Source organism: Hemicordylus capensis, chromosome 5, assembly GCF_027244095.1.
Source record: "Hemicordylus capensis ecotype Gifberg chromosome 5, rHemCap1.1.pri, whole genome shotgun sequence".
In the NCBI taxonomy this organism is placed as follows: domain Eukaryota; kingdom Metazoa; phylum Chordata; class Lepidosauria; order Squamata; family Cordylidae; genus Hemicordylus; species Hemicordylus capensis.
The window spans coordinates 843,058-964,953 of NC_069661.1; the positions used below are offsets into that span (position 1 = coordinate 843,058).

At 57.3% G+C, this 121,896-nt stretch overlaps 7 protein-coding genes across 11 annotated transcripts; 4 read left to right on the plus strand and 3 right to left on the minus strand.

The window, feature by feature from the left end:
* The first annotated feature begins 3,509 nt into the window (after nucleotides 1–3,509).
* Nucleotides 3,510–9,305, plus strand: LBX2 (ladybird homeobox 2). The gene is made up of 2 exons (XM_053254606.1): nucleotides 3,510–4,193; nucleotides 7,808–9,305. Exons 1-2 carry the CDS (start codon nucleotides 3,875–3,877, stop codon nucleotides 8,245–8,247), a joined length of 759 nt encoding a protein of 252 aa, XP_053110581.1. The 5' UTR covers nucleotides 3,510–3,874; the 3' UTR covers nucleotides 8,248–9,305.
* Nucleotides 9,306–40,094: 30,789 nt separating this feature from the next.
* TTC31 (tetratricopeptide repeat domain 31) lies at nucleotides 40,095–51,457 on the minus strand. The gene is made up of 16 exons (XM_053254581.1): nucleotides 50,932–51,457; nucleotides 50,256–50,569; nucleotides 49,860–49,943; nucleotides 49,697–49,765; nucleotides 49,333–49,503; nucleotides 48,744–48,860; nucleotides 47,806–47,860; nucleotides 47,393–47,483; nucleotides 44,651–44,792; nucleotides 44,463–44,567; nucleotides 43,676–43,748; nucleotides 43,381–43,504; nucleotides 42,986–43,060; nucleotides 42,679–42,781; nucleotides 41,029–41,125; nucleotides 40,095–40,844 (listed from the first exon to the last, which is right to left on the minus strand). Exons 1-15 carry the CDS (start codon nucleotides 51,020–51,022, stop codon nucleotides 41,033–41,035), a joined length of 1,707 nt encoding a protein of 568 aa, XP_053110556.1. The 5' UTR covers nucleotides 51,023–51,457; the 3' UTR covers nucleotides 40,095–40,844; nucleotides 41,029–41,032.
* Nucleotides 51,458–56,504: 5,047 nt separating this feature from the next.
* On the plus strand, nucleotides 56,505–76,166 carry CCDC142 (coiled-coil domain containing 142). 4 transcript variants are annotated; one of them, XM_053254561.1, is made up of 11 exons: nucleotides 56,505–56,612; nucleotides 65,616–65,778; nucleotides 66,241–67,650; nucleotides 68,608–68,694; nucleotides 68,888–69,052; nucleotides 69,166–69,326; nucleotides 69,844–69,987; nucleotides 70,381–70,495; nucleotides 70,624–70,801; nucleotides 70,896–71,104; nucleotides 72,255–76,166. In XM_053254561.1, exons 1-11 carry the CDS (start codon nucleotides 56,538–56,540, stop codon nucleotides 72,515–72,517), a joined length of 2,970 nt encoding a protein of 989 aa, XP_053110536.1. In that variant the 5' UTR covers nucleotides 56,505–56,537; the 3' UTR covers nucleotides 72,518–76,166. The 4 variants fall into 4 exon arrangements, with proteins under 4 accessions (XP_053110536.1, XP_053110537.1, XP_053110538.1 ...); XM_053254562.1 differs by lacking the exon at nucleotides 56,505–56,612 and adding an exon at nucleotides 64,534–64,669; XM_053254563.1 differs by lacking the exon at nucleotides 56,505–56,612 and adding an exon at nucleotides 64,664–64,764.
* A 10,356-nt stretch (nucleotides 76,167–86,522) lies between these two features.
* LOC128326854 (programmed cell death protein 4-like) lies at nucleotides 86,523–95,077 on the plus strand. Its single transcript, XM_053254591.1, has 11 exons — nucleotides 86,523–86,796; nucleotides 87,578–87,863; nucleotides 88,048–88,145; nucleotides 89,655–89,768; nucleotides 91,684–91,905; nucleotides 91,981–92,078; nucleotides 92,222–92,336; nucleotides 93,114–93,221; nucleotides 93,413–93,523; nucleotides 93,670–93,809; nucleotides 94,178–95,077. The coding sequence occupies exons 1-11, from the start codon at nucleotides 86,728–86,730 to the stop codon at nucleotides 94,227–94,229; spliced, it is 1,413 nt and encodes a 470-aa protein (XP_053110566.1). The 5' UTR covers nucleotides 86,523–86,727; the 3' UTR covers nucleotides 94,230–95,077.
* Nucleotides 95,078–98,097: 3,020 nt separating this feature from the next.
* Nucleotides 98,098–103,535, plus strand: MOGS (mannosyl-oligosaccharide glucosidase). Its single transcript, XM_053254565.1, has 5 exons — nucleotides 98,098–98,194; nucleotides 98,558–98,911; nucleotides 100,728–100,948; nucleotides 101,359–101,546; nucleotides 101,656–103,535. The coding sequence occupies exons 1-5, from the start codon at nucleotides 98,104–98,106 to the stop codon at nucleotides 103,376–103,378; spliced, it is 2,577 nt and encodes an 858-aa protein (XP_053110540.1). The 5' UTR covers nucleotides 98,098–98,103; the 3' UTR covers nucleotides 103,379–103,535.
* Nucleotides 103,536–106,597: 3,062 nt separating this feature from the next.
* Nucleotides 106,598–110,092, minus strand: WBP1 (WW domain binding protein 1). Its single transcript, XM_053254598.1, has 4 exons — nucleotides 109,720–110,092; nucleotides 109,454–109,556; nucleotides 108,444–108,605; nucleotides 106,598–107,915 (listed from the first exon to the last, which is right to left on the minus strand). The coding sequence occupies exons 1-4, from the start codon at nucleotides 109,798–109,800 to the stop codon at nucleotides 107,251–107,253; spliced, it is 1,011 nt and encodes a 336-aa protein (XP_053110573.1). The 5' UTR covers nucleotides 109,801–110,092; the 3' UTR covers nucleotides 106,598–107,250.
* A 6,224-nt stretch (nucleotides 110,093–116,316) lies between these two features.
* Nucleotides 116,317–121,493, minus strand: INO80B (INO80 complex subunit B). Of its 2 annotated transcripts, none has more exons than XM_053254599.1 (5): nucleotides 121,281–121,493; nucleotides 119,206–119,392; nucleotides 118,636–118,754; nucleotides 118,162–118,337; nucleotides 116,317–117,503 (listed from the first exon to the last, which is right to left on the minus strand). In XM_053254599.1, exons 1-5 carry the CDS (start codon nucleotides 121,339–121,341, stop codon nucleotides 117,039–117,041), a joined length of 1,008 nt encoding a protein of 335 aa, XP_053110574.1. In that variant the 5' UTR covers nucleotides 121,342–121,493; the 3' UTR covers nucleotides 116,317–117,038. The 2 variants fall into 2 exon arrangements, with proteins under 2 accessions (XP_053110574.1, XP_053110575.1); XM_053254600.1 differs by having other exon boundaries at nucleotides 117,102–117,503; nucleotides 118,166–118,337; nucleotides 118,631–118,754.
* Nucleotides 121,494–121,896: the final 403 nt, after the last annotated feature.

The window sequence follows — 121,896 nt, forward strand, 5'->3', positions numbered from 1 at the left end:
GCTTCTGGGCACTTCAGTCTCAGGTGTCTCGCATCAAGCAGGGCAGGGTGCGCCGGGAGACCCCGAGCAGAAGGCCGCGCGGCTCTGCCTCTGGCGCATCTGCTCACGGGTGTGAATACAGACAGGCCGTGTCTGAGTGTCCCGTGTGGAGACGGCAGCCGACCTTTCCGCCGCCTGACTCGCCTTGACAGCGACGGTTCTGTCCTTTCCGCCGGCCTGAGGCCCTTTCCGGCCCCTCTGCTCCTTGCCCTCTTTTGCTCGCCAAGCCGACCCCGGCCCTCTCCTTCTTGCTCCTGCGCAAACCCCCCCCCCGCTTCACCTCGGCTCCCGCAAAGACCTGGCTGGGCGGGCGACCGAGCCTCCCTCCTCCGAAAGACCTGGGCGGCTGTTTGGCCTTCGGGGCTTTTCTTCGGCAGATTGGGCTTCGCACCCTCGGGCACCTGTAGGGTACCTGCCTTTCCCGTCCTGGTGGAGAGATGGGGCGGGAGCCTTTTATTTTCCTCCTCCTCCTCCTGCTGCTGCTGCTGCTGAAGAAGAAGAAGAGTCTCGTCCCCTCGTAATGGATCCGAACAGTAGGCCCATTTGGGGGCGGGGGACACTCCTGTGTGACTCGCCTCACGTGTGTGCTTCTACACAAGGTTTTGGCGGCAGGAAGGACACCCCCCCCCCCACAGATGTATCTTTGGAATAGCCGAGAGTGCTGTTTTTCTGTCTACAGAGCCAGAGCCAGAGCGACTTGCCAAATTCCTGCTTGTCAGCCCGGGGGGGGGGGAGTTTCGGGGCTGCCTTGGGCCTTTCTGCCGACCTTTCCTGTTGCGCCCCCCGCGCTGTCCAGCGGAGAAGGGCCTCGCTTCTCGCCCACGAGGGCTGCAGGCAGACGCGCAGACAGGCGGAGGGACCAACAGACGTTTTGGCCCGGCCCGGCCTCTCGGCAGCTGGCTGTGGAGGGGACAGGCGGGGGGGAGAGGGAGGTTTACAAGCGTGCCGGATCATGGAGCTATTTGTATGAGGCTTTTACGGCCGGTCCGGGCAGTGAAACCCAAAACCTGCCCAAAGTCCCGCGCTGCGGGCCTTAATCACTCCCAGACGCGGCGCTTTTATGGGCCATTTAGAGCTGGGGAGGCCATAAAACTCCAGGCAGGCCAAGACCCCGCGGGAGGGGGCGGGAGGAGTCGGGGTGCAGCCCCCGCGAGGGCTGTGATGGACCCCCGGAGACCCCACCCTGCAGAGGCTCCGGCGCACAGTCGAAGGTGCAGGCCCGGCCGGCCCAACAGCAGCCACCCGCCGGCTCGGCGGCCCGCGCGCGGGGGGCTTTGAAAAGCTCTTTACAGCGCTGGGGCAAAGCTGCGTTTTATGACTCCCCTTTTATAGGGATGTTGCACGTCTGCCTTGCATTAGCGGCGGGGGGCGGCGAGGGGGCCGCGCGGAGCGCCCAGCTGGGTCGCAGGCGGCGAGAGCAGCAGGGGGGCCCGATCCGCCAGGAGCCCTGAGCCGCGGCCGGCTCCCTCAGCCCCACGAGGCAGGCTGGATCCGTTCCTGGAGGCACTCCCAGGCACAGGAGCGCAGAGTTCGCCCTCGCATCAGGTTCTAGCAGCACAGCAGAGTCAAGAATCCTAGGAAAGACCCCGAAAAAGAGAGAGATTTCCGAGCGGGAGGAGGGAGCTGACAAAGCGAAGGCAGCCCCCAGCCAGGGGAGGGATCCTGCTGCGGGCCCTGGAAGGAAACTCCCCAGCAAAGGAGCCGCCAACGACCACAGACGGACTCACGGGGAGACCGTCTGCGGGGTCTCCCTCCTTCCTCGGAAGGCCCCAAGGTCAAGCGCGCCCAGAAATCTCCTCCCGAGGTCGAGAATACATTAGATAATATCAACAACAACAACAATAATAATAATAATGTGGGGGGTTTTAGGCAGGTTAGGTTTTTCTTTTTTGTTTTTATAAAGAAGAACGTTGAGGGACGTTCAGGGAGGAAAATAATTATTTCTTTCCTTGTTTTCATTTTCTCGCTCGCTGACTCGCTTTCCTTTCTTTCTTTTCCATTCGATTTATTACTTTTAATTCTTTCTTTCTTATTCTGTTTATTACTTCTAATTTTCTTCCTTTTTTCTAGGTTTTTTTTTGTTTTTTCTCTCAATTTCATATTGTATTTCTTACTTTTAATTGTAGTTCTTTCTTTCCCATTTACTCCTTATTTTTTATTTTCTCTTTCGTTCCTTATCTTAATTTAAAATTTTATTTATTTCTCTTTCTTTCTTTCTTTCTTTCCCCTTCTACTTCTTATTTTTAATTTTGTTTATTTCTTTTCCCCATTCTACCTGTAATTACTAATGTCTAATTTCTAATTATTTCTAATTATTTCTTTCTTTTCTGTCTAGAGGAAAAGAACATTCTCTATTACATAAACGCGGGCAGAGGGGACTCTGTTGTTTTAGGGAAACCCACCGATTAATGCGACTCGAACTGCGCAGAAATGGACGGTGATTTCATAACCGGCAGGAGAACAATACCAGCCGTATCCCCAAAAGCAGCAAAATGGAAAACGGGGACCTCTTCAGCACAGCAGCTGCCGCCCGAAGGGTCTGGTGTTTGCGCTGCGCCACAAAGATTAAGTCGTCCAGTCCTTGTAGAAAGGAGTCCTTGCCACTGGCCCCACCGGCCCATTTTCATACTTCGAGAAGCCCCCCCAGTCAGGGCATCCCACACTACGGGCCAAGTGGGAACCCAGCCAGGACCAGCCAGCTCAGGAACCACCTCAGGAACTCCCAGAAATCTCTGGGCAGACGCGAGCGGGCGAAGGGGGGAGGACAAGGTCAAGGCTCCAGCAGCCCTTCGGGGGGACGACACGCCGCCCGCCGCCCCCGCCCCCATCAGAGATGCAAGGCGACCCCGCGCGGCACCCCACCCCACTCGTTTCTGAATTCTGTTCTGCAAAGCAGGAGGTCAGCCCCACCTCAGAAAGGTCTGCAAAGATCAAGTCGGGGTGCACCTACCCGAGCGCTAAGCTTCCCTCCAGCTCGGGACCAGGCGTCCAGGCGCGACGCAGGCAGAGGCGAATCCTGGGCCGGCGGGAGCCAGAGCCGGGAAGTCCGCTCGCTCAACCCCCCTCGGCCCGCTCAGCTGCCGTGGCTGCCTCGCCTGCTGTGCCAACCCTGAGGTCAGCGAGTCGCGCGGGGGTCACGGCTGTGCAGGTCTCTCGCCTCCTCCTCTTCCTCCTTCTCCTCCGCCGCCGCCGCCGCCCAACAGCCTCTTGCTGCCGCGGCAGGGATCGGGGCCGCGAGTTCGTCTCCAGCCAGGCCTAAGAAAGACGGAAGAGCCGCCGGCTGGCTAGCTGGCCGGCCGGGTGGTGCGTCCATCTCCAGAGTGGAGATGGACGCCCCCCTCCCCTCCTCCCCTCCCCTCACTCCCCCGCCTCCGGCTCTGAAACTTTGCTAACACTTCCGCGCTGGCTCCTCCTACTCGGGTGCCCAATTGATAGCCCTGCCTGTGCGCCTTTAAGGCTGGAGCGCCCGGGCGGGCTTGGCTGGGACTGAACTCGCTCACCAACGGCCAGGGGTGAGGAAGACCTGACGGCACGGGAGGGGACGCCCCCCCCCCTCGACAAGCCAGGCCAGGCCGAGGAGGGGGAGGGGCAGGGACTCCTTGCCCTGCGCTGTGCTTCAGGCCCGGCTGCTGCGGGCGGCGGCGGGGCGGGGGGGGGGGGGGACTGAGCACTGCAAGCTGGAGCGGACGGCTGGGAACTGCGTGGCACGCAGGGGTCCCCCCTGTGGGATCCTGAGCAGCGCCATGACCCCGAGGGGGTGCTGAGCCTGCCCCTGCTCCGGACGCTCGGGGCAGGCTGGGGGGACTTCCCCCTCCTCCCCTCTCCCCTCCCGGCAATGACCTCGGCGAAGGAAGGGAAGGCGGCTCCCCCGCTGCCGCAGCCGGGCGCAGAGGAGAGACGCCGGAGCCCCCTGGACCGCCTGCCCCCGCCGGCCAACTCCAACAAGCCGCTGACCCCCTTCAGCATCGAGGACATCCTGAGCAAGCCGTCCGGGCGCAAACCCCCCTCGGCCCGCCTGCTGGACAAGGTTGCAGGCTCGGCTGCCGCCCCCAGGAACGGGGTGCCCGCCCCCGCCTCGCCGCTCTGCGCCCTGGAGGAGCTGGCCAGCAAGACCTTCAAAGGGCTGGAGGTGAACGTGCTTCAGGCGGCCGAAGGTAAGCGGGGGCCGTCGGGGCCAGAGGGGAGGTCGAGGCTTTCCCGGACTAGAACACCGCGAAGGGCCGTTGCTGGCCAGTCACTCCACCGACTGGGCAGCGGCTGGCGCGGGGCCCCTTTCCTTCAAGCACTCCTCGCCCGCCCCCGAAGTGAAGCAAGCAGGAACCTCTTCCCGAGCAGCGAGATCCCCGGCTCCTTGCCCTTGGGAGAGGAGCCCAGCCGAGGATGGCGCGCGGCCACGAGAAGGGGGCCTTGTGGGCGACTGGGCGCCCTCTGCTCCAGGGAACAGGAGGGGACAGTCACTCCAGAGCCGGGCTGGGCCCCATTTCCCTCCGCCCGAGCCACCTTCCAGCTTTGGAGTTGGCAGAGAGGAAGCAGAAGCCCTTTGGGGACAGAGGAGGAGGAGAAGCTCAAAGCAGGAGGGGGGAGGCTGCCAAAACTCAACCCCCGCCCAAGCGAGCGGGGTCCAAGGAGTTCCCTCCGTTTCCTTGGAGGAGGGGGCGGCCTTGAAGCCCGCCGAATGCCAGGGCGAGAATGGCTGCCCCGGATCTCCCGGCTCCCTTTCTTGGGTCGCGGAGGATCGCGAGCTACAGCCTGAGGTCAGCGGCCGAGCAGTTTGTTCTTTCCGCTGGCTGGTGGAGCGGAGCAGCGGGCCAAGGGAAGGCCAGCCCGGTCCTCTGCGCCCTCGGCTCGGAGGAGGGCGGCAAATGGCTGCTGACGGCTGTCTCCCGAAGACACGCCGCTTCTTCCCCCAGTCCCCGCCCTGCAAGAGAAGCCAGGAGGGTCCGGATCCACTGCCGGCTGCTCCCGAGGTGTGCTACCCTGGTGGCCGGGCTCCTTCCCAGGGCGCCGCTTCTGCTGGGCCCTGCTTGGCTTCGGGCGGCTGGAGTGGCCGCCGCCGCCGCCGCCGCCGCCTGATTGTATTTGGCTTGTGGGAAGGCGAGGCTCTTCTCTCTCCCCCGGTCCCGCGCCGCCCTCCATTAATGTTGGCCGAAGGGTACGCACATGATGATGGTGTGGATGGCGGCAAAATGGCTCCTGTCACCTTAAACCCACCCAGCCCTCCCTGGCCGGATCCGAGGCTGGTCGCTCAGGTGGTCGCCCGAGGAGAGGGAAGCTTGCACAAGCCCCTCCGCCTCCCGGCAAAAAGGGACCCCGGCGCAGTCGGAAGAGAAGCCCCGACAGGCCCTGCGCTCCCAGTTCCCCAGCGCTGCTGCGGCCCTGGGGCACCCTTGTCCCGTGGCGCCCCGGTGCGGAGGCAGCTGCTTCTCAAGCCCACACCCTTCCCGGGCAAGGGGAGAACTTCCTTTCGGAGAAGGCGCCCCCTCGGACGCGAAGTCCCCGCTCAGGGCAAAGGGCAGAACCGAACCCCACCTCGCCCCCTCTGGCCTGTGTCGGGGCGAAAATGCTGGCCGGCTTCAGCCCAGAGGTCTCCGCGGTCGGAAATCTTGTTTTGCGGGCAAGAGCCTCACAAACTGCAGCTCGGAGAGCGGATCAGACCCGCCTCAGCTCCCCCGAAGCCTCTCTCACGGCGGACAATCCGTGGAGTGGGGCGGCGGGCGGAGGCGGCCTTCTCTTCAGAGCCGAGCGAGCGCCTGGTAGCACCTGAAAGGCCGGCGCCTCCCCGGGAACGCGAGAGAAAGAGGGAGAGGCCCATTTGCAGGGGTGGCAAGCCTGGAGAAGGCCCTGCGACAAGGGCTGAAGCCGGGCCCCTGCTCCGCGCCGCCAGCCCCTTCCTTGTCCTCCTCTCCTGTGCCCCGTCCGGCAAGGGCGGAAGCGGAGCATGCCCAGCGACGACTCTCGTCTCTCGCGCTCCTATGAGACCAACGCCGCGCGCTCCCCAGGCAGAAGAGCCAAGCCCAGAAGAGCCCAGGGGAGACGTCTGTCCCTCCCGCGCGCGCCCATTTGCAAGCCCCGAGTGGCGGGCCCCTCTGGCCACTGCAGGGCTTCTAAGGGCTCCTGCAGCCCTGCCGCTCCTCACCTCGTCGGCATGTCCCTGCTCGGGGAAACAAAATGATCCGGCTCGGAAGGCTTGGCTTTGGGGCTTTTTGCGAGGTGTGTGTGTGAAGCGGTTGACACGGAAAATAAAGACAAACCGACCGGATGGCCCCCTGTCCCCAAAGGGCTCCCAATCTAAAAAGCCACTGGAGGGAAGTGAAGAGCACCGTGGATGTCGCTGGGGCCTCAAGGGGGCAAAGGCCTCACGCACTCGCCTGCAGACCTGGGCACAGGAAAAAGAAAAGCGAGCGCCGGCTGTGAGAATGCGTAGGCGCCGGCGCGGTGCGGCGGGGCAAAGGCAGGAGACCGTTCTGTGAGTTCATGCAAAAGGGTCATTGGAGGCCTGGCACTGGGATGAAGCGATCCCGGGGATTTGATGCCCAGCCAGCGGTTGGTGTCTGATCCACAGGTGGGCGAAGCCAGATTCCTCTTGCAGAGATGGGACCCAACCGATTCAAACCTAGCTGCCTGCTGCGGCCGAGGCGCCTTGAGAGGCAACGCTATTTCCCTCTTGCATGGGCGGGCCTTGTGGTCCTTCGGCCCCCTGGAACCCCCTGGTCTGCACCGTGGGTGCAAGACGGTGGCGGCCCCCTCTGTGGCCTCGCGGTCAGGACGAGGCTGAGAGGGGCCCCAAAGCGGCTTTCCCTTGGCGTGAGTGAAGTTTCATGTCGGGGGGCTGCCAGGATCGCCGGTTCGGGGCCTTTTACGAGCCGAGCCTCGGACAAACCTGATCGGAAGCTGCGCTCCTTCCTCAAACTTCTGCCTGGAATTCAGCTTACGAGCCCCGGGCGGTTTGACGCCCTGCAGATTCTCGGGAGACATTTCCCGCGAGTGGGGCTGAAGTGCTGCTGATGCGCGCGGATTTAGAAATGAAACCGGGGGGCAACCTCTAGCTGGGATCATGCCGCGGTGATTTCCTTTTTCAAACCAAGTGTGGCCGAGGCTGGCTGACAGGGTGAGGAACATCGCTCAGAGCAGTCCCATTGGCATGAAAAGGGCAAAGTGATCATCAGTGCCTCACTTTTTAAAAATTTCAGCGGGACTACTTTGAGTAATTTCCCTGATCATGTCAGCAGCCGCTACTCAATAAAGACGGCCCCGCTGGCGTTCAGTTCTTCTGCTTCCACTGAATCCGGCTCCAGCGAGCCGCCGGCCGCAGTTGCTCACCTCCCGAGGTCTCACTCCCGGCGGCGCCATAGTCCCCAGCTTCTCCAGCCCCCCGACCCGCTTCCTTTCCCCTCAAGCAGCCGCAGGGGAGGAGGCGCCGCCTGAGGCGCACCCCAAAGCCAGCCTGCCCTCCCTCGGGTTCTGCGGGTCGCTGGAGGCCGGCGGCGGCGTGGCTTGCCAGCCTCGCCCCTTCCCTGGGCCCGGCGGTCCTCGGGCTTTGAGCCTGGCGCTCTGCCAGGATCCATCCCTCCTACCAGCAGCTCAGCCCCCCCCCCCCCACACACACACACGCTTTCAAGGCCGTCTGGGAGAGCCAGGTTGGGTGCGTGGCGTGCTACTGGGTGCCTGGTGAATCCTGCCAGGACTCAGGCAGGTGCGGAGGGCCTTCTGCCTCCCGAGACGGCCCGGCTGACCGCTGCTCCTCCTTCTCGCCCATCTCCCTCTGCAGGCCGAGACCCCCTGGGCGCCTTCGGGCCCCGGCAGCCGTCCAAGAAGCGTCGGAAGTCGCGCACGGCCTTCACCAACCACCAGATCTACGAGCTGGAGAAGCGCTTCCTCTACCAGAAGTACCTCTCGCCGGCAGATCGAGACCACATCGCTGCGCAGCTGGGCCTGAGCAACGCGCAGGTCATCACCTGGTTCCAGAACCGCCGCGCCAAGCTGAAGCGCGACCTGGAGGAGATGAAGGCCGACGTGGAGTCGCTCAAGAAGTTGCCTCCTGCCGCTCTGGAGAAGCTGGCCAGCATGCCCGAGCTGGAGCCCGAGGCCCAGCCTGCCCGAGCCCGTGGGAGCAGCCTGCCCTGCGCCTCGCCCCCGTCCTCTCCCGGCGGCGCCACTGACGCCTGCTCGGAGGAGGAGGAGGAGGAGGAGATCGACGTGGGGGACTGAGAGGCAGGCGCGGTGCGGGAGAAACTCCCGCTCCCCCGACGTCGAACCCAGAGGGGGGGAAGTGATCCCTCGGGCCCACAGTTCTCCCGCCCCCCGCTCCCCCGAGGGAGCTTGAGGAGGACACCCCTCCCGCACAAGCCCAGAAAGGAGCAAAGATACCCTCATCCTGACCTTCCGCCTCCCAACCACACCCAGCCGGGCCGCACTGGGATTCCTTGCCCCGCATGACCCCTTCCTCTCTACAGTCCGCCCTACTCCCTTCATCTTTTATTTCCTCCCCCCTCCCCGCCTAGCATGGCGTTTTTCCTCTGCCCAGTTCCCATTCCAGCCCCCACATGTTCCCAAATGGCCTCCTGCCTGTCCCCCGCCCCCAGACCCCACCATCCTCCCCACTCCCCGGGCCCTCCTCCCCAACTCGCCCTTCCCTTCTTTGGTGGGGGGCGGAGAGAGAGAACTACGAGGTTTGGTGCAATTTTTTTTAAAGACAAAGATTAATTTTATTAGTCTTTTTTCCTGTCGTTGTTTTGTCCCCGTGGTCTTGGCTGTTTGTCTCTACGTGTGTGTGTGTCTTTTTGCCTCTCCTCCTCGGGTGAGGAAGGATGCGAGAGTCCGGGGCGGCGTGAGGACGGCTTGCCGCCCAGGACATCTGTGGGAGAGGCGGCGGCGGCGGAGGAGGAGGAGGAGACGGGGTGTTTGGGAGCAGGCAGCCTTACCCTAGGGGTAGGGCGTCGGTGCGGGGCGCCGCGTATCCAAAGCGCCACATTCCAAAGAGGAGCCCGAGTGACTATTCACGCGAGGCAGGAGCTGCGCGCCCTACTTGCGCTGCCCTGCTGGTCTGCGCTCCGGGCAACGGCGCCTTCGCCTTCCACCGAGACGCAGCTCTTGGCTCTGGGGAAGAAGAAGAAGCAGCAGCAGCAGCAGCGGGGGCTGATTTGCTCCCCGAATCTGGCGGGAGCTCCCTCAGTCCTCCTCGCCTCCCCTCTCCCTTGTGGAGCAGGCCCCCCTCTTTTCTCGGTCGTGTGTGCGTGTATATATTTTGAATAAAAGGACACACTTGATCCCGCTGCCAGCCTCCCACTCGCCCGGCATTTGTGGGGGTCTGAAGAATCTGGGGGGCGGGGGGAGTCTGAGGCGCAGTTTCCAGATCTGCTGAACCGGAGGGACCTTTGGGGCTGGGGTGCGAAGGAGAGGGAGACAGAGGTGGGGGCCATTGGGCAGTCTGGCGCTTTCCTCCCCAACGCCCGCTGGGGTGGTGATGGAGCGTCTGTGGGACAATGCCACCCACGAGGAAGCGGTCCTGTTCCGGAGACCTTTTGGGTAAGGGAATGACTGAGGGGAAACGACCAAGTGGGTGCGGGCCAGGCTCCTGGGGCTGCTTTGGACTTCCGATTTGCAACGGCTGGGAAGTTTCCTGCTGTGCTTGGGCGACTATCTGTCCTACCAGGTTTGGAGGGTCTGGGGTGGGGTGGGGGAGGCGGGGGGGGGGCGACCGTAGGGGCATAAGCATGGCATTAACGCTTTACAAGGAAATATATCTTAACTGTGGAATCAGGGCTGCAGCCCTATGTACACTTTATTACAAATTATTATAAACATAAGTATGTTATAATTTATGTTACAATTATAAGGCATATTGTTATACCGTAATATATTTGTAATAAGTCGATATGTCGGCGATGCAATGAGCGTATTAACGCCAAACTCTCAACAAAAAGACCTTTTATTGAAAACAAAGAAAAACTAAAAGTTGGTAAACAAAAAACCATAAGACGTTTCGGTGTGACACACCATCCTCAGTTAAGTAAAAACAAATGAGCACAGATGAAAACCTCGGTTCCCCAGCCGTTAAATTCCTTAGACGTGATTATTTGTAATAATAATAATAATAATAATAATAATAATAATAATAATAATACCGTATAACTTACTTTACCTGCGAGTAAGCCCCATTGAACTCAGTGGGGTTCAGGGAGGGGGGCTTCGCCCAGGCTCCCGCGCTTACAGCCCCCCTCCCCGCACTGGAGCACAGCAATAGAGACCCTGGCGGGGCGGGTGTCCCGCGCAAGCGAAAGAGGAAGAGGGAGGGATGGCTGAACATATCAAGATTGGCTGGCATAAGCTGCTATTGTTAAAATTATTATTATCATTATCATTTACTAAATAAATATTGATATTAATATATTAGATATTAATATTATTTATTAATAAATAAATAAATAAATAAATAAATAAATAAATAAATAAATAAATAACAGCGGCGATTCCTCTTAGGGAGACCCACGAACTCTCCTCCTCCTGGGCCCCCTATAAAATAGAGACCCCACCCCGGTGGGATTTACTTGCGAGTAAGGACCAGGCTGAGCCCAGCTGCACCGGCATATTAATTGGGCAGGGTCCCCTTCCTGGGGCAGAGCACCCCTCCCCCGCACACTGGCTTCCGCAAATCTGGGGGCTCATCTTCTCCAGCGCCGCCGCTGATCGTCGCCGGGCTGGGGGAGGGGGTTTTCCACGCCACTCCGAGTCAGCTCACAAGCAGCAGCCGGGCCAGAAAAGAAGGGGGAGGGGTCTCAACTCCCCCTCCGCTTCTCCGCCTCCACGGCGTGTCTGCGCCCGGGACGATTCAATTAAGCGGTTGGAGCCGGCGCTGCCATCTGGTTTGTGAATTCGCCCTGCCGCGGGTGATTGATCGGGGTCTCCGCCCGTCGGGGGGAGGAGCAGGCATGCGAAGCCATTGATTAGCCAGGGGGTCCCTCCCTGATGAATCCCAAATGGCCCGACCCCCGCCATTTGCAAGGCTGGGGATTTGTTCCGGGGGAGGAGCTCTCCGAGGATCGGGGAAGGGCGGGGTTGAGGGCAGGAGGGAGACAGGCCCCCGGCCCTCGCTGTCTCGGGCGCGCAACTCCCCCCGCCCCGTAGAAGATGCTCACCCTTCTTACGCCAGATTCTTGACGCGCGTCGGCCCCACCCCACCAGCACTGCCCCTCCCAACGCCAGCCGAAACACGTGGCCTGTGTGGTGGCCCTCCTCCAGGAAGCGTCTGATGTCCGGCGCGCCCCCTCCATGCGCCCCCCCTCCAAGTCTGGGTACCTTCAGGAGGGGTAGCCGCCGCCGCCGCCGCCTCTGTTCTTGCAGGGCCCGCCGCGTGGCGAGGGGCCGGCTGGGGAGGCTACCCTTCTGGGCTGGCCAAGGAAGGACTTGGCGATTCTCGCTCCTCTGCCGGTCGGGGCTGTGGAGGCGGAGGGCGCCCGGCCGGGGGCGTGAGCTGCATGAAGCTGTAGTTCCGAATTGCCCCGCGGGAAGGAGGGGCGGCCAGAGAGCCTGCCCGCGGCGTTGGCCTCCCCCTCCTTTCGAGTCGCAGGCGAGGCAACCGGGGCAAGAAGATCCCGAGGCTGCTCCGCCAACTTGGCCGGCCTCCCTGCCCGCTCCAGGCGGCCTTGGCTCAGACACCACCGGCTCCCCGAGCACCCCAGATGGGCCACGCCGGTGCTTCAACCTCGCGCCGCCGCCGCCGCCGCCCCACGGAGCCCTCCTGGGTAGCCTGAGCCACTCCCCCCCCCCCGCCCGGGCTCGGAGTGGCCCACCAGGCGGCAGCAGGGCATTTTCCCTTTGCGCCCTCTCAATGGCCCCACCAGCCCGGCCCTGCCCAGCCCTCAGATCTCGAATGTCTGCAGGTCCTTCTATGGGTGTGCAACATCAGAGTGTTAATCTGTGGATCAAGCCTTGGATGAAAACTGTGTTGGAAGCAGGGCCCAGAGACCCCGGGGGTCACCGGTGAAGGCGGTCCCTTTCCGTCTTTTGTTCTTTCCCTTGCAGGGACAGGTCCTTCTGTCAACCGGAGGGAAGGTGGGATGGCACCCCGGAATGTGGCCACTTTCAAGGTTAGGGTCTGTGGCAAATCCTGTCCTCCCCCCACGCTGCATCGCAGAGGATGGAGTGGAGCAGAGGTCCTCTTCACCCCTGTCCTTGGGAACTGGGGCGGGGGGGGCTGGACCAAGCTGCAGCAGCATTCCTAAGCAGAGGGCTGGCAAGCAGGAGTGGGCTGGTGATGGGGGGCAAAAGAGGATGAGGCAGAAGAAGGGGGCCAGAGTAGTGAGCACCAGGGTCATGAGGGAAGGTCCCTGGGTGTCCAGCCCTTGGATGGAGAAGAGGGTTGGCCTCCAGAGGGAGAGAGATTTGCAAATGTCTTCCTGGGCGGCGGCTGCTGCTTGTTTTTAATTCGCCTTTGTTCCAGCTTCACAACACAACATCAGCAGAAATGAAATTTATCCAGGAAAGTGCCTTTGAGTCTCCCTGCAGGGAATAGCGTTTAATTTGACAGTTATGAAGCTCTGACTGACACACACATGCAGCCCGCCCACCCCCTCCACAAATACACCATGCAAGGACTGCAGGAGGATTCTTGATGGACTCACACAGGGGGAAAGAGGCTAGAGGTGTGGGGTGAAAACTTCCCCTCAAGGCCAGCTCCTCCCTTGGCTGGAAGAAGATGGAAACACCCTGGGGCAACCTGTCTCTTGAGCCTGCCCCACTCCCAGGAAGAATGCAGCAACGTGGCTGGCTTCTGTGGCCAGGCAGAATGCTCTCACTCCGCGAGGATCTCCAGTGAGCCAAGAGAGAAGGTGCTGCCTTAGCTCAGCTCAGCTGGGCAGCCTTCCAAGAGGCCAGACAGCAGCATGTGGGGCACCAGCGAGACTGGAAGAAGCCTTCCTGCCACCCACTTTAAAAGGGGGAGGAGGGTATGCCAAACAGCGGGTGTCAGTGTTTGGCCCCCTGCCTCCAGCACACGGAAGTCTTAGCTCCGTGAGGCCTTGAAACATCCGTGGACTCTGCCAGGGCCTGGGAAGAAACACATCGTGGGGTGGGAGGCAGCCAGGAGTGGTGGCAAATCTGCAAAGCCTCTCGAGGACAGCAGCGGCTGCCAACTGGCTCTCCTTAGACTTCCTCTCACACCACAGTATTTAGATTAGCCGTAAGCTAGATCAGGAAGCAGCAACCCAGAGAGGACCCTGCTGCTACAGAGGTCCGTTCACAAGGGTATTGTACTAATAGTATAAAATATGGTGAAGAACTCAAGAGGAAAAGTGCATGTGAAAATAGTTGGTTACTAATATAGCTGACCGTACAGCATCTACAGACCTTATAATCCAGACAAAGCATAAGACAGCTTCCAAAAAACTTCTTGAAAAACACGGAGGTTCTGGTGCAAAGGCTATAGGTGAGAAGCCATCTTTTCCCAGGCCTAGTTCAATCAGCTGAAGGAAAGGAGCAGAGGCAGAGCAAGGTTGGAGTGGGCCCAGAGACAAGATTTTAAAATGCCCCCCCCCCAAGCTCAGCTCATGAAATAAAGAACTCTTAAATGAGGCTGAATAGTGGTTTAAAAAAGCATAGTTTATATACACACACACACAACACCAATAAGATTTTGTAAATTGTGGATGATGCAAGTCATTTAATGGTACTAGAGAAAGACATGCTGCTCTGGTAGCTCCAGGTCTTAACACTCACATCAATTTTGGAGGATGAATACAACTGAAGGAATCCCGAGCGGGTTCGTGGCTGGGGGAGTCAGTCGTGTGACTTCCCTCTGGGGGGCCCCCCAAGGCAGTGGGCCCACAGACAACTGTCTCCCCTTGCCCTATTATAGTTACGCCCCTGGAAAGGAGGGGAAAGGGTGATGATGCTCTTCCGAATACCCAGGACACAACTTCACTGGCTGCCAGCATGCATGTTGCCACCCACGACTCAAGGTCCTTGATTCCCAAGAAGTCCCGGTCTGTAGTCGCAGGAGGGAATCGCTTCTCCCACGTGAACAGCACCTCCCACACTCTTCTCAGATTTGCCGGCAGCACCCTGCTCTGGTTATTGTTAAGGTTAAGGGTGTGTGTGTGTGTGTGTTTCTCTGCATATATACTTCTGTTTGTGGTGTGTGCACACGTTTTTCTGTGTGCATCTGTGTTTCTATAGTTGTGTGTATTTGTGTACTTGTGCTTCTGTGTGCATAATTTACATGTTTTGTGTTTGTGTGTGTGCAGGTGTGTGGTTGCTTGTGAGTAGGTACTCGTGTTGTGTGTGTGCACATATTTTGTCATTTGTGCATGTGTTTCTCTGTGAATGTGTGTTGTGCGTGTGATTGTGCATGTAAGCACACTTGTGTGTGTGTGCATATGCTTGTGCATATGTGTATGCATATGTTTCTTTGTGCATGTGTACACATGTGTGTGATGTACATATTTGCATGTGTGTATCTGTGTGCACGTGTGTTTGTGTTGTGCATGTGTATGTTGTGTATGTATAATTTTCAGTTTGCACATGTTTGTGTGTGGTGTGTGTTTGTGTTTCTGTATGAGTGTGTGTGCATTTTAAAAATCATTCCATACCCCCCAAACCACCACTGTTTTCCCTCCACAGTGCCCTAATTACCCACCTGATTTCCCCCACTGTTTCCATGCCCCCCTCCCCCATTCCCTGGCAGGGCACATCCCACAGCTAATGGAACAGGCATTGCCCTTGCCACAGAGTCCACTAGCTGCGCCCCTGCCGACACCAGAGTACTGGCAAATGAGTCAGCTTTCTGGCTTCATTGTCAAACCAGCCACATTCTGCATAATTTCACCAGGACTTGCTTTAATGGGACAGGAAAACCTTATTAACTTTTGAACCACTGCTCAAAGCTTCACCAAACCAATTAAAGGCCTCCTTCCTAGACAAGCTTGGACAGACCACATCAATTTTCACCAAAACTGAAAGAAATATGACACACCTGTTTAAAGACTGGACGCCCTCCAAAAGGGCCAATGGGTGACATATCAACGCTGTTTAACTTGCTGTAACTGTGGCAATTTTTATCAGAACACTATGAAATTAGGTGCATTTGTAGACTGTGTTTAGTAAATCACACATGCCAAGTTTCAAGTTCCTAACTCAACAGATATCATGTTTATATGCAATACAACATTGAAGCTTATAAAGGTAGAACTATCTTTTGTTACTCCGCTTCACCAACTCCTGTGCCCTTTAATAAGCACAGCCAGAAGGTGTGGTTTTAACAGCACTGCACCTGAACCCCCGTCTCTATCTCCCTTCCTAGGATTGTTAAGGAGGGCTGGGCTGCAGGGACACCTGGACAGGACTACTAAATCCACGTGCGCCCCCCACAAATAATACAATCTGTTTACCAGTATTAAGAGAATGTTAAATGATGGGGTCTTTTTTGTGTTTGGAATAAACAGAGGCTGGTTTTTGGGTGGCAGGTTAGCTAAGTCTTTAGATGGGCCAGGTCATCCTACCCTCTAATTAGTCCAGTGCAACACAGTTGGGATCCAATCTTGGCCCAGCCCATGACTGGAGGAGGAGTCAAAGAGAGCTTTAAAATAACCCACCCAAAGCCAGTCCCTCTGCAGTATCCACAACACCTCCGCCAATGGCACTAACCACAGAGTGGCCTGCCAAGGACACCCTCATGTGGGCCAGGCTTGGAAGAAGCCAATTCACTCAAGATGCCACATCACACCAGTGTTCCCTCTAAGAGGGATTCCTAGATGCTGTTGACTACAACTCCCATAACCCCCAAGCAAAAGCCACTGCATCTGGGGACTCTGGGAGTTGTAACCAACAACATCTGGGAATCTCTGTTAGAGGGAACACTGCCCCACACCATCCTACTCACCATAAAACACACAACCCGCCCGGCACAAGGCAGCCACACAGGAGCTGGTGTGATACAGGCAGCAAGAGGCTGGAAACACAGTCAGTGGGGTTGGGTGGGTGGGTGGGTGGGGCATTTGAGCCCCTCCCATGCCTCACCCACTCACAGGCCCCACTGAAGCAGCATCTTGGCCACCCAGCATGAAGGGAAAGCAGGCCGCTCCTCCCTGGGAGGAGGGCAGGCCACCTGGGCTCAAGCCTCCAAGGCAAGGAGGGCTCATGGGGGGAGCCACAGCCAGCTAGTGGGGGAGCTCCCCTCTTTATTTGGAATGGAAAACCAAACTGAGGCTTGCATTGTGCTCTGAAGGACTTGAAAAAGTTACTAAGGAAGACACACACACCCTGCCGCAGATGGAACCACAGCTGCTGAGAAGACTGCCAGACAAAATTGGCTGATCAAGGATGCGAAATCTCAAGCTTTGATCGCAGCTTCTGTGAGTAAAAATTATCTTTACACGATATGTGATCTTGGAACCTCAAGGGAAATGCTAAGTAAGCTAGATTCCTTGCATATGAAGAAGGGGTGGGCATACACCTTTAACTTGAGAAAGAAAATGCAAGATCTCCAGTATAAAGATGGGGACTGTTTTGCTACATTTATGGGATTTCTGGAAGATTTCTTTTTCCAATTTAAAGCGGCAGGGGAGCAATTTACAGAGTCAGAAGCTGGAAGCTCTGTTCCTAAGCATGCCCCCCAGCTATAGCAGTATAATTGGCCAATTGGAAACCCACACCAATCTAAGCTTTGAGGAAGCACTACAAACATTATCTTCTGAAGCAAACAGGAGAAAAGTTTTGAATTCATGCTATGAAAGTGAATTGGCAAGTAACTTTGCTCTTAAAGCAACAATTGATCATTCCAGAGGAAACCCAAGGTGGGGAGGGAATGCTGCAAGAGGAAACCGCATGGGGCCCCCACATTTACATACAAAGAGGTCTGGCTTCGTTGCCAAGGAAACTCAGTCCAGAGAGAGAGGTCACATGACCGCCAGCAGGGAGACTGCTCCTGAAATGAGGCCAACTGGGACTAATGCCTTTAGATGTTTTCTGTGTAACCAATTTGGCCACAAGGTGGCGAACTATCCCAAGAATCAGACAGGAAGGATTGATTTTACTGAAAGAAATTTGAATCAGGATTTTAAGCATACAGAAAGATATTCGAACAAGAGCTTTAATGTTTGTCTGATGCAAAGCAATGAAAAGTTCACTTTTTGGGATACTGGTTCTTCTGTTCATATATCACATAATTTGGATTTCTATACTGAACTGTTTGATATTCCTGAAGAGACTGTTTATTTGGGCAATAATACTACAATTAAAGCCAAGAAGAAAGGCGAAGGAATTTTGTATTGCAAGTTACTGGATGGATCTGTTAAACCATTTTTTCTTAAAGATGTTTTGTATATCCCTGACTTCTCAAGCTCCTTGATTTCAATATCCAAGCTAGAGAAACAAGGCTGTGAACTGTATATTAAAAATGGACAATGTGTTGTTACCCAGAATGGAGAAGTTTGCCTTGTAGGCTCTAAATGCAAAGGTCTTTACAGTGTGGAGGAGCAATCTGTATCAAAGACAGACAGAGAAAGACCAGCCCAGTCTAAACCTGAGGTATACCAGCCTAATGAAGTGAACCTTGCTAAGTCATGCCTGCATGAAAACTGCTTGCAACTGTGGCATAGACGCCTAGGACACAGGAGCTATGAGTCAATCCAGAACATGAAGGAAAAGGGATTAGCTAATGGCATTGATTTTGTACAATGTGATATTGTAACTAACTGTGTTTGTTGTCTTGAGTCCAAAGCAGTTAACAAGCCATTTCCTAAGCAGAGTGAAAGGAAGACCAGAAGACCCCTAGAGCTGATCCACAGCGATATATCTGGACCACTACCAGCAACCATAGGTAATCAAAAATATTTTTTAACAATCACAGATGATTTCTCACGATATTCAGTTGTATTTCTACTAAAGGAGAAATCACAGATGCTGGAGAAACTCCAGGACTATGTGGCCATGGCAAGCAACAAATTTGGCTGGAAGCCAAAGATCCTGTGCACAGACAATGGAGGAGAATATATGTCCAGCGCCACACAGCAGTTCCTGAGAGAACATGGAATCGTGCATCAAACCACGGTAGCTTGCTGCCCGTCCCAAAATGGAATCTCAGAAAGAAAGAACAGAAGCCTACTGGACATGGTAAGAGTCATGCTTGCTGACGCACACCTCCCACAGAAATTCTGGGGAGAAGGCATCATGACTGCTGCATACATACAAAACAGAATGCACACAAAGCCTATAGGAACAACACCATATGAACTTTGGCATGGTCATAAGCCGTCCATGACGCATCTTCGTGTCTTTGGAAGCACGGCTTACTCATACATCCCAAAGGAAAAAAGGACTAAGTTAGGGGCTAGGGCCACAAAAGGGATTTTTGTAGGCTACTCAGCACAATCCAAAGGCTACAGAATTCTGGATCCTGACACCAACAAGATAACCATAAGCAGAGCGGTGTATTTTGATGAGAATGAAAGAGCTACACCTTCAGAGGGGGCCTACACCAAAGCAATCAACCAGACCAAGCACCCTGATGACTGGATTATGCTTCCTGATCTCAGAGGAATTGAGGAGGAGGAGACAGCAGAACCAGAACCAACCACACTCGACACAGAGACCCCCAGCGATCCACCAGATGCACCTGAGATAATGGGAGAGACCACAGAGGGTGAGGTGAGGCGATCAACGCGCTCAAACAGAGGTGTTCAAGCTCCGAGACTGTCCTACCTCGCAAGAACAGTGGAACAACCAGAACCTTCATCATGGGAGGAAATATCCCAGCTACCACAACCAGAAGCCCAGAAGTGGAAACAGGCTGCAATTGAAGAGCTTGAGGCTCTACAGAAAAACAAAGCCTGGACTCTTACTAAGTTACCTCAAGGAAGGAAAGTTATAGGCTGCAGATGGGTTTTCAAACTCAAACATGATGCTGATGGTGAGATTCAGTGCTACAAAGCCAGATTAGTAGCAAAAGGATATTCACAGAAATATGGAGAAGATTATGATGAAACCTTTGCACCAGTGGTTAAACATACCACAGTAAGGACTCTGTTAAGTATTGCTGCTAGCAAAGGAATGCATGTTGAACACCTAGATGTGAAAACTGCATTCTTGCATGGCGAACTAGAAGAGGACATTTACATGCAACAACCACCAGGTTTCTTAGAGAAAGGCAAAGAGGACTATGTATGCAAACTGCCAAAAGGCATTTATGGTTTAAAACAGGCTGCCAGAGCATGGAACATAAAACTAAATGATATGCTGCTTCAAGCAAACTTCAAAAGAAGTGACGCGGATCCCTGCCTGTACATGAGGTGCATAGATGGCAAGTGGACCTACATTTTGGCGTATGTTGATGATTTGATTCTTGCCTATGAAAATCCAGATGACAGCAAGGAAATAATGCATCATCTGAACAGAGATGTGGAAGTCAAGCAACTTGGCAACATTGCACACTACTTGGGCATTCAAGTACAAAGAGAGAAAGATGGAAGTTTCCTCATCAACCAAGAACAGAAAATGAAAGGCTTGATAAACCTGCTCAGACTGGAAAATGCGAATCCTACACCAACTCCAATGGAAGTGAACTACATAAAGCAAGAAGATCAAACTGAGCCACTATCTGACAACCATAGATATTGTGAAGCATTGGGTAAGCTTTTATACATTAGTACACTCACTAGGCCAGATATTAGCACAGCAGTTGGCTTACTTTGCAGAAAGACTGCATCACCAACAGTCAAGGACTGGAATGCAATTAAGAGACTTGTTAGGTACCTAAAGGGTATTGCACACTTTAAGCTCAAGCTACTAGCTAACAGTCAACCAAAACTAGAAGCATACGTAGATGCAGACTGGGGTGGAGATCTAACAGAAAGGAAATCCACCAGCAGTCACTTAATTTTCTATGGAGATGGAGCCATAAGCTGGTCAAGCACAAAGCAAGACATAGTAGCATCATCAACCACTGAAGCGGAATATATATCAGCTGCACAGGGCAGTCATGAGATACAATGGCTGTGTCAACTACTGAAGGACCTAGGTACAGATGTACCACAGCCCATACCAGTGTATGAAGACAACCAAAGCTGCATTCAACTCTCCAAACAAGAAGATGTAAAGAGGCATACCAAACATATTGATGTGAAGTACCATGTAGTGAGAAGTCTGCAGAAGGATGGACTAATCAAGCTGATCTACTGCCCAACAAATGAAATGCTTGCAGACATACTCACTAAGCCACTACCAAGACCCCGCTTTGAAAAGCTGAGAGAGAAAATGAATCTTGTGAACTGAGTCACGAGACATCGAGAGGGAGTGTTGGAAGTTAAAGGACTTTGCGCTGTCTCTTGTCTCAGACAGTGGAGGACAGACTAGTGAGTCAGAGGGCTAGAGGGTCAAGACATTGGTCACCTCTTCTCCACTGCTCTGACACTATCCCTTTGAAATGTAGATTGGTACTCTTAGGGATGAACTTCCTTCCTCTCTCTCTTCCCTACCTGCCCTTCTACCTTGCAACATGGCAAGCTCCTCTCTCCCTGCACCATGTGTGCAGAGAAGATGCAGAATCCATCTGCATCCAGCTAGATAGATAGATTAGAGATCCTAACTCCTCACTTTCCTATCTAGAATGGAGTTCCTTCATAAATGCCTTATATATTGATTGGAAACTATGAACTGGCTCCAAGTTACTTTACTCTCAGCATACACGCATGCCTAAGCAAATTCCGCTGTGTTGTGCCTCTGTGCACTCTGCTGTAATGAGAAAGGGATTCTCTCACCACAGAGAACTTCCAATAAAGGGAACAGTGAAAACCAAGCTCACGAGGAGAAGCCTGGTCTGGAACCCAACTGCCCAGCCACAGAGCAGTCCTCGATGCAGAGACAAGGGGAGGTCACTTGTGGAGCAAGCGTCCCAGCTGGGGTCTTCCCAAGGGAAGAGCAGAAGGTTCCATGTTCCCTCCCTGGCTTCATCTCCAAGATAGGGCTGAGAGAGACCTTGGCGAAGCCGCTGCCAGTCTGGGTAGACAATGCTGAGCTAGAAGGACCAAGGGTCTGACTCAGTAGAAGGCAGCTTCCTCTGCTCCTAGGTTCCCATGACATGATTCCCCACTGGAAAGGGCAGGAGCCCCCCCCTCCCCACGAGAGACTGCCATGACTCTCAGCTAAGCAGAAGGAACCCAGCCAAGCAGGTGCCCCTCCCACCACAGGACCCGCCTTTTGCTCCATTTACCTGCGGGATGGAGCAAAGGGTCCATGGGATGCTTGTGTGTGGAATCCTCCTGGGGCAAGGCTGGTGGGAGAGTCCGAGGAGACCAGACTTCGCCAAATGCTCTGCCTGTCCCTATGCCAAGGGCAGCAGGCAGAAGTGCTTTTTCTCCATCGCTGCCATCACCAAAGTTCACCTTGCCGTGTTCTAAGTGTACACACAACACTCTTAACGGCACTGCAACCAGAGAGGTAGGACTTCATCCCACACACCCAACTCATTGGAAATGTGGACTCAGTGTGCACTGCACAGCAGTTGTGAACAAGGCAAATTCCATGCTAGGGTGGAAAATAAAACTGCTAACATCACCATGCTCTTGTACAAATCTATGGTGAAGTTACATTTGGAGGACTGTGTACAGTTCTGATCACCACATCTAAAAAAGGACGTTGTAGAACTGGAGAAGGTGCAGAAGAGGGCAACCAAGATGATCAGGGGTCTGGAGCACCTTCCTTAGGAAGCAAAGCTACCACCCCAGTTATACTATCAACTGCTTTGAGATTATTTTAATGAAAAGTGGAACATACATCGAACAATAAATAAATATAAACTCCTGGGACCTTTTAGCTTTAAAGAAAAAGACAACTGAGGGATGACATGATAGAGGTCTATACAATTATGCATGGTACAGAGAGTGCAGACAGAAAGAAAATGTTTCTCCCTCTCTCACAATACTAGATCCAGGGGTCACCCCATGAAACTGACTGTCTGGACATTTAGGACCAACAAAAGAAAGGACTTTTCCACACAGCACATCAATAATCTATTGCATCTTCTGACTTGGAGGTGGTGATGGCCACCAGCTTGGATGGCTTTAAGCAGGGCTTAGATGAATGAATGTTGAACAGGTCTATCAGTGGCTCCTAGTCGCCATTGGCCTCCAGATCCAGGGGCGGCAGGATGCCTCAGAACACCAAATGCAGAGCAGCAATAGCAGCAGAAGGGCAAACCTTTGTCCATGGTTGGGGGCTTCCCAGAGGCATCTTTGGGCCCACGGTGTAAAATAGAATCCTGGACTAGATAGACCCTGGGCCTGGTCCAGCAAGGTTCTTTTTAAAAGTTTTTTTTCCTTAAAAAAAAAAGTATCAAGACAAAATGTACATACATTGAAATACATCTTGAAATTCATACCATGACAGAACCACATAACTCCTAATACTTAACATACACAAAGAATTTAAATTTTAGAAAGGGTATGCCAACCATACTTCCGTACAGAAAAAGGAGAAGAGAAATGAACCATGGAGCAAAATTGCTCAGCCTGGACACACTTGGTTATCTTTTCCTCTGACTGACTCAACTGACCACCTTTACAAAAGCCATAACCATGATTTCTTCTGTTTCACTCAGGTTTTCCTGACAGTACTGATTATCCCAGTCCCTTCCCAACAGGGCCATCGCTTTCACCTCCCCATTTTCCAGGCTGATGAGTGGGCCGGTGTTCTCCACGGGCCCAGCCCGCCCTCTCTCCCCAGGCCCCTCCTCCCTGCTTGACTTGACTTGTATCGAGCTATCCAGCTATCCGCAGTTTAGCTGCCTCCAGACAGCTGGCCACCCTCCTCCTATCCACCTGCTTGACTTCACTTCTCAAATCCATGAAAAGTACACACTGGGCTTTACAGTCCTCTAAAGGATCTCCTGACCTTTCAAATATACTTTGTGTTGCACTTGGCCAATTTTCCAACGGCCTCAGCAAGGCTCCGCTCATGTCTTTATACCTTCCAGGCCTTTCAGCTACAGTCTGTCCTATGATAGGGGTGCTTGGATTGGGTGCAAGACGGGTCCGGTTCCTACGTCCTTGCAGAGTGGGGGGAGGGAGTGTTCAGGCGTTTTGTGATTTTTGTCCTAAGCCACCTCTGGAGCTGCCACTGGAACATAGGAAGCTGCCATATACAAAGTCAGACCCTTGGTCCATCTATCTCCGTCCTGTCTACACAGTCTGGTAGCAGCTTCTCCAAGGTTGCAGGCAGCAGGAGTCTCTCTCAGCCCTATCTTGGAGATGCTGCCAGGGGGGGAACCTGGAACCTTCTGCATGTAACCTTCTTCCCAGAGCAGCCCCATCCCCTAAGGGGAATGTCTTATGGTGCTCACACATGTAGTCTCCCATTCAAATGCAAATCAGGGTGGACCCTGCTTAGCAAAGAGGACAATTCACACTTGCTACCACTCTTCCCATAATATTAGGCTTTGGCCTGAGGCAAACCCACTGCATGTCTCTCTACTGGAGCCACTGGAGGGGAGGGCACCTACACAAACACAAACACACACACACACACACACGGCTCCTCTCCATCCCTCCCATGAGACACCCATGTCTCTCCCCCTTGGCAGGAGGGCCTTGGCAGGTGCAGAGCCCCAAATGCCCTCTCTAGGTAGGGCTGCGAAAGACTCCTGAGTCCTGCCTGAAACCATAGAGAGTCTCTGCCAGTCAGTGTAGACAAGATGGAGCTGCGAGATGGAGCAAGGGTCTGACTCTGGACAAGGCAGCTGCCTCTGTTGCTAAGACAGGGAGAAGGGAGCGCATGAGCCACCAGCTTGCATGGCTTTCCAAGGGCCTTAGACAGACTGATGGAGAGGGCAGGCCTATCCGTGGCGACTCGTCTGGTGGCTATGGGCCACCTCCAGCCTCAGAGGCACGATGCTGCTGCTCAATTAGCAGCTCCGTGCTGCACCCAGGAGGCGGGAGGGGGTCTCTTTAGAGTGTGGGGAGGGTTCTCTGACCTCCCCCAACACGCTCCCCACTCTGGCGCTGCATCAAACATTGCTGGTGCAGGGCAGCTGTGTTCCCTCTTGCCTCCCCATCAGCATAATGCTGGAAGTGGCGTGTGTGTGTGTGCGCGCATGCACCACACGTGTGTGGTTCGAATGGTCCGTGTATAGACTGCTGAACTGGTTTGTGCACACACTCCTGCTCTCCATACCAGTTGAAACAGGATGCTGGCTAGAGAGGCCTCCTTGGGCCTGATCCAGCAAGGCTGCTCTGTTCTTATGAGCAGCTGACGCAAGGTTTCCATGTAGAAAGCCAAGGGCTGCCAGTCCCTGCGGAGACCCTGGGAGGTGAGACAGTTCCGGGACTGCAGCCCTGCCCACCAGGTACAGCAGCTGGATCAGCAGCGGGCACTTCTGAGGCCTTTCCCGGCCTCCAGGCTGGGACCTGCCCTGAGAGCAGGAAAGGGACCTCCTCCTGAGAGGCAAGGCGTATCAAGGAAGGACAGGGCGATCTGGACCTCTTGGCTGGACCACAGAGAGCAACTTCTGGGGCAGCTGCTGCTGTCAGGCCCAGCTGTTGGAACAGCCCCGCCCCCACCTGCTACCTGCCTCCCAGGGGTGTAACTACAACAGGGCAAGGGGAGACAGGTCTGGGGGCCCACTGCCTTGGGCGGGGGGAGAGGCAAGTCACATGGCTGACTCCCCCAGCCGCGCTTCCTTCCGTTGTATTCATCCTCCGAAGTGGATGTGAGTGTTAAGACCTGGAGCTACCAGAACAGCAGGTCTTTCTCTAGTAGCACTTACTTAGCACTTACATTTATATACCGCTCTATAGCCGAAGCTCTCTAAGTGGTTTGCAACGATTTAGCATATTGCCCCCAACATTCTGGGTACTCATTTTACTGACCTCGGAAGGATGGAAGGCTGAGTCAACCTTGAGCCCCTGGTCAGGATCGAACTTGTAACCTTCTGGTTACAGGGCGGCAGTTTTACCACTGCGCCACCAGGGGCTCTTATTCCATTCAAGTACCATTCAATTATTTATTTATTATTATTTATTCACACAGTCAGACAGGTGTTATTGACTGGTTTGTTTTATCCAGACATCGAGTCCTTCCCAAGGACCTGGGATGCCAGAATTTTATTATCAATTGTTATAGAGATCGTCGCAGAATATAGGCTGTTCCCAGTAAAGTTGTTTTTTGTAGTTGGCTGATGGTGATTTCTGTGACCCCTATGGTGTTGAGGTGCTATTATTATTATTATTATTATTTTATTACATTTATATCCTGCTCTTCCTCCAAGGAGCCCAGAGCGGTGTACTACATACTTGAGTTTCTCTTTCACAACAACCCTGTGAAGTAGGTTAGGCTGAGAGAGAAGTGACTGGCCCAGAGTCACCCAGCACATCTCATGGCTGAATGGGGATTTGAACTCGAGTCTCCCTGGTCCTAGTCCAGCACTCTAACCACTACACCATGCTGGCTCAATAGATGATAGAACTCTCCTCCATGAAGTTATCCAAAGTAGATTAGGTTAGGCTGAGAGAGAAGTGACTGGCCCAGAGTCACCCAGCTAGTTTCATGGCTGAATGGGGATTTGAACTCGAGTCTCCCTGGTCCTAGTCCAGCACTCTAACCACTACACCACGCTGGCTTTCTTTACTTCATGAGCTGAGCTTCAGTGGGCGGGGGGCATTTTAAAATCATGTCTCTGGGCCTACTCAAACTTTGCTATGCCCGTGCTGCCCCCAGCAGGCACAGCTGCGCAGGGAGCCACACGCAGGACTGGTTGCCAGCGACTCTGCAGAGTCATCACACTCTGGGGCTTTTGGACTGGACAAGGAGGAGGAGGGGGGTCCAGGCCATTGGTCCATCTAGCTCAGTCTTGTCTTCACAGACTGGCAGCGGCTTCTCCAAGGCTGCAGGCAGGAATCCCAAACCACCCTGCCTTGCCTCCCGTCTCTGAACCCCAAACCCCCTCCCCCTCACCAACCCTCCCCGGGGCCCATCTGCCTCAAAGTAGGTCTACACTTTCACGTGAAGTAAACGTGGAAGGGGTAGGAGGTAATACTGTTATCATGGAAGACATGGAGGTAAGGCTTGAATTAACCCAATAAGCCCCTTTGAACAATACTTGACACGATCTGAGATCTAAGGAACAAATGCCTACTATCCTATTGCCTCGCTTCTACGCGAACAGCGACTCTTTGTCTGAATGGGTCCATGCCTTACACATAACACCCTCCTATCATGGGTTGTCAGGCCAATTCCTATAATATACTTACATGGAATGTTAATGGATTAAGGTCACCAAATCGTAGGCAAGAGATCCTACACTTTTTAACAAAATGGAACTATCACATCTATGTTCTGCAAGAGACCCATTTTGAAAATGAGAGCCACCGCTTTTCGGCACAAAAGCAATGGACAGTGGGCCCATCCTTCTGGTCCTACGGTGGGAGCGGCAATGCATGGTAGCAATATTGTTCAAAGACTGACCTGATCTCAAAATCGAGAGGGTATTGGAAATTGATCAGGGCAGACTAATGTATGTAGATTTTACTGTCAGGGGTGACCCAAGCTCGGCAACCACTCTAAGGCTCGACCAAGCCTTTAGACTCTGCGCCATATATGCCCGGTACAATCACACCTTAGGAAGGCTCTTTGGGCTAAACGAAAAGATATATGTGACACCAAGCGCCACCTCCTGATCACGGTGGATTTTAATAACAGCCCAAATGAGCGACAGGAAAGCCTTTTCAGGAGGCCTCCCAGTCTCCCCCTCAAATCCCTCTCTAACGATTGAGGGGAAAGCTCTCCAACGTTTTCTGAGTGAGACTTGGGGTTTAGATGATAAGGCCTTGGCGGTATATAATGATTTTGATTTTTCCCCCAATCCTTCACGAAGAGAAATTTAAATTGCAGTATAGACATAAATTTAAATCTGGAGTCAAATTTACATATTACCACCCGAGATCAACTAGCTGGCTAGATAGACTCTGGGCTCCCCCTTCTTTTGAAGTCTACAGGTGTAAACTAGTACTTACCCCATGGTCAGACCATGCGGCTGTGGGATTTATTTGTAATCTCTCTGAGGTAATTCCACATGGTAAGCCCTTGTGGCGATTACACCCAAAAATTTTAAGTGAAAAATATCTCAAAGGTGTCCTTTTATCAGAACTGAGGCGACAGATCCCTCGGCTACTAGAGGCAGAAGATGATCTTTTGGGAGCCTGGGAGACACTTAAAAAGAGGGTGGGCTGCCGTACTAGGGCAGTGACCAGCCGGACATATAAGATAGGGGTCAAAAATTATCAGAAAGCGATCACCCAACATCTGAGGATTGTCAATAAGATGAACAGGGGAGAAGCCTTCGACGTGGAATCATGCCACCGCTACAAAGAGACAATCAGGACATTTCAAAATGAGCTGCGACACAAGCGTTTAGAAAATAAGCTGTATTGCTTCAAAGGGTCTGTAGCTGAAAAGGGGGAGTGGGCAAACGACAAGATGCATGCATTTAGTTTGACATTCCAAGGCCTGTGATCGGATGGAAGTAGCCCACTAAAGGCCGACCCCCACGATATGTTAAAGATCATGGCCCAGTTTTATACAAACTTGTATGCATTGAAGGATATTTCTGTAAAGGACATTCAATCTTATCTAGATAGGCTCTGCAGTCTGAATGAATATGGTCTCGGCTATTCCCTCACTGAGGGGGGAAAAAGCTCTTTGACCCATCCTGTAACGATAGAAGAGGTCAGAGCAGTTATCTCAGCGGGAAAGAACACATCGGCCCCGGGGCCTGATGGTCTGCCATGGCCTTTCTATAAGTTTTACGCAGACCAGCTACTACCAGTCTTAGTAAAATTATTTAATTTTGTCCTAGATAATGGGCATTTAAATAAGTCTTTTGGGGACAGCCTCTTAAATTTTCCCCCCAAGAAAGGTGACACCACTTTACCACAAAGCTGGAGACTGATAACCCTCACAAATATTGATTACAGAATCTTTGCCAAAATCCTAAATAATAGATTGGCGAAAGTGGCCCCTAAATTGGTCCACAGCTTGCAGACAAGCGACATCTCAGGAAGAAAGATGACAGACTCATTGTGTCTGCTGAGAGAACTTTTTTACTCTATACAGAATGAAAGTTGGAAAGCTCACCTCCTCTTATTGGATCAAGTTAAGGCCTTTGACAAAGTGAACCACAATTACCTGTGGACATTGTTGAAAGCTAAAGGTATACCACCCCTCTTCGTTACTTGGATACAGCTGCTCTATGTGAATGCAAAGGTGACACTACAGATTAATGGATGGCAGGGCAACCCGATCATTTTGCATTCGGGTGTCCGCCAAGGATGCCCACTGAACCCATTACTTTATGTTTTTGCCCTGGATCCGATCCTGATCAGGATTCAGAGAGAACCCCATCTGCAAGGACTCTCGGTCTCTATCCCTCCGCCCTGCGAGATCTTCCCGGGAGGGAGGAGGAGGGAGAGTGAGGGGATAGCCGAACCACCTGTCCACTCAGAACCGCATTCTGAGTTTAGGGTAAAATTTGTAGCTCATGCCGATGATGTTACATTACTGTTATCGAATGAAAATGAAATCTCTGTAATACTAGACCTCTTCTGGGAATATGGCAAGATCTCGGGCTCAGAATTAAATGCTGACAAAAGTGTATTTGTTAAAATGGACCTCGGACGCCAGCAATTCTCGTGCCTACCCATCTCTGAATGTAAAAGCGAAGGGGCCCCAGAGTCCAAACTGAAGTGGGTAGATACAGTAAACATTTTGGGGATTGAATATGGGATTAAGCAAAAAGTCTGGGGGGGGGAATTGGACAGATTGGGAAGAAAAAGTAATGCTTAAAATCACCATGTGGAAAAAATGGAGCCTTGCCATGTACCAGAAAGCGGTTTACATCCGGACATACCTGATACCCCCGGTGCATAATCTGGTGGTAGTCTACCCTCCTCCGCTCGATCTCCTTCGGAGAGTTGAAAGCCACATCTTCCGTCTGGTATAGCACACAGCGTCCTTCCCTTCGGCCCATGCGGTAGCATTTAAGGAGGCTGAGCGGGGAGGCCTAGCCCTACCTGTCCTGCAACCCTATTTTGTAACTGAATTCATGTCCTACAATTTTGGAAACTGGATTTTCGTGAATGTCCATAATATGTCCAACCTCCTGCAAAAAACCTGGGTCTCGCTTTTCGCTCTGTGTTGGTGAAAGTCAGCATGGGGCATAGCATGGTGGGGGAAAGGATCTTTCAATGGTAATATCACACAAGTATTAAAAAGAGAACACCCGGACTACTTGAGAGATTTGATATTCACACTTCAAAAATGGAAGGTTGAACCGGATCTATTTAAAGGATCCTCCTCAGTTAAGCAGCTAAGGAAAACAATTTATGGAGAGATTCTAGAAGTGGGTTTCTTAAAACCTGATTTAGAACGTAAACGCTACAAACAACGTACTTCACAGTACTTGTTGCAACCCGATCACCCTATCGCTCTCTTTAAAGAGAAAAAAGTCCCTTTCCATTTATGGGAAAATTTATACCACCAAGTACTACCACTTAATGCGGCTAAGCCATGGCTCCCAGAGGACCAGCAAGAGTGCCCTAAAATCACCTGCAAACAGAAAGCTAGTGAGCTAGGCAAAACTTTCAGAGAAACCCACTCACATTTCTTAAAAGAGTGTGTGGTAGCCAAAAGAGTGTGGCCGGGAGTAAGCAAGCTGTTAGAGTGGCCTGATTCAGAAAAACAGACTTGGAAAGAACTAACCTTGGGTTTGAGCGATAGAACCTCTTTTCGAGGTCCTAGAAAGAAACCTTCAAGGAAACTGGACGGAACGGGTGCTCTCATACTAGGGAACTGGAACGTTCCCCTTCCCGTAATCAGGTTAGTAAACCTGTATGCCATTTATGCAATGCTCCTGCATAGGAATAGGGAGGGAAGACGTGGCCAAGAGGTTCACGCAGATGAGACAGTAAATCTCTTCTGGAAAAGTTTGCATGGTTATGTGCAAAAAGACAAGTGTATCTCTTCTAAACAGCAATGGGACAAAGTATGGAAATGGACGTTGGACGTAACCCACCCACCCACCCCCCATTACCTGATGTACCTTGTCACCCTCCATCCCCGAGTTACAGTACTGCCTGCATATACTTTATAACCCTGTGGGTTTCCAAATCCTTGTATGTAAATCTTTGTAGATATATGATGTATAAACAACCACTTTGTACACAATTGTGCTTTGGCAACGTACTGTATGCTTTGGTAGTTTGTTGGTTCAATAAAAAAAAAATCTTGTCCTATCCTGGAGATGCTGCCAGGGAGGGAACTTGGAACCTCCTAGATGCTCTTCCCAGAGCGCTCCAGCCCCTGAGGGGAATCTCTTCCAGTGCTCACACAGGAAGTCTCCCATTCATTTGCAACCAGGGCAGACCCTGCTTAGCTAAGAGAACAAGTCATGTTTGCTGCTACCACCAGACCAGCTGTCCTCTCCCTGAGGGGAAGCCGCTGGAGGAGAGGGCACTTCCACCCCCCAGCCCCCCACCCCACCCCCGGTTGGGGTGGGACGAGGAAGGCTGGGCAGCTGAGTCATCCGGAGTGGGGGGCATGGGCTTCCCTGGGGAGTGACCTATAGGCAGGACACGAAGCGAAAACACACCTTGCTTGAACTGGCACGACTTGACCCCTCTCGGCTCAGCGGCGCGAATACCGCATCGGCGCCGTATTAGCACATTAGGAAGGCCAGGGGCGAAGCTGTTCTCGGGCGGGGGGAGATGCCCCCTGGGTCCTGCGCGGGAGGGGCCTCGCCAGCTGAGTGACAGCTTGCTCTTCGCTCCCCCCCCCCCCAATTCCGAAGGAGGAGATGAGGCAGGGCGGGGGTCCATCTTCCCGGCTGGCTCCCTCCAGGGGCCACTCCCCCTTGCTACCAGCCTGGTTAGAAGCACACGCTGTGAGCGGGCATGCAAACAGCTGGGGGTCCCTAAGTCAACCGGCCCCGACCTGCCACTTCCCCCAAAGCAGCGGCACCCGCGGAGGAGGTGCAGACAGGAGTGCCGACTGCTGCGTCGTCTGCACATGCCCAGCTAACACCTGGGCAAAGCGGGGAGGGTCAGAACCCCACCCCGCGCGCGCCGCGGCCTGCCCCCCACTAGGCTAGCGGAATAACTCCCCGAAAACGCCCCAGACCCGCCGCTGCTGCGGAAGGAGCGACTCGAGGCGTTTCTCTGGCGCCGCAAGGTGGGCGAGTGGGCGGACAGCGAGGAGCCGTCCTGGCCAGAGCCGGGCGGTGGTGAACTCTTCCTGCAGGGCTGAGGCGGGGAGCGCCGCTAGGCGAGACCGGGAGGGGCCGACCAGGCGCCCGCCCCGCTCCCTGGCCGGGGCCTGCGCACTGTCTTTTCTCCAGCCGGGGAGATGGACGCCCCCCCCGCCCCCCGAGTTCGGCAGAAGCCGCCCCGCCACCCACCCCCTCCCATCTGCCGCCGGGGCTCTCCGCGAGGAGGGGGGCTTGTTTCCCTCAAGCTAATGCAAGCCGGCGGGCGGAGGAGCGGACGAGATCCCGCGCCTGCCCGCCAGCGGCGCGGATCCTCCACGGACCCGAACGCCTGGGTCCCTCCCTACTCCAGGCCCGGGAGGTGCGTATCCCCTCCAGCGGCCTCCCCTGCTGTTCTCCGGCCCCTGCTGCTGCTGCTGCTGCTGCTGCTGCAGTCCCCGGGCGCTCCTAATCGGCCGTCGGAAGCGGGAAGAGGCTGGACAGCGTCTGGCTTGACGCGAGGAGCCTCCCTCTGCCAGCGGGTCTCAGATCCTTCGCCAGGGCCGGGTGGGCGCAGTCAGCCAAGCCGGCAGCGAAGCCGCCCCCGCTCAACTGTCTCGCGGCGCTTCAGACTCGGCCGGCTGCCCGCCCCGGTGCCCAGCAGGCGCTGGCAGCAGGCCATGGACGCCGCGCAGGGAGAGCGGGAAGCGGGCGCAGACGCAGCCCAGAGCCCGAAGCGCCTCCTCTCCCCTGGCCTTAGACCTTGGTTGGCGGCGGCGGCGGCGGCTGCAGGGTTAGGGTCAGCAGCTGGGTGGTCCCTTCGGGTCTCCGGCGGGGCTCTTTGCCAAGAGCGGCCCGCGCCCCTCGCCGGCCTCCCGCGTCCCAGTGACAGCCCTGGAAAGGCAAGAGCGGAAGCTCTTGACTGATGCAGCAGCCCCGATTAAGACGGCGCAGTGGCGCCTCGACGATACCCGCAGAGCGTCGCCCGGGCTCGGCCTTTGGCGGGCCTCAAGCGCTGGGAAGCCGCCTCGCCCACCCCCGAGGCCCCGGGAGTGGAGCCGGCCGCGGCAACAGGCTCTGCGCTAGCGGGATGGGCGTAGCCACCGGACGTCCCGGGGCGCCCAGCGTACAGCCGCGGCCTCCCTTTGGCAAGGGCCGGCTGGATTTGGCTGGCAATGTCTGGAAGCCTGCCTGCCTGCCAGAGTGGAGCAGCCCAGAGGGGCGGCCTTGGAGCAAGCGGGGCCCAGGAGGAGCTGCCCCCACAACCCCCGTCGGGAAGGAGGCCCGAGCCCCGCTCTGCCGCAGAACCACCTGCGGCGCCCGCCCCGCCCTGCAAAGCCAGCGCGCGCCCAGCAAGCGAGAAGAAAGCAGACCCCCCGCCAGACTGCTTTGCAGCCAGAGGGCGGCCCTCTGAGAGTGCCTCTGAGCGTGTGCAGAGAGCGTGCCCATCCCCGCCCATAAAGGAGAAGCCTGGGCTGAAGCAAGAGGGCCTCGGCGACTCCTTCCCGGGCTGACCCGCTGCTGGTGAGCCAGCCTTAACTGCCGCTCAAGGCGCGGGGCGGGGTTAGAAAGCAAGGCCCCGGAGGAGTTCCAAGGGAGGGCTTCCCGAAGGCAAGGCAGGACGTGGGCGCTCCTCCTCCTCCTCCCCACCAGAAAAGACGGCCGTGATGGCTTCGAGCAGAGGAGGAGAGAGACCACCTGCCTGGCACGATGATACAGCAGGAGTCCCGGCTAGCAGCGTCCCCGCCCGAGGAGGACGCCAGACTCGGGCCTCTGAGCGCCGATCTTGCGCTGCCCGGCGGAGCGCTCTGCTGCCTGGTGGAGGCTGCGGCTCCGGACCGGGAGGGGCACCTCCGCCCGCCCGCCCGCCTCTTGTCCCTCCGGCCCGCGGGGAGGATGCCTCCCCTCCCCTGGTCCAATTTTTCGGTTGATTAGCTCGGATGCCGTTTCCTGACACCCTCTGCTGTTGGTATTAATTTCCTTTAACTAGTGATTAATTACTCTTTCTCGCGCGCGCCCCCTCTGCCCCGCCCGCCGCCTATTTGCATATTAATCAAATTCTACTTGATTGTCTGACAGACGAGGCAAGCGGGAGGAGCCCGGAGAGGCGGCGGTAGCGTCGCGTTGGGGGTGAGGGGGGGTATCAGCAGGGAGGGGGCGGGCCTGCGCGGGGGCCGGGGGGGGAGGGGAGGAGGTGCCGCCGCCCTGGGACTGGAGCAAGCGCCTTCCTGCCCAGGGGCCCCGGGGACAAAGACCTTGCGCCGGCTGCGCCTTCACATTCTGCCGGCGGCCCGACGTGCGCGATGGCTGCGGAGAAGCGCCTCCTCCGATGAAGGCGCAAGGCCCCGGGCAGAGGAGGAGACAAGGAGCGCAGGATCAGGCTCCTCTCCGCTTGCCGTGCCCAGACTGTTCCCTGGCACAGGGCAAAGCCAGCTGAAAGGGAAAGTCAAGAGGGTCAAGTCACTCCAGAAAAATGGCACTCATTTAAAACCAGAGAACTAGAAGCTCAGTTGGAATGTATACCAAGGAGGAGGAAAGGTACCACCAAGTCCAGGAGGACAGCAGTGTGGCTAACAAGTAGAGTCAGGGAAGCTATAAAAGGGAAGAAGGCTTCCTGCAGAAAGTGGAAGTGCTGCCCAAATGAAGAGGACAGGAAGGGACATAAACTCTGGCAAAAGAAATGAATTGAGACAATCTGGAATGCAATGTCTTCATAGCTGAGAATACCGACCATATAGCTGCTCTGGAACTGAGCTGCTCAGGCTTGGATGCTGAAGAACTGGGCCAGTTTGTGGTGATGAAGAGGATGTTCTAAACTGTCTTGAAAAACTAAAAATTAACCGATTGTCAGGGCCAGATGGCATCCATCCAAGAGTTCTGAAGGAACTCAGATGTGAAATTGCTGATCTCCTAGTAAAAATATGCCATTTGTCCCTATAATCAAGTTATATACCAGAGGACTAGAAAGTAGCCAACGTAACTCTAGTTTTCAAAAAGGGATCCAGGAATTTCCCAGATCACTTTCAAAAGTAGATCCAGGAAATTACAGGCCTATTAGCTTAACTTCTGTGCCAGGTAAATTGATGGAAAGCATACTTAAGGACAAAATTGTTAAAACATATAGAAGAATAGATCCTGCTGAAGGAGAACCAACATGGCTTCTGTAAGGGCAAATCTTGCCTCACTAACATAAGAACAACCCTGCTGGATCAGGCCCAAGAAGGCCCATCTAGTCCAGCATCCTGTTTCGCACAGTGGCCCACCAGATGCTGCTGGAAGCCACAGGCAGGAGCTGAAAGGGGCATGCCCTCTCTCCTGCTGTTACTCCCCTGCAACTGGTACTCAGAGGCATCCTGCCTCTGATGCTGGAAGTGGCCTATAGCCCTCCGACTAGTAGCCAATGATTATTTTTATTATTATTATTTTTACAATTATATCCCGCTCTTCCTCCAAGGAGCCCAGAGCAGTGTACTCCATACTTGAGTTTCTCCTCACAACAACCCTGTGAAGCAGGTTAGGCTGAGAAAGTAGTGACTGGCCCAGAGTCACCCAGCTAGTATCATGGCTGAATGGGGATTTGAACTCAGGTCTCCCCGGTCCTAGTCCAGCACTCTAACCACTACACCACGCTGGCTCAATAGATGATAGAACTCTCCGCCATGAAGTTATCCAAACCCTTCTTATCCAAACCCATCCAGGTTGTTGGCTGTCACCACATCCTGTGGCAGAGAATTCCACAAGTTGATTACGTATTGTGTGAAAAAGTACCTCCATTGGTTGGTCTTAAATTTCCTGGCAACCAATTTCATGGGATGACCCCTGGTTCTAGCGTTATGTGAGAGGGACAAAAATTTCTCTCTATCCTCTTTGTCCACACCATGCATGATTTTATAGAACTCTATCATGTCTCCCCGCAGTCTTCTTTCTAAACTAAAAAGCCCCAGGTGTTGTAGCCTTGCCTCATAAGAAAGGTGCTCCAGGCCCCTGGTCATCTGGGTTGCCTGTTCTGTACCTTTTCCAGTTCTACAATGTCCTTTTTAAGATGTGGTGACCAGAACTGTACGCAGTACTCCAAGTGTGGTCGCACCATAGTTTTGTATAAGGGCATAATAATATTAGCCATTTTATTTTCAGTCCCCTTCCTAATGATCCCTAGCATGGAACTGGCCTTTTTCACAGCTGCCGCACATTGAGTTGACGCTTTCAACAAGGTGTCCACCATGACCTCAAGATCCCTCTCCTGGTCAGTCACCAACAGCTCAGATCCCATCAGCATATACTTGAAGTTGGGGGTTTTCGTCCCAATGTGCATCACTTTACTACTTGCCAACACTGAACCACATTTGCCACTTTGTCGCCCACTCCCCCAGTTTGGAGCTTTTCACAATCCGTTTTGGATTTCACTACCCAAAATAGCACCTTTTAGAATTATTTGAGAGTGTCAACAGGCAAGTGGATAAAGGTGATCCAGCTGACATAGTATGAAAGCTTGACTTCCAAAAAGCTTTTGACAAAGTTCCCCACTAAAGGCTCTTGAGTAAACTTAGCAGTCATGGGATAGGTTCACGAGTGGATAAATGAGATCCCAAAAGTTCTCTCCAAACTGGCGGAGTGGGTGATAAAATGGCAATTGTGATGCATATTGGGGCCAAAAACCCCAACTTCACATATACACTGATGGGGTCTGAGCTGTCAGTGACTGACCAGGAGAAGGATCTTTGGGTAGTGGTGGACAGCTCCTTGAAAGTATTCTCAGTGCATGGCAGCTGTGAAAAAGGCAAATTCCTTGCTAGGGATCATTAGGAAGGAGGACTAAAAATAAGAATGCTACTATTATTATGCCCTTATACAAATCTATGGTGCAGCCACACCTGGAGTACTGTGCACAGTTTTGGTCACCATATCTTAAGAAGGAAAAGAACTGGGAAAGGTGCAGAAGAGGGCAACCAAGATGATCAGGGGCCTGGAGTGGCTTCCTTATGAGGCTAGGCTACAACATCTGGGACTCTTTACTTTGGAAAAGAGGCAACTATGGGGAGACATGATCGGGGTGTTTAAAATTATGCATGGATTATACAGAGAGAATTTCTCTCCCTCTCTCACAACACTAGAATCAAGGGTCATCCCATGAAACTGAAGGCTGGGAGATTTCAGACCAACAAAAGGAAGTACCTCTTCACACACTGCATAATTATCTCATGAAATTCTCTGCCACCTTCCATCTTATGGAATTCTCTGGAAATAGTGACAGTCACCAGCCTGGCTGACTTTAATGGCCCTCCTCCCACTTGGGTCACCATGTCAAGGCTGTGGGTGCAGAAGACAGAGCATATTCTGAAGCCCTGGGTACTGACTGCTGAGGCCAGCCATGAGCAGGACCAGAATCGACCGATGATGGGATTCATGGATCTGGAAGGCCATGGAAGGGGGGTCAAGGGTGACTCTGGGAGGGGGAAGAAGCTCCCCCCGCCCAAAGAAGTGGGACACAACTCACTCACTTGCCCAGATGTGTGCCCCCTCCCAGCGAGGCCCAGGAAGGAGGTGGCTCTACTTGCCCCTGGGCTGGCTGCTTGGCCCCCTGGACCCAGAGGACATGCCGAGTGCATCTCCTTCCTTCCTGGTGGGAATGTCCCCTGGATGAGCCCCCACCACGAACACTGAGCTTCCAGAGGCAGGATCGGGGCCGAGCTGTGGCTGCTTCTCTCCGGAAGACTCGTGCTCAGGGACCTGGGCAGCCCCAGCCCCTTGCCCAGGAAGGCAGCAGCCAGGAGAGAAGCACCAAGTCTCCCCTTTGTGTGGGGTGAGCTCGCCCCCTGCTGCCTGAAGGAGGGAGCGTCTTACTGGGAGCCAGCGCCTGTTCTGCCCCCCTTGCCCCTCCACAAGAACGGCTGTCCAGTCAGCTCCCCAGGGCAAGGGTCCTGCTTTCTCCTCATGTGCTCAGTCAGCTGAGCATCTGCACGGAATTGCTGCAGGGACTGCCCAGCTCCTGGCTCCAGGGCCCGGCTGGAAGGGGGCCAAGCAGGTGAAGCTCCACTCCAAGCAAGGATACCCCCCCCCCCCCGCCACCGGGTGCCGCACAGGACCCAGGCAAAGGGGCAGTGCCTGGCCGCTGAAGACACAACTGGTCCGATCCCAGGTGTGTGCGTGTGGGGTGGGGCTTGAGGGGGTCACCTGCCTGCTCCATGGTCCTGCCCTGCCTTCAGAGATGAGGTCGGTGGAGAGGGTGGTGGCCAGGGAGGGGAGGCCTTCTGCTTGGAGGCTGCGCTGGATGCCTGCCTGCACTCTGGCCCCTCAGCTGCCAGACAAGGGACCCTTTGCGGGGGGGGGCGGCAGGGGGAGTCCTTCCTTCCTTCCTTCCGTCCATCCGCTGGGCCTAGTGCTGGTTTTCCCTGTACTTTGCTAGGTGCAAGAAAAGCAAAAGCAGCACAAAAGGACTTCCTGTCCCGCACTGACAGAGAGGGGCACGCAAGAGAAGGGGCAAGTCGGAGGAGGAGGGCAGCCCAGGGAGGGTGGCGCTTTCAGCACAGGCCTGGCAGTGTGGTCGGGATGGGTTCCCCCCCCCTCCGAAACGGGCTCGGTATTTGTGCTGCCCCAGGAGACCCCCAGCACCCCCTGCCTCGGACGCCTCCCAGCCCCATGGCAGGGGAGCAGCAGCAGGAGGGAGGGCAGACCCCCTCCTGCCTGTGGGCTCCTCAGAGGCACAATCTGGCGGGCCCCTGTGGGAATCCGGATGCTGGGCGAGGAGGGCCTCCTTGGGGGCACGGAGAGGGCAGGGGAATGTATGTGGGGAGGGCGCCAGCTTGTGAGCAGAGCAATGGGTGCCGGAGGGTGGGAGTAGTCACTGCTGCTGAGGGGGGCAGGGGGGCCCCACGGATGGGACGCGCCGGGAATATGCCGTTGCCCTGTGGGCCAGCCCGAGCCTGCCTTGGGCCTGATCCTTGGCTTCTCTCACACGGAGACGGCATTTGGCTGCTTCTCACAGAAGAGGCCTTCGATTTGGCGACCCTGCCTGCAGCCAAGAGCTTCTCCTCGGGGGGGGGGGCACTGCAGGGCAGGCAATCCTGCTTGCCCCCAGAGGGAGAGCCCTGCTCTGAGGAGGCCCTTGCTCCCAGCGCTGCCACCACACAGAGGGGGGCGGGGGGGCGCCTCTAACAGGCAGGTGCTTGGAAGCCAGCCAGGACCCAGCTGCTCCCAAGAAGCAGCGGCCCAGGCCCAGGCCCGGGGGAGCTGCAGCAGCCCTGCTGCCACAGGGAAACCGCCTGGCCCAGTCGCTGCTGCCTTTTCATGGGCCGGTGAAGATCTTTTGGAAAGGTCCCACTTCAGCCCACTGCTTTGCCCCCCGCCCTTGCAGATCCAATTCTGGTCCTCCCTCTGGAGGTCAACCAGCAGCCTCAAAGAAGCCTTTTGAGCCTCACAGGCCCGCCCACCCCAAGCCCCCACGCACCCTCCCATCGACAGCCACACGGCTCGGCTCAGGGAAAAGGGTCCTGGCCCCTGGCTGGAGCTGGGAGGCAGCCCAAGGCGGAGAGCAACCTTGCCTGACCCCTCGGGAGCGCCTCTTCCCGGGGCTTCGGGAGCGCTGCTGGGGCAAGGGCGCCTTCTACGGGCAGCTCTGCGTGTGGGCCTCCGACCGCGCTCCCCCCTCCTGGATGCCTTTCCAGCAGGGCCGGCGTTCTGCTTGAGGCTCCTGACGTTCTGGGGCGAGGGACGCGGCTCGCAGCTCCGGTGACTCCGGGCTGCTGCAGTGTGCCAACCCAGGGGGCAGCTCAGAGCGCACCACCGGCCCTTCTCCAACCCCTCTCCCAGCACGCTCAGCTGGAGCAAAACAGAGCGATGGCCAATTGCAGCAGGGTGGGGTGGGGTGGGGTGGGGTGGGGTGGGGTGGGGTGGACCACCCATCCCAGGGAGGGGCAGCAGCCTCCCCAGAATGAAGAGGTGTGGCCTGGTCCCGGGAGGGGGCACTGGGCCACGCTCCCTGCAGCTGCACCCTGGAACAGCACTTCCTGGTCAGCAGGAAGGCCCTCGGGCTCCCCTGTCACCCCCCCCACCCACGCACTGCCCGCCCCCAGCTGCACCCGCCTTCCAGGGAAATGCCAGGAATCCGGGGGGGGGGGCAGAGCCCAGGCCACTTCAAAGGCCCCGGGGAGGTTTGCGTTTCCCCAGCTGCCTAACATTCCTGCCCTGGGAACGGAAGTCTGTGGATACCTGAAATGGAGCCCCATGAAATTGGGGCAGGAGGAGACCGCGGAAGCAGCAGCAGCAGCAGCTGCTAGGTCACACAGCTTCCACCCCCTGCCCCAGATCCAGAACCTGCAGGGGGGGGGGAGACTGCTGCCCCACACCCCAGCTGGGGTGCAAAGGACTCACCCCAAAGGGCAGGCCCGTGCCTCTCCCAGTCAGCTGGGAAGGGAGTGAGGCCCGCAGCTCCCCAGACCCTTCCCTCGCTCCAGAGGTGCTTCAAGGAGGCCGAGTGGTCCAGGGCTGCCCCCTCAAGCCCCAGCTTGGAGCTAAGCCCCATTCAGAACAAGTCCTGGCAAGGAGAGGAGGGGGGGGCTGGCTTGGCTGGAGGAGGAGGAAATAATCCCAGCTCAACGGGATGGGAGAAGCCACGCGGGGGGGGGGGAGCAGGAGAGGAGGCCATGAGCTGGCGGGAGGGAGGACTAAGCGGGGGTGCAGCCAGCCAAAGCAGGGGAAGAGCCGGAGAGGGGGAGGCCATGGGAAGCAGGGGGAGGAAGCCCCAGAGCCTCTGGCAGACGTGAGGGAGGGCCAGGGGCAGCCCTTCTCCTCCCCGCCCCACACTCGAGGACTGGAGAGGGAGGCGGGAAGAACAGGCACAGGGTGCGCTTTCACGACTTTATTGTGAACAGTGTAAAACAAGATGGCAAGCACAAATCCCTGAATGGACCAAGCAGGGGCAGGGAGGGGGCGCCCCTGCTCCCCCAGGTCCCCCAGGCCACCCCATGGCGGGGGGGGGGCAGGAGAAGGCCTGTTTCCTTGGCCTGCCCACGCTGATTTCACAGACACACCCACCCACCCAGCCAGCTGGGCTCCTCATTCCCCCTCCCAAACAGACATGGAGGGGAGGGCCAGCCTAAGCAACAGTAGCCCCACAGAGGCAGTAGAAGAGGAGGCTGAGGAAGGACCATTTGCCCAACGGCACCAGAGGGCGGACGAGGAGATGGAGAGACACCTGACTGCGAGGGGGGCGGAGAGCTCACCCCCCAAGCCCTGTGCCTTCACGGCTCAGTCTTCCTCCGCCCGTCACAGACCCACACCGAGTTGCGCACCTTTCCCAGGACTCCGACTCCAAAGGGAGATGCCCCTCACACAGCCAAGCAGATCGGGGGGTGGGGGCACAAGTCCCGCAATCCAGGCACCGCCAGGTCCATCTCGGGGCCCCTCCAGCCTCCACAAAAGGCCTCCCCCGCCTGCCTCCAGAGTCCAGCGCGCGGCGGTCATGGCTGCGGCAGCTTCTTGGCAGGGGCTCTGCTCCAAGGAGGGTCCATTGCTGCCGAGATGCCCAGTGGCGTGGCCAGCACTTTGCCAGGAACAGTCTTGCAAGGCTGGGGAGGTAGGGCAGGCCGGCTCCCTGGGGGGCGGAGGGGACGTGCTCAATGACTAGGGTCCACCCAGGAACCAACTGCCCCCCCCCACACACACACCACTTTACAGAAGGGCCACCTGCCACCCACCCCGGGAGTGGGGAGGGGAGACCTGCCTGCCGCTGGCACCTGTGATTCTGCACACAGAGCCCCCCACGTGCCCCAGCCTACCACTTCAGAAGCTGCTGGGTGCCTTGGCGGGGGCAGGCGTGGCATGCACGGGGTGCTTCAGCTGCAGCAGCAGTCGGGCTCCTTCCACTTCCGCGCCCTGGGCAGGAAAGAGAAGCAGAGCCCTGGCCGTCAGGTCTCTCCCCGGCGGCTGCCTTTGGCCCACTGGCGTAAGCCCCGCCCTGCTCGGCCGGGCCAGAAGCCCACCTGGCCCAGCAGCCTGTTCCCCACAGTGGCCCCAAAGAGGGAGGGAGAGGCCAAGGCCCCGCTCCGCAGCCGCCACAGCCACCCAGGCATGGATGGGTCTAAGGCCCTCTGAAGGCGGCCACCTCCCCTGGCAGAGAATCCCGCCAGTCAGGTTTGCTCTGGGCCCAGAGGGGCTTCCTCCCAGCCCATTTCTCCCAGTTCTAGGAGAAGGCAAAAGCCCCACCCCCCACCCCTTTTACAAGCCTCTATGATGGCCCCCCCACCCCGCTCTCATTTTTTCCTAAACTCAAAAGCCTTGCACACATCAGCTTCTCCTCGCAGGGAAGATGCTCACTCACACACATCTACCCCCCAATCATTTGGGTCCCCCTTTTCTCCCCCCTTCCAGACCCACAACACCCTTTTCAGGACCGGGAAACCAGAACTGTTCAGAGCACTATCTAGCAGGACCCCAAGAACGCCTTCCATCCTGGTTAGTAAGAACCGAAGAAGAGCCCTGCGGGATCAGGCCCAAGGAGGCCTCTCTGGGCCAGCCTCCAGTCTCACCGGATGCCGCTGGGCTGACCGTTCAGGCCCCCTGACCGTCTAGGGCACTGAGAGGCAGCTGGCCCCATGTGCCCCGCCCTGACCCATGCTTGCCAAGATCCTGGCTGGGGAGTGCTGGTGCCCATTCACCCAGAGCTCCTCTTGCAGCTCTCCATCGCCTGCTGGGGTGTCTCCTCTCCTGATTAATCTGGCATCATCCACAAACTGGGCCGCCTCGCTGTTCTTTCAGGCAACCCACCCACCCACAGGAGCAGAAGGAGCCCTCTTGGCTGCTCTTTTGGAAAAGGCCTCCACTCTGCCTTCAGCTCCCTACCTCCGAGCACTGAGCAAGAGGCACCCTTTAGAAGTGGCGACTGAGCAGGCGGAGAGCAACTGGCCCTCTCCGGCCCCAGCACGGCATCCCTCCAGTGGCGGGCGCTGGGCTCTATCTAGTGTTCCTTTTTTAGACTGTGAGCCCTTTGGGGACAGGGGGCCACCTTACTGATTTATTCTTTTCTATGTGGGGGAGTGCAGATGGGGGAGGGGGGGAGTGCAGATGGGGGAGGGGGGGAGTGCAGATGGGGGAGGGGGGGAGTGCAGATGGGGGAGGGGGGGAGTGCAGATGGGGGAGGGGGGGAGTGCAGATGGGGGAGGGGGGGAGTGCAACTCTTCTCCTTGCCCCCACCCCATGGAAGCACCTTTCCCCCTCACAGTGCCCACTTCTCTCTAGCAGCAGGAGACCCAGAGGCCGTGCTCCAGACTGGGCTAACCGGCAGACGGCCCCTCTCTTCCCAAGACACAGGAGCTGGGGACCCCGGCCCTGACGCAGAGCCACCCTGCCACCCCACCCGGCCTCCCAGCATGCCAAGGAAGCCGCCAGCACCCCACCAGGCGGGGCCTGGCACAAAAGCCCCTCCTCACCTGCAGCGCCTTGTAGGCTTCCTCGGCCGCCTCCCTGCGGGTGTAGTTGACGAAGGCACAGAACTTGCGGGGGAGGCGGCGGATGGAGTCAATGGGCCCAAACCTGCGTACAGAGGAGAGTGGGGCAGCCCAGAGCCAGGCTTGGCCACACCCCATTGCAGAGCCCCACTTCCGGCACTGGGGAGAGGGCTCCCCAACCCCCCCTTCATGCAAGGATCATGCCGGGGGGGGAGGGTGTTGCAGCAGCGCCCAGGGGGCGGAGGGAAGGGGCCAGCCAATCTTCCCAGGGAAAGGGGGGGGCACTTACGGGCGGAAGTAGTGCAGCAGGACCTCCTGGGTGATCCGAGGCGTGAGGTTCCCCACCCACACGGCAAACCATTCCCTGCAAGCAAGTACGCCGGTCACCGACACCCTCAAGGGCGGAGAGAAGTTCAGGACCCAAGGAATTCTCCCGGGAGGGGCAGCTGGTGCCAGTCAAGCAGCAGCAAGCCGGCGGACCAAACAAGCCTCTTCTGTGCAGAGACCGACTTGAGTCCAAGAGATGCTGCAGCCCGGGGCACGGACACGGCCCGAGGCCACCAGGCAAGGCTCTCCAGCCCTTTGGGAGCAGCTGCGAGCAAAGCCGGCCCCACCCTCCCTCCCCTCTGCCCCCCCCCCCTCCGAGAAGCCTCCAAGCGGGAAGGGGCAGGCTCCCTCCCTCACCTGGCAGGGGCGTGTGCAGCTGGGGGGGGTGGCAGTGGTGCAGCCGCTGCCGCCTTGCACTTCGAGCTGGTGATGGTGACCGAGGCCAGGCCTGCTCCTGCTGGGCGGCCTCCTCGCTGATCCCCTGGCCAGGACAGAAGAGACCAACACACACCTCAGGCCCCACCGGAGGCCCCGCTGTAGAGCAGTGCCTGCAATGCGCCCCACACACGGCAACCCGCTGTTCCTACCCAGGGGCCGCCCGGGCTCCCTGACCCTGGGAGCCCTTCCGCCCCAGAGAGAGGCACCACCTTACCAGGCAGAAGCAGCCGGGCATCGCGGGCCACGACACCCCACTCAGGAGGGTGGTACTGGCTGAAGCCATTTTCCTGTCGGGGGAAGGAAGGAAGGACCGTCACCCACCTAGCAGAGGCAGCCGCAGGGTCAACCGGCAGGGCCTGGGTGGAGCCCTCGCTGCCCGGACAGCTGGGCTGATGGCTCGTCCCCTGCAAAGCATGCCGCAGAGGCCAGGCACCCACAAGGCACTACTGTGCTGCCTGGAGCACCAGATCGGAGGGAAGCCTGGGTGAGCCAGCCAGCCTGGTCCTGCACAGCCCCCTTCGCGGGGAACAGACAAGGCGGCCTTATGCCGAGAGGCAGCCACTGGCAGCACTGGGCGGCGGCAGCAGCAGCTCCCCAGGTCTCCAGGCCCGGAAGGGCCTCCCGCAGCCCTGCCTGGAGAGGCTGCCAGGGATTAAAACTTGGGGCGTCTGCACACAAAGCAGACGCCCCTTCGGGGAGAAGAGCTCTGCATCAGCTGACAGCCTTGCTTCACAGGGACAGAGGAAGCTGCCATCGACTGAGTCAGACCCTTGGTCCAGCTCGCTCAGGATTGTCTTCACAGACTGGCAGCAGCTCTCCCAGGTTGCAGGCAGGAGTCTCTCTCAGCCCTGCTACCTTGGAGATGCCGCCAGGGTGAGACCCAAACTACTAACAGCCCAGATGGCTCCGGTACACACCCTGCCGCCACCCGGGAGACACGGTCCCACCAGGCACCAGGCAGCTCCCCAAGGGCAGGAGCAGCCAGCCTCTGCCCCACTCACCAGCCGGAACTGAATGCGACACTTCTCCAGTTGGACAGCGGCATCGCTCCGGGAACCGTCCAGCCGCAGCAGCTCCTCGAAGGTCCTGGCAGCCTCTGCAAAGCGCTGGGGGGGGGGGAAGGGCAGAGGGAGGGCTCAGTCCCCGCTCAACTCAGCCAGAGGGACACCCCCCCGCCCCCCATCAATACCTTGAGGCCCATGAGAGCCTTGCCCTGCCGGAAGAGGCCTTTGGGCCAGCCAGGCTGCAAGCTGAGGGCCAGCTGGGCATCGCACAAAGCCTCCATGTAGCACTGCAGCCTCTCGTAGCAGAAGGAGCGATTCCCAAAGAACCTGGGGAGGGAAGAGCCCCGGTTAGGAGGCACACAGGCCTCTTCTGGCCCCCGCATTTCGAGCCCTCCTCAGAGCGAAGAAATGGGGTGCAGGAAGGGCCTTCCAGCGAAACAAGACTTGCCCTTGCAACAGCCATGCTGGACTCAGCTCCCCAGAACTGGCCAGCCACTTTCCAGCTTTCCTGTGCACGGGGGCAGAAACCCCTGCCCACCCCCACCCCATGGCATGGCCGTTGTGCCTGTGCGAAGAGGGAGACGGCGCTTAAAATATGCAACTTGTCCCTACAATCAGGCTCTGTACCAGAGGACTGGAAAGTAACAAATGCAATTCCAATTTTCAAAAAGGGAGGGATCTGGGAAATTACAGACCAATTAGCTTAACTTTGGTGCCAGGTAAATTGATGGAAGGCATACTTAAGGACAAAATTGATAAATACATAGAAGAACGGGCCTTGCTGAAGGAGAACCAGCATGGCTGTTGCAAGGAAAAGTCTTGCCACGCTAACCTTCTGGAGTTCTTTGAGAGTGACAACAGCCACATGGATAAAGGTGATCCAGTTGACATAGTCTACCTGGACTTACAAAAAGCTTTTGACCAAGTTCCCCACCAAAGGCTCTTGAGTAAACTTAGCAGTCATGGGATAAGGGGAAGGGGACAGGTTCATGTGTGGATCGGTAATTGGTTGAAGGACAGGAAACGGAGGGTGGGAATAAATGGAGAGTTTTCACAATGAAGGGAAGTAAGAAGTGGGTTCCCCCAGAGATCTCTACTGAGGCCTGTACTCTTTCACCTGTTCATAAATGACCTAGAAGTCGGGGTAAGCAGCCAAGTTGCCAAATTTGCAGATGACACTAAACCATTTAGGGTTTTGAAATCCAAAACAGATTGTGAGGCGCTGCAAATAGAGCTCTCCAAATTGGGGGGTAGGTGATAGAATGGCAATTATGGTTAAATGTTAGCAAGTGTAGATGCATATTGGGGCAAAACTTCACATATATGCTGATGGGGTCTTTGCTGTCAGTGACTGACCAGGAGAGGGATCTTGGGGATGTGGTGGACAGCTCATTAAAAGTGTCAACTCAGTGAATGGCAGCTGTGAAAAGGACATATATCACTGCTGCCTGATATAGTACCAGCGGGGATTCGAACCAGCAACCTTCTACTTATTAGTCAAGCATTTCCCTGCTGCGTCAGGTTGATTAGAGAGAGCGTACAGAGAGAAATTTTTCTCCCTCTCTCACAACACTAGAACAAGGGGTCATCCCATGAAACTGAAGGCTGGGCATTTTAGGGCCAACAAAAGGAAGGACTTTCTCACACAGCACATAATTAATCTATGGATTTCTCTGCCACAGGCTGTGGTGACGGCCACTAGCTTGGATAGCTTTAAAATGGGATTTAGACAAATCCACGGCCTATCAATGGCTACTAGTCTAGCGGCTATAGGCCACCTTCAGGCTCAGAGGCACAATGCTTCTCAATACCAGTTGCGAGGGAGCAACAGCAGGAGGGAGGGCAGGCCTTCACCTCTTGCTTGTGGGCTTTCTAGAGGCATCTGGTGAGCCACTGTGTGAAACAGGATGCTGGACTGGAGGGGTTTGGGGCCTGATCTAGCAGGGCTGTTGTGTACTTAAGTTGCTCTGTAGGGCTTGAGGGGGAGGAGGAAAGGCAGGCAATGAAAATGTGCATCTGCAGTAAATGGCGGAAGCTGCTGGGAAAGAAGAACAGTGATTCCCCAGCTCACAAGGAGCAGCCCCTCCTAAACAGAAAGGTTTCATCTGAGCTCCATACAGGTCTCAGGGCAACTGGATCCGGAGTCCAAAGGGCCTGCCTGTTGACAACAGCGATTCAGCAATGAAATCCCATTTGGGGCTCCAAGTCTTCTTTTGGCAGGCGCCCCACTGGTTCAGGCTGCCACGGAGGAAGCCCGGTGGCACCCAAGCCTCCCAGAGAGCCCGGGCAGTATCAGCATCCGGGGAGGGCTTTGTTCTCCTCTCCCCCACAAAGTGACTCTCAAGCAACCTGCCTCATAAGCTCATCAGGAGACTGAAGAGTCAGCCTGAGCTCTTTGAAATAAAAGGGAGGGATTAGAAAACCCAAAAACTACCAAGAGGGGAAAACGGATTTTACGCAGGGGAACGGGGGGCCAACGCTAACGCCTTGCAAAGGGCATGGAAACTGACCATACACGCCAGTCCTGGGAAACCTGAAGGGAGATAAAAGGTAGAGGCAGGAAACTGGAACCACGGCTTAAAATGGCAACAGAAGAGCTGTGGCTCAGTCAATGACCCCAGTCCGGACCAGGGCCCTCCACCTTGCTCCCCAGATGAGGCCAGAATGCAACTCCCATCTCCCCGGCCATAATGGTCAAAGTGTGAGACCCCCCAGTCTGGAGCCTTGCGACACATTTTTGCCCATGTGGCAGCGGCGGGAGGAAGAGGCAGGTCAGCCCACAGAAGGTGCCTGGGACCTCTGCAGCCTGTGTGGAGACAACCCAGACTCCCAGCTCAGCTGGCCTCGAGGCAGTGGCAGACCTCAGAGCTGGAGCTCAGACAGCGGAGGCCAAATGCCAGCCAATCCCCTCTCGCTCCAGAGCTCACCTGTATTCTCGGGGATTCAGCTTGACCGCCTCCGTGAACAGCAGCACAGCCTCCCGATAGCATCCACGCTTGGCCGTCTCATTCCCGCAATCTGGGGGGTGGGGAGGATGTAGAGACCTGTCACAGAAGGGGCCTGGAATCCCTCCTCTACCCGCCAACCCCTCCCCCATGGGGGGGGGCATATCTTGAAGCCAAGTGGCAGTCCTGCTAAATGCCTCCAAGACACCTTCAGGAAAAGATGACAAGGAGGTCCCCCAGGACAAAAAGCGCAGGGTTTTGATCTGCCCTCATCCCTCCTCCCATGGTAGAGGAGAGGCACAAGAACTTCCTCTGGGGGAATGGAGGGGGAGAGAGAAGACGGAGCGGAGGAGGGAGGACCCCTACACTCCTACACTGCCACCCGCTGTGCCCACCTGCCAGCACCAGGCTCTGCTCCACAGGAGGCATCTGGAGCCCAGGCCTTGGAAGCTGAAAGAGAAAGCAGAGCGTGAGGCCGTGGGGTCCCTCATGCCACTGGGAAGGTCCAGCCCATCTCATGCCTCCAAGATAAGGTGGCTGCCGGGCTCCGGCAGCCCCACTTGGAGATGTTCAGATTAGGTTATCGTTTATAGAAGAGGCTTCCCAAAGCCACAAATGATACAACGACCAAACAAAAAGATACAAGCCTTGACAAGCGGCAGAATAAATGGTTAAAACCAGCCACATCAGTCAAGCAAGAATCTCTAAGAGCAGCAGGGTTCAACAAAACCAATTCAAAGCTCTGCTCCTAAGGGCTGGCTAAAGACCTCAAGCAGGAGGCCCAATGCAGCTCCCTGGGGAAGGTGTTGCCCCAGAGGCCCTCCCTCCCTCCGGTCCCTGCCCATTGCAACTGTGTCAGCAGTGAGCCAGAGGAGAGGCAGGAGAACTGCCTTGGGGGGCCCTCCAGAGGCAAGTCACATGACTGCCCCCCCCAGCCTCCCGGGCTTCCTTCCGTTGAATTCTTCCTCCAAAGTGGAGGTGAGTGTGAAGAGCTGGAGCTACCAGAACAGCAGGTCTTTCCCGAGGACCATTCAGTGACTTGCATCGCCCACAATCCACAAAACCTTTTAAAAAATAATGTAGGAGGATGTTCTAGAGCCCATCTTAAAATCTCATCTCTGGGCCCCCTCCAACCTTGCTACGGCCCTGGTGCCAGGCCTGCGGCATCCCATGGGCCGGGCAGGGCCAGCACTTGCCCAGCTGTGCCTCCCTGCAGAAAGCCCCGCTTCAGCTGCTCTGCTTTCGTCTGGGCAAGACTAAGGCTGGACGGACTGAGTGGCTGCACAAGAGTGAAGAATGAGGGGACACCCCCCAGCACAAGGGCCGCCCTCACCTCTTGCCGCTCCTTCGCCTCAGGCCTGGCTGCTTTCTCCTTCCGCGGCAGGGGCGGCTTGGTGCCCACCTTGAGGCGAGCTTTCGAGACAAAGGTGCTGGTCAGATCAAGCTCCTCCTGTGGATGAGGAACAGGGAAGGCGGCCTCTATCCCGCAGCCCAAGCAGGGCTGGCTTCCCAGGGACCCTTTTGCCAAGAAGGAAGGCCTTCCCCCAAGCCGAAGAGGGGCACCAGCTCCCACTACACGCACATCTGGCACCAGGCCCCAACCTCAGCCAGACAGCTTGAAGGGCAGCAGGGCTTCACCCGCCACGCCGCGAGGATGGCTACAGCCACAGACAGAAGCCACACACGGCCAGATGTCTGTGTAGGCACACAGGCACACACAGAGCAGGGGCCCCCCGAGTCCAAACCACCTGCAGGCCTGCAGAGCAGACACTCCCCTCTCCGCCTCCAGGCACAGGGGCCAAACGCCAGCACGCAGCAGCCCTGCTGAGGGGGACAGAAGCTGCAGCTGCTGCCAAGCGCCTCAGGCTGCCTCCCCCGCCCCACCGCTGGCCCCGGGGACAGCAGCAGTGGCAGCAGCTCACTTCAGTCTCCTCCTCTGTACTCCTGCTGGGGCTCCTGCCTGGGGAGGCCAGACTCTCACTGGGGTCCTGGGTGGAGCTCTCCTCCGAGCCAGGCAAGGCAGGCCCCACGGCCCTTGGAAGGGCAGCCAGGGGGTCTGGCTCCTGGGCGCCTGGGCTGTGTGGAGACGCCTCCTGCAAGCAAAACCAAACAGAGCTGCAGCAAGGGACGCGGCCAGCTGTCTCTCTGGGGGCCACTCCCTCCCAGCAAGCCCAGCAGCTCTGGAGAGGGGCCTGCCGCTGGGAGGGGAGCGCAAGGGGGCCGCGTGCCTCGCCCCAGGGCAGGGGCTCCTTGGGCCATGGGGGGGCGGGGGCCATCGCCACTCACGGCCTGCGCGCTGCTCCCCGCCTGCAACTGCTGCTCCCGCTTCTCCTGCCTCTTCCTGTCCTTTTGCCTCTGAAGAGGAGACAGAAAGTGTCAAGCCAGAGCCCGCCCGGCAGGGGCAGCCTCCTGCAGGCCACCCGCCGCCACTGCCTGGCTAGCGCATTACCTTCTTCTTCATCCTTTTCTTCTCAGCCTTCTTCTTGACGCGCTCCTCCTCAGCCACAAGCTCCTCTGCGTTCCTTTGTGCTTCCTGAAGAAACGCAGACCGGTGAGTCCCCTCCGCATGCCAAGCAGGCACTTCCAGAGGCCCCCCGGTCCCACACAGCCACTGGGGGCAGAGAAAAAGCAGGGCCAGAAAGGCAGGAGCCCGCCGGGGAGTGAAAGGCTGTCTTGCTGCAGATCAGGTTTGCGAGAGTTTCAAGCAGAAGATACGGAGTGGGGGGGGAAAGAGAGAAGAGAAGCCCCACAAGAATCCTGCCTGACGAGAAGGTGTGGGAAAGGAAGGGGAGGGCTGTGCCCGGGCAGGGAGGGGAGCACCAGGCTGGGCTAGCGGCAGCCTCACCTCAGCTGTGAGCTGCTGCCTCAGGGGCACAGCAATGCCCAGCAATGGGCAGTCTGGGCTGCTGCTGCTGCTGCTGGCTGGTGCGGGGGCTGCAGAGGGCTTGCAGAGGAAGGATCTCTTAAAGCCGCAGAAGGTGGCTGGACTGGCACTCCGCCCTGCTCCGGCCGCCGCCGTGGCCACCTTCTCCTCCTGATTGTCCTCATCCTCCTCCTCCTCCTCGGCCGCCTCCTCACTGCTGCCTTCCCAGTCCTCATAGTTGAAGTAGCGGTCGCCCTCCTCCTCCTCGCAGTACCAGCACGGCTCCCCATTTAGGTCTGAGAGGCAACCACAGGGCAGGGGTGAGCGGAGTGCGGGGAGCAGGCCTGAAGAAAGCGGGGGGGGGGCACCTGGCCGGAGGATCCCTTGGCAGGGGCCGGGCCTCAGGCTACCGCTTCCGCCGCGGCAGAGTTCACAAAGTGCTGCCCGGCCGGCTGGAAAGGGCTGCCAGGCAGGCCTCTGGCTGCCCAGATAGCCTGCTGCGGGCAAGAGGAGCTCCTCGATTGCCCCCAGGGCGCGGGGGCTGCCCTACTGCCCTGGCAGGCCGAGGGGTGTCAGGCCGAAGGCCCTGGGCCAGCGGCAGCATTGCCTGGCCGGTGCTGGGGGCGCTGCATATCCCGCCCCGCCCCGCCCCGCTCACCGGGGCACCTGCGGCCGAGGCGCCGGAGGGCTTCGTGCCGGGCGTAGGCCCCCTGCTGCTGCTGCACGGCCAGCAGCTGCTGCATCAACATGCCGGGCGGGGCGGGCGCTTCTGCTCCCCGCGTCGTGGCCCGGCACAGGCGAGCCGGAAGGCCGCCGAGGCTGCGGAGGCAGGGAGGGCGGAGGCGGGGGCGGGGCCGCCGGGAGGCGCTGCTGCTGCTGCTGCTGCTGCTTCCCGCGACCCGGGAGAGGCTGGCGCGCGCCCTTCGGTTGCTGTGGCTGCTTCCGCCGACGCCGCCGACGCCTGCCTCCCGCGCTTCCCCGGAGCCGGCCTGGGGGGCGTGGCCTCCCGCTCCACGCAGCCCGAGTCTTCCTCCCGGAACCGGAAAGGGCGGACACAACCTCGCTTCCGGGAAGGGTTTGGCCGCCGTGGGTGGGCGCTCAGGGCCGCCCTGGGCGCCATCTTGGATGAGGAGGCCCCGCCGGCACGGAAGATGCTCCCTCTCCCCACCAGGAGGCGGCGGAGGCCGAAGTTGTTGTTGTTGTTGTTATTAACATTTATATCCCGCTCTTCCTCCAAGGAGCTCATAGCAGTGCACTACATACTTAAGTTTCTCTTTCACAACAACCCTGTGAAGTAGGTTAGGCTGAGAGGGAAGGGACTGGCCCAGAGTCACCCAGCTAGTTTCATGGCTGAATGAAATGGATTTGAACTCGGGTCTCCCCGTCCTGGTCCAGCACTCTAACCACTACACCAGGCTGGCTCAAGTTAGGTTGGTGGGGGCTGCGCCACATCGCTCCTGAGAGCCGCCGCGCTCCCTGCAGGCTGGCCACTCGACAGGGGATGCGGGGCGATTAACCGTGAAGCTCCACCTGGGGAACGGCCAGCCGGCGGTTGCGGGGAGGCGAGAGACGTGCAAAAGCCGCTCCGGGCGGCAGTGGCGGCGCCCTCCCCCCGTCCCGGCTCCAGTCAGGCCGGCCCAAGCGGGAGAGGAGGGCGCCCCCGCCCCGCGACACCCCCCCCCCAGAGGCCCGGAGGAGCAGCCGCCGCCCTGGCCCATCTGCCACCCCCCCCCCAGCCGCCTCTTCCTGGGGCTGCAAGTTCCATCGATCATCATCTGTCCCTCTTTTTAAGCTCTTATAATCATCATGTATATTTATTTATTTATATATGAGTTGTAATGATTTATGTATATCGCTTTTCATTTTCAAACTATTTCTAAAACAAATATCCCATATTATATACAATCACCTGGAGAGGAGAAAGGACACATTTTAATTCGTCTGTTTATCTTCTTATAAAGAAAAATAGTTGTACATATTGATATGTGTGCTATATTATCAACTCCCCTAGTTGATAAAAGGGTTTCCACTGTTTAAAATATACTGATTTTAATTTTTATTTATTTATTGTTTTGTCTTCCATTCCTTAGCTCAGTCAGTTTGGTCAATGGTGCTGTATTCTGTAGGAAGCTAGGAAGCTGCCTTCTTCAGGGTCAGAGCCTGGGTCCATCTCGTTCAGCACTGACTACACTAGCTGGCAGGGGCTCGCTGAAGTTGCAGGGTTAGGGTTAGGGTCTATATATCCAAAAATCCAAATCTATATATTTTTGGACATGTCCACCTCATACGTGAGGTATCTACCATCTCTGAACCATATCTCCAACGTATTTGGGCCGACTTAGATTCCGTCTCCACAGTTACTTCAGTGTCGGATGTGGAGGTGTCCAGCAACTCTGCTTGTGTGGTTAGGTTGGATCAATTCCAGTTTATGACTCCTGAGGATGTGGATGAGCTGATTGGAACGGTGCGGCCTACCACCTGTTCTCTTGACCCTTGCCTGACATGGCTTATACTATCTGGCAGGGGGGTTGTTGTAGAAAGCCTGGTAGAGATTATAAATGCTTCTCTGAGGGAAGGCAGGATGCTTCCTTGTCTTGAGGAGGCAATTATTAGACCACTTCTGAAGAAGCCTGCATTGGATCCCTCAGAGCTTAGCCACTACAGGCCTGTCTCCAATTTTCCGTGGCTGAGCAAAGTTATTGAGAGTGTGGTGGCCTCTCAGCTCCAGACAGTCTTGGAGGAAATTGATTATCTAGACCTATTTCAAACTGTCTTTTGTATGGGCTATGGGGTGGAGAGTGCCTTGATCAGCCTGATGAATGATCTCCAATTGGGAATTGACAGAGGAGTGTGACTCTGTTGGTCCTTTTGGATCTCTGTGGCTTTCAGTACTTACTGACCATGGTATCCTGCTGGGTCGCTTGAAGGAGGTGGGATTGGGTGGCACTGTCTTACAGTGGTTCTGCTTCTATCTCACAGGCAGATGCCAGATGATGTCTCTTGGAGACTGTAGTTCTTCAAAATTGGAACTTTCGTATGGTATCCCTGAGGGCTCCGTATTGTCTCTGATGTTTAACATCTACATGAAACCGCAGGGAGAGATCATCAGGGGATTTGGTGCAGGGTGCTATCAGTATCCTGATGACACCCAAATCTATTTCTCCATGTCAACGTCATCAGGAGGGGGCATAACCACCCTAAATGCCTGCCTGGAGGCAGTGATGGGCTGGATGAGGGATAACAAACAGACTGAATCCAGATAAAACACAGGTATTCGTTGTGCAGGGTCGAAACTCGGGAGATGAGTTTGATCTGCCTCTTCTGGATGGGGTCACACTTCCTGGAAGGAACAGGTATGCAGTCTGGGGGTGCTTCTGGATCCCAGCCTCTCCCTGGTGTCCCCGGTTGAGGCAGTGGCCAGAGGTGCCTTTTATCATCTTTGGCTGATACGCCAGCTGTCTTGAGATAAAATGACCTCAGAACAGTGGTACATCTGCTGGTAACCTCCAGACTGGATTACTGCAATGCGCTCTATGTGGCGCTGCCCTTATATGTAGTCTGGAAACTACAATTGGTCCAGAATGCGGCAGCCAGGCTGGTCTCTGGGTCATCTTGGAGAGACCATGTTACTCCCATATTGAAAGATTTGCACTGGCTGCCAGTAAATTTTTGGGCAAAATAAAAGGTGCTGATCATAACCTATAAAGCCTTAAACAGCTTGGGCCCTTGGTATTTAAGAGAACATCTTCTTTGTCATGAACCCCACTTCCCATTGAGATCATCAGGAGAAATCCATCTGCAGTTGACACCGGCTCGTTTGGTGGCTACTTGGGGACAGGCCTTCTCTGCTGCTGCCTCAAAGCTTTGGAATGCACTCCCTGCTGAAATAAGAGCCTCCCCTTCTCTGAAAACTTCTACAAAATCTTTAAATGCACATCTATTCACCCAGGCTTTTAATTAAATATTGTTTTAATAGTTTTAACATTGTTTTAATATTGTGAAATTTTAAATTGTTGTAATGTTTTAACTTTTTCTGTATCATCTATTTTGTTTTAACTAATGTTTTAATTCTTCTGTTGTTTATTTTAACTAAAGTTTTAACTTTTTCTGTTGTTGTTTGTTTGCTTTGTTGTAAATTGCCCAGAGACGTACGTTTTGGGCAGTATAATAATATGATAAATAAATAAATAAAATTATACAAATATAATAATCCCTGCAGGCAATGTAAAACAGATGTAAAACTTGTAAAAACAGAACTCCAATCATTGTTCAGTATCCTAACCTGTAACATCCTTTCTGTTTTTCTTACTATCAATAATATAGCCATACATTTTTGATAGTATCCCTTTAATACTTTTAGAATCCTTAATAGTCTCAAAATCCGTTCTGAGTGGGTAACAAAATGGCAAATGCGGTTCAAGGTGAGCATGTACAATGTGATGCATACTGGGGCAAAAAACCCAACTTCACATATACACTGATAGGATGTGAGCTGTCAGTGACTAACCAGGAGAGAGATCTTGGGGTCATGGTGGACAGCTCATTGAAAGTGTCGTTACAGTGTGTGGCAGCTGAGAAAAAAGCTAATTCCATGCTAGGAATCATTAGGAAGGGGGTTGAAAATAAAAATATTATAATGCCCTTATAAAAATTATGGTGCGGCCACATTTGGAGTACTGTGTTCAGTTTTGGTCACTGTATCATAAGAAGGATATTGTAGAACTGGAGAAGGTGCAGAAGAGCGCAACCAAGATGGTCAGGGGCCTGGAGCACCTTCCTTATGAGGCAAGGCTACAACACCTGGGGCTTTTTAGTGTGGAAAAGAGATGACTAAGGGGAGACATGATTGAGATGTATAAAAGTATGCATGATGTGGAGAGTGTGAACAGAGAGAAATCTCCCTTTCTCACAACACTAGAAACGGGTCACCCCATGAAACTGAAGGCTTGCAGGTTTTGGAACACCCAGAGGTAGTACTTCTTCACACAGCGCATAATTAATCTATGGAATTCTCTGCCACGGGATGTGGAGATGGCCACCAGCTTGGATGGCTTCAAAAGGGGTGGAGACAAATTCATGGCGGACAGGCCCCCCAGGCAGGCCCCCTCCCCCACCATGGCCTGTTAGGCTGAGCAAGGGCTTTGCTGTTCCTCACTATGCTGAGCTCCACCCAGCATTGTGTCTTTCTCAGTGCTGGGAGGAGGACCCTTCCAGAGAGATGCCGCCCTTTCTTGAGAGCTCCAGGGTAGATGCATTGAGAAGAGCTCCACTTCCCAGCACTCTGGGCAGGCCTTCCAAGGTGGTGCAGGGGCTCCGTTGCCCTCAGTCTGGGCAGCTGGTGTGCCACGAAGCAGCCCGGGGGGGCACACGTTGCTGCACCTTTCTCTAGTAGCCCAAACAGCCCTGGGACTTGCCACTTCAGAGGCTGCTTGGTGTATCTGGCAGCTCCCATGACAATGGGTGTATGGGTAGAGGGAATGGGGGTCTCTGGCAATTCCAACATCTCCCATAGTAGGATCTCAAGACCCTTCCCAGGAGATCGGAAACTGTGTGCATGTGGGACATCCGGCTTCGAATCCTCATTGCCAGCAGCTGTGGCTCATCCTAATGAGCGGGGTGGGGTGGGGTGTGTGGTCCTAAATGAGGCAGCTCCTCTTTCTCCCGCCCCACCCAAGAGTGGCATTGGCCAGGGGGCCGGGCCTGGGGCAAATTAGCCAGTGCAGGGCCCCCTTCCAGTGAATGTTGGTGGGAGTGAAAAGAGTGGGGCCTGGGGCAATCACCCTGCTTGCCCCTGCCCCAAGGACAGCCCTCGCATGGCCTGCAGGCTGGCCAGTTGTCAGGTAGAGCTGCAGGCAGCACAGGTGAGGCAGGAAAGAGAGGAGCAGCCTGGGTTGCCCAGCACATCCGAACCAGCCGCTACTGAGTGGCGGTGGGCGGCCTCGGCTGTGGCAGAGAGCTGGCTGGAGGCGGCGGCAGGAAGCGGGTGGAATGACAACCTGCCTCTTGGGCCCAGGGAACAACCCAGCCCGGACCGAAGAAATCCTCCCGTGACCCAGCCAGGTGGCAGAATGGCATTCCAAGGAGAGCCCAAGGCCCCTGCCTGGCCCAGCCCTTCTGGGAAAGGGGAGGGCTGAGAGAGGACCCCCTCCCATCCGGCATGGCCTCAAGCTCTAAGCCAAGGGCTGCCACTCTGCCTGGATTAAGGCCACTGCCTGGGAAGCCAATAAGCTCCTTTCCTTCTTGTCACAACCCATCTTGACCACGATGGAGGAGGAGGAGGAGGAGGAGGAAGAGGAGGAGGTCCTGGCCGGGAGCCGCAAGAAGCCGCCCTCAATGGAGGTAGGAGATTCTGCTGGGGACAACTGGGGTGTGGGGCGGGGGGGGCACCGGCCAAGGAGGCCCCAGCAGCCCCTTCCCTGAGCCAGCTCACAGCCACCCGTTGCAGTCGGGGAGATGGGGTGGTAGCTCTGGGGCCGAGCCGCACCTGCTTGGCATCCAGGAGGTCTCGGGTTCAAAGCCTGGCAGCGTCTCCGGCTAGCGCTGGGAAAGATCCTTCTCTGGCTGAAGCACTGGAGAGCTGCTGCCAGTCAGTGCGGACATGGCTCAGCTAGATGCACCATGGGCCTGACTCAGTATTGGGCTGCTTCCTGGGTAGCCCCGGTTCTGATGTCCAGGGCCACAGCCCTTCTTGCCAGGACAGGAGCCTTGGTCTTGGGCCCCAGAGGGGCTGAGACCAGCCGGCAAGGAAAGGGGCGCATCTAGCCTAGCAGGGAGTGTTTGGCTGAGCATGAACACACGTCTATGAACACGGAGGGCCTGCCCAGATCAGCAGTGGCGGGCAGAGAGGTTCCCGCCCCGCCCCCACCCACCCTTGGGAGGCAGGAATGTGAGTCCAGATCCTCCGGGGCTTCCCGCGGACTTGACCTTGCAGTGTGCTTGTGGCCGTGAAGCCTCCCATGCTGAGAGGGGACGGGACCTTTGCAAGCCGCTGGGCAGCTCAGAGACCTCCCTTTCCAGAGGCTGAGCAGGATGGACCCCAGTCCAGTCCGGCTTGGGCTTCAGCTGGGGCTGGGCGCAAAACCTCACAGCGGTCCTGGCAGCAGGAGATGGCCTTCTGTGGGGCGGGGCGGGGCGGGCTGTGCAGCGGGAGGCCCAATGCCAAGAAGAGGCCCTGCTTGCTGCCTCAGCAGGCAGCCCAGCCAGCCCAAAGGCACGCATGCCACCCACCCAGCCACCCACCCGTGGACCAGAAGCTCGGGGGCAGCCAGCCTCACGCCCCACTTCCAGCAGCCCCACGCCCCACCCTGTGCCTGGGGATTGGGCGGCTAATGAGTTGAGGAGGATTATGCTCTTGATGGGAGCAGCAGCAGGGAGACATGCCCTGGGCAGCTGGCCGGCCACTTGCTCGGCAGTGCCTCCTCTGCTCCTGGGAGGACTCTGCCACTGTGCTGGTCTGGAGGTCTGTGGGATGCTCCAACTCGCCTGCCCCCTTTGGCCAGGCCATCCTTGCCTTTCTAGACCGAAACCACGCCATTCCGAACCACTTCAAGGTGGAGATAGCAGGGCAGGGGCAGAAGAAGAGGCTTGTCAAAGCCTCTAGAGCCAGCCCCCAATCTGAGGAAGCCAACACACCAGAAAAGAGAGCCCCAGCAGAGCAGCTGTGGCCTTCCCAGGCTCTGATGTTTGGCGCAGGGCTGGGAGCTCTCTGGTCACTGCTGCTGGCCCTGCGGTGGACTCCCCTTCTGCTCCTCGGGATGACCCTGGGAGGTCCTGCCCCCTGCACCAGGGCAGACCCAAGAGACAGGATTCCACCCTGCAGCTCAAGGGGTGGGTGGGTGGAGGTGGCCACAGAGCTGGGCTTGGGCCCTCTGACCCACAGGAAGCATCCCTCTGCTTTCCTGATACGCTTCCTGTGGGTCAGAGGGAATGCAAGGCACCCTGCAGTAAGGAGAGGCTGCACAAGAGAAGCAGCCAAGCACTGGGGCAAGTGTCTGAGTCACCAGGATGTGACCCACACCAGCCAGCAAGAGAAAGAAGCCACTCATTTATGAGTAGACCTGCAGGAACTGGTCTCCATCACAGGCTGGCTCTGTTTCATGGGAACTGGCCAGCTCCCAGGAGGCTGCAGGGCAAAGCCAGGGCTGAATCGCACTTGAAGAGTGACTCTGCTGCTGCTTTTCCTTTGCAGAAAATCGTGCTGTACAACCCGAGATACACTTTGCAAGAGGCTGGTGGTGAGAATTACGCTGACAATTGACAAGCATATACACCACTGACCCCTGCTTCAAGGGTGCCCCAAACCTATAAAGAAAGCGTGCTAAAAAACCAAAATAAAGTCTAGGGATACGGAGGCTACCTTGTAAGCAAGCAAGCACAGTGTGTGAGCAGGCAGGGTGTGTTTCCTGATTCCATGGTATGGAAGTCAGGGCAAGCGCCTTAATTGACAACTGCCATGTTTGTGAGGCATGTGTGAATTTGCCGTAAGGGGGGACTGTAAAATTCTCTTAAACCCAGCAGGTTACCTCTGTACTAGAATGTCCTTGTTTTTGAAAAGGAAACTCATGTGATTCCATGAGCTAGGACTGAATGTCCCTGTAGCTCTAGAATCGTTAGCATCAGGAACAACTTGTTCTAATTAGCTGGAGGGGGGGTCACCAAAGGAGACATAGCTGCTCTCTCTCCTGCCCCAGCTACACTGCCTGCAGACTGGCTATTCCTCACGTGGAGCTGTGCAGCTCTACCTGATGAATGGCCAGCCTGCACTCAGTGCAAGAGCAGGGTGGCTCTTGGGCAGGGAGGGAAAGAAGGAGCCTGCCGGGAAGCAGAGGCAGGTGCGCCTCCATTGGCACCTCCACCCCTTTAAAGGCAGGGAGAGTCACTCCGGTCCCTGCTGCCCAACGCAGAGTGGGCCAATCTCCCTCTCAAACGGGAGGGAGGCCACACCCCGCATCTGACATCAGACGCAGGGGGCGGGGCCAGGGGCTGCGGCGATGGCCAACCATAGGCCGCTGCCAGCCTCCCTCCGCCACAGGGGGGGAGTAACTGGCCCTCTCCACCCCCAGCCCAACAACCCCCAGGGGCTGTTGCTGCGGTCTGGTCTTGTGTTTCTTGTTAGATTGTGAGCTCTTGGGGGACAGGGAGCCCTCTCCTTTATTTCTTTATTACTTCTCTGTGTAAACGGCTTTGGAAACTTTGGTCGAAATGTGGCCTATCAATCGGTGTTGTGGTTGTTCTGTGAGCACACACACAGAGACCATTTTATTTCTATTTCATCATTATACACGGCTTTTAAACAAAAGGTTTACACCACAGAGAAATGAAAAAAGTGGTTGCCTGTCCCAAAGCAGCTCACAGTCTCTTTGCTCTCGTATCTTGAAGACAAGAGGACGAGGCCAGCAACAGCCCCTGGAAGGGAGGCTCGGCTGAGTGGAGGGGACAAATGGGCGGGAGCAGCCACCCCCCACCCAGCAGCTGCCCTGCTCTCTTCTCGGTGGGCCTGCTGAGCAGCCTGTTCCGGCAGTTGCGGGGGGGGGGCGCCCCCACTCTGCTGCCCGCCCCTGGTGGCCTCCGGGAGCCCAGGGCCCAGCGAGCAAGCAGGCCAGGGAGCGGCCGCCACTGCCAGGGGGATTTCCAACCTCACTGTGGTGGTGGCAGCAGCGGCGGCAGCGGCAGTCACTGTCCGCCCTGCTGCTGCCGCCACCTTCTCCGGGCAGGCTTGCCGCTCAGAAGAGTGGAGGAGAGGAGAGCAGGCGCGGGGCGGGGTGGGGCTGGCATCACCCCTGCACCCGTTTGACCCACAGGGATGGAGGGGGGCCTGTGGAGGTTCCCTGGCTGAGGTGCCCCACCAGCCGAGAGCCAGTCCTCCCTCCCTCCCTGCCTCTCACACACACACACACCAGCGCCAAGTACAATGTTTACCCCTCCAGACGCCATTTTTCACCAGATGTGTGTTTCGAAATATGGCCAGTGGATGCTTCTCACCAAGCAGGTTCTCTGTGCCAAATTCCTTACTGACAGGACAAACGAGCTTGATTTAGGCCAGAGAGAGAGAGAGAGAGAGACAGAGAGTTCAGGCTTCAGGATGCTGGACAGCTGCTTAAGGACAGAGCAGCTCCTGCCGCTTCCTAAGCTGAGCCACGAGTGACAATGTCTTGGAAGAAGCAGCTCTCATATATCTCCACCTCACCCCTTCAGAACAATACTGCTTGGGGTGACTCACAGGAAGAGTAAAACCATCAACAATAGAACATTAGTGAAATAAAAACAAAGTAACCCAAAACAGGACCCTGTCAAAACCAACTTTAAAAGCTGAAACCCCCCCCCCCCAGCGATAGCCCTAAACAAAAGAGCCCCTCTTTGCAAAGAGTGTGTGAGTCTTCCTGGGAGGGATCGACTCCCCCACTCCTTTCCAGATGCTGTCCTCCTGAATAGGGTGCAGTGCCGGTGGCGGGGAAGGGAACCCAGCAGTGGCTGCTGGCCGGACTGGTGCAATGGACCGACACAGCCCTGGTGTGGCAGCGGCAGCAGCAGCCCCACGGAGAAATCCCTGCCCGAGAAACAGGCTCTGGGGGTCCAGCACGGCAGTCGCATTCCTGGCCAGTCAGGGCCACAGATCCAGGGGGCCGGGGCCGCAAGTTCAGCCCTCCTCGGGGTGTGGGGTCTCCTTCCTCAGGGGCTGAAGTGGAGCAAGGAGGGAAACTGCCAGCGAGCAAGCAGCCAGGCTGAGCCCCCTTCTCCCCACTGGAAGGCTCAAAGACAAGGGCTGATGCCTTCGGAAGCCCTGGCATGCAGGATGTGGACCAGGGCCAACCCCTTGCTGCTCTGCCCACTCAGCCCCCTCCTCTACCTCCAGCGGGTTCAAGAGAGACTAGAGGAGATGGACTTGTCACCAGGGGCTTGGGGGTCAAAAAGATCAAGGGGCCGCCCAGCCCCGAGGACGCCTGCATTTTGCAGAATGCCGACACGGCTAGTTTACAGGGGTGTCACTATAGCCGAGCGGAGGGGTCCAAAGAGGCTGCCCCCCACCAGCTTCATGCCTCCCTATATTCTTCATTCTCCTCCTCACTCCAAGAGGGGTGAAGACGGGCCCCCTGTCCCCTAGCTATGCCTCTGCTAGTTTAGCATGAGTCCTGAGGATTGCCCTAGTTAGGGTTAACCCCAGTGCAGAGTCTGCGACTGCCTACAGGGCAGGTAAGGACTCCTTACTAAGGAAGGGAGCTGGTCTGGTGGTCGCAAGCAGGCCTTGTCCCCTTAGCTAAGCAGGGTCCACCCTAGTTGCTTTTGAACGGGAGACTACGTGTGTCCCCACTGTAAGAGATTCCCCTCCGGGGATGGAAGAGCAGAAGGTTCCAAGTTCCCTTCCTGGCAGCACCTCCAAGATAGGGCAAGAATTTTTTTATTGAACCAACAAACTACCAAAGCATACAGTACGTTGCCAAAGCACAATTATATACAAAGTGGCTGTTTATACATCATATATCTACAAAGATTTACACACAAGGATTTGGAAACCCACAAGGTTATGAAGTATATGCAGGCTGAGAGAGACTCCTGCCTGCAACCTTGGAGAAGCTGCTGCCAGTCTGTGTAGACAATACTGAGCTAGATGGACTTATGGTCTGACTCACTATTTGGCAGCTTCCTATGTTCCTGTGGAAGGAGATTCTTGAAGGGGGAGACAGGTAGACCCTGCCCTGCTGCCTTCTGTGAGCTCTGCTGTTGAACGCTCCCCCTTCTCTGGTGCAGGGAGCAAGCAACAAGGAAACAGGGGGTGGTCTGCAAGCTCAGCCCTCGCTGGCTGTCCTCTCTTGGAAACAGTATGATGGGTCTTATCCAGCCAGGCAGTTTCGCCCTTTGAGTGTGAGCGCTCTCCCTTAGACCCAGCTTTGGCAGCACCACAGCAAGGAGGGGCTTCTCCCCAAGATTGCTGGCTTGGCGCCAAGTCTCTGCAGGGCTTAGAGTACAGTTCCTGCTCCTCCTTTCCCACCCCAGGGTCAGGATTCAGGCCTGGACTCCAAGCCAGAGCAAGGGGGTGCAACAGACTTTTCCCTTTCAGGCTCCAGGTGGGGAAGGCTGCTTTTGAATGATTGCTCTGCAAATTAGAAAACGAGACCGTCAGGAAGAGGGGTTTAACCTAAGTTGCTCCCTAGAGTACTGGATTTCTGCTTGCAGGGAGCCAGTGGCGTAACAAGCTCTGAAGGGCCTTGTGTCCAAAGAATTTACTTGGCTGGCACCACGACATTTTTTTGAGGAGAGTTCTTCTCCAGCTTTCTCCTGCTCCAGGGCCGGTAAGCAGCAAGTTGTCTGTCACTGCTGCCGCCTGGGAGCTGCAGTAAGCCAGGCCACTTTCTTGTGGGTGCTCCACTTGTGTTTGAACCATCTTATTGCTTATTCTATACTAGTGTTTTCAGGCCCATTAAATAACGGGCGCTAGTAAGTGCTCCGGGCCCCCGCCGCCATTCCCCCTCCCACCGCCCTCAGCCGCGGCCGGTCTCCCCATGCTGCGGCCGGTCTCCCCGGCCGGGCAAGGGCCCCCAAGTTTCCCCCCCGCCCGGCTTTAGCACTTAGCAATAGTACTTACATTTACCATATTTTATGGACTATAAGACTCACTTTTTTCCTTGAAAAATATCCACCAAAATTCAGGAGCGTCTTATATGTTTTAACAGTTTAATATGTTAAAACTCTGAAAAACTGGATTAAAATTAAGGTGCGTCTTATATTCTGTAGCGTCTTATAGTCCGTAAAATACGGTATATACCGCTTTTATAGCCGGAGCTCTCTAAGCGGTTTACAATGATTTAGCATATTGCCCCCAACATTCTGGGTACTCATTTTACCGACCTCGGAAGGATGGAAGGCTGAGTCAACCTTGAGCCCCTGGTCAGGATCGAACTTGCAACCTTCTGGTTACAGGGCGACAGTTTTACCACTGCGCCACCAGCGCGATGCCAGGCTCTGCCGCCACCTCGGCCGGCTTCCCCCGCCGCCTCTTTCCCCGCCGCCTCTTTCCTGTGTTTGTGGCGGGCGCTTCTGGCCCTGCCGTTTCCCTCGCCGCCTCTTCCCGGCTTCTTCTGGGCAGCCGCTTCTGGGTGCCTCAGCCTCGTCTTGGCCTCGTCTTGGCCACGCGCTTGGCCAGTGCTCCCCTCCGCCGCATGCCCAGCTTCTTCGGGGCGGCCACTTCTGGCCGCCCAAGATGGCCGACGGGTGCTGGCGGTCGTGTCTCCCTTGCCCCGTTCTGGGCATGCGCTTTGCGCATGCCCAGAACAGCCCAGGGAGGCACGAAAACACGCCTTGGTGTCCGTCCACGGAGGGACACCAAGGCTTTTATTAGAGAGGATAAACCACTTGGAGAACACTTTTGTTGAAGAGTGGTATAGGAATATCCATAGCAGAAGCAGCAGGAGGCACACACTGCAAAATGATGATCAGTGCAACAAATAACGGAATCCTGCAGCTGAACGGCTGTTGGCCTCTTTTTTGCTTCTGTTCCAGCGTGCTGCGACCACCGGACCCCTGAATTTCAAATATTTTTAATGTATAAGGCTGTTTTTTAAAAAATATCAAAGGCAAAACATTATATAATATAATATCACAGATCACAGAATGAATAATAACTCATACACTTCCTGCCTAGAGACCAGGTCTCAATTATTATTATAAGATGTTAATAATCCAAAACGTCAACCCAAACAAGTCTGTGCATTTGATGAATAACACAAATCTTTCCCTATCTGAAGATAACAAGCAGGCCGTTTCTTCGATGTGTGTTCCTTCTTCTTAACGCACATGCCGGACAACACAAGGCGCCTGAGCAAAAGCCGCCAAACACCTCGAGGTTCTAACCTGCAAGTATCCGACCCACCCTTGATTGGGAGCTCCCCCCCGCCTCCGCCTCCCCCTCCCCCCCCCCCCCCGGCACCCGGTCCCCCGGGGCTCCGCTTGGAACCCGGCCGGGTCTCGACCTGCGCCCCCTGCGGCGTCCGTGGGGAGTGCAGCCTGCGAGACAGACCGTGGAAGGGCCCGCTTTCCCATCACGTGATATCGTCGGTTCTCCTATTGGTCCGCTTGTTCTGCGCGCGCCCCTCCGCCCCCCGCCCCAATGGCTGGCTGGTGGTGGTCCGGAGCCGGGAGCCGGCGGCGAGCCGTGCCGGGCGACGCGCAGGGCGGTCCCAGGCTGGGCCGCCCCGCTGCGAAGGCCGCTCTCGGGCCTCTCCGGTTGCCATAGCAACGCGCGACTCAATTCCCCCGGCGGCGGGCCCCGCCCCTTCTCCAGCGACGGCCGCGATTGGCGGAGAGGCCGCCGCCTGCTGCTCTCCCGGCTGACGCGTGTGCGGCTGAGCAGGTGTGAACGTGCCTAGTTTGCGTGTCATGGTCGTCGCCTGAGCGGAGCAGACGTGAGTCGCCGTCGTCGTCCCGGTTGCGGCGATCTAGCGCAGGCCCAGAGCGGGGCAGCCGCGGGCTCCCAGGCGCTGCCCAGAGAGGCCACCGGGTGCGCGCAGGCGGGGCTCGCCCGGGCCGCGGGGGCGGAGGGAGAAGGAGAAGGAGGAGAAGCCGCCGCCGCGCAAGGACCAAGGGCGGCGGCAGCAGCAGCAGCAGCCCCGGCGGCGGACACGCGCAGCCTGCCAGGCAGGAGCAGCACCCCTGCAGTGCAGGCCGCGGCGGGCGCGAGCCGCGAGCGGGACTGGCTGCTGCTGCCGCCGGCCTGGGCTGGCTCTTGAGCCCCGCAACCAACGCCCGCCTGGCCGGCCCGTAGCAGGGCCTGCCCGGACTTCGCGGGGGGCGTCTCGGGGCCCTTCCGCGCTCCAGGATCCCCCGATTAGCCACTGAGTAGTCGGACAGGGAGGGAAGCCGGCGGGGCTCTCGGCAGGCGGGCAGGCAGGCAGGTGCCCCGCCCGGAGCGGAGGCCCCATTCGCCCCCCGGGGAAGATCTCCCGGTGCTCACCCAGATGCCAGCCAGGCGGCCCCGCCTAGCCAAGGGGCCCAGTCAGGCTTGCAAGGCTGCCCCAAGACCGGCTCTCCTGCCACGTGCCCCGCCCCGAGGAAGGGCCCTCGGCCAGGGCAGCGGCAGCAGCAGCCCGACCAGCAGGGCCCTGCGGCGGGCGCCCCACTTTCCTCTGCAGCCCCCCTGGAAACAGGTTCCTGCAGGCTGAGGGAACTGGAGAGCAGATGTCTGGGGCCAAAGGGCCGCCGGGGAGAACGGGCTCCTTCTCCCCGGGAAGGCCGAATCGGGCTGCTGCCCCAGCAGGGGCTTGGCCTGTGCGGTGAGCCCTGCTCTCCCAAGGGAGGTGGGTGGGAGGCGGCTCCCTTTCTCTCACGAGGGCCCCTCTGTCTTCCTTGCAGGTGGTCGAGGCAGAGGCGGTGGGCTTGAACTCCATCTTCCTCCTCCTCATGTCGCGGGTCTCCCAGGCCTCGGGGGCCATCTTGCCACCTCTCGGCTCCCTGATGGGGCTGCGGAAGGCATCGCCCGCGGACGGAGGGGAAGCCCTGGAGCCTGCCGATCCAGGTAGGCGGGAGGGCCGGGTGCCCAGGAGACCCCCAAGGGCAGCGCCGTGCCGCCTCCCTGCTTGCAGGCAGCCCCGGGCAGGGAGGAGCAGAGCAGGGGTGCCCCGGGCATCCTCCCCGTTGGCCAGACAGGCCTGGAGCGCAGCAGGGCCCCAGGGAGCGGCTCCCCTCCAGCAGGCCGCCTGGGGCTGGCACCTTCCCCTCCCTGAGTGGCGGGCGGCGGCGGCGGCTGCAGCGAGATCCCTTAATTGCATTTGCCCCGCCAGGAAGGGCAGCTTAATCCCGGGAAGGATCGGCAGGCTGCGGGCAGCCCAGGTCCCGCCGGAGCAGCAGAGGCGACTGACCTCCTGCGGCACTGTGCGGCGGGCGCAGGGGGGGCCGGGCCGGGCCTGCCTGGCAAGCCCCGAGGAGCTGTCCCTGCAGGCGGACCCTGAGGCCTCTGCCTGTCTGCCTGTCTGCCTAGGCTCCGGCTCCTTCATGCCTTTGGCCAGGTCCTTGCAGAGAGCGGAAGCCCTCCTGCGCCACTGTGTCAACCCCCGCCTGAGGCGCCTGCTGCCGCCCCGCCCCAGCGAAGGTTCCTACGACAGCGAGGAGGAGGAGGAGGAGGCAGCGGCGGCAGCCCCGGGGAGCCTGGCCCGCCTGGCCCAGGTGGAGCGCACCTTCTTGGCCCTGAGCCGCTGCCTGCGGGTGCAGGAGAACCCGCGGACGGAGACCTTCCAGGCCCACATGCGCCCAGAGGCAGCCCAGGGCCCCTTCTCGTACCACACGGCCCGGACCGGCGTGGCCCGCCACTGCGCCACGCTGCACGCCCTGCTGCAGCACCGCCACCGCCTGCGCCTTGCCCGCCACTACAGCCTCCGCCTCCGGGCGGCCTCGGACTTTGTGCGCCGCTTGGCTGCGGCGGAGCGCTGCAGGCAGGACGCCGGCCAGCGGGGGCGCCTGCTGCGGGGCCTCTGTGAGGAGCTGCGCACCCACGCCCTGCACTGGGAGGGCCTGCAGCGGCGCCTCCACAGCGACCCCTGGCTGCGCTCGGTGCTGCTGCAGCGCCCCGAGGCCGTGCTGCGCATGAAGGAGGCCCTCACCCTGCTGGCGCTGCGGGCCAGCCTCCTGCTGGAGCGCCAGATCGAGGCCCTTCTGCGCAGCTTGGCCCGGGGCGCCAGCCTGCCCCCAGCCCCGCTCGCCGACCTCTTCCAGGGCCTGGAGATCTACAACCAGGTGGTGAGCCACCCGGGCTTGCAGCGGGCCTTTGCCGAGCTGCCAGCCGAGCCGGCAGGGGGGGAGGGGGGGAGCGCCCACGGCTTCCCGGTGGAGAGGGTGCTGGGCATCCTGGCGGCAGAGAGGGGCAGGCTGGCAGCCCGGAGGCTGCACTTGCTCCTCCCAGCCCAGCAGGCTGGCGCTGGGGAAGCGGCCCCTTGGGAGGGCCCTGCCGAGGCCTGGCTCCGGGGCTGGGCCCCCCAGGCGCCTCCGGCCGGCGAGGAGCCCTCCAGCCTCTCGGCAGAACTGCAGGCCCTGTGCCAGGAGGAGGAAGCACTCATGCTGCTGGTGCTGGGCAAGCTGGTGGCCTCCAGCGACAGCCTGTGGCATCACGTCCTCCACCGGCCCCAGCCGGAGAAGCCTCTCCAGTGCCCGGAGCCATCTGACGTGTCCGCGGGCCCCGACGCTGCCGCCCTGCCCAGCTGGAAGGCCGTGCGCTGGTGGGATGCCTCCTTCGCCGAGGCTGCAGCCGTGCTGTATGCCCGCTACCGCCCGCTCCTCTGGAGAGCCACCGCGGCCTCCCTGGCCCACCAGCTGGAGCTCCAGCCAGCCCTGGCTCAGTCCCGGGAGTGGGTTGCCGCCACCTGGGGCCAGCGGCTGAGCCGTGCTGTGGCGCAGGGTAAGTGCTGGGGAGGGGTCTGCACCCCCTTTGGTAGTAGTCCAGCCATGCAGAGGGAGAGGCGGGGGCGATGGGGCCTCTTGAAAGAGCCCTGTCAAGAAGGCAAGTGCTGCTGGAGCGGCTTGGAGGGCAGGCCAGTCCCAGCCAATGTGAAGACTTGGGTGCAGGATGAGACCTTGGCATGACTCCTCTGGCGGGGATGGGCCTCTCGGGGGTACCCTGGACCCTGAGGGGCTGCGTACTTTGGCTTTATGACTCAAAAAGCAGCGTGATGGTGATGATCAGAGTACGAAGAAGATTTATGTCCCGCTTTTCAGCCAAAGCAGCTTACATACATATAAACAAACAGGCAAGCAAAATGGCCCCCTGTCTCCCAGGGGCTCACAGTCTAAAAAAGGAACCTAAGGCAGACCCCAGCAACAGCCACTGAAGGAGCGATGCTGTGCAGGGGATGGAGAGGGCCAGTTGCTCTCCCCCTGCTCAAGAAGGGGAATCGCCACTTTTCACAGGTGCCTCTTCGCTCAGAGCCTAGGAGACTCTTGCAGGGAAAATGAGGCCTCCTTTGCCTTCACTTGCACCTCACTGTCTGCCACGGTGGGGGGGGGGGTGGCGGTTCCCTTCCCTGGGTGGCTCCCAAGTGTCAGAGGCAGGAAAGGTGCGAGGCGTTGGGAGCAGAGTGGGAAGCAGGCCGTGGCTGCAGGCTTTGGACACACTCCCCTTCCAGGGTGGCAGCGGGCAGGATAACGCCCTGGTGCGGTGAAGGCCCCCCCTTCAGCCTGCCAGGCAGACTCTCCCTCTCCCAGGCCAGTGTGCCTTGGGGCGGCCCCGGTGCCTGCCCTCGGGGAGAGGCCAGCGCATGCTGGATCCCCGGTCCCCTTACTGCCACCGCTGCCGCCGCCCTTTCCCTCTGGCCCTGAGCTGGCTGGGCTCACGCCGCTCTCTCCCCTCCACTTGCAGCCCGTGTGCCTCCGGAGAGTGCGGAGGAGCTGAGGGCCCTGGCGCTCCACCTGCTGATGCGTGACGTCCGCCAGCACTGGGACCGAGGTGGGAGCCTGGGGGGCGGGAGGGGCTGTGGAGCGGAGCCTCTGGGGGCGCCGCGGCAGGGTTGCTGGGGGCGGGGGGGGGGGCGCATGGAGGCAGCCTCTGCTCAGCCTGGCTGCCACGGAGGGCTGTTCCGGGGTGCCTCTCTGCCTTCCCACCCATGGCCAGTGGCCCTCTCACTCCCTTCCCGGCCCAGGCTTCTGCCGTGCCCTGGGCTCCAGCCTCACCGACAAGTGCGTGGCCAAGGCAGCCCCGGCCCAGGCGGCCGCCTGCAGCCAGACCGCGCAGCACCTGCAGCCCCTCTGCCTGCCGCTGGCCTTCAGCCTGAGCTGCTGGGATGCCCAGCCTGCCGAGGACACAGGTGAGCGGGGGGAGGGGGGGGGGAGGGAGGCGGGGGCGCTGCGCTGCCCTCTGTCTGCTGGCCCCTGGCGCGGCCCCCGCAGGCCTTGACCAGCCAGCGTCTCTCTCTTGCAGCCGGCCAGCCCTCCGGCCCCACACGCCTCCGCCTGGAGCTGCTCTCCCTCTTGCTGGCCACCAGCCACGCCTCCTGCTACTGGGTCATGAGCAAAGCCCACCAGTACTTGGCCTCCTGGTCACTCAGCCAGTTCCTGCTCGTGACCCAGGGAGACCTGCAGGCAAGTGCGGCCGGGGGGACGGGCCATGCGAGACCCCTGGCCCAGCAGGCTGCTTTGAGAACCCCCACCCCACTGTGCCGGGACTGGACTCTGGGGGGGGGGCAAAGGGCCTGCCCGCCTGGCCCTCACGCGGGGCCTCCCTGCTTTGGCTCAGGGCCCGCCTGGCCTCCCCGCTAGCAGCTGCTGGCTCCTGCTAGGCCTCTCTGCCCAGGGGCAGCCTGGACTTGCTGGCCCAGCAGCTCCCTCCCTGAGCGCTGGGCTCCAGCGGCACCCAGCCCTCTCGCCCACCCCCCTGTGGAGCTCCCTGCCCCCAGTGCCGACCAAGGAGGCGGCCACCCCGTGTCACAGCCAGTCTCGGGAGGGGGAGGCAGGAGGGCTGCTTGGTGGGGCCAGCCAGACTGCAGTGCCCAGCTCCACGGGGCTGCCCCAGAGCAAGCGCTCTGCTGCTGTGCCCCAAACGCTGCCGCCACCTCCACCTCCTCCTCCTCCGCCTGAAGGAAGCCGCTTCTCCTTCCAGCTGCTGAAGGCAGAGATGAACAAGTTGTCAGCTCTGGTGAGCTCGGCCTTCTTCGGCGAGGGCCGGAGGGAGGAGAGCCCCCTCGCCTCTCACTGGCAGCAGGAGCTGAGCCTGCAGGTCCTCTCCAGCGCTGCCAGCATCCAGGTGGGTGCAGAGGCCTTCCAGAGGAACCCCTGGTCCCAGCAGCCTCTGGGGCCTCCAGGGTCAAAAGGTCCCAGCCGGCTCACAGGCTCCCCTGGGCAGGGCTGGTGGCGCAGTTCTTGCCCCTCGGAGGAGCCGCGTGGCTGCTTTAGCTGCTCTCTCTTTGGCAGGACAAAGCCAGACGCAGGGGGCCCTTCTCGGGTGCTGGCAGGTCTGGTCCTGGGGGGCGGTGCCCCATGGATGTTGGGGCAACGTGTGTGTAGTGCGGGGGAGAGGCTGGCAGGCTTCCTCCCCCGCGGCCAGGGCGTTCCCAGATGTGCCTCTGTGGGTGCCTGCGTGCCCTGCCCTCCCACACACACACACACACGCGTGCCCTTCTCCTGCTCGGTCCTCCAGCTGTTTGCCAAGGATGTGCTGAAGCTCTTCTCTTCGGATTGCAAGCGCATGTCAGCAGAGATCTTCGGCCAGACCATGCCGCTGGGCAAGCACTGGCGCCTGGCCCTCCAAACAGGTATGGAGGGAGGGGGCGCCTCGGGGGCACCAAGCCCTGGCCCGGCCCGAGGGGTGGCTTTGCCCAGGCAGGGCCCCACCCCCGGGAGTGGCCACAGGAGGGGCGCTCACCTCCCCGCCCCCTTGCAGAGCTGCCCTCCGCCCCCAGCGAGTATGCCTCCGCCGCTGCCCAGACCGTGCTGGGCCAGGTCCTGCAGGGCCTCCAGCTGCTTCCCCAAGAGGCCCAGGCCCCAGCCCTCAGCCAGGTCACCACTGCCTTCTTAGAAGCCTGGATGGACCACATCCTGGCCCAGAAGATCGTCTTCAGGTAAGGGCTTCGCCTTGGGCTGGGGGGCGGCTGCTGCTGCTGCTCCCCCCGCCCGCCCCCCGCTGACTGACGGCCGGGCCCGTCTCTCCTCCAGCCTCCAGGGGGCCCTGCAGCTGAAGCAGGACTTCGACCTCGTGCGGGAGCTGCTGCAGTCGGAGGACTCGGGCCTCTCCCTGGAGATCAGGCAACTGGTGCTCTCCCTGCGCGTCTTCCAGCAGGTGGACAACGCCCTGGCCTGCCTCCTGCAGCAGCCCGCCAAGGCCTCCCTGCCCTCCCACACCTGGGACACCTTCCGCAAGTGCTGTGAGTCTCTGGCTCCGTGCCTCCTCGCTGGGGGGGGGGAGGGCGGCGCCTCCCTCTGGCATGGCAGGAGAGGCCTGCCGTGGGGCTGAGGAAGGAGGAGGCCGCCTGCCGTCAACTGCCAGCCAGAAGCCCCTCCTAGACATCTCACCCCCACCCTCTCCGCCCCCTCGGCCAGACTGACCCCTGCAGGGCTGCTTGGAAGGGTCTGCACTCCCTGGTGCTGTCGGGGGGAGGCTCGGGGAGAACAAAGCCATGGGCAGGCGAAGGCCGGGAGGAGAGCAGAGCTGCTCTGGTGGCGGCAGGCAGGCAGGACTTGTCCCCTGAGCCCAGCAGGGTCTGCCCTGGTGGCTGCATATGAGTGGGAGACTCCGTGTCTTCTCTGAGGGGAATACCTTCTGAGCACTGGAAGATCTTTCCCTCCGGGGATGGAGCCGCTCTAGGAAAAGCATCAAGGTTCCAAGTTCCCTCCCTGGCGGCATCTCCAAGAGAGGGCTGGGAGAGAGATTCCTGCCTGCAACCTTGGAGAAGCCGCTGCCAGTCTGGGTAGACCATCCTGAGCTAGATAGCCCAGTGGCCTGACTCAGTAGATGGCAGCTTCCTATGTTCACCCCCCCCCCCCACCCTGCCACTTGTGTGAGCTTCCAAAGGGGGCCTCTGGTGACGGACCACCCCTGGAACCCAAGACTGAGTTCATCCAGAAAGGCGGTTTCTTGCTCCCAGCTTCATAGGGCAGGGATCTCCTCCTCCTCCTCCTCCTCTGGAGTAGACCTCGGCGTGCCTGGCAGGCAGGCAGGCGGAGGGAGATGAGTGGGCATCTAATGATGGAGCCCTTGAAAGATGTATTTCTGTACTGAGTTAGTCTTGGGACAGAGGAAAGAAAGAGCAGCTCTGAGCATGTGAAGGATGCCTCTTCCTGGCCCCTGAACAGCCCTGGATTGGGCTTCAGTCCAGAGGGAGGGAGGGACTTGCACACACCCACCCCTGCCTCCTGGGCTTCACGGTTGTGTCGAACCCCAAGTGCCCCCCCCGCGCCTCCAGCTGCCCTCCTGCCAAGGGGGCCTGGACACCCCCCTCCCCGAGGCTCCGAGCAGGCTGGCTTTGCCTCCGTGCTGCTGCTGACCCCCCTCCCCTTCTCCTCCCCCCCCCGCAGGCTCCTCCAACGGCATCCACACCCAAGAGAGCGGCGCCGGCAGCTTGAACAGCCTGGAGAGCTTGGAAGGGCTGCCTGTCCCAGCTGGGGCTGCCCTGCCGAGCCAGGCGGGCGACCTGCTGAGCCGCATGCAAGCAGGGGGCTGCAGCCCCGAGACCTACCTCAGCCCCACGCAGCAGGAGTGGCTGGCGCTGCGGCTGCAGGGGGGCCGGCGCTGGAAAGTGCCGGGCCTGCCCTGTATGAGCCGGGCCACCGAGCCCTGAGTGGCAGCGGGTGGCGCTCCCGGCACGGGCCTCCCCTCCTCCTCCTCCTCCCCCCCCCCGTGCCGCTGCTCTGGGGTGCGGAACGGGCGAGGCCTGGCAGGGGGGGTGGCAGCTGCCACCTCTTGCGCACCCCGCTGCCGCCACCATCTTGTGGCCACGCCTCCACGGTGCTAGAAGGGGAGCGGTGAGCCCCTCTTCGTGTGGATCAGCAAGACGTCCAGGAGGGCCGGCGCCCAGCTGAAGCAGCCCACCACCACCACCACCACTTGCTTGCCCGGCCGTCGCTGAGGGCAGGAAGAGACTTCTGGGCTCTGTGACTGATAGGAAGCACTGCTCCTGCCACAACGCAGCGGAGCCGGGGGGGGGGGGCTGGGGAGGAGGCACAACTGTCTCTGATCCTCTCTCCCCCACTGCAGCAGTAATGAGAGCTGAGCTGTCTGCAAGGTGGCCATCTGTCAGGTAGAGCCAAGCGGGCAACCATGCAGCTCAACCCAGTGAATGACCAGCCTGTAGGGGGGTCAGGGCTGGTTTGGGGTTTACCTGATCACCTCCTACAGTTTTGTTAACTCTGCAACTGCCAAACCCTTAATTTTGATTTTAAAATACATCTGTGGTAATATGCCTGGACTGGGAAGGTAACAATAAATGGAAAATTCAGAAGTGCTGGTGGAAAGCGGATGGGCAACCTGTTCCGGACACGGGCTGCAGCCTGAGGTTTTTTGCCTTGATCTGGGCCTCTTTTTAGCATCCGAAATGGCAGCAGTGGTGAGGAGTGGCACAGAGAGCACCAAACGAAGAGCATAACCGATCTGAAATGAAGAATCCAAAAAGCAACCTGACAGATGCAATAATACGACAGAAAGAAAAACAACAAACAAATATATAAATATAAACTATATTGAAAATTGAGTAATCATCTAAACATGGTGTGTATATATAATTAAATCATGTAAGGCAAATTTGCAGGCAAAACATAAAATTCATCCAACAACAAATAATTGAATGAGATGAAAGAACTAAATGTGCAAACAGCAGCACTCCAGTAATAATGCTGTCTCGAATATCTTTCAAGTATTCATAAAAGTTCATATATTCTTCCAAAAATGTCAATAAGATCTTCAGAACTTCAATGTTGTGGAATAAATCTTATTTGTGGGAGACCACAGGACTTCTCTTATGATGCGATAATTCTCTTCAAAGGTTTCTGAGAGACCTTTGAAGAATACATGAACTTCTATAAATACTGGGAAAAGATATTTGAAACAGTGTTGTTATCGTTTGCACATCTAGTTCTTTCATTTGATGGACTATACTGTTCTCTTGTTCAGTTCTTTGTTGTTGGATGCATTTTAGGTTATGCCAGCAAATTTGCCTTACACGACTTTATTATCTTGATTGATTGATTGATTAAGTGCTGTCAAGTCAGTGTCGACTCTTAGTGACCACATCCAGGATGATCTGTCTTCAACTTGGCCTTTAAGGTCTCTCAGTGGGGCATTCATTGCTGCTGTAATTGAGTCTATCCACCTTGCTGCTGGTCGTGCTTTTCCCTTTCCTTCAACTTTCCCCAGCATTATAGACTTCTCAAGGGAGCTGGGTCCTTGCGTAATGTGTCTGAAGTATGATAGTTTGAGCCTGGTCATTTGTGCCACGAGTGAAAATTCTGGATTGATTTATTCTATGATCCATTGGTTTGTTTTCCTGGTTGCCCATGGGATCCTCAAAAGTCTTCTCCAGCACCCAATTTCAAAAGCGTCAATACTTTTTCTGTCTTTCTTCTTCAAAGTCCAGCTTTCACATCCATAGAGTGTCACAGGGAAAACCATTGTCCGAACGATTCTAATCCTTGTGGGTGTAGAGATGTCACAGCACCTAAATATCCTCTCCAAAGCCTTCATTGCAACCCTACCAAGTGCTAGTCTGTGGCGTATTTCTTGACTGCTGGATCCTTTACTGTTGACGGTTGATCCTAAAAGGCAGAAGTTATCCACTACTTCAGTGTCAGTTCTGAGGCTGGTTGCTGTACCCATAGACATTAGTTTAGTCTTCTTTACATTTAGTTGTAGTCCCATTTTTTTCACTGTGCTCCTTGACTTTCATTACTAGAGCTTGCAGATCATCTGCATTCTCAGCTATCAGAGTGGTGTCATCAGCATAGCACAGATTATTGATGTTTCTTCCTCCAACTTTAAAACCACGCTCATCTTCTTCCAATCCAGTTTCTCTCCGTATATATTCAGCATATAAATTGAATAAAGAGGGAGAAAGTATACAGCCTTGTCTTACTCCTTTGCCGATCTGGAACCAGTCTGTTTCACCATGTTCTGTCTGGACTGTGGCTTCCTGCTCTGTGTCTAGGTTTCTCATGAGAACAATGAGATGTTCTGGGATGCCCATTTTCCTAAGGATATTCCAGAACTTGACATGGTCAACACAATCAAAGGCTTTTCTGTAGTCAATAAAGCACATGTTAACTTCTTTCTGGTATTCTTTAGCTTTCTCAATTATCCAGCGTGCATCAGCAATGATATCTCTTGTTCCTCTGCCTTTTCTGAAACCAGCGTGAACATCTGGCATTTCACTTTCCACGAAGGGCTCTAATCTGCGTTGGATGATCCTAAACATTATTTTGCTAGCATGTGAAATTAAGGATAATGTGCAATCTGTTAAGTCTCCTTTCTTTGGTATGGGTATGTAGACTGACCTCTTCCAATCTGTTGGCCACTGTGTCTTTCTCCAATTTTGCTGGCATAGTTTGTTTAGAGCCTTGACTGTTTCTTCTTCTGTTGCCTGCCATATTTCTGTAGCTATTCCATCAATTCCTGTAGCCTTCCGACTTGGTAATGACCAGAGTGCTGATCTAACTTCATCTTCCCGTACTAGAGGTTCTTGAATGTAGGGAATGTCTTGTAAAGTATCTTGGATGTTGACGTCCCTGCTGTACAGGTTTTCAGTATAATCCTTCCATCTCTGTTTGGTCTTCTCTGAATCAGTTACTATCTGCCCTTTGGCAACATACCAATTCAAGGTTGGAACCTCCCTCTGAGTTCAGAGATCTTTTGGAAAACTTGCCTTGTTTTTCCGTGTCTATTTCCATCCTCAGGGTCTTTACAGATGTCATTGTAGTATTGCTCCTTGTCTCTTCTAACAGCTTTCTAAAATTCCCTATTAAGTTCCTCCCTGAGGTCTTTATCTTTCTTGACTTTGGCTTCTCTCCTCTTTTGGGCAATTTCCACCATCTGTTCTGATATCCATTTTGCTTTCTTCTGTTTCTTGGTCTTTGGCAGTCTCTTTTCACATTCATCCTTAACAGCTTCTTTGATTTCATTCAATAGTTCCTCTAGTTCCCTCTCAATGTTCAGAACTTCAAAGCGGTTCCTGATGTTCTGCTTGAAAATGGTAGGTACATTCTCAAGATCATATTGTGGAAGCTGGATAGCTTTGTTTTTCCACTTTAGCTTGACTTGGAACTTTCACATGAGCAGTTCGTGATCAGTTCCACAATCGTTCCCTGGCCACGTCTTTGCTGTTATGAGCTCTTCCACCTCATTGCACCAATAATATAATCAATTTTATTTGTATAGCCGCTGCTTTGGTTGTTTAAAGAATGTGTTAGCAATGAACTTGAGCATAAAACTCATCAATTTCCTCTTCTTCTGCATCAGTTGTTGGGGCATAGACTTGAAGAACTGTCATGTTAAAGGGTTGTCCACGAAATCTAATTGATATTAGTCGGTCACTGACTGCATTGTATCCAAGTACTGTCATTGCTATATCCTTCCTGACTATGAAAGCAATACCGTTCCTTCTCTGGTTTTCATGTCCTGAGTAGTAAGTGGTATGGTTTTCTGACTGAAAGTGTCCCATTCCAGTCCATTTTAATTCACTGATGCCAAAGATGTCAATCTGTAGTCAATTCATTTCATCTTTCACTGTGTTGAGCTTTGCCATATTCCTGCTTCTTACATTCCACGCTCCCATTGTGATTCTGTCTTTGCAGCTTCGGATTTTCTTTTCCCGCATGGCAACATCAGCTGCTAGATGTCTAAAAGGCTTTAGTCTAACCATTGGTACTCTGAGAGATCCTCAGCTCTTCCTCAGTAGCATGTTGAGTACCATCCAACCTGAGGGGACCATCATCTGGCACTCCATCAACAATCATTCAATTTTGTCTGTCCATGTGGTTTTCTTGGTAAAATACAGGAGCGGTTTACCATTGCCTTCTCCCACACAGTATGAAATGATGCCTTTGTCGTTGTCACTGAAGTGATCGTCCACCTCCAGCACCTTCCTATATTGCTGCTGCCCAATTTAGGTGCCTGCTTGCTTTAGCTGGGCAGCTGGGATGACCTTTGCGCTTTGGGTGGCCCTACTGGGAGTATATCTCCCAGCATACTTGGCTCATCCCTCCCAGGAACACCCACCCCCAACCACAATGAGGCAACATAGCAGGACTTGGGTGGGTTAATTATTTATATTATATATTACCATATTTAGAAGAATGGCATAGGCTATAAGAACAGCCCTGCTGGAGCACGACAGGACCCATTTGAAAATTGTCCCTACCCTCTGTTTCCTGTCCTTCAACCTGTTACCAATCCACAGTTGAACCTTCCCCCTTCCCCTTATCCCATGACTGCTAAGTTTGCTCAAGGGCCTTTGATGAGGAACTTCAAAAAGGAGGAAAGGTACCACCAAATTCAGGAGGATACCAACATGACTAACAAGTAAAGTCAGGGAAGCTATAAAAGGGAAGAAGACGTCCTTCAGAAAATGGAAGCCCCGCCAAAATGAAGAGAACAGGAAGGGACTCCGGCAAAAGAAATGCAAGGAGACAATAAGGGATGCAAAGAGAGAGTTTGAGCAGCAGATAGCTAGAAGTGTCAAGGGGAATAACAAAAACTTATTTAAATATATCAGAAGTAGAAAACCTGCCAAAGAGGTGGCTGGATCTTTAGATGATGAGGGCATGAAAAGGATTACTAAGGAGGATACAATTATTGTAGAGAAGCTGAATGAGTTCTCTGCATCTGTCTTCATGGCAGAGGATACTGACCATATTACTTTCTGCAGAACTGAGCTGCTCAGGCTTGGAGGCTGAAGAATTGGGCCAATTTGAGGTGATGAGAGAGGATGTTCTAAAGTGTCTTGAAAAACTAAACATTAACAAATCAGCAGGGCCAGATAGCACCCCTCCCCCACGAGTTCTGAAGGAGCCCAAATGCGAAATTGCTGATCGAACAAAAATATGTAATTTGTCCCTACAATCAGACTCTGTACCAGAAAACTGGAAAGTAGCCAATGTAACTCTGATGTTAAAAAAGGAATCCAGGGGGATCCGGGAAATTACAGACCAGCTAGCTTAACTTCAGCGCCAGGTAAGTTGATGGAAAGCATACTTAAGGACAAAATTGATAAATACATAGAAGAACGGGCCTTGCTGAAGGAGAACCAGCATGGCTGTTGCAAGGAAAAGTCTTGCCACGCTAACCTTCTGGAGTTCTTTGAGAGTGTCAACAGCCACATGGATAAAGGTGATCCAGTTGACATAGTCTACCTGGACTTACAAAAAGCTTTTGACAAAGCTCCCCACCAAAGGCTCTTGAGTAAACTTAGTAGTCATGGGATAAGGGGAAGGGGACAGGTTCATGTGTGGATCGGTAATTGGTTGAAGGACAGGAAACGGAGGGTGGGAATAAATGGAGAGTTTTCACAATGAAGGGAAGTAAGAAGTGGGTTCCCCCAGAGATCTCTACTGAGGCCTATACTCTTTCACCTGTTCATAAATGACCTAGAAGTCGGGGTAAGCAGCCAAGTTGCCAAATTTGCAGATGACACTAAGCTATTTAGGGTAATAAAATCCAAAAGAGATTGTGAGGTGCTCCAAAATGATCTCTCCAAACTGGGGGAGTGGGTGACAAAATGGTAAATGCAGATCAATGTAGGCTGTCCGTGACTAAGCAGGAGAGAGATCGGGGTGGGGTGGGTGGCTAACTGAAAGTGTAGACAGGGCGCAGCAGCTGTGAAAAAGGAAATTCCATGCTAGGGTTCATTAGGAAGGGGGTGGTAAATAACTAAATCCCTTTCTCTCAGGTGTACCCGTCACTATTCCCATGTGTGGCAGCTCTTGCAAGAGTGCGAGCAGCTGCCTGGATAGCAATGGGGATGGGGCAGAAAATGGCAGTAGCGGCCGGCCGGCCAGTGGGCAGGCAAAAAAATGGGGGGTGGGGAGAAAGCAGGGGTGGCAATTAGAGGTGCAGATGCTCTGCGCCTGGCCCAGCTAGTTGTTGTTGTTATGGCCTTAGACAAATCTATGGTGCAGCCACATTTAGAGAACTGAGTACAATTCTGGTCACCATATCTTAAGAAGGATATTGTAGAACTGGAAAGGGTGCAGAAGAGGACCTGGTGAGGAGGAGGATGGAGCCCAGATAGAGCACTCTCTTGAACCTGCTCACCCAGCACTTCTGTGTGCAGAGAGCAGAGATTCCCCGGGCCTTTTGAAAGAATTCTGAAGGATGGACACTCAAAGGAGCGGAGACCAGACCTCCCAGACCAAACTGGTCTAATGTCGGTTGAGAGCCAAGTTCTGAGCCACCTGATTCCACTTCTGGACCTTTTCACTTTCTGAGATTCACGCACTAAGTGCACCTAAAGGGGCTGTGGGTGGGTGTTTCAGAGCATATGTGGATGGAAGCAGGGGGAGCGTCTTGCTGCTACAGGTGAAACTAGGAAAATTAGAATATCATACAAAAGTCTACTAATTTCAGTAATGCAAATTAAAAGGTGAAACTGATATATGAGACAGATGCATTACATGCAAAGCGAGATAAGTCAAGCCTTAATTTGTTATAATTGTGATGATCATGGCGTACAGCTCATGAAAACCCCAAATCCACAATCTCAGAAAATTAGAATATTACATGGAACCAAGAAGACAAGGATTGAAGAATAGAACAATATCGGACCTCTGAAAAGTATAAGCATGCATATGTATTCAGTACTTGGTTTGGGCCCCTTTTGCAGCAATTACTGCCTCAATGCGGCGTGGCATGGATGCTATCAGCCTGTGGCACTGATGAGGTATTATGGAAGACCAGGGTGCTTCATTAGCGGCCTTCAGCAATTCTGCATTGTTTGGTCTCATGTCTCTCATCCTTCTCTTGGCAATGCCCCATAGATTCTCTATGGGGTCAGGTCAGGCGAGTTTGCTGGCCAATCAAGCACAGTACACTGTATACTTTTCAGAGGTCCGATATTGTTCTATTCTTCAATCCTTGTCTTCTTGGTTCCATGTAATATTCTAATTTTCTGAGATTGTGGATTTGGGGTTTTCATGAGCTGTACGCCATGATCATCACAATTATAACAAATTAAGGCTTGACTTATCTCGCTTTGCATGTAATGCATCTGTCTCATATATCAGTTTCACCTTTTAATTTGCATTACTGAAATTAATGGACTTTTGCACGATATTCTAATTTTCTGAGTTTCACCTGTAGGCTGATGTGTTCAGGTCCTAGTGTCTAGACAGGGCTATGGATTTCCCCTTTGTACCCTCACAACAACCCTGCAAAGTAGATGCATTAATGAGCTGCTGTGTGTAGAAATTCATCTGTAGGGAGAGAGCAGGCTGCAGGGTGGGGGGGGGGTTGGAACTGGGGCCCCCGGCCTCGCTCGTACTCTCAACTTGCAGCCTCAGCCCAAGAAGCCTCGTGCTTGCCTGCTGGGAATAAAAAGGCAGCAGTAGGGAAACACTGGGGTGGGGGGCGCAGTTGCTGGGGTGTGCTTTGGCTTCCTCTTTGCCTCTCTGAAAGCCACTACAGTACCCTGAAAGCCATGAACAGTGCAGACTGCTGAGCTGAGCCAAGGGTAAGAACAAGTACATTGACTGATAAAATTAAATTAATTTACTTTGCTTTTGACATCGAGTGTGTGGATCAAGGCGATCCAGCTGACATAGTCTACCTGGACTTCCAAAAAGCTTTTGACAAAGTTCCTCATCAAAGACTCCTGAGGAAACTTAGCAGTCATGGGATAAGGGGACAAGTACATGTGTGGATTGCTAACTGGTTGAAAGACAGGAAACAGAGGGTAGGTATAAATGGAGAGTTTTCACAATGGAGGGAAGTAAGAAGTGGGGTCCCCCAGGGATCTGTACTGGGACCGGTGCTTTTTAATTGATTCATAAATGATCTAGAAGTAGGGGTAAGCAGCGATGTGGCCAAATTTGCAGATGATACCAAACTCTTCCTGGTAGTGAAATGGATTGTGAGCAGCTCCAAAAGGATCTCTCCAAACTGGGCGAGTGGGCGACAAAATGGCAAATGCGGTTCAATGTTAGCAAGTGTAAAGTGAGGCACATTGGGACGAAAACCCCCAACTTCAAGTATATGCTGATGGGATCCGAGCTGTCAGTGACGGACCAGGAGAGGGATCTTGGGGTCATGGTGGACAGCTCGTTGAAAGTGTCATGTGCGGCAGCTGTGAAAAAGGCCAATTCCATGCTAGGGGTCATTAGGAAGTGGATTGAAAATAAAACGGCTAACATCATAATGCCCTTATACAAAACTATGGTGTGACCACACCTGGAGTACTGCATACAATTCTGGTCACCACATCTTAAAAAGGACATTGTTGAACTGGAGAAGGTACAGAAGAGGGCAACTAAGGTGATCAGGGGCCTAGAGCACCTTTCTTAGGAGGCAAGACTACAACACCTGGGGCTTTTTAGTTTAGGAAAAAGACAACTGTGGGGAGACATAATAAAGGTCTATAAGGTCATGCATGGTGTAGAGGAAGTGGAGAGAGAGAGATTCTTTTCCCTCTCACACAACACTAGAACCAGGGGTCACTTCATGAAATTGATTGCCAGGAGGTCTAGGACCAACAAACAGAAGTACTTTTTCACACAACGCATGATCCACTTGTGGAACTCTCTGCCACAGGATGTGACAGCCAGCACGCCCTCAACTCCTGTCTGTGGCTTCCAGCGGCATCTGGTGGCCCACTGTGTGATACAGGAAGGTGGACTAGATGGGCCTTGGGCCTGATCCAGCAGGGCTGTTCTTATGTTCTTATGACATGTTCAGTTTTAGACATGTGGGGAGTGGGGGAATGCCTTCACTGGGGAATGCTACAGAGTGGGACTAGAGGGGCATAGTCCTCGATTGGACGGATAGATGGATATGCCCCCCTAATATGTGCATCCCTAGGCGACATACACAATTTACTTGACATATTTACTGTGTGAAGGAGGCACAGTGAGAATTACTTCCACATACTGGTGCCCCGGATTAGAGCCTTCATAAAGGGGGAGGGGTGTCACATGACCTTGGAGTGATCTTGTGACAACAGCCTCTCTGCACACAAGGGGGGGGGCGCTAGTGCACATTTGGAACCAGCGCACTGAACAGTACGAATGCCTTAGCACCATCAGGTCAAGGTAGCCTGGGAGAGCTGAGCACCTGCATCAGCTGAGTGGCAGGGAGAAGAAGTTGCGGCAGACCCCAACTCCCTGGTGAAAAAAGTGCCGCCTTGCAATTCAACAAGCCCTATGCCGCCGCCCACCGAGCAAGAAGGAGAAGAAGCCCAGGTGGTCCACCCAAAGAAACAACCGTTAGGAAGGCAGTAGCCCAGCAGAGGGTGGGAGCTCTTAGCACATTGGGCATGGAGCGTGACTGTGTGACCACCCGCCTGCTGGAGGGCACGAGTCTCAGGTGCGCTCAGAGCAAGGAGTTCCTGGCACAGTCAGGGGAGCAGCAGGCTTGGCCCTGGAGGCTGGGGGGCGGGGGGGAGCCACGGCTGAGAGAGCCAGAGAGAAAGGTGGGCGAGAGCTTCAAAGACAAGCCAGGCATTGTCCCAGCAGTGATGGCTCCTCTGCTGTCCCTCAGGGCAAGAAGGAGGGCACCCCTCCTCAGATGATGATGATGGCCCATCACCCAGTGCTACTTGTTCCGTGCACAGGGCCAGCGAGACAGGTGGAGCTGAGGGGTCTCAATGTGTGGATGAGACCGTGGGGCCGGCAGGAGGGGTTTCGATTTGTTAGGCACTGGGATACGTTTTGGGGCAAGCAAAGCCTGTACAAAAGGGACGGGCTCCACTTGAACCAAGACGGAACCAGACTCTTGGTGCTTAAAATCAAGAAGGTCGCAGACCAGCTTTTAAAATAACTCCTGCAGGATTACTGGCAGGAAATGGGTGGCATCCCCTAAGGTGTGAGGGTGCAAATGTTTTGGATAAACCAAAAGGGGACAGAGTAGAGCAGAAGGAAACACAGGGCAGCTGGTCAAAAGATGGTAAAGGAGATTGTTGGCACACACCAACACCAGGTAAGAGACTCAGCATATAGGAGGTGTCTATATACCAATGCCAGAAGCCTCTAAGTGAAGATGGGTGAGCTGGAGTGCTGGTTTAACAATTAAAACATAGACACAGTGGGTGTAACGGAAACCTGGTGGAACAGTGAGAACCAGTGGGACACGGTGATTCCGGGATATAAACTCTGACAGGGAGTGGTGAACTGGGGGTGGAGTATCACTATAAGTTAAAGGAGGGATAGATTCCAACAAGCTAGAACACCTAGGTGGACCAGAGTCCTCCACAGAACTATTATGGGTCACATTATGAGGACTGAAAGGAAATGTGTTACTAGGTATGTGCTACCACCCTCTGGATCAAAGTGCTGAGAGTGACCTGGAGTTGGAGAAACAGATCAGAGAGGCGTCAAAGAGAGACAGGGCAGTAATAATGGGTGACTTCAACTATCCACACATAGACTGGGTAAATTCACATTCAGGTAATGAAAGAGAGGCCAAATTACTAGACATGCTAAATGACTGTGTTTTAGAACAGTTAGTCACGGAATCAACCAGAGAGAAGGCAACCTTGGACTTAACCCTGAGTGGTGCCCAGGACCTGGTGTGAGATGTCGGAGTTGCAGAACCACTGGGGAACAGAGACCACAGTGTGGTCCAGTTCAGCTACTAGGGGGGTGGAGCATTGCCAAGGAAGTCCAACACAGATGCGTTGGACTTCAGGAGAGGAAACTTCTCAAAAATGAGGGGACTGGTTAAAAGGAAGTTGAAAGGGAAAGTCAGGAGGGTCAAATCACTCCAGAAAGCATGGAACTGATTGAAAACCACAATACTAGAAGCTCAGTTGGAAAGTACACAAAGAAGGAAAGATACCACCAGGTTCAGGACGACGCCAACATGGCTAACGTGAGTCCAAAGGAACTCAGATGTGAAATTTCTTATCTCCTAGCAAAAATATGCATCTTGTCCCTACAATCAGACTCTGTACCAGAGGATTAGAAAAAAGTAGCCAATGTCACTCCAGTTTTAAGAAAGGAATCCGGGGGGGATCCAGGAAATTACAGGCCTGTTAGCTTAACTTCTGTGCCAGGCAAATGGATGGAAAGCATACTTAAGGACAAAATTGTTAAACATGTAGAAGAACAGGCCTTGCTGAAGGAGAACCAGCATGGCTTCTGCAAGGGCAAGTCCTGCCTTACTAACCTTCTGGAGATCTTTGAGAGCGTCAACAGGCATGTGGACAAAGTGATCCGGTTGACATAGTTTACTTGGATTTCCAAAACGTTTTGACAAAGCTCCCCACCAAAGGCTCTTGAGCAGTGTTCCCTCTAAGGGGTGCACACGTGTACACACTCACATGTTTTCTGATGTCCGCTCAGTTCATTTTAGATCCCACTCGGGTTTAATCAGGAAGGCCCCACTCTGAGGCTATTCCCATAACCAGGTGAAATCAGGCTAGGGGAGCTAGCTGCGGCAACTGACAAGCAGACCTGCGACCAGGAGGCTCAAAAGCAGCCTCCCAGCTCAGGGGTTTCTCCAGCATGCCCTGCGCGCTTGCGCAGGGCATGCTGGAGCTTCCGGGGGGCCGCATGGCCCCCAATCCCCCAGCCCCTGCCAGCTCCGTAACGGAGCCGGCAGTTGTGTGGGTGGCCGATCTGGCTGCCCAGGGCGGCCGCCCTGCTCATGTGCGAGGAGAGTGGGCTAAGCCTACTCTCCCTGCTAACGCCCTAGAAGAGCCTCTCTGAATGCATGTGCACACACAACGCCTTGATATTGCTAACCCAAACAAAACTAATTTCACACAGAGGGGGGAAATTAGAGAGAACACTGCTCTTGAGTAAACCTAACAGTCATGGGATGAGTTTTCACAATGGACAAAAGTAAAAAGCGGGTTCTCCCAGATATCTGTACTGCAACCCGTACTCTTTAACCTGATCATAAATGATCTAGAAATTGGGGTAAGCAGCAAAGTGACCAAATTTGCAGATGACACTAAACTATTTAGGGTAGTGAAATCCAAAACAGATTGTGAGGAGCTCCAAAAGGATCTCTCCAGACTGGGGGAGTGGGTGACAAAATGGCAAATGTGGTTCAATGTTGGCAAGTGTCAAGGGATGCACATTGGGGCAAAAAAATCCCAACTTCACATATACGCTGATGGGTTCTGAGCTGTTGGTAAGATCTTGGGGTCATGGTGGACAGCTTGAATGTGTTTTTCAATGTGTGGCAGCTGTGAAAAAGGCCAATTCCATGCTAGGGATTCATTAGGAAGGGGACTGAAAATAAAACTACTACTGTCATAATGCCCTTATACAAATCTATGATGCGGCCAGATTTGGAGTACTGTGTTCAGTTTTGGTCACAGTATCTTAAGAAGGATATTGTAGAACTGGAAAAGGTGGAGAAGAGGGCAGCCCAGATGATCAGGGGCCTGGAGCACCTTCCTTAGGAGGCAAGGCTACAACACCTGGGGCTTTTTAGTTTAGAAAAAAGACGACTGCGGGGAGACATGATAGAGGTCTATATAATCATGCATTGGGTGGAGAAAGTGGAGAGAGAGAGATTCTTTTCCCTCTCATGCAACACTAGAACCAGGGGTCACACCATTAAATTGATTGCCAGGAGGTTTAGGACCAAAAGTACTTTTTCACACAATGCGTGATCCACTTGTGGAACTCCCTGCCATAGGATGTGGCGACGGCCAGCAACCTGGATGGCTTTAAGAGGGTTTGGATGACTTCATGGAGGAGGTCTATCAATGGCTACTGACAAAGAGACATGATTTGATTGATTGATTGATTGATTGAAGTGTCATCAAGTTGGTGTTGCCTCTTAGTGATCTCTCCATGATGATCAACTTTTCTCTTTCCTTTAACTTTCCCCAGCATTATGGACTTCTCAAGGGAGCTGGGTCTTCGCATCATGTGTTTGAAACCACATGGATAGACGTGATATAGGTGTATAAAATTCTGCATCGATTAGAGAGAGTTGACAGAGAATTTGTTCTCCCTCTCTCACATTTGAAAAAGGCTGGGAGATTTCGGAGCAACAAAAGGGAGTCCTTTTTCACACAGCACACAATTAATCTATGGAATTCTCTGCCAAGGGATGTGGTGGTGGCCTCTTGCTTGGATGCTTTAATAGGGGTGTAGACAAAGTCATGGAGGAGAGGTCTATCCATGGCTACTAGTCTGGTGGCCCCCTCCAGGCTAAGAGGCGCAGGAAGCCTCTGAATAGACCAGCTGCCGCAGGGGAGCCACAGCGGGGGGGCGGCATCCCTTCACCTCTTGCTTGTGGGCTTCCCAGCCGGCCTCTGGTGGGCCACAGGAGGCTGCCCTTCTGTAAGGGACACGTCAGCGTTGGAGGAGAGCCGGCGGGGGGGGGGGCGCTCCTGGCCCACGGCCGTCGCGTGTGTCTTGTGTCCCGGCCCCGCCATGCCCGGCTGGCTTCTGTCTCGGAGTGGGGGGAGCCAGAATCTTCCCCCCTCCAGGCCAAGGGCTGCCCCGGAGGGGCTGCGCTGCTGCCGCCGACGCCCTCCGTACCCCCGCGCAACAGCGGAGAGAGGCAGCCGCGGCGGGCGGAGCGATCGGAGGAGGCGGGACGGGCGACGCGTCCTCCGGTCCCTCCTCTCCCCGCCGCTGCAAGCAAGCAAGCCAGCCCAGCCCAGCCCAGCCCGCCTCCCCCCGCGCCCTGCTCTGAGTGAGCTCACTTCCTCCGCAGGGCTCGGCGAGCGCAACGCAACGCGGCGTGGCTGGGCTGCTCGGCTGGCCTGTCTGAGCCGAGCCTCGACGGAGCGGACACAGACGGGCAAGGGACAGGCAGGCTGCGGCCGGCGACGCACGCGCGCGCGCGCTTTCTCCTTCTCCCGTCCGCTCGGGCACTCTCCGCCTCCTCATGTCCGCCTCGGCCATCCCGGCCAGCTCGGGCGAGCTGCTGCGATGCGACCGCGCCCCCTTCCTGCTGGCAAGTGTCCGGCCCCGCCCGCCAGGCGCGCCCCCCGACCCGCCGGGCTCCCAGCAGCGCCCGACCTCCGGGCCGCGCACCGCTTTGTTTCCCGGGAGGAGGAGGAGGAGGAGGAGGAGGCCACGCGCCGTGCTGCTCCCCGAGGGTCGTCGCGGAGCGCCGGACGGGGCTGGCGGGGAGGGGGGGTTCGAGTGAGTCCCGCCTGGGGGAGGCTTCTCCGGCTTCTCCGCCAGCCGCGTTGCTGCTGCTGCCCCGGGGCCAACACACGTCGCGCGAGTCAGATCTTTCCGGGGAGCCCCGCCCCCCCCCGCTTGGGGCGGCTCCCGGCGCCTCGCAAGCCATTGGCGGCCCGGCCTGGCCTGACCCGCCGACTGGGAAGCTTCGCGGGGGGGGGGAGACCTGCACCTGGAGCGCCGCCGTGGGGCGTGGGGGGGACGCAGCCCCTGGCAGCCAGCTCCTCGGGCCGTGGGGCGCCGGGCTTGCAGCAGAAGCCACCAGCAGCCCCGTCGAGCTGCCTGGCGCAGAGCCTCCCTGGCTCCATTCTACGGACGCCTGCCCCCCCCGCCCCCCCGGGCAGTGCCCCTCGCGGACGGGCCTTGCCTCTGGGGTTAGTGCTTCGCAGCCAACAGCCAGGGCTCCCTGCCTGGCCTGGGCTAGGGTTGCCCGGGCTGGGCCCGGGAGCCTCTCCAGAGCAGCAGGCCCCCTGGGCAGCGCGCCCTTGCCCATGTGCAGAGGGCCTCCCCGCCGCTTGCTCACGCGCCTCCCGGTGTGCCCCACACAGGCGGCGGACCCGGAAGGCTCCACGGCAGAGGCGCTGGCGGCGGAGGAGCTGCTGGAGGAGGGTGGAGACGAGGCTCGCGCCTGGAGCCCCCCGGAGAAGTCCCTGCACGAGGCCCGGCTGAAGGCCAAGGCGAAGCGGCGGCTGCGGCGCACCTCCTCCCGCGACTCCACCCGGGAATCGCTCTCGGAAGGCGGGGAGCCCAGCCCGGACCCCAGCAGCCCCCCCAAGGGCAAAAGCCATGACCGCAGGTCCCGCATGGGCAGGGGCCGCGGCCTGCCCAAGAAAGGTACCCCCCGCTGCTGCTGCTGCTGCCCCCAGCCCGTCGCCCCACTCCCACAGGCGCCCCCCCCCCGCCAGCTCCTGGGTAGCAGCCGCTCCTGCCTTCAGTTCCGCGGGGGGGGGGGTGGCTTTCTTGGCTGCAGGCCCTGTGCGGTCATTGGGCTCCTGACAGGGGCCCCCTCTCTCCCCAGGTGGCGCAGGGGGCAAAGGCGTGTGGGGCGCACCGGGCGTGGTCTACAGCTACCAGGAGCCCGACGCTCGGGACCCCAACTACGACGAGGCAGCTCAGGTACAGGGGTCAGGACTGCGAGCCCCCCCCCCCCCCGGGTCCCCCTCCCGCTCCCTGAGTCTCTAGGGCACTGGCTCTCTGGCAGGTTCCTGTCTCCAAAGAGAGAACCGCAAATGCCCCCCTTTTCCGGAGGTGAAGCTGCTGCTGCTCTCCTGGATGGCTCCCAGCCGCCCTGCAGGGTCACTCAGCTCTCACGGAGGAGGAGAGGAGAGGAGAGGAGAGCTGGTCTGGTGGCAGCCAGCAGGGCTGGTCCCCTGAGCTAAGCAGGGTCTGCCCTGGTTGCACATGAATGGGAAACCAGAAGTGTGAGCCCTGGGAGAGATTCCCCTTCTGGGGATAAAGGGGCTGCTCTGGGAAGAGCAGAAGGTTCCCAGTTCCCTCCCTGGCAGCAGCATCTCCAAGAGAGGGCTGAGAGAGACTCCTGCCTGGGAGAAGCCGCTGCCAGTCTGTGTAGACAATCCTGAGCTGGATGGACCAAGGGCCGGACTCAGTAGATGGCAGCTTCCTAGGTTCCTATGATGATCTCTGAATGCAGACTGGGAAGCTGTTGATGTGCCTGGCTGCAGGTTCCGTCGGCCCCTCCCCACAAGTGGCTGCACAGGACGGGGGTGGGAGTGGGGGGCAGCTGAGGATGGGGAAAGGCCCTCTCCGCCAGTGAGTGGTGATGCAACAAGTGCTGACTGCCCTGTCACCGTAACGCCACCCAGGAGGATGGGGTGCTGAGGCCCTGTTGCCAGATGAGGCAAATGTGTTCCCTAGTTTCACAAGTTATGCCAGTCATGCAGGTTTATTTGATGATTTATAAATCACTTTTCCCACTGAGGTGCTCAAAGCAATGTACAGCAAGACATGAAAACAGCAACAAAAACAAAGTATTGTTTACACATAAATAAAGTCAATCCAAAAAATGCAACCGAGATCACAGCAGCAGCAGTAGCAGCAACCAGCTGCACAGTGGTCAGCAGCAGACAAATGCATGCATGCATGCAAATGCTTCGGAAAGGTCTTCCCAGGTGGGCGGAGGAGGCGTCTCCCCAGCGCAGCTCAGGGCTGGGGAGGGAGGGAGGGAGGGGGAGGAGAGCCGGGGCTGCCTGTTCCCCCCCCCCCCACTCTGCAGAGCCCTCAGCTGGGTTCCCTGCAGGAGAGGCTCCCCAAACTGGCCCTGAGCCCTGCCTCCTACCCAGCCGCTCCTTGACACCCTCCCCAAATGTGGAGAAGAAGCGGGGGGGGGCATGGGCCCCGGCCACATTTCCTGCGAGGGGGGGACATGGCTCTGTGCCTGCCGAGCCCACAATGCACAATGGCCGCAATCCACGTCCGCCCTTGGAGGGGCCTCCTGCTGGCTGCCCCCCCCCCCCCGGCCAGCCTCTGTTCTGGCTCTGCAGGCTGCAAGCCCCCCCCCCCGTGTGGGCGCTCTTGGGGCAAGGTGGGCCCAGGCAGGGAGGGGGCGTGGCAGGGACTTGCTGCCGCCTGCTTGAGGGCCCTCCCTGCCCCCTGGACTCTCCTTAGGGGGACACCATTTACGCCACGGTGGTGCCTGAACTGGAGGAAGAGGAGCTTGAGAAGAACGTGCAGCCCATGGTGCTGGAGTACTTTGAGCATGGAGACACCCTAGAGGTGGTGGTGAGTGGAGGGCTCTGCGGGGTGGGGTGGGGGTGTCTCCAGTGAGCCAGAGGCAGGCAAGATGCCGCTCTCTGCGGGGAGGGAGGGAGGGAGGGAGGGAGGGAGGGAAGAAAGACCCAAACATGCTCAGGAGCCCACCTGAGCAGGAACCTTTTCAGGGGAGCCAGAAGAGGGGTCTCGGGCCAGGGCCCCCTGCCTGGTGTGCTGGAGGGCCCGATTCCTGCTCTGGAAGCCGCTGCAGGAGGTGCTGGGAAGGACCAGGTCTGGAGAAAGCTGAAGCCCTGGAGGAGGCAGCTTGGAGGACCCCAGCATGCCAGGGGGGCGGGGGTGGGGGCCTGGAGGCCCTCCTGCCCAGCCCCTGCTTGGAGGTCTCCAGCCTGGGAGGACGTGCCCCACGGCACGGCCTGGGCTCCGTTGCCAAGCCATGTGTCCCCTTGAGACATTTCTCCTCGTGTTCCCCTGAAGTCCGCCCTCCTGCTGCTGCTGAGCCCCTTGGATCTAGGCCTGCCCTCCAGGGCAGCAGAGCAAGCCCTCTCCGGTGTGAGAGCCCTTCGGGGAGTGGAAGGGGACTGCCAGCGTGTGTGTGTGTGTCCCCCCACCGCCCCGGGGCCTCAGCCTTGTTTTCTGCTGGCGAATCTCTCCACTTCCTTCAGCCTTTCCAGACATTGCTGGTTAGGGTTCAGTTTGCCGTCCACTGGGACCCCAAGGCCCTTTCCGCACGTCCTCCTGCCGGGGGGGGGGCGTCCCCCACCCTGGGGCTGTTTTGCTCCTTGCTGCTGCTGCTGCAGAGCTCTGCCGGAATCCACTTGGTTGGTTTGAGCCCAGTTCTGTCCGGCCAAGCCTTTAAAAAGGGGAGGGGTCTTCCTGAGAGCTTGCCCGGAGCCTCCGTGCCGGAGGCTGCCGCCCACACTGGAAATGCCCGTCTCTTCAGACAGACCTTGGCCTCCAGGACGGATGGGCTCCTGGGCCAAGGCCGGGGGGGGGGGCGCCTCACCCTTCTGAACATGGCGGGGGGGGGAGTCTTTCCCGTTACAGCGTCTGTCTGCAGAGGCAACCAGGCGGCAGGCGAGGGAGGCTTCTGAGCCAGCAGCAGGGGGTGCTTCCGGGCGTGCTCCGGAGAGCATGCTGCCTCCCCCCCCCCAGCGCTTTTGAAGAGGGCTGAATTGCATGCCTGTCTTGCGCATGCCTGGCTGAGGCCGCAGGCTGCAGCTGGGGGTCGGAGCGGCAGGAGGAGGCCCGTTCCCTGGCCGGGCCTCCTTTGGCTTGGGGCAGCTGCTCAGGCCTGCCGTTCTCCAAGGGGAGGAGCCCCACCAGCAGCTGCGGCCCTTGGCAAGAGCCAGATCCCCCCACCCCCTGCCCTTTGCAGACCTGTCTGGCCTGGCTCTGGGCGGTGGGCATGTCGGGGGTGCCAGGGACCCCTCCCCACCACCAGCCTCTGGCGAGGAGGTGAGTCCTCTAGCTCCCTCCTTCTGCTCATCCCCTTTTCCTGGCTGAGCTGGCCTGCCGCGCCCCCCCCCCCCCGCCTACTCCACTGTGGTTTACATTTAGATTGAACTCCTTGAGGCACAGACTTGCTCTGCTTCTCAAGTTCTGAATGTACAGGTGGCAATGGTGATAAGACCCAGATCAACTAACAGCAAATTTACTGGATTGATACAAGACGGCTTGTTGAGAAGCAGTCCTTTCTTCAGCTTCTCCTTGGAGCTCGGGCCCCAGCAGAATGCAAAGAATAAGTGGCAGAAGGAAGGTGCCGTTTAGGAAAGGGAGCCCACTAGCCCCCCACCCCCAGGCCCCTCGCCTCCAGCCGGGAGGGCCGAGCAGGGGCCTGGTGGTGCCTGCGTCAGTCGGGAAGCCGAGAGTGGCTGGGGCTGGCCGCTGCCTCCTGACAGGTGGGCTTTGGGCCTGGCCTTGGCAGGAACTGCTCCGGGAGCTGAACCTGGGAGGGCACAAAGCCACCGTCCCCTCGCTGGCCGTGGCCCTGGCCCTGGAGGGCAAGGCCAGCCACCGGGAGCTGACGTCCCGCCTCCTGTCGGACCTGGTGGGGAGAGTGCTGAGCTCCGAAGACATCGCCACCGCTTTTGATGGGATGCTGCGTGACCTGCCGGACCTCATCCTGGACACGCCGGAAGCACCCCAGGTAAGGGCGGGTGGGGGGAGCACGGTGTGGGGCGTGTGCCCTCTGGGCCCTGACTCCGTCCGTCTGTCTGTGCAGATGCTGGGCCAGTTCATCGCCCGGGCTGTGGCTGACCATGCGCTGCCGCTGGACTTCCTGGAGCGCTACAAGGGCCGTGTCGACTGTGAGCATGCGCGGTGAGAGAGCCGGCCTCCTGCCCTGCCCGCTGCGCAAGGGCTGTGGCCCAGACTTGCCAGGGCTGGGCGGGTGGGCGGGAGACCCCGCCGGCCTCCTGCCTGGCCCCACGTCTGCTTCCCTGACCGCCCTCCCTCCTCTGCAGGGCCGCCCTTGACCGGGCTGCTGTCCTGCTGCGCATCAAGCGCGATGTCAACCACCTGGACAACGTGTGGGGTGTGGGCGGCGGCCAGAGGCCGGTCAAGCATCTCATCAAGGAGGTGAAGGGCTGCAGGGCTGCAGGGCTCCTGCTCTCTCTGGCGGGTGGGGGCTGCGTGGTTGTCTCTGCCCCAGCAGGGGGGGGGGGGTTCAGGGCCTAACTGGAGGCAGGCCTCCTCAGAGCTTGGCTGGGAAACAGCTTCACATTGCCAGGGCTCAGCGGGGGGGGGGGGAGGATGAGGGTTATATCTGAGCATGTGCAGAGTGCTACCCGGGGCGAGTTAGGGGCGCATCATGCCATTGTGCTGTTTGTGTGCCATAGGTCAGAGTCTGGGCAGTGCCAGGAAGCCCCACGGGGGATGCCCCGGGAGTCCCACAAGAAGAGCGGTGACTGGAAATGGGGGCCCCTGGGCAGGCGGGAGCCCGGGGTCTCCTCTTTCGGGGGCCGAGGGGCTGAGTGGCTCCGGAGCCAGTGAGGCTGGCCACCTTTGCTGGGCCAACTAGGCCTGCAGGCCACGGGGCTCCTGGGACGGCCCGCCTGCCTGGCCCCGCCTGTGCTGCTGGTGATGTGTGGCTTAGTGGGGCAGGGCTCCCTTGTGGGGTGGGCCCAGTGTGTATTCTGCACCTGCTCAGGTGGCCAAAGGGCAGTTTGCAGGGAATGGGCAAGTCCCGCTAGATGCCAGGCCTGCACTGAAGGGGGTCTTATTCAGGGGACAAGACCGAGAAGCTGCATTGGGAGCTGGGCAGAGTGGCTGCACCGGGCCCCCCCTCTATGCTGTGCCCCCCGGGGGGTGTCCAGCTCCACTCCTCTCTCTCCCCCTCTGCCCTCCGGCCTCCAGATGAACCTTCTGCTCCGCGAATACCTGCTTTCCGGGGAGGTGTCTGAGGCTGAGCACTGCCTGCGCCAGCTAGAAGTGCCCCACTTCCACCACGAGCTTGTCTATGAGGTAGAGGCGGGGGGGGGGGGGAGAAGCCACAAGCCAGGCAGCGGGGGGGGGGGCACGTGGCGGCCCCCTCGGCAGGGGCGGGGGCTGCGCGATGCTCCAGTGGTGCTCCCTGCGGTGTGGCATCTCGCTGGGTGCCTGCCAGGCTCCTTCCGCGCTGCCCTCTCTCTTGCTTCCTTCCCTCCCCACACCAGGCCCTGGTGATGGTGCTGGAGTCCTCCGGTGAGACGGCCGTGGCCATGATGGTGACGCTGCTGAAGGTGCTGTGGGAGACGGGGCTGGTGACCCTGGACCAGATGAACCGGGTGAGCGGGCGCTGGGCTGCCTGCCGAGCTCCGTCTGGGCACGGGGCCCCTTTCCGGACGGAGGAGGAGCTGGGCTGTGGGCGGAGGGGGCCGCCTCGCCTTGACCTGGGCCCCTGCCCCTGCCCCTGCCTCTGCCTCTGCCCCAGGGCTTCCAGCGGGTGTACGGTGAGCTTGCAGACCTCAGCCTGGACGTGCCTCTGGCTCACAGCATCCTGGAGCAGCTGGTGGATCTCTGCTTTGCCGAAGGCGTCATCACCAAGCAGCTGAGAGACACGTGCCCTGCCCGGTACGCCCCGGCTGTGCCGCCCCTTGAGGCAGGCCCCGTGGGGGGGGGGCTGCGCTGGCATTGAGGGCCCCCCGCCTGGCTGCTTTCCCCAGTGCTGGCCTGCTCCCCTCAAAATGTCCTGCAGGCCTCTCCGCAGCCATCTCAGCGTGGCCTTTTTTCGGTACAAGTGCCTTTCCGTGAGTCCAAGAAGGTCCTTCGGTCTCCTCCGTTCCCACCTTCTTTAGATAGCTGTACTCATGGGAGGGGGGAGCCTGCCAACATGGGGGAGGTGGGCTGCCAGTTAGAATGGGAGAGGCAAGTGGGGGGGGCTGTGGGAGTGTGGTGGCTCTGCCCTGACCCCACCCCACCCCGTCCCTCTCTCTCCTCAGGGGCCGGAAACGCTTCGTCAGCGAGGGAGATGGTGGCCAAGTCAAGCCGTAGCGGGTCGCTTTCCGCCCAGCCCTCTGCTCGGCCCCCCCCCGCCATGCCTCCAGCCCAGCTCGGCCTGTGGACCTCCACGGAGAGGCTGGGAGACCCTTGTTGAACACCCCCAGCCGGGCATCCACGCAGCGGGCTGGACGATCGCGGAAGAGAGCAGGCTCCATCCCCTGCTGGGCTTGGGCTGGCCTTCCTGCAGGGAGCCCCCCTCTGGGACTTGCCCAGTCCTGCTTACTCCCCCACCCCCCACAATCTCAGGAAGCCAAGAGGACTTGCACCCCAGACCCACAGGGAGTGGAGGAGAGGTAGGCTGGGCCCCAGAGGCCACCCCCTTCTTCAAAGGCCCAGCCCCCTTGCTGTGGGCAAAACCACCAGACACACACACACACACACACACACACACACACACACACACCCGCTGATCACCTCTCTTGGGTCTCGGGATTATTTTAGAGAGACTTTGGATGTCCCTCCCCCCAGTAGCCAAGAGGGTCAACGGTCTAGTGGGCGGAGGGGGGGGCAATTGAGCAGGCCTGCCTCTGCCCCCTCCCCACTGCTGCCCCCCACCCCATCTTGCCTCTGTTGTGCCTGGCAAGGTCTGGCTGTAGGTGGTGGGGAGGGATTATGGGGCTGGGTGGGGCTGGAGAGGGGTTGAGGCAGAAGCCCACCCTTGTTCTGCAAAGGGGAGGCTGGAGTGTCTCCGGGCAGGGGGGAGCCAGCCTGCTGGGCAGATCTCACTGGTTGGAGCTGGGGAGGAGGAGGAGGAGAGGCTCCCCGATGTCCTTGGAGGTACAGGTGGTGGGGATGGGTGACGAGTGGGAAAACCCCCAATAAAAGTTGTATTCGAAGGAGGTGGCTGCCTCGTCCCTGTGTGGGCTTTTCTGGGAAGGGAGGAGCGGTTGTGGCCGTGGGAGCATGAAATCTTGTCTCCGTTTCTGCGTTGCCGCCCAGAGCAGTGCTGTCCCACACGCTGGGGGGCAAAGCAGCAGCCCTGCCCCCCCTCGCCAGCAAGTGCCTGGCAGTGGAGTGTGCTTCTTCCGAGGGGGCTTGCTGCCCAGCGTCTTTCATGGATGGGCTCCCAACACATGCAAAGCAGAGTCTATAACTGCCTCCAGCGCACGCGCCCCCCCCCCATTGGGTTGGAGAGTGGGGCTCAAGCAGTCAGTGCAGCGGGGGGGGGGCTCAAGGAGCTCTGCAAATGGGGGCCTCCCAGGGTGCCCTTGAGAAGCCACGTACCCTCGGGGGGCCGCTTCTGTGAGTGGCTGGGGTGGCCGGCTTGGGCTCTGTGGGTTTGGTGTCTGGGCAGGGGCCTTTGGCTCTGGTGCATGCGCACCCCCCTGTGGGAGAGTGGGGCAGGGCTCGGGTCAGAAAGAGTCCCCTCCTGCCACAGAGGGGCCCCAGCCCACCCAGGAGCTTGAATGAGACCCAGCCTGCGGCTGACCCATCAGCAGCTGGTGCTGCCATGTGGTGGCCTGAGGAAGGGCCCGTCTGCAGGCCAGGCTGGGCCCGGGAGGGAGGAGCAGGCCGCTCCAGGAAGCGGAGGCCTGGGGCCTCCCTGGGCGAGGAGACTCTGCTTTTATAGGGGCCGGGGACAGTCAGATCCTCCCCTCAGATGGAGACTAGGAGAGAGCCTCATCGACCGGGAGATGCTTGGGGGGAGCTCTGGACTTTGAGCATGGGGCGTGCATGTGGAGGGCATGCTGACCGAGAGGCCTTTTCTCGGAATGACGGGTCTGTGCTGTTCTCATCGACCGGTTGACCAAGAAGCTTTTGAAACACTGATCAAGATCCTGCACCAAACTGGGCCTGAGTTTTGCCATAATCGTGCTAATCAATGCATGTCTATATTGCAGCCTGGGCTGGCAAGGTTTATGTAACACTGAGAGATTAGAGAGGATTGTCAGTAAGGATCAAGAAGGTTGTTTCGCACCTTGTGGTTTTCCTTACTCTCAACTCCCACCCCACCCCGATCTCTCATCTTTGGCGCTGCAAGAATTGCTATCCTCCGAGACAAACTCCAGAGATAGCAAAATTCATGATGTATTAAAAAAATTAAAGATTGTGCCATCCAGTCGGTGTGGCCTCCTGGCAGTCACAGAGCGATGTGGCTTTCTTGGTAGAATGCAGGAGGGGTTTGCCATTGCCTCCTCCCGCGCAGTGTGAGGTGATGCTTTCGCCATTGTCACTGAAGTCAGCATCTGCCTCCAGCACCTTCCTCTCTCGCTGCTGTCTGAAGCTGGCAGAAGTGCTACTTTTTGCATTGGTAAGACTGGTAAAGTTCTGTGTGAAAGGCGTTTCCAAAGCGAGGGGCAGGAGCACTTTTTCACTAAAAACAGCATGAGCGAAATGGCAAAAGGAGAGAGAGAGAGATTGTTGGAGGGAAATGAGGAGGCCTTTTGGCTTTGACTTCTGACTTGGCTGGGCACTGTGGAGTGTGGGTCCAAAAGGAGGCACCGGTGAGCCAGGCCTTATCCAAAGCACAGAGTCTGTCTGGGAGCTCTGCTGAAGAGCAGAGTAGAGATTCTTCTCTGGAACGGGATCCTGCCTTTTCCTGGGACCAACACTCTCAATAAGCTCCGAGACCTTCCAACACCTGAAGCTAGTTTCCCACAAGAGCAGCCTTGGGTCCAGTCTGAAGCCTGGTGCTAGGAACTTTTCCGGAAAAACCTCTGCTCCGTTCCCTCCTCGAATCCAAATCTCTCTACCTCTCCCCACCTTTCTCCCAACTTCTTCCTTTTTTCTTTTCCTACAAAGTTAAGGTGTTCTTTGTAGTGTTTATGGATGAGTTATTACTCATCATTAAGGCAACACACACCACCTGGCAGCTGTTATTTCTCTGTAAAAGCTCTACTACTGAGCCCCTGGTGGCGCAGTGGTAAAAAAACTGCCGCCCTGTAACCAGAAGGTTACAAGTTCGATCCTGACCAGGGGCTCAAGGTTGACTCAGCCTTCCATCCTTCCGATGTCGGTAAAATGAGTACCCAGAATGTTGGGGGCAATATGCTAAAATCATTGTAAACCGCTTAGAGAGCTCTGGCTATAGAGCGGTATATAAATGTAAGTGCTAGTGCTATTGCTACTAGTTAAGGAAACATTCCCAAGACAGTGGGCAGCCCTCCCGCAGGATCTCCCCCCACCTGGCGGGGGGCTCCAGGGACAGCTGGCCTTGTCCTGGGCAGTGGGGTCTGTCTTTCTCATGTCTCTGCCATGAATTGCTGTATCTCGCTAGAGGACCCGAGAGTTCCCAGGGGGTCGTGTGCAGTTCCTTGGGCTCTGAGGTGCTCTTCTAGAGCATATGCAGAGAACAAAGTGGCTGAGAAGAACCAGCATCCGAGAGGTCCTTCGTCTCAGAACAATGTATGGACTCAGAGCTGAAGACCTTGGAATCGGACCGATCCCTGGAACGAGGATCTAAACTGACGGCACCGGGCCTGGGCAGTCGGTCTCTGCTCGAGAAAGAGAGAGAGAGCTCAGAGCAACCCTTGGAATGTGGGTCAAGTATCCAGCCCTTTGGGGTGGTTGACAGTCGCCCTGAGATGGCCAGAGAGATGAGATCAGCTGCACGAGACTGTCCGCGGCAGGCACATGACCGACACTTGGAGGCATTTTGCATAAGCATAACTCAGGGGGAGAAAGGGGGTCTCCGGAGTCCAGGCTATCCCTGCGGCCCAGCCCTTCCCCCTGGCAAGGCCGAGGGACCTGCAAAGCTCGCTCCCTTGAGGGGGGGGGGGCTGGCTCAGCTGCCTCCCTTCGTGACCCAGGGCAGGGGACAGCAGCGGCAGCCCCCAGGCTACCCCTTCAGGACTACGTTCCCCAGCATGCATCGAGTGTGGGAGGCAACACTTCAGAGCCGGAAGTCTCGGCCGCCGCTGCGGCCATGAGGCATGCTGGGAAGTGTAGTTCCGGCAGGGGGCGGGGCGTAGGGGGCAGTGTGGCGGCGGCCCGGAAGGCTGGAGGGACACGTCAGGGTAGGCTGCGGCCGCCGGGGGAGCTCCGCGCCGAGGGCCCCCCCGGTCGCTCTGGGCTGGGAGTGGGCCGCCCTCCCCCAGGACCTGCCCCCACCCGGCCTTGCCCTGGGCCTGGCTGGTCTCCCGGCGGCGGCGGCGGCGGCTGCTGCCGCTGCCTTCCCACCCCTGGTGGCGGCGGGGGAGTCGGGGCTCAGCTGGCAGCAGCCGGGCGGGGGAGCTGGAGAGGGCCGCCCGGCTTGCAGGCCTGCACGTGGGGGCTGGTGCCCGCCAGGCTCTCTGCAGCTGCCCCCCCCCCCAGCAGGCGGCCCTCGGGCTCCCAAGCCGGGGTGGGCTCTGGGGCCTAACGCGTGTCCTTGGCTGCAGGTGTGCGCAGGATGGCCCGGGAGCGCAGGCGGAAAGCTCCCGAAGGGGGCCGGCCTCAGGACAGGGGGCCCCGGGCTCCAGGGAAGAGGGAGCGGCCCGGGGCCAGGCTGGGGCTGGGGCAGGTGTGTGCGCTCCTGGCGCTGGCCTCCGGCACGCTGGGCTGCGCGGCCTTTGCCTACAGCCTCTACGCCCGCTGGTGGCTGAAGAGCCGGGTGGTCACGCTGCACCCGGCGCCCCGCATCCTGGAGCCCAACAGCAGCAGCCCTGCCACCGCCCCCCACCTCTTCTGGGGCTCCTACCGCCCCCAGGTCTACCTCGGGATGAAGACGCGCAGCCCCCAGTCGCTGGTCACAGGTGATGCTCAGCGCACGGCCCCTCCCCTTGCCGTGGTCCCCGGGCTCTGCCTGGCCCTTCACCCCCCAGCATCCCTCCTGGGGCGGGACACGTGGGGCACTGCCCTCCGCTCCGTTGTCCCCGCTGCCACCCAGCAACAGCTGCCTCTGCTCCCTCGCTGGTCCTCCAGCAGCAGCCACTGAGGGACGGTACAGAAGACGAGGGCCCAGAGGTCACCCACACCCTGTGCAAAGGCCAGACCCCCCAGCCCAGAGGGCAATGTGCCTGCAGGTGTTTGCAGAGGGCGTTGGGCAAAACGGTCTCCCTCACTCGAGACTAGGGTTGCCAACATTTCATTGCCAGAATGAGGGACACAAGTGGGAGGGGGGCTGGCTGGGAGGAGCATGTGGTGGTAATCAAGCGCCTGAGCATCACTGACATAGATGCAATTGGACTCTCTGCTCTTGACCAGGGGTTCTCAACGTTGGGGCTCCAGATATTATTGGACTTCAACTCCCATAATCCCCTGCCCCAGTGGCCTTTGGTTGGGAATTATGGGAGTTGAAGTCCGATTACATCTGGGGACCCACACGTTGAGAATCCCTGCTCTTGACTGAGTGGGAGAGCCAGGCTGTCCCTACAGGGACCAACATTTCATCCCTGCGTAATGAGGGACAGTTGGCAACCCTGCAAGAGACTCCCACTGAGTCTCCCCAAAGGCCTTTTGCAGGGCAGCTGGCCCTCCCCCAGTTCACAGAACCTGAAGTGGGGAGGGTGGATCGGGCTCCAAAGCCACCTGCGGGGGGGGGCCTTCTGGACGCCTGCCAGTCCCAACAGAGGCACCAGAAGGAAGACTCACAAGGGGTCCTCCCCGCCCTTGGGTATCCTGGCTCGGCGGGTGGGGCCACCGCGAGAGGGCCCTGCTGTGCTTGTGCAGCCGCTCTGGGTTCCGCTCTTTTCTCGATTCGCTTGGGGAGGGTTTGCCTGGAGGTGAAATATGCCCAAGCCAACCCCTGACAGGCTCTCCGGGTAGGGCTGGGTCAAAGTCCTTGCTGTTGTCCGGCAGAAGGAATGGTGGCGGAGGAGAGCTGCAAGAGGCCTCCCTCCCTCGGGATAAAGCAGCTTCCTAGGAGGAACCTGCTCCGCCCCAGGAGCTGTTTCATCCGGCAATTTATAGAGTTAATCAACCATCCAATATCTTTAGTCCAAGCCCTGAACTTCTGAAACAGTTCCCAAGTACAGCTGTGGGGGACAAAGAACCACACTCACTTCAAGCTGCCTTACACAGAGTTGGACCCCTGGGCTGCCTCTAACCCAGCGTGTCTGCTCTGACTGGCAGCAACTCTCCAAGGCTGCTGCCGGGCAGGAGTCTTCCCCGGCCCTTCCTGGAGTTGCTGCCCAGGACTCAGCCAGGGCCTTCTGCTCGCCACGCAGGGGCTCTGCAGCTGCACCCTGTCCCCCCCCCCCCGGCATAGGCTCCTGTCCCGTTAGTAGGCAGCATTTCTGGCAGCCCCGGAGGCAGCAGGTGCCCTTCAGAGCGTGCCCTCTGGTTTCCCTGGCCACGCCCCCCCCCACCCACCGCCTTGGCCTCAGACTTGGAGGAAAGGGGTTCCACGTCTGCCCACCCATCCAGAATGGCTGCCAGGAGAGGGAGGGCAGGTCTCTTCCTCAGCCCCTGCCCGGCCGGCCAGGGCCCCCTCGGGCTGCAGGGGCAGGAGAGGGCCAGAGAAGGGACCCAGGAAGGCCCGCGGCTGGTGCTGGCGGGAGGGCTGGCCCTGCTCCGTCCGGCCCCCTCTGCAGGCAGCAGCTGCCAGCCGTGCTGCCCTCTCTCCTGCAGGCCTGATGTGGATGCACCAGCTGGAAGGGGACATCCGGCTGCGCCACACGTGCGAGCAGAGCGACGGCCTCCCCCGCTACGGCTGGCTGCTTCACGACGGGGTCCACTTTGGGGTGCAGGAGATCCGCGACGTGGGCCTCAGCCTGCAGACGGAGTTTGTGAAGCGGCCCGGCGGCCGGCACGGTGGAGACTGGAGCTGGAGGGTCACCGCGAGGCCCGAGGTGGGTGGCCGAGGGCAGCGGAGGCGCTGCGGATCCCCGTGTCTGCTCCGTCTCGGTCTCCCTCCGCTCGAGGCTGCGCCGTCCGTCTCGGAGGGGATTCCTTGCTGGGAGTGCCCCCCCCCCCCCGAATGCCAGCGCCCTCTCACTGGGCAGCCTGGGGCCAGGCCCCCTCCCTGGGGCAGGTCCTCGTCCTGCACCTCCTGCCTCCCTGCAACGCCAGAGCGCCTGCCAGGGGCCACGGAGCAGATGCGCTCAGCCTTCCTCCGGGACCTCCGGTGAGAGCCAGACGTGGAGGCGGCTCCATGGCCCCAGGAGGCCCCTCCCGAAGGCCCAGGCGCAGGGGAGGCCCTTGGGAGGCCCTTTGGCTGTGGGGGGCAGGCCAGCAAGCGACGCCGCTCTCCTGTGTGCAGGGGGCCCCGGTGCCTTTCGTCTCCCTCCTGTTCTATGTGGCCACGGATGGCCAGGGGGCCCTGCAGCCTCGGGTGGAGGAGAAGAGCCGCTTGGCCTCTCTGGCAGGCACCACGGAGGAGCTGGGTCACTTCACCATCACCTTCCAGCGGCCCACCACTGAGACTGGCACAGCTCCGCTCTATGCCAGGTAACGTCTTGCCGTGCTCTCCGCAGGGCGGATGCTCGGGGGGGGGGGGCGGGCAGGGCGCGTCTCTCATGCCGTGTGTGTGTGTGTGTGTGTGTCTCCCTCTCTCCAGTTACAACTACCTGCAGGCTACAGCCGAGGGGCTGCACCGCCTGAGCGAAGTGGTGAAAGCCAGCCTGAGCCCGCGGTTTGTCTATGCCCCGCCAGGGGGCCCCAAGCGCCGCTACTTTGGGGTGGACGCCCAGCGAGGGGGGCCCGGAGAGAGGGAGCCCCCCCGCAGCCAGCTCCTGGTGCACCAGGTGACCGTGGCGCTGCCCTGCCGCCTGGAGGTGGCCTTTGAGTCGGGCAGCGTCGGGCAGCGCCCTGCGGGGCGGCTGCTGGGGGAGGCCCTGACCCGGGAGCTGGGCAGCCACACCGCTGCCTTTCAGCAGCGCTTCGAGGAGACCTTTGGGCTGTCCCGCAAGGGCTACTCGGAGCAGGAGCAGCACTTTGCCCGAGCCCTCCTCAGCAACATGCTGGGCGGCCTGGGCTACTTCCACGGGCGCTCGCTGGTGCAGTCTCCCCACACGGAGCTGCCGCAGCCCTACCCGGAGGGCCCCCTCTTCACCGCCGTCCCTTCCCGCTCCTTCTTCCCCCGCGGCTTCCTGTGGGACGAAGGCTTCCACCAGCTCCTGCTGGGCCGTTGGGACCCAGCCCTGGGCCGGGAGGTGCTGGCCCACTGGCTCGACCTCATGAACGCCGACGGCTGGATCCCGCGGGAGCAGATCCTGGACGACGAGGCCCGCAGCAAGGTGCCCCCCGCCTTTGTGGTGCAGCACAGCAGTGCCGGCAACCCCCCCACCCTCTTCCTGGCCCTCCGCCAGCTGCTGGCCCAGGGCGCAGCCCAGACCGACTACCTGCGGCGCCTCTTCCCTCGCTTGCAGAGCTGGTACGCCTGGTACAACCGCACGCAGGCTGGGCCGCTGCCCTCCACCTTCCGCTGGCGCGGGCGGGACCAGGACACCCAGCTCTTCCTCAACCCCAAGACCCTCACCTCCGGGCTGGACGACTACCCCCGCGCCTCCCACCCCTCCCCGGACGAGCGCCACCTGGACCTGCGCTGCTGGATGGCGGTGGCCTCCGCCGTCATGGCTGAGGTGGCCACGCGCCTGGGGGAGCCCGCGGGGGACTACCGGCACATGGCCGAGGTGCTGAGCAACAACCAGCTGCTGGACCAGCTCCACTGGGCGGAGGCGCTGGGCACCTTTGCCGATTACGGCAACCACACTCTGGCCGTGGCGCTGGAGCGTGAGCGGCCCCGCCCCCCTCCCCCGGGCCAGCCCCTCCCCACCCCACGCCTGCTGCGGGTGGTCCGCAAACCTCCCAGGCTGCAGTTTGTGGGGGGCGCCCTGGGCTACGTGAGCCTTTTCCCACTGCTGTTGCAGCTGCTGCGCCCGGATTCGCCCCGGCTGGGCTCCCTCCTGGCAGACATACGCAGCGAGAAGCTGTGGACGCCCTTTGGCTTGCGCTCTCTGTCGCGCACCAGCCCCTTCTACCTCCAGCACAACACGGAGCACGATGCCCCCTACTGGCGGGGGCCCATCTGGATCAACATCAACTACCTGGCCGTGCGGGCGCTGCACCACTACAGCCGCCTGGAGGGGCCCTACCGCCAGCAAGCGGCCGCCCTGTACCAGGAGCTGCGAGCCAACCTCATCGGCAACGTCTTCCGGCAGTATGTGGAGAGTGGCTACAGCTGGGAGCAGTATCACGACGGCACGGGCAGGGGCCAGGGCTGCCACCCATTCACAGGCTGGTCTGCCTTGGTGGTGCTCATGATGGCCGAGGAATATTAGCCACCGAGGGGCTGGTGGCAAGACCCTTGCCTCAGCTGGCCAGCCCCGTTGGGCACACTGCCCCTCTGGGCTCCGTGCAGGGCCTTGCCTTCCCCGCCACCGAACCCCAGGGCATTTTTCTTTATTTTTTTAATGAAATAAAGCTGTGAAGCTAGAAGTTCTCTTGTCCTCTTCCGCAGGGAGCAGGAGCTAGGGGAGGGTTGAGGATTGAGTCTGCAAAGGGAAATCTTGCCTGACCAACTTTTTGGAGTTCTTTGAGGGTGTCAACAAGTGTGTGGATCAAGGTGATCCACTTGACATCGTCTACCTGGACTTCCAAAAAGCTTTTAACAAAGTTCCTCATCAAAGACCTAGCAGTCATGGGATAAGGGGACAAGTACATGTGTGGATTGCTAACTGGTGGTTGGAAGACAGGAAACAGGGTAGGTATAAGTGGAGAGTTTTCACAATGGAAGGAAGAAAGAAGTGGGGTCCCCCAGGGATCTCTACTGCAGCCCGTACACTTTCACCTGTTCATAAATGATCTAGAAGTTGGGGTAAGCAGCGAAGTCGCCAAATTTGTAGATGACATTAAGCTATATCTAGGGTAGTGAAATCCAAAACAGAATGTGAGGCGCTCCAAAAAGATTCCTCCAAATTGGTGGAGTGGGCGATGAAATGGAAAATGCAGTTCAATGTTGGCAAGTGTAAGGTGATGCACATTGGGATGAAAAACCCCAACTTCCAAGTATATGCTGATGGGATCTGAGCTGTTGGTGACTGACCAGGAGAGGGATCTTGGGGTCGTGGTGGACACCTTGTTGAAAGCGTCGACTCAATGTGCGGCAGCTGTGAAAAAAGCCAATTCCATGCTAGGGATCATTAGGAAGGGGACTGGAAATAAAACAGCTAATCTATCACCTCTTTTTGCTGGAAGCCTTGGAGCGGGGGCTGGAGGGCCCTCTGCCAGGAGGTGGCCCTCCCAGCGCCAAGCAGAACTTTGGAAAGGGTGTGCCTGCCCTGCCTGGGCAGTCTCACGCAGCATGCTTGGGTGTCCAGTGCGAAACACTACCCACTGCAGAGAAGTCGGCTTCCCTGCTGCCCCCAGGCAGGTGGATCTGGAGGCCGCGCCCAACCTCATGTGGCTGCTTTGGGCAGCAAAGCTGGACCCCCAGAACCCCCTGCCTCTAGCAAGGGACCCAGGCGCGTGAGGTGGTCCGTTGGCATCTGAGCCACTGTATTGATCTCAAACAATTTGGGGAGGGGGCTGAGCCAGCCCCCCTTGCCTGGTCTCTAGGCTAGTGAGCAGCTGGACCTTTGCACATGGGCCAAGACTGAAATTGTAGGGGCTTCAAAATTAAAATGCCCTTATACAAAACGATGGTGCAGCCACACACGGAGTACTGTGTACAATTCTGGTCCCCACATCTCAAAAAGGACACTGTAGAATTGGGAAAGGTGCAGAAGAGGGCAGGCAACCAAGATGACCAGGGGCTGCACCTTCCTTAGGGGGCAAGGCTACAACACCTGGGGCTATTTTGTTTAGAAAAAAGACAACTGCGGGGAGACATGATAGAGGTCTATAAAACCATGCATGGTGTGGAGAAAGTGAAGAGAGAGAAATTCTTCTCCCTCCTGCATAACTCTAGAACCAGGGGTCTAGAAGTAGGGGGTCATGAAACTAATTGCCAAGAAATTTGCCAAATACTTTATCACACCATTCTCTGCCACAAGATGTGGTGACAGCCAACAACCTGAATGGCTTGAAGAGGGGTTTGGCTAACTTCTTGGAGAAGAGGTCTATCAATGGCTACTAGTTAGGAGGGCTATAGGCCACCTCCAGCCTCAGAGGCAGGATGCCTGAGTACCAGTTGCAGAGGAGTAACAGCAGGAGGGAGGGCCTGCCCTCAACTCCTTCCTGTGGGTTTCCAGCGGCGCCCTCCCCCCAAGTTATTTTCTAACAACTCCAAGCTGCTCTTTCCCCACCAGCAAAGACAGGCCAGGAACCCCACCCCTCTCTCACACGCCCCGCTTCCCTTCCCCATGGCAAGATAAATACCACCAACTGAAAGATGTCCCTAAAATTGGGGGGGGGATTTCAAAGAGACATTGTCAGTGAATCAACTTTAGACTGGGAAGAGCTTTGCTTGACATGGATGGAAACTGGCAGCTCAGATCAGGTAGGACTGCTGGATTGTGGCCAGCTAGGTATTCAGAAGGACCAGCTGCTAATGCGAAGCAAAGGCTCCATGTAGGGGACTGGAAGGGCCCTGCTCCTGCCAGGTACAACTCACAGAGCAAGATGAAGGGGGGATAATGCTGCTTCCCCCCTGTAGCCAGGCGGTTGTGAGGCCATGGCCAAGTGGGTGGGGCGAGGGAGCAGCTGGTCCCATGGGGGCTAACAGGGAGGAGCTGAGGAGAGCAGCAGGGGAACACAGCTCCCAAGGCCAAGAAGAGGCATTTGCTGCTGAGACTTGGGAAGGAGATCACTGTAGGGAGCCCTGCCAAGATCTCCGGAAACAAGCAGCGTGCTCCATGGGGGGCCAGCCCAAAGGCCCGCCTCCTCGCACTGGCTGGGAAACCCACATGAAGACACATCTGCTGTGCACCTTCTTTAAAAATGTTAAATTCTTGTTATGTTCGGAACTTTTTGGTTTTTGTTTTAACTAGTGTTTTACTTTTCCTATTTTTATTTTGCTGTCAACCACCCAGAGATGTAAATTTTGGGCGGTATAAAAATATGTTAAATACATACTAACTAACTAACCAACCAAACCGGGCCTGGTAGAAGAGTCCTAGAGAGGACGGGGAGCAGACACTCCGCTGCTGACACCAACAGTTCCTGCCATAATCCCTGAGAATAGAAGGGACTGGCTGTAATAAAGCCAATGCCAGGGAGGCAGATCCACAAGAACTCTGCCTGCAGGGAGAGGCAGGGGCGGGTGCCTGCAGCAGCACTTCCCCCCCACCCCCGAAGCTTGGGAAAATGACCAGGCCAGAGGATGCATCACTTCTGGTTTTTAAAAGGCATCCTTCCACATGGGCCTGTTCTGACCTGGAGGAGCCTGGGCCCACCCCTAGGAGACTCTTCCTTGTAGCTCCACCCCGAGAGAGACAGTCCCCTCCCTTTGACGAGATTCTGTGCGGCCCCCCTTGGACGACGACGGTGGAGTCACTTCTGCACCTACCTTCCCATGTCAGCATCTGCCGCCCCATCCCATCAATTCAAATGAGCCAGAATTTCCACATCTCTTTTAATAATAAGCACGCGCTGCTGCCCCCGCAAACAGCACCTCCACTCCACGGGCTCCCAGGCACTGGTACGGCATGGACCAAACTGACCGCTTCCAGCAGCCCGAGGGAGAAAGCCAGCTCCCCACTCCACTCTGGCTGGAGCAGGGAGCAGCAGGACCCATCCCAGTCATGCAACCAGCAAGGCCCAAGGCCAGTGCAATGTGGGAGGGGGCAGGGAGCAGGGAGGTCCCCACCAAGGAAGAGCCACCCCTTGTACCAAAGGTTGCGGAGCGGAGCAGAAGACACACACACACACCATGATGGCAGTCACAGTCCAGCAGGGGGCTGGGCCCAGCCCTTGGGCCCAGGGCAGTGGGGTCCCCAGGCCAGGGGGCAGACCTCTGGCCACACCACTGGAGGAGGGGGGGGCAGGGCAGGGCAGGGGGACGCGACAGGCTGTCTGGGCGGGGCAGTGTTGGTGCTAAGGCGGCAGTTCTCCACAGTGACCGGCAGGGGGCAGAGGCCCCCACTCACCCCCACCTGCTGCCTGGCCCTGGGGCAACCGTGGCAGGGGAGGAGTCTCTGAGGCGGCATGAAGGAAGGAGAGCAGCCCCCCGGAAGCAGGAAGGGGGCAGCCAGGCAAGCGGGACAGGCGCCCCTCAGACAGGCAATGTGGGTGAGGCGCCTCGTTCTTCAGGGTCCCCGTCCGTCTGCCCCCCACACAGACTGCGGAGCTCCATGCCAGCGGGAGAGCAGGGAGGCCCCTTGCCAAGCAGGTGGGCCGCCTCCTCCTCCTGGCTCTCGTCCCCAGCAGCCTCCTCCTCCTCCTCCTCCTGGCCGCGCCCCACCTCAATCCCCGAGTCACCCGTGAGGCGGCGGTGCCGGAAGTGCTCGGCCTCGTCCATGCCGTCGGGCCCCTCGTCACTGTCGGAGAGGCGCCGGGGGTCGCCTTCAAAGAGCTCCACGTTGGAAGAGAAGAGCGTGTGCTTGGCGGGCGGGGCGGGGCAGGGCACCGACTTGCTGGCCAGCCCCCAGCTGCCCCCTGTGCTGCTGCTGCAGCCGCCGCCGCCGCCGCCTGCCTCGGCCTCCCCCTCGCTGGGAGAGCTGGCCTCCGTGGCCGACAGCGAGGCGCTGCTGGGCGAGGTCAGGCAGCTGGACTCGCAGGAGCAGCTGGTGTAGTTCTCGGAGCTGCCCGTCAGGGTCAGCGTGCTGGAGCCCAGGCGGCTGGCGGAGCCCCCCAGGATGGCACTGTAGGGGGGAGGCGGGGTGGTCGGGCGGTGGGCCACCTCCTCGTAGGCAGGCAGCTTGAAGGAAGCCAGCATCCCTGCAGGGGCAGCGGGGGGGGGGAGAGAGGAGAAGGCAGCTGAGCCGGGCAGCGGGAGGAGGCCGAGAGCCTCCAAGGCCACGCTCCAAGGCCACGCTCCCAGGCCCCACCCAGGATGGGCGGGGGGAAGTCTCGGGACACCCCCAGCACGCTGCCTTCCCCATCCACCCTGACACCACGGCAGCTCCCCCTCCCCCTCTGAGAACCACCAGCCTGGAGTTGAGTGAATCCTGCTACTGAGCACGAGAAGCAAAAGGCCACCCACCTGGCCCCAGCATCCTCCCAGGGGGCTGCACACATCTGCCGGGGGCCCTCCAAGGAGCTGCCACGTCAGGGGGCTGAGCCCAGCTGGCCCACCAGGCTCCTTTCTGACCTTGCCCTGCTTAGAGTTCTCCAGACCAGGGCACAACTGGGCCACCACCTGCCCTCCCCGCTCATTCTGGGGACAGCCCTGACCACTGCCACCTTCCCTACTGGCTCAGAGCCAGCCCGGCAACAGCCCTCTGGCGGCAACCTGAAGCCACTCACTGAGATCCATCATGGACGGCGGGTAGTTGCAGGCACCATGGTAGGCAATGAGGTTGATCTCGCGCTGCCGCTGCTGCTGCTGGAGGCGCAGTTTGGCCCGGCGGTGCCTGTAGGCGCAGCAACAGCTGAACAGGATCAGGATGGTCCAAAGAAGCCAGAACCCTGGAAAAGAGGAGGAGGAGGAGGAGGAGAGAGAGGAGCCAGTCAGAATACAGGCCCCCTCTCTGGCTGCACCTTGAGCCCTGGCCGCCACGCGAGGAAGAAAGCTTTTGGCTGGGCTCCGGACATGGCAACCTCGAGGGGAAGGCGAGGCCTCTAACGGCCCTGACAGGCATGGGACCGGGCCGCCGGGAGGGGAGAGGGCAGGGCGGGGGGCATCGATCCCATCAGTGAGTGAGTGAGTCAGTCAGTCCGTGCAGTCTGAAGCCAAAGCCAGCTACTGGGAAGGCCCCTGGAGATCTTCTAGTCCACCCTCTCCACAGCATCCCTGACAGACGGCCACCCAGCGGCTGCTGGAAACCTCCAGCCACGGAGAGCCCACCATGGGGCAAGGCAGGCGTTGGCACTGTCCAGCCCCCCCTCCTCCCCCCAGCCAGGAGATGCCTCTAGATCGGCTTCCTGCCCTTTCCGCGCCCACACGGGGTCCACTCCAGGCGCTCCTCCCTCCGCCCTTCAGATCTCGCCGGGCTCCCGTCTTCAGTTTGTCCTACCAAGGCGAGGGAGATTTGAGGCGCAGCTGCCTCTGCTCCGCGCAGCCCCCTTTGCCTCCACGCTGCCTGCAAGACCTGCCCAGCTCTACCTGATGAATGGCCGGCCAGCCGGCCAGCCTGCAGCAGAGCTCTCCTCCACAGCGGGCCACGCGAGAGGGAGGGGGGGAGGGAGAGCACGGGGGGGGGGCAGCTCCTCGGGCGCGCCTGGCTGCCCGCCTGCCTCCCCCGCGCACCGAGAGGGGCCGCTCCGTGGGGCTGCACCCCACCCCACCCCCCGCCGGGCCGGGCGCGCCGACTCACACCAGAGCTCGTAGTAGTAGATGCAGCAGCCCGTCTCGCCGCAGCAGTGGCCCGTCTCGCAGACGTAGGGCTGGTTGTTCACCCCGGGGCAGTACTCGCGGGCCTGCAAGACAGACAGACAGGCGGGCGGAGGGAGAGCCCGGCAGGCGCGCAGGCCCAGGCAGCCCCTCGCCAGGCAGCCCGCCCGCTCGCCCGCCCCCTCCTTCCAGGCCTCCTCGGGGGCCGCCGCCGCCGCCGCCGCCGCAGGCTCCCCGCCCCGCGCGTACCTGCTGCCGCTCCCGGCCCAGCAGGGCGGCCCACCCGGCCTGCGCCGCCTCTCTCCCTGGCGGAGGCCGCGGCCGCTCCATGACGCCACCTACAGCCCGGCCAGGCCCCGCGCCGCCCGCTGCCCGGGCCGCCACCGCCGCCGCTGCTGCTGCTGCTCCGCCTGGGGCCTGGCCATGGCGGCCGCGTCCCTGCCGGCTCCTCCGGGGGCGGCTGGGCCCGGCTCCGTCGCCCCGGCCTCTGCAGCCGCCATGGCTCCAGGCAGCAATCCCCGCCCCGCCGCACGAATCCCACCAATCGATTTCCGCTCCCAGGGGCGCCACCAATCAGCGCCGGAGCTCTCTCTACGCTCCAGCCAACGGGCGATCGGCTTCTACCCTAACAACAGCAGACAAAGAGATGGCGTCCCGCCCCCCATGGTGATGGGCGCGGCCTGACGCCAGTAACTATCATCCACCTCCGTGGGCAACGATGAACGACAGTTCCGCCGACCAACGAGGGTACGAGAAAATCCGCCCTACGAGTGACCGGCGGATCAACTGGCCAATGGTCAGAGGACTATGGTAATCCGGCTGCTACACGTCGAGAGAGCGACTAAAGAGCATGCTTACTGGGAGGGCTCTCTGGAAACCTATCAACCAATCAAATGCAGGCACTGGCTGCAATAGGCGGGGGCTTCAGAAGCGAGCCAATGGGAAGCTGCGAGGCAAATAGATGGGTGGGGCTTCTGAAGGAGAGCCGTTGGCAATAGCAGGCAGGAAGAGCCTGTAGCTGTCGCTCTGTCCCGCCTCTTCCGCCAGGCCCCTACGCCCAGGAGCCCTCCCTCCGTATCTTCCTCCCCCCACGCCGAGGGGGCGGGGCGCCAGGGGAGGCGCAGCTGCCTCTGCTTCCCAAAGCTCCCTCACGCCCCGCCCCGCGGCTGCAGGCAGAGCAACTCTCGGCGACGCTGGAGCGGAGAGAGCAGCGAACGGAGCGCCAGGAAGGAGAAGCAGCCTCTCCCCCAGCCCGGCCCAGGAGGACCAGCTGCTCCTGGCCCCGGAGGAGGAGGAGGAGGAGGCTGCTGCTTTGGTGGGGCTCCGTCTTGCCAGCAAGCCCTGCCGCCCCGCCCGGCCTGGCCAGCTGCTCCCCACTCTCTGCTTGGAAGCCCGTCGCTCTGCCCAGGCCAGGGCCGGGCGCTGGTGGTGGAAGAAGGCGCGGCTGAGGCCGGGGCAGCCTGCCCTCCTCCTCTGCTGCAGGTTCCGCTAGGCTGCCTGCCACTTGCAGCGCCCCTCCAGCAGCCAGTCGAGTGCTACGCTACCTAAGAACAGCCGCCCTGCTGGATCAGGCCCAGGAAGGCCCATCTGGTGCGGCATCCTGCCTTACACAGTGGCCCACCAGCCGCCGCTGGAAGCCCACAGGCAAGAGGGCAGGCCCCCTCTCCTGGGCGCTTTCCAGACTAGCTGCTCAACAGCAGCAAAACGCCTCCTTTCAGGCAAGTCACATTCAAAATGTAAACAGCAGGGTCTCTCGGAAACAACAACCCGGAATTCAACAACTTTTTTACACCAGACATACGACATAATCGATTAAATTAGAAACAAGGCATTGGCAACATGAACGGCCCCCTGCTGCCCACGTAGGGACTGCGGTGTCACAACACAAAGTGTGGAAGCACACTTCCGAGATACATCCTGACCCCATTGCAGGGTCTAATCTGGAAAGTGCCCTGCAGTTACTCCCGTGCAACCTGCCTCTGAGGCTGGAAGTGGCCTCTAGCCCTCAGACAAGTAGCCATGCTCAGTGAAACCAAGAGACACTCCAAGCACCACTTACTCTGACTTTGCCAGACTGCATGCTTTCAAGGCTGTAATAATGGGTGATTTCAATTTCCCACACACAGACTGGGTGAATTTAAGAGAAAGTCCTTTGCTATGAACCCCACCGCCCATTCAGATCATCAGGAGAGGTTCGTCTGCAGGTGCCACCGGCTATTCGGGGACAGCCAGGCCTTCTCTGTTGCTGCTGAAATAAGAGCCTCCTCATCTCTGACAACTTTTAAACAGGCTGTCAAGACACTTTTGTTCACCCAGGCTTTCATTTAATTTATTTATTTATTACATTTATATAGCTCTTCCTCCGAGGAGCCCAGAGTTACAGAGGAGCTTCCTCGCTACAACCCTGTGAGGTAGGTTAGGCTGAGAGATACATGACTGGCCCAGAGTCACCCATTGAGTTTCATGGTTGAATGGGGATTCAAACTCAGGGCTTCCTGGTTGTAGCCCAACGCTCTAACCACTATGCTATGCTGGCTCTCAATTAGATACTGTTTTAATAGTTTTATTATTTTTAATAGTTTTAACATTGTATTCAATTGTTGCAATATTTTTACCTTTTTACTTGTCTTTATTATTTTGTTATAAACCGCCCAGAGACTTGCATTTTGGGAAGTATACAAATAAGTTAAATAAATAAATACACAGGTAATGACAAAGAAGACCACCTTGGACTTAATCCTGAGTGGTGCACAGGACTTGGTATGAAATGTCGTGGTGGTGGAACCTTTAGGGAACAGTGACCATAATGTGAACAAATTCAGCATACATGTGAGGAGAGAATCATCTGACACAGACACTTTGAATTTCAGAAGAGGAAACTTCTCTAAAATGAGAAGTTTGGTGAAAAGCAAAATGAAAGGGAAAGCGCTGCAGATAAATTTCTGGGCAAAATACAAGGTGCTGCTTATTACCTATAAAGCCCTAAACAGCTTAGGCCCTGGGTATTTAAGAGAGCATCTTCTTCACCATGAGCCCCACCGCCTGTTAAGACCATCTGGAGAGGTTCGTCTGTGGTTGCCGCCAACTCATTTGGCAGCTACTCGGGAACGGGCCTTCTCCATTGTTCCCCCTGGCCTTGGGAATGTGCTCCCTGTTGAAATAAGAGCCTCTCCATCTCTGGCAACTTTCTAAAAGGTGCTGAAGACACATTTATTCACCCAGGCTCTTAGATTTATGGTTTTTAATTATTTTAATTGTTTAGTTTTGAATTTAATTGTTTTTGATGTGAAAACCTGAGCCATTATAAATCAAATAAATAAATAAAATAAAACCAAGAGAGTCATTTAAAACCACAATAATAGAAGCCCAGTTAGAATATATACCAAAAAAGGAGGAAAGGTACCACCAAGACCGGGAGGATGCCAGCATGGCTAACAGGTAAAGTCAAGGAAGTTATAAAGGGGAAGGAGACTTCCTTCTGAGATTGAAAGGTCTGCCCAAATGAAGAGAACAGAAAGGAATAAACACTGGCAAATGAAATGCAAGGTGTCAATAAGGGAGGCGAAAAGAGAGTTTGAGGAACATTTAATTAAAAGCATCAAGGGGAATAAAGAGAGTGTCTTCTTCATTATGAGCCCCACCGCCCATTGAGGTCATCTGAGGAGGTCCGTCTCCAGTTACGGCCAACTCGTTTGGTGGCTACACAGAGACGGGCCTTCTCGGTCACTGCCCCGAGATTGTGGAATGCGCTCCCTGCTGAGATACGATCCTCCCCATCTCTGGCACTTTTCAAAAAACACCTGAAAACCCATTTTTTCACCCAAGCTTTCTCAGCTTCCTACATTTTGGGGGTTTTAATATCTGGTTTATTTTAAAATTAAAAACCCGATTTTGGAGGTTTTAATCACTGTAATTGTTGTTTTAAAATGTTTTTAAATTGTTAATTGTTATGTTGCTTTTAATTTGTTTTAGCTCTTTACTGTTTTAGTGGTTTGTTTTAATTGTAAACTGCCCTGTGCCATTTTGGAAGGGCGGTATACACATCAAATCAAATCAAAAATAAATAAATAATAAATAAACAAAACCTTTACATACACCAGAAGCAGGAAACCTACCAGGGAGGCGGTTGGACTATTAGATGATGAAGGAGTAAAAGGGATTATTGAGCAGGATATGGAGATTGCAGAGAAGCTAAACAGGCTCTTTGCTTCTGTCTTCACAGCAGAGGATACTGAGCATATACCTGTGCCTGAACCAGGCTTCCCAGGGATATTTATTTACATTTAAAAAAATATCTCATTCTTCCTCCAAGGAGCCCAGAGCAGTGTACTACATAGTTAAGTTTCTCCTCACAACAACCCTGTGAAGTAGGTTAGGCTGAGAGAGACACGTGACTGGCCCAGAGTCACCCAGCAAGTATCATGGCTGAATGGGGATTTGAACTTGGGTCTCCCCGGTTCTAGTCCAGCACTCTAACTACTACACCACGCTGGATAGAAGCTAAAGAACTGAGTCAGATAGAGGTGATGTTCTAAACTGTCTGGAAAAAATAAAAACCAAAAAAATAGCCAGGGCCAGACAGCATCCACCCGAGTCCTTAAATAACTCAAATGTGAAATTGCTGGTCTTGCAAATATACATATTTTATCCCTACAATCAGGATCTGTACCAGAGGACTGGAAAGTAGCTAATGTAACACCAATTTTCAAAAGGGGATCCAAGAAATCATAGTCCTGTTAGCTTAAATCTTTTGTGGGCAAATTGATGGAAAGCAATCTCAAGGATGAAATTGTTAAGCATATAGAATAGACCTTGCTGAGGGAGAACCAGCATGGCTTCTGCAAAGGTAAATCTTGCCTCACCAACCTTTTGGAGTTCTTTGAGAGTGTCAACAGGTGTGTGGATAAAGGTGATCCAGTTGTCATAGTATACCTGGACTTTCAAAAAGCTTTTGACAAGGTCTCTCATCAGAGACTCTTGAGAAAGCTTAGCAGTCATGGGATAAGGGGACAAGTACATGTGTAGATTGCTAACTGGTTGAAGGACAGGAAACAGGGTAGGGATAAATGGAGAGCTTTCACAATGGAAGTAAGAAAGAAGTAGGGTCCCCCCGGGATCTGTACTGGGACCGGTGCTTTTTGATTTATTCATAAATGATCTAGAAGTTGGGGTAAGCAGGGCCAAATTTGCAGATGATACTAAACTCTTTCAGATAGTGAAATCCAAAACAGATTGTGCGCAGCTCCAAAAGGATCTCTCCAAACTGGGTGAGTGGGCAACAAGATGGCAAATGCGGTTCAATGTTGGCAAGTATGAATTGATGCATTTCGGGGTAAAACCCCTACTTCACATATTCACTAATGGGGTCTGAGCTGTTGGTGCTCGACCAGGAGAGGGATCTTGTGGTTGTGGTGGACATCTCGTTGAAAGTGTTGACTCAATATACAGCAGCTGTGAAAAAGTAAATTCCGTGCTTGGAATTATTAGGAAGGGGACTGAAAATAATACTACTAATATTATAATGCCCTTATACAAAACTATGGTGTGGCCACATTTGGAGTACTGGGTGTAGTTCTGTTCACCATACCTCAAAATGGGCATTGTAGTACTGGAAAAGTTGCAGAAGAGGCAACCAAGATGATCAGGGGCCTAGAGTACCTTATTCATAAGGCAAGGCTACAACTCCTGGGGCTTTTTAGTTTAGAAAAAAGATGACTGAGGGGAGTCATGATAGAAGTTACAAAATCATGCATGGTGTGGAGAAAGTTGAGACTAGTCATGTGTATATAAAAACCATGTGTCATAGGAAAAAACTGTACAATAATAAAGTGAGATGGGATCCTGTGTCACTGACAGCAGCAGGAAACCTACCTAAAATTTATTTATTAATTATTGATTTAGCACATTTTTATACCACCCCATATATAAATCTCTGGGTGGTTCGCAATATAAAAACACAAAGCACAATTAGAAATACAGATATAAACATTTAAAACTTAGAACTTTAAAACTATAAACTCAAAGCCTGACTAAACAGGTGTTTTCAGATGCTTCTTAAAAACACCCAGAGACAGGGAGGCTCTAATTTTGTTAGGAAGCCTGTTCCAAAGTCACAGGAACATAGGAAGCTGCCATATACTGAGTCAGATCATTGGTCCCTCTAGCTCAGTGCCCAGTTTTGAGTTGCTACCAACTGAGTTGGTGGCAACCGCTACTGGACCTCGCCTGATTATCTTAAGAGGCAGCGGGGCTCCTGAAGAAGGTGGCGTCCTCTTAAACACCTTGGACCCAGCCATTCAGGGCTTAACAGGTAATAACCAGCACTCAAGCATCTTTGTGGAGAAACTAACTGTTCCCTTCCAGGGCACCAAGTGGAAAGCTTTTACCATCACTCACCCCTGCCCCTCTGCCATGGATCCACTCCAGACAAGCAAACCCAAGCTTCTCCGAAAGACCTCCTAGGCACGAGGGGTGCAGGGAAGAGGCAGGAAAAGGGCAGCGGCCTTCTACCAGGCAAGAGAAGGATATCCTTTCCAGGCGGGCACACGTGAGCTCCTGGAGTGACACAGGCTCGGGCATGCACTGCTCTACAGAGGAGCAAGCAGCGAGCGCAGGGGGAGGCAACCCTGGCTCTCCAGCTGCTGCTGAACTACATCTCCCACCATCTTCAGCCACAGTAAACTGCACAGCAGGGGCCCCGTGGAGAGGTGGAGCCCAGCTACAAGTGAAGGCCTCTGGCAGTCGCCACCTGGCCTGTCCCAAGCAGAACATCTCCTCTAGAGCTCACAGGCCCAAGAGACGGAGGGGCAGGGAGAGGCGAGGCAACAGCAATCAGACCAGATGAGGCTCTTCTCAATATTTTAATATTCATTGCATCTCTAATTCATATCACCATAAAGAAACGACCAATAAAACCATGTTCATCTCCAGGTTTGACTGAGCCAGGAACTTTGAAATGCCACCCATCCTTTCCTGCCCTCATGTAACAGCTGACGGCAAGGCTCCTAAAGGCAGCGGAATTGGAGAGGGGGAGGTACAAGAGGAACAGCGGGATTGCTGGAGCCACTTCTTGGGGCCCCATGCCAGTTCAGACGTCCGCAGGGCTGACTCCACACACACACACACACACACACACACACACACACACTCTCCCCCTCCGGGTCCTGCATGACCAGGAAGTAGCCTGCAGCAGTAACACCACCGTGGATCACATCCTTCCACGTGAAGCAGAACTGCAGGCGGCACCAGGTCTGCTTTGAGAGACGCTCTCCTCACGAAACACCTAGGTGCTGGCAGTCTCAGAAGTGGGGGGGGGGAGGCCGGCTGCTGCTGGGGCCCAGCCCGTTTGAGAAGCGATGCCCTTCCTGGCCAATGGACAGCCTGGCACTGCCACCACCCGGCTGCCTCCGCTCAGGGGGAATGAATGGGTTGTGGCCGCCCTCTGGCCCCTCCTCGCCATGATTACAGAGCAGCTCGCAGAGGAGTCCCGGCGCCTTCTAGCAGCAGCAGCAGCAGGCGGCACTTCTCTGGCCCCACTGTGGTGCAAGGGGGGGGGCGGCGAAATGCTGCTAGGCTGCCACCTGTTGAAGCCACAAATTCTTCTTGTAGCAGGCCAGGCTGCAGAGGGGCACCCCAGTGCGGGAGCACGAGTAGCGCTTGAGGTTGGGGCAGCCGCTGACCCCACAGGCGGTGGCTGGGGGCAGGACAGGCAGGAGGGGGGGCAGCAAAGGCAGGGCGGCTCCTGGAGGGAAGGACACGGTGATGCCCTCAGCAGCACTGCGGTAGCAGACCGTGGGGGCCGCGGCCGCCTTGGCTTTGCGCTCGCGCAGCGTCTTCACTTTGGCCTTGCTGGTCTTGGTGAGGCGCTCGATGGTCTGGTTCTTGTTCTCCTCGGCCTTCTTGGCAGCCTGCAGGCGCCGCTTGCGAGCCCGCTCCTCCCGCTTCACCAGCATCTCCTCGGTCAGCTCCTTGGCCTTGTAGCCCATCGGCAGCTCCAGCAGGGGCTGGCTCTGCTGCTTGTGCAGGAGGGCTTTCTGCAGGCACAGAGAGCCAAGTGGCAGCCCCTGGCAGGACCCGGCCAGGCAGCCCAGAGTCCCAAGGGCCCCGCACTCACAAGGGCCCCGGCTGGGAGCACGGCCGGATACACACACCCCGCCCCCCAGGCTTGCTTTTCGGCAGTGCTGCCCAGGGCAGGGTCCTGCTCGAAGGGCTGGCCATGAGGAGACAGGCTTATTCACACAGAGCGGAAAGAGGCCCTTTCCCCTCCAGGGGCTGGGACGGGACCACCTTGGAGGAGAGAGGGGGCCGCCTCGCCCCTCCCTGCCACACGGCCATAGCAGGCCCAGATGAACTGGCCTCCTTTGCCGCTGGCAGGAAGAGAGCCGAGCCAGCTGGGGGCTGGGCAAGCCTGGGCATTGCGCTCTCCTTCCTCAAGCAAGGGCCTTATTCGCCCTCAACCACAGGACCACCCAGGGAGGTTGGCCAGCACACCTGTCATGCGGGGACTGGAGGCACCCTCCGGGAGGCCACCCCAAGAAAGGATTCCATGCTGCCAAGGCCTGTCCGCCCCACCAAGGAAGACAGCCCGGCCTCTGCTGCTTCCTCTCAGCCGCACACGCCCAGACCCGAAGGGCCAAGCAGCCCTCCTCACTCTCCCTCCCCCCAGCGCCCCCCTCCCCCCCGCCGCCTCACCTGCCTGGCGGTGAGCAAGGACTCGTCCACCTCCTTCTTGAGCTCCCCGTTGTCATCCAGCTCCCCCCGCTCCAGGGCGTCCAGCCAGCGCTGCTCCTCCTCTTCTTCACGAGCGGGAAAGGCCAGGTCGGTGTCGAGCTCTGGCAGCGGGGAGGGCTCCAGATTGCTATCCTCATCTAGGGGCACGTGGAGAAGGGGCCTTCGTGACCGCTCGGAAGGGCAGCCCTAGCCAGCTCTCTGCTCAGAAGGAAATGGAGTCGCCCCGAGCCAGCTGGCAACAGCCACAGAGCGCCCCCCACATCATCCTGACCAACGCAGCCAGCCCCCTTGCCCCCTTCTTGGGGCCAGGTGACACATGCAAGCAGCCCAGTGGCCGGGCTAGCTCCAGAAGAGGAGGAGGGGGCCACCGTCCTCCCCTGCAAAAAGAGGCCCTTCCCCCCATCCCCAGCCGGGAGGAATTCCACAGCACCTCACCCAGCCAGGCTCGATACTGTTCAATGGGCACCCCTTCCATGGGCTCATCCTCATCGTCCACAACCATCAGCGGGGAGGGGGAGCGTGGCCTCTCGGGGATGACGGTGAAGGTGGGCACACTGGCGAGGGAAGAGAAAGCCAAGAAGCTCTCAGGTCACACCTGGAATGGCAGAGACCGCAGGAGGGACTCCGGCTAGTTGGGCCCAGCTCTGCACAGCGGGAGGAACATCCAAGCAGAGCAGGCAAAGAGGCTAGAGGCTCCTCAGCTATGGAACGTGCTTCCCCTGGAAACTCAGAAGGGCTGAGCTTTCCCCAGAAGCAGTAGGAGAGAGCTTCAAGTGCAGGCTGCCAGACTTGGGTAGCGTTTTAATCAGTGTTGGCTTCACCTTATTTTAACAGCTTAGATTTTACATACATTCTGAACATGTTAACCGCCATTTGGATGGGTAAAGCTCCAAGAGAGAGAGACGAAAACAATGGCTAGCCACCTCCAACCACCACTGGACATCTTTTCTTTCTATGCATCATTCCCTCCCCCACCCTCCCCACCAGAGGCCAGAGACGCCATACCTCTTAGTGCCCAAGATCTGCCCACCCAGCTTGATCTTGAGCTTCAGCTGGGGCTTGGGGAGGGCAGCACCCAATTCCACTGCTGCCACAACTCCATCCTCACGGTGATGTCGCTTTTTGTGCTTCTTCTTATGTTTCTTGTGCTTCTTCTTGTGGGACCCATGGCTGTTAGACTCGTCCTCATCGCCTGCAGCGGGAAGACAAAGCAAGCAGGCAACCATGATGGGGCTAAGAGAGGAGGCAAACCACCCCCATAACAAGGAGGAGATGTCCTGTAGTCACTACAGGGCATCTTTAGGAACCATAGAAACATAGGAAGCTGCCTTATATGGAGGCAGACCATGGGTCCATCTAGCTCAGTATTGTCTACACCGATTGGTAGCAGCTTCTCCAAGGTTGCAGGCAGGAGACTCTCACAGCCCTGTCTTGGAGATGCTGCCAGGAGGGATCGTGGGACCTTCTGCAAGCAAGAGTTCTTCCCAGAGCAGCCCCATCCCCAAGAAGAATATCTAACAGTGCTTATATGTGTCTCTCATTCAAATGCAAACTAGGGCAGACCCTGCTTAGCAAAGGGGGAAATTCATGCTTGCTACCACAACACCAGCCACCTAATGGCGCAGGAGGGAAATGATTATCAAGCCAGAGGTTGCCAGTTCAAATCCCCGCTGGTATGTTTCCCAGACTATGGGAAACACCTATATCAGGCAGCAGTGATACAGGCAGATGGGAGAGCTGGTCTTGTGGTAGCAAGCATGACTTGTTCCCATTAGCTAAGCAGGGTCCACCCTGGTTGCATATGAAAGGGAAACTGGAAGTGAGAGCACTGGAAGCTCTTCCCCTCAGGGGATGGATCCGCTCTGGGAAGAGCATCTAGGTTCCAAGATCCCTCCCTGGCAGCATCTCCGAGATAGGGCTGAGAGAGATTCCTGCCAGCAGCCTTGGAGAAGCCGCTGCCAGTCTGTGTATGTGGACAATACTGAGCTAGATAAGCCAATGGTCTGACTCAGTATATGGCAGTTTCCAGTGCTCCTATGATGCTGAAAGGCATCATCTCATACTGCGCAGGAGGAGGCAATGGTAAACCCCTCCTGTATTCTACCAAAAGACAACCACAGGGTTCTGTGGTCGCCAGGAGTTGACACCAACTTGACGGCACACTTTACCACAACACCAGCTCTCCTCTCATAATCACAAGGAATGGATTCAGACCAACAGGTGAGGCAGGAACTCCACCATGGGCAAGCCTTTAGACTGGGAATCACTCCCCTCTTGAAAGACCCCGCCCTTCGGGAGTCACTTGGTGCCCTTTCATTTGCCTAAAAACACACCTGCATATTGGCACTGACCGTACCCATGAAGCAACTCAGCTGTTTGTCTCCATCCACTGCGGTGTCCCTTCCTAAACCATGAAACTGACTAGGGAGTCCTGGGCAGCCAAGGATCAGCCTCTCCCTTCCACACACAAGGCTGCGGTCTATGCACCCCACCCGGTGCCTGGAGGCGAAGGGAGAGAGCCAGCATGCTCGGCCACCCTGCTGATGCCCAGGGCTGCGGAAGGAGAGTGGTGTTCTCCTGAGAAGTGCGGAGGGGGGAGCCCCAGCCTGCTCAGCATCCTCCTGCCTGGCTGGGAGGGACCCGGGGATCATGATGTGGCCGGGGGTGGCCACTGGACCAGGGGGCAGGCCAGATTTAGGGAGAAGGGGGCGGCTCTTACTCAAGGGGGAGCCTGCACTGCAGGGGGCGTGGCGGCGGGGAAGCAACGGAGGGGGGGGCGGGCGGCCCCTCCCAGAAGAGCTGGCCCCTCCACTTCATGCCGAGCGGCGGGTGAGGCGCCCAAGGAAGCACGCCTGCCTGCCTGCCTGCCCGCCCTTCTTCCCGGAGCGCCGTTGGCTCCTCTCCCCCTCCCCGCCCCGGCGGCGATCACGGCAGCCGCGCTGCCTGCAGGCTGGCCAGCCGAGCTCGGGGAACCGCGCAGCTCTCCCTGCCGAATGGCCAGCCTGCAGGCAGCGCGGCTGCCAGGATCACTGGGGCGGGAGGCGCGCACACGCACGCGCGCTCACGCGGTGGCCTCTCACCCCGCCCGGCAGCGCCCTCCATCCTGCTGCCGCCGACGCCCCTCCGCCACACTTTCCTCATCAACCGGCGCGGGAGACTCCAACCGGAAGGGGGACGCCACTCGCGAGCGGACACGGCCCGCTCCTTCCTCTGACGCACTTCCGCTCCCCGGCCACTCGTCGATGAGTATGACAAACCTGTGCTACGCCGGGCGCTTTGATGCGTTTGGCGGGTTTGCGCATGTGCAAAGCGGAGGGCGCGGAGGTCTGCTCTGCACTGCAGCGCCTAATACGGCCACGAAGTCCGCGAGCAGCCCGCTTGGTCCCCCCTCAGCACCTTGAAATGGCTTGTGGTTATTATGGTGAATGAATGAATGTATATATTTTGGAGCATTTGTGCGCTATAAAGTCATACTTCCCGGTACAGCCAACAACCTGCATGGCTTGAAGAGGGGTTTGGATGACTTCATGGAGGAGAGGTCGATCAATGGCTACTAGTTGGAGGGCTTTGGGCCACCTCCAGCCTCCGAGGCAGGATGCCTCTGAGTCCCAGTTGCAGGGGAGGAACAGCAGGAGGGAGGGCCTGCCTCTTCCAGCTCCTGCCTGTGGCTTCCAGCGACATCTGGTGGGCCACTGT

Bases quoted from the DNA above. Each gene is read 5' to 3' on its own strand.
- WBP1 (XM_053254598.1), bottom strand. From the start codon at position 109,800: ATGGAGCGGCCGCGGCCTCCGCCAGGGAGAGAGGCGGCGCAGGCCGGG. The intron at 108,606-109,453 runs GTGAGTCGGCGC...CCTCTTTTCCAG, and splicing joins CTACTACTACGAGCTCTGGT to GGTTCTGGCTTCTTTGGACC. The intron at 107,916-108,443 runs GTGAGTGGCTTC...CTGCCCCTGCAG, and splicing joins GCCGTCCATGATGGATCTCA to GGATGCTGGCTTCCTTCAAG.
- LBX2 (XM_053254606.1), top strand. From the start codon at position 3,875: ATGACCTCGGCGAAGGAAGGGAAGGCGGCTCCCCCGCTGCCGCAGCCG. The intron at 4,194-7,807 runs GTAAGCGGGGGC...CTCCCTCTGCAG, and splicing joins CGTGCTTCAGGCGGCCGAAG to GCCGAGACCCCCTGGGCGCC.
- LOC128326854 (XM_053254591.1), top strand. From the start codon at position 86,728: ATGTCCGCCTCGGCCATCCCGGCCAGCTCGGGCGAGCTGCTGCGATGC. The intron at 86,797-87,577 runs GCAAGTGTCCGG...TGCCCCACACAG, and splicing joins ACCGCGCCCCCTTCCTGCTG to GCGGCGGACCCGGAAGGCTC. The intron at 87,864-88,047 runs GTACCCCCCGCT...CTCTCTCCCCAG, and splicing joins CCGCGGCCTGCCCAAGAAAG to GTGGCGCAGGGGGCAAAGGC.
- INO80B (XM_053254599.1), bottom strand. From the start codon at position 121,341: ATGAGGAAAGTGTGGCGGAGGGGCGTCGGCGGCAGCAGGATGGAGGGC. The intron at 118,338-118,635 runs GTGAGGTGCTGT...ACGTGCCCCTAG, and splicing joins ACAGTATCGAGCCTGGCTGG to ATGAGGATAGCAATCTGGAG. The intron at 117,504-118,161 runs GTGAGGCGGCGG...CTGTGCCTGCAG, and splicing joins CCTTGCTCACCGCCAGGCAG to AAAGCCCTCCTGCACAAGCA.
- MOGS (XM_053254565.1), top strand. From the start codon at position 98,104: ATGAGGCATGCTGGGAAGTGTAGTTCCGGCAGGGGGCGGGGCGTAGGG. The intron at 98,912-100,727 runs GTGATGCTCAGC...TCTCTCCTGCAG, and splicing joins CCCCCAGTCGCTGGTCACAG to GCCTGATGTGGATGCACCAG. The intron at 100,949-101,358 runs GTGGGTGGCCGA...TCCTGTGTGCAG, and splicing joins GGGTCACCGCGAGGCCCGAG to GGGGCCCCGGTGCCTTTCGT.
- TTC31 (XM_053254581.1), bottom strand. From the start codon at position 51,022: ATGTTGATGCAGCAGCTGCTGGCCGTGCAGCAGCAGCAGGGGGCCTAC. The intron at 49,504-49,696 runs GTGAGTGGCGAT...TTTTGCTTGCAG, and splicing joins CGGGGAGCAGCGCGCAGGCC to GAGGCGTCTCCACACAGCCC. The intron at 41,126-42,678 runs GTGAGGAGGGGC...TTTCCTGCCCAG, and splicing joins AAGCCTACAAGGCGCTGCAG to GGCGCGGAAGTGGAAGGAGC.
- CCDC142 (XM_053254561.1), top strand. From the start codon at position 56,538: ATGGAGGAGGAGGAGGAGGAGGAGGAAGAGGAGGAGGTCCTGGCCGGG. The intron at 69,327-69,843 runs GCAAGTGCGGCC...TTCTCCTTCCAG, and splicing joins TGACCCAGGGAGACCTGCAG to CTGCTGAAGGCAGAGATGAA. The intron at 70,496-70,623 runs GTATGGAGGGAG...GCCCCCTTGCAG, and splicing joins GCGCCTGGCCCTCCAAACAG to AGCTGCCCTCCGCCCCCAGC.